Genomic DNA, 107,959 nt, shown 5'->3' with positions numbered 1-107,959 from the left:
GACCTCCCCTCGTTAACAATGGACAGACCCACTGCAGTTGGGAGCAGGGTTGGGCTTCCTACCAGGAAACCTGATTAGAGCAGGATCCCAGCCACTCTCCTGGCCCCCATCCTCTAAACCGCATGGCTGAGGGTCAGCCAGGAGACCCAGCTGCAGTCACAGATTTCGGCTTATGCTCTTTGGATAAAGCCTGGCCCATATTACTGACCTTCCCAGCATTTGGGTTGGATGGCACGGTTATGATACTCTTTAGACGAGGCAGAAAACTGTATGATCAAATCAGCAACTCCAAGGTAGGTGGACTCTGACCTGTGCTTTCCTGGGCTGAGGCTGATGAGATGTGAGGGAGCACCTGGCAGTCAGGCCATGGGGAAACTCGTGTGCCTAAGGATGCAAGAGCTGTAAATAAAAATAATGGCTTTATTGAACGCAGCTTGGGCGCTCTCTTCCAAGTTGGGGGGCTGTCACTGGGCACAGCAATGATGCAGCCAGACCTAGCTTCTGCCTCCCAGGGAAAGTTCCACCTAACCTCCCTGGTGATCAGTTAATCCCTTGAACGGGGCTTGCTGTCCTGTCCCCCGCAGTTACAGACCGTGCCGACGGGTGTGATGTCAGATCTCTGGATAGTAACGTTACACTCACTGGCCTCACGCACGAGCCTAAATCCCTCTGCGCTGCCGCTGGGGCGGGGATTGGATTTAGACTGGATGCTCCCTTGAGGCCTTGAATTCCTTCCCCGCTCCCAGCTGCATGAACTAACTAGCCCCCTAGGAGAATGGGGCCAGCCTGGCGCCATTGTGACCCAATGGCTAAAGAAGTGGTGACGTCATTACCAACCCTGCTGTTTTTATGGCACGCTCCAAGGCAGGTATTTGTGCCTGGTGACAAAGGAGCACGAGCTGGCGGGAAGCAGTAAAGAGACAGCCCGTCAGACTGACTTCCCACGGGGCTGAGGAGCTGCCACGTCCACGTTCAGTGACGTTGTGGGGCACGGAGTCAGGCCTCTGAAAGACGCTGTGGCTTTAAGCTGCCTCACCAATGTGACCTGCAGGTCCCGCGCGTGCTGCTGCAGCCCCGAGAGGAAATTAGAGAGACCACCCAAGGGTGATGTTCTTAACTCACTTCAGCACCATAAAATCCCACCCTTGGCTTCCAAATCATTTTTTACTAGAGAGGGTCAATGTGGGGTTACTGTGCCCCCCACCTTGGGGAAAGACCTATTTTTTACCCCCAAAACATTTCTTAAAGGGTTGGTTCCAAATTCAACATCCTCTATTAACCACATTGGGATTCCTTAAATATAGACTCGCATCTGCTTTGTAGGCTGTTTGTTTAACGTTTACACTTCCCCAACTCAGAGTGAATCTAGGCAGCTGTTTGCCTTGATTTTACAGCTTTTATTTTCACTGGATTCTCATGCAGTAAAACAGGCAGAGTGTGTAGCTCTCAGAGAACAGCATGGAATACGTATCTATAGCCACACAATAAATATCTAGATAAAGTGCAGTGGAAATCATGAAAACATCTTGGCATTATTAGGTTCTCTGAAAGGTTTTTTTAAACATACAGTAAAATTCTAACTGTTGGGCCTAAATTATCTGGGGTTCCTACTAAAATTCTTCAGCTGATGGGATTGGTACCAAAACTAAATTGTGCTAATTCTGAAGTTGGAATCCTGCTGAAATTCTACCTCGGCTAGGTTTTGTCTTCTCCCTCTACAGTGAAATTCCAGATTGGGTCATTTATATTCTGCCTGCCTCCTACTTCCCCTTCACTTTCAGAGGGAGTGGGAGGTGGTTTTTCATTACCTGTTCTAAACTCTTGTGGAATGTTACTGTCTGCCCTTTAGCAGCTGCTGAGTTCTGCCCCAGAGGTGGCTGCATGTCATGTAAAACGATGTGGAGAGAGAAAAACTAGTGCATTGAGCGCAGGGTCAGGAATTGGCTGAGTTCTAATCCCAGCTCTTGCTCTGTAACTTGCCCCTACTTAGTTTCTGTGACTCAGTTTCCCTGTTTATAAAACAAGGGTGGTAAGGCAGAGCTGCTTCACAGGCTGGTATGCAGATTAATTGCATGATGTAAGCAATTTGAACCTCCCGAAGTGCTGTAAAAGCACCCAGAGCCGATAGGGAGGGGCTCTAGAAATGCATGCCCCAAGTAGGATTTCACTCTGTTTGTACGGCACAAGGAGAACCTGGGTGCTACAGCAAGCCAGCCCTGCCTGATACTCCAGTAGCTGCTCAAGCCACACAGACCCAGGGGAACAGGACCTGCCATTAATAGAAGCCTAGAATTCATGAATGAAGAGACTCTCAGAGAACCAGCTAATCCACCTGCCTCCAGTTTTATTTAACCCCTTCACTGCTAAATCAGCTACCACATGCAAAGGAGAAGAGCTCTGGTGGAGGGGGTGCTAAGGAGAATCACGCAGCATCTCAGGTTATCTGCCTAGGATGGATGCATCTATTGCATTTCTAGCTACCAAGCTTCACTCTGCTGTGGGACGTGCATCTTAGCAAAGAACAAGAGGATTGCCCAGGCCTGCCTCGCTACGGGCCTCAGATCACGGCCTTCTTCTGTGCGTGGACAAAGAAGACCCCACTCACGTCATCCACGCCGATTTTCAGGCTGGGCGGCATGAGGTAGGTTCGGAAGTCGTGGATGTGGTAGCCGCTCTTGCTCAAGGCCTCCCTGACGTCGGCCTCGCTCACTGGCACCACCGAGAGCTTGGCCTCACCGGCCAGGTAGAAAGTCTCCTCCAGGGCGCCAATGAGGAGGAAGTGGCCCCCGGGCTGCAGCAAGGTGGTGACGTTATGCAGGGCTCTCTCGAAGCTCGGCCGGTCGGGGCTTACCGCCTCCAGGCAAAAGGTGGAGACCAGGGCGTCGGCTGGCTGGCACAGCTGGGAGCCCAGCGGCTCGGGCTGGTGGACGTCGATGGGCAGGATCTGCCTCAGTTTCCCTCTCAGCTTCTGCTCTTTCTCCTTCCACTGCTCTCTGTGTAAGCCAGACAAGAATGAAGCCTGGCCGTGAGAAAGGGAGCCTGGGAGTCAAGCAATGGGCAGCAGCGGTGGAGTGTACCCAAATGCACCAAGGAGGGAGAGTGGGTGTTTAGGGTGCTCCAAGGGGGATGATGGGATCAGAGGAGCCAAAGAGAAATTCAGGCCGAACTGGCCCACGGAAAAGCGCCAGATGGGCTGGGGTGAGAATTTTATGCCCACTCAAAGTGCTGTGGTGATGACACCAGATTCTGACCCGAAACTTCCCTGCGCTGTGCCCCTCCAGCCCCCCTCAGTGCTGGAATGATCAGAGCCATGGTCGGTTCCTATGGAGAGAGACCCACCCGTGGTCCAGTCTTTAGCTGAGACTCCTAGAGAGGGGGGGTTTAGCTCACACCGGCCAGGTGCCCAGCCCCTTCCCTGAGGAACCGTATAAGGGAGGCTAGACAGAGCCCTGGGCAAGCTAGAGCGGGAAAGGACTCCAGTGCTGCTGGGCAGAACAGGCCTGACTTTCTGGGGGGTAGGAGCTCAAGGCTCTGCGCAAAACCAGCCCAATTTGGCTACGTGCTTCCCAGCATCATGTCCTTGGAGTTTCCAGCCTCTGAGGCAGAGGAGCCGGGCCGTGCTGGGGAGCCTGGCGGCAGGGGAACATGGGGTTATACAGTGAGATCTAGCTGTTTCCAGCTCCAGCTTGTCCCAAACGCAGTGTGGAAGCAGCTCGGGTTCATGCCGCATGGCTGTTTTGGCACAAGGCTGTGGGCGACTCCCCTCTCTGAGTGCAGGGTGTGCCCAGCTCTGATTTCTGGGGTCACAAGGGTGTGGGTGTAGGTTTTACCTTCTCTGCACTCAGGAGATCATTTCCCCCCATCCCATCTCTCGCTGCTCCCAAGCAGGGCGGTCGCTGCCCCTGGCCCTGGGGAGGTTACCCCGTACCTTGGGGAGCGCCCTGGTTGCTTCGCAGGCTGGGAGATCAATGCAGGGACTTTGCAGTGGTGCTGCTGGGGCCTGTTCCCTACCCAGAGCTGGAGGAGTGACATTACCAGACCCACAAGTCCCACCCCACCATCACTGATACTCTCCGGTGGTTATTTGGAGCCAGCAATTTGCTTTCCCCGAGCAGATCCTACCCCCAGCTCTGCTCCAGGAGACAGGCCCTCCAGCCAGGGAGGCCTTTTCGCAGCTGGGCCGACGAGCTGTGACGGAGCAGGGAGTGGGGCGGATTGACCTGGGAATGTTGCGTGGGAGTTTTACTCGGACTGTCTGCATTGGTGATGGGGATATCAGGGGGTGACTTCACTTGAGGGACGATCCCTGAGCCCAGGATGGGGGTTGGGGCCAGGTGACACCTTTGCCCGGGAAACTGGACAAAGGCAGGGGGAGAAGCTGGGAGGAGGCTGGGGAGACGGCTGGAGGGGGATTCAGTTTGGAGCTGGCTGGGGAAACGGATGGACCTGACTGCGGGGGTCCTGTTGTCTGTATCTACAAGCTCTGGTTTGGGCTGGGTTCCAGTTGTCCAATAAACCTGTTTTACTGCCTGGCTGAGAGTCCTGGTGGATTGCAGGAAGATGTGGGGTGCAGGGCCCTGACTCCCCCACATTTCCTGACACAAGCGAGTCTTGGAAGCCAGATCCATGGTGCGAGCACTTTGTGCTTCCAATCCCCCAGTGCCACGCTGCCTGGCTGGCAGGGCAAAGCCCTGGGGGTGAGGCCAAGTGGCGGGTGAGCGGGCGTAGGACACTGGGGCTTGCTGGGCGTTAACGTTGTAACGCTGGCTCTGGGTGAGCAGAGGAGAGGGATCGACGCCCAGGGCAGTCACTGGGTGAGCTAAGCGATCGGGGTGGGGGGATGCCAGTGTGTGTGTGAACGTGTGAGACACGACTGGGCGGTGGAGCGCTCCCTGTGACACACGCTCATGCACATGCATCTGCTGGCTAACAACGCCGAGGCCACCCTGGCTCCTTTAACTCTGTGTCTCAGCAACCCCCACTCTGCCCTAGGTGCTTGTCACCCTGTTGCTAAATCTCCTCTCCCCCCTCCCCCCCGGTCCATTTCCAGCCGGCAAACAGCGAGTTTGGGATTCAAGCGACACCCTCAGGTCACACAACTATGCTGGACCACGGGGCATCAGCGAGACCGGCTGCTCCAGCCAGTCCTGCTTGAATGCCCCTCGCTCCCGCACGCAGCACCGGCAGCTCTTTCCCCGGCTCTGGTGCCACCGACCAGCCTGGTTCGCAAGCTGCCCCCTTCCACCACCCCCCAAACGCCTACCCTTTGCCCTCAATCCGGCAGACGTGTTTGATGTACGGGCTCCAGTCGAAGCTGTCAGGCTCATCCTGCACCCACCGGCGCAGCACCTCCCGGTTCACCTCCAGGTAGTCGGTGGCAATGATCTCCTCGAAGTGGTCGCAGGCACTCAGGAGCTGGTAGATGGTGGGGCCGGAGCCAACGTCGATCAGGGTGCGGCCGTAGATGTCACCTGGGAGGTGAGGGAGACCAGTACAGAGGGACGTGTGCTGAGGGGGTGTGGGTGTGAGTTTTTGGGTTACCCGCTTTGCGGTGGAGGAGGCTGTGAGAGCGGAAATGGAAGGAGAATTTCAGCCCAGGCCCAGGCCTGGTCTCCGCTGGGAAGCATTTCCCTGACAGCCATACGGGTATAGCAAACCTGCGGGGAGATGCCCTCAGCCCGGCCAAGAGTTCCTTTGGCTGGGTAACTTATACCCATTCCCCACATGAGCTGAGCATTAGCCACAAAGGCTTTTTCTGTGCTAGAAGTCACAAGACGTTGAGCCTAGCAGAGGTGAGGTGTGGGAATTGTGGCTCCTGAGTTCGCTCCCCTGAGCTGCCAGGGGACTGGAGTGTAGTGGTCAGAGTGTCAGGTTGGGTACCAGGACTGCTGGGTTCTGTTCCCAGATCTGCCACTAGTGCTGGCCTCAGTCTGTGCCTCAGTTTCCCCATCAGTAACAGAGAGGCCATGACACTCTCCTCCCTCCCAAGGCAGCTCGGAGGCTTCATCCACTGATGCCTGCAAAGCCCTTTAAAGGCTCATTTACAGCTTCTGTCTCACCCCAACACTCACCTGTGGCGAAGGCGTCGGCCAGACACCGCAGCTTCCAGGGCACCACGCAGTCCTCGGAGCTGAAGTCGGCCCGGGGGGGCATGTAGTTGTTTTGGAGGTAGGCTCTGGGGTTGAACTTCTGGTAGCTCTCCCCGACGGCCGCGATGCTGCTCATGGCTGGGAGATCAGCCGGACGACTCACGCCCGGCTGAGGCCGAGGGAGCTGCCTTTATAGCCCCTGCCCTGGATGGCTCAGGGCGTCGCAATGCGCTAATCGGCCCAATCTGATTAGGGCCCAACGTGCGGCAGGGCCTGATTAGGACCTGGTGCTCCCCGCAGGGCGGATGGAAATTGAGGCCATTTCTCTAGCTGCCCCCCTCCACCCCCTCAACCACGCCAGCCCCCCGGCCCAGCCAGGCGAGGAGGACACTGTCGTGCAGTGATTGGCTGGACATTTAGGGGAGTTAATGGAGGCTCCAGAGACATGTCAGGGGTGGGGTGGGAGATTAGTTTATCTTGCACCGGATGATCATTTGCCAAGTGTATTGAAAGGCGACTTTATTGTGGCCGTTCATCCCGGCTAACCAGGTTAGTGTCAGCGCCGGGGAGAGGGGGCTGGAGCCATGTCCTGCCGCTCCGGCGGAGCTGCCATTCCACCCCGACCAGCTCAGCCTGCTGACGGGCTCTGGGTTTTCACAGTGAACATAAAGCTTGTGAAGAGGAGAGTAAGGGAAGTGCCAGCTCCCCCCACAGCTCTGCCAGTGCCTCTCACTCCCGACCCGCAGCCCCACTGCTATTCCAGTCCTCTGCTTCCCCTATGGCTCTGCCAGTGCCCCTCACTCCTGACCTGCAGCCCCATTATTATTCCAGCCCTGTGCTCCCCCCAGAGCTCTGCCGGTGCCCTTCAATCCCGACCCACAGCCCCATTGCTATTCCAGGCCTGTGCTCCCCTCATGGCTCTGCCGGTGCCCTTCAATCCCGACCCGCAGCCCCATTGCTATTCTAGCCCTGTGCTCCCCCCATGGCTCTCCCAGTGCCCCTCAATCCCGACCCGCAGCCCCATTGCTATTCCAGCCCTGTGCTTCCCCCATGGCTCTCCCAGTGCCCCTCAGTCCCGACCCGCAGCCCCATTGCTATTCCAGCCCTGTGCTGCCCCCACGGCTCTGCCGGTGTCCCTCACTCCTGACCTGCAGGCCCATTGCTATTCCAGCCCTGTGCTCTCCCTTACAGCTCTGCTGGTGCCCCTCACTCCTGACCCGCAGCCCCCTGTTAGCCCAGCCGTGGGTCCCCCCCGACACACAGCTCTGTTGATTCCTTTCCATGTAGGCCCCTCTGGACACAGGTTGTTAATTGCTCTTTAACTGCAGGCTGGTTCTGTGACCTGCTCCACAAGGAGGCAGCAAGCTGCACCAGCTGGACCCCAGCTCTCAGCCACCGCCTGCCAGCCTGCTCAGCCCCATCCCCGTGGCTCCACCCTGGCTCCCTGGCGCTTCCCATGGCGGGGGCGAGATGGGGCTGTCCTGAGACACCAGGCGTTAGGACCATTCCCAGCACTGGTCTGGCCGGGGGAGATCCATCGCAGCCAGTGGGGCAGGGGGCTTCCCTTTGCCACCTCTCCTCCAATTTCAGCCTCTTCACTTATTTCAGCCTCCCAGGTGGGAACAAACCAACTCTCCTCCCATCCCATTCATGGCAGCTGGATCTGCTCACAGCCCCCCGGCCCCCACCTGCATGATGGGAAGGGGCTCATTGGCACAATGCAAACCAGGGCGGTAATGGAGTTAGCGGGCGGGTGGGGGGGCGGCCTCAGGGCCCTGTCAATTGTGCTTGTGAAATATCTCTGGTGCAGCTGATAACGTCAGGCCTGGAACAGGTTAGCGGCCCCAGATGCTTTCAGGCTGTTTTGGAAAAGCCGCCTCAGCTCATAAATTATGTCAGCGGAAGGCCATTAAATGGGCCCGATCCCAGCTCCCTGGTGGGGCAAACGTGTTTTGATCCGTGAGCGGCTGGCAGGCTTTTTGAGGGGGGTGGGAATTGTCACTGTCAGTGCTGGCTGCATGGGGGGCCGTCTGCTGGAGCCAGGCTGACAATCGATTCTCCAGCCCTGCCATGTGATCTTGGAGCTGGTGAAAGAACATCAACTCCACAGCCCAGGGTCCTCTGCTGACCTGCCCAGCAGGGGCTGCGTCCCCCACAGTGTGCCCAGAATGGGGGGCATCAGCCTGGTCAGTCATTGGGCTTCCCGCTGAGACCAACACTCGGAAGCCACTTACTGGCCATGAAGGATCCTGGGGCCCTTTCTGCCAGCGGAGGAGGGGCACTGACCAGATGTCCTGACTCCATTTATGTTGCTAGCCCTAGGAATGGCCATTTAACTGGGGGGGCAGGGAGAGGGAGGGAATGGAGGTGCCAGTGGGGGGAGGGCACTTAAACAGAGATTTATAGCCCCTGCCACCCAATGATCAGCTTAGAACCCAGCTCTAAGCTACTCCCCTCCCAGAGCTGGGATAGAACCCAGGAGTCCTGGCTCCCAGTCCCAGACCTCTCCTTCTCCCTCTCCCGCAACACCACTCCCCTCCCAGAGCTGGGAGTAGGACCCAGGAGTCAGGACTCCCTGCCCCCAGCCTCCACCCGGAAAGTGTGAGTCCTTCACATGCTGCCGCACCCCCTCCTCCAGGAATCCCTGGACTCAGGGCGTCTATAATTAGCCTCATCCCCTTGGCCCCGACGGGACAGCCAGACTGAGCTGCTCAGCACATTTTCACCCAGCCGGGCGAGGTTTTCACATTGCGTTTCGGGCTGGGGGAGTGTGCTGAGCGCATGGGCTCATGCAGGTGTCACTGCCCCGAGTGGGCCTGCCGAACACGGGGCAGGGAGCTCGTCGGCCAGAGGGGCCCACTAACACGGGGGTCTCCAGGGTCAGGTTTCAGGATAAGCTCATCCCCCAGACTTGGTGACCAGCAGGCCCCTGTGCTCCATGGGCTGGGGCAGCACTGAGCCCGGCCCGTCAATGAGAAACTCAGTCTGAGAACTGCCCCAGCTCTGGTTCCAGCTTCCACATGTTCTCTGGGGACACCTGGGCTCTGCCATCCAGGGGCCCCTGGCTCATTTGGGCCCCCCCAGGCATCCGGACGGCCAGCTCCGGTGGTATAACCCCTGCACAGCTCCGGGGCCGGGGGGAGACCTTTAAAAGAGCCACCACCCCTTTTCCCCAGAGCCTCGGCCTTTGCATTTGTGGGAGGGAGAGGCGTGGGCTCCAGTCAGTTACAGCGGGGCGGGGCGGGATGGACTGGAAGCCAGGACTCCTGGGTCCCATTCCCAGCTCTGGGAGGGGAGTGAGGTCTAGTGGTTAGAGCAGGGTAGGTGAGGGTATCAGAACTCCCAGCTCTTCCATTGATTCCCGCTGAGACCCAGAGTAGATCATGTCCCCTCCTGCGACAGAAATCTCCTCCCCCATTGGGCTGGGGGGTTGCAAAGGGTTAATTCACACCCCTAAAGGGTTGAGCCACCTGGTGTGGACAGTGGCCCAGGACTACACCCCTCCATAGTTGAGACCCCTGCAGTTTCCCAAAGGCACCGCGAGGGGTGGGGTACAAACATTGGCCTGGCAGGGTGAGCTCTGGGCCAGGGCTGGTTTCCAGTAAACAACCAACTCGGGTGGTGTCCGGTGACTGGAGCACTGACTAGTGACCGCGTGGGGCGGATATAGCCCCTGACGACACGGCTCGGAAATAGCAGCAGGGAAACTATATAAACCCTGGCCCAGGCGGCCAAGTACCAGGTCTCAGACACACAGCTGGACTCACACACACACACCCACAGCTGGGCTCACGCACACACACAGCCAGGCTCGCGCACACACAGCCGGACTCACGCACACGCACAGCCGGGCTTGCGCGCACATACAGCCGGACTCACGCACACACACAGCTGGGCTCACCCTCCCACCCCACCCCGGCAAGGCGTCCCACAGGGCGAGGATGTTCAGCAAGAGCGTGGTGCTGCGCAGTGCGGGGGTGCTGTCGGCGGCCGAGCTGGGCTGCCTGGTGAAGGAGGAGGACGTGGTGCGGCACGAATCCTTCACGGCCGAATGGAGGGACCTGTCACTCTCCACCAGGCCCGAGGAGCAGTGAGTGTGGGGCGCGGGCACCCTGGGCAGCGGGGCAGGGCATTGGGCTCCCCGTGGCCCCGTCCCTGGGCTGAGTTGAGCCCTGGGAGTTTCTGTGGAGGGGCAGCCGGGGGTGGGGGGCCCTGGAGCAGAGCAGGATCCCTGTCCTGGCCCCTACTCGGTGCCCAGCCAGCCTGGGGCAGAGGGGTCGCAGCCCCTGGGCACAGCGGTGCCCCTTTCCCCAATACAGCCCCAGCCCAGGCCCCTCCCCCTGCGGCTGCCCCTTTCCCCTGTCCAGGAGAGAGGCAGACCCAGCTCTGGGGCAGTGCCCCCAGCCCCCCAGCCCTGGGTACAGCGTCTGACTGGGAGCAGTGGGTAGGGGATAGGGTGGAGCAAGGCCCTCCGCTGCCCCCCCAGCTCCCTGCCCCCAGGCCTGCAGGGCACCTCCCCCATCGCGGGCATCTGTGGCGCTCAGGGCAGAAGTGGCCCCAGAGTCTCTCACTGCCCCGTGGCTCCAGGGGTTGCAGCCCCACAGCCTCAGGGGGTGGATGGGGTCCTTGGGCTTGTCTGGGCTCCCTGCTCCCAGGAGGTGATGGGGGGGCTGCAGGTGCTGCTCCCTGGGTCCCTAATGCTCCTCCCCATCCCCAGCTGCTCCCTGCGGGAGGTGGACGATCAGCACAAGGAGACGTACTGGCAGCAGCAGGAGACGCGCTTCGTGGTGCAGCGATCGCCCTGGCTCATCATGCGGCTGGGCCGGCTGGGCGAGCCCCTGGCCCGCTACCACCTGCCCTACCAGCGGGCACTGCCCCTGCCCCTCTTCGTACCAGCCGACCTGAGCGCCAAGGCCGAGCGGGGAGCCACCCCGCCCCAGCTGCGCCACTTGATGGACTTCGAGACGGCGCTGGCCGGGGGCTCCCTGCCCAACGGGCAGTGCCAGGACAAGAAGGCCGTGGCAGAGATCACCAAGGAGCTGCCCCCCGTCGTCCAGCCCAGCCGGCCCGACTTCGGCAAGGGTGACTTCCCCCGCTCCCTGTCCCGCTCCCTGTCCCAGGAGGCGCAGAGGGGCTGAGGGGCTGGGGCATGGACCTGCCCGTAGGACTCTGCATTCCCAGCTCACGGCTCCCCCTGCATGAGAAATACCCACGCTGAGCTGGGCAACGCGGGGTTACTGTAGAGGCCCATTCCTGGGCCAAAGGCATCCCGGGCGTAAGCTCAGCGAGGTTACGCCGTGGCTGCATGTGGCTTTTCGAGTTAGACTGTGAGCTCTGTGGGGCCGGGACCATGGGTTCGTACAGCACCATGCATGCTGATGGGGCTGCAAGCGGAACTCTGTCTCTTTAAGACGAGCCTTTCCGGCTGAGCTGTCAATCAGCTGTCAGCAAGGCTGTCACAGCAGTTGATGATCCAGTTGTGGAGGGGAGTGTGGGCTAGTGGTTAGAGCAGTCAGGGGCAGGGAGCCAGGACTCCTGGGTTCTAGCCCCAGCTCCAGCAGAGGAGTGTTGGCTAATAGGTAGAGAAATGGATGGAGCTGGGAGCCAGGACTCCTGGGTTCTATTCCCAGCTCCAGGAGGGGAGCATTGGGTAGAGGGAGCTGGGAGCCAGGACTCCTGGGTTCTATTCCCAGCTTCAGGAGGGGAGTGTGGGCTTGTGGTTAATGCAAGTGACTGGAGTGGAGAGCGCAGGGTCCTGGCCCTAGCCTAGGGAGGACCGGTGCTTAAGTGGAGATGAGGGCAAACCCGCGAGGTTGCAGTTGCTGGCATGGGGGGAGCACAAGGCGAGGCTCAGCCAACCGGCATTGCAGGAGAAGGATTAGTGCATGAGGGGGACGAGTGGCTCCCTGCAGGTGGCAGGACAGGGGTGACCCTAGGAGCTCATTTGCATCCTCAAGCCACTGGGCTGATATTCTGGGGCAAGGAATTCACTGTTGGCGTCCCCGTGTTGGGGCACTTGCTGTATGAGGCTGTCTGGGTAATAAAAGGAGTAAAGGCGGCACGACTCTCTCCTTCCATTCTCTGTGTTAGCCGTCCTGGCACGGGGGAGCCTGGGGGAACGGGACGGGGCCCAGGCCAGCACACAAGGTGGGGGGATGTTTGAATTGGGGGCACCAGAGCTTCCCCTGACATCCTGCTGCTGGGGGTGGGCAGAGGTGAGTCTCCCAGCTGAGAACGAAGCCGTGATGCTGACCCTGGCTATTTTCCTTGTGGGGCCTGTTCATTCACACCGCATGGCCTCTCCTAGCTCAGAGGAGGTCATGTACACCACGCAGGCAAATGCCTGAGTCGGGATGCCCTGCCTGGCTCCCTGGCACCCAGACGTAACTTCACTTGGAGAACAAGGCGGAGAGCAAATGCTTACCGCTGGCCACGGCCCCCCAGCCGGAGAGTGCATGGCCCGTGCCTCACATCGATGCCACAGTTCTTGTGCGCGAAGAAGGTGAACAGGTAAGTCTGTCACAGCTGGTGACTCCTGCTGCCATAACACCACTAACCCCCAGGGCAGCACCTTTGCTGCCAGCTGCGTGGCTACAGCACGTGCCAGGCACCCCCCCAGCAGACCGGTGACGCCTCAGGGCCTTTGGTTCCCCCGGGTACAGGCCTTTGCCAGCTGAGCTCAGGGAGACTCTGCAGGGCAGTGAGGCGAGGCCATGTGCCTACCCCAGAGAGTTTTCGGGATCAGGGCAGCCTGGCAGGCAGCTGCCCCTTCAAGACTGCCTCCCCCCCCGGCACCCAAGGGCTCCTGGGAGATAGATGGATGCCACAGCTAGGAATAGTTTGCTGCCTTTTGCGCCGGGAGGGGGTGGGGAGGGGCCGCATCACTGTCCCCGACCCCAGGCCAGGACTTGGTGTTGTCAAGTGGAAGAAAAAGGAGGTGAAAGGAAGCGGGGTGGGGTGTGTGTGTGTGTGTGTGTGTGTGTGTGTGTGTGTGAGAGAGAGAGAGAGAGAGAGAGAGAGAGAGAGTGTGAGTAAGGGGGCAGGGGTGTATTGTAGCTGCTGATGTATGTGCATGGCGGGCAGGGGCTGCACCCACGTGTGTGGGCGGGGCGGTGGGGTGCACCCAGGTTTGGGGGGTGCGCCTAGGAGCTTGGGGGGGAGAGCTCCTGCTCTGAGCAGCTGCATGACTGACCCAGCCTGCCTGGACGCAGTGGGGTGCACAGGCCCCTGCCCCCCACGCCCAGTCCATCACCGGACAGCACAGCCTGTCTGAGATGCTCCCATAGGACGCTGGGAGGGCGACTGCAGCAGGGCTGGCAGCCGGGGAGCTGGGGCCAGAAGGGCGTGGCCAGGACATGGCAAACACGGGCCAGAACAGCTAACCCAGGAGCGGGGTGGGGTGGGGGGGTGCCCTCCTGCTCCGGGCAGGGCCCCGGAGGGATTTGCCATTATTTGGTTGGGGTGGGGGCGGGCGGGGGGGGAGGGGGGAGGTGCAGCCAGTCAGCTGGGCTCTGCCCCATGTCCATCCACTCCCATCTCCCCCTGGCATGGCTCTGGCCAGGCCAGGCCACCTTCCTGTGACCTCAGGCTCCCCCACCTGCTGGACCCCTGGGTGACACGCCACCAGGGAGTGCCATGCCAGGTGCCCCCCTTGCAGAGGTTAAAGAGCCTCTGGCCAAACCTCTGGTCCTTCCCTTGCCCCCCCGCCCCCAGATCGTGGCTGTGCCAAGGACAGAACCTGTTTATGGCCTTGTTAATGTTCTGCACCCAGGCCAGGAGCAGGTGGCAGCTGCCAGGTGGCGCCGGGGCTGGGGGGGGGGGAGAAAGGGGGACATAGACACGTCCCTGCTGCACTAGTGTCCCGGCCCTGGCAGCAGGCACGTGCCTGGGCTGCTCTGCCTCTGGGACACGTGGAGCAGCCCGTGCGGGTATCACATCCAGCGCCAGCATGGGACGAAGCTTGGGGGCGGGGGGAGATGCTGCCTTTAAAAATAGCAGTGCAATGTCCCCTGCAGGCTCTGGTCCCCGGCCAAGGTCCTCTGTTTAGTGCCATCGTCTTGACAGCACCCTCCCCTCCCACCCCCGCCCGCTGGGCACGGGACCCAGCCTAGCCCGGCCCTGAAAGTGGCTTCCTGCCTGGGCTAGATTTAAGCACAGGAGGCCGTTCTGGAAGGGCCAGTCCCAATTCCCTCCTGGGGTCTCAGGTAGGAGACTCTCGGGGGACAGTGCCCGCCTCTGCCCGCCAGACCCCAGCGGGCGCAGGTCCTGTCTCAGCTGGGCCTGGCCGGATTTGCTCCCAGCCACAGCTGTACCCAGCCCATTAACCTCTTCGGCGGGCCAGTCTGAAGAGGGAGACAAGGAGCCAGTGCACCTACGCCTGCTGCTATGTGTGTGGGAGAGGGGAACAGAACATGGACATCCCCTCCCACCCCAGCCCCAGATCCTTGTCTCCTCTCAGCCCGTCCCCCCTTGGCCCCACCCAAACCGCTGCTGCCTTCAGGCTCGTGCAGCACATCCCTGGAGGCCTCACACCACCACAGCTTCTGGGCGGGGAAGCACTGAGCAGAGCTTGTGAAAAGACAGTGGGGAAACTGAGGCTGGGGTCACATATAAGAGCTGGGAGTGGAACCCAAGAGTCCTGGGTCCCAGTCCTATATTGCTACAAGTCATGGTCCTGAAACCATCTGTGCCCCTTTAATAAATGAAGCTGTACTCTCTGGCCCCCTACCTTGACCTCCTGGAACCCCAGCTATGGGCTTTCTCCCGGCTCCTGTTAACTCTTGTCCTGCCGCTCGCTGTCCTGCAGTCCCCTCCAGCCAGGCCTGAGTGCAGCGTTCCCCACTGAGATCCCAGCTGCTGGGATGGCTCCTGCATCGCAGGCAGATTGACGGGAGGGAAGCCCCCTGCTCCTTTCCTCACCCTGCCCCTTTCCAAGGAGAGGGGCCTCCGGGGGGCTCAGCCCCTCTGCTATCAGCCCAATGGCCACCTCTCTCTCCGTGCATGTCTTCATCAGCCTTTCAGCCGGAGTCAGTGGGCTGCAACGTGGGGAGCAGAGTATGGCGCTGGGCCCCTCCAGGAAGCAGGCCTGGCCACCTCGGACAGGGGGCAATTCCAGCTGTGGCCAGCACCACCGTTGGGCTAGCTCAGAGCCCATCCAGCTGTTGGGGGCAGGGTCAGTGCAGGCCACCCCCCCCCCAGCGATCGCTTGCGCATTTCAAAGGAACAGGACCAAGGCGGGACCGTGGGGTCAAGACTGGAGTTTTATTGCAGTACAAGGAAAAGTCACGTGGAGAGAAACCCCCCCCACACACACCCCAGCAGCTAGTACAACCCTCCCCCCCACCCTGGAGCCGCATCGCAGCAGCTCCCACCCCTGGCTGATTTCCCCGTGGGTCCCCCATCGCGGCCCTGCAGCCCCCAGCGCGCTCCTCCCCATCACGCTGGTGTTTCAGGGCTCCCACACCGGCAGCAGGACGTGGGTTACTTTGCCCAGTGAAAGGGCTGGGATCCCCCTTGATCTCACCCGTGGTGGCCCCTTTGCTCCATCCCTTCCTGCACTGTCCTCCGGCGGCCAGCCCCCCGTCCCCCCTGGGCAGGACCTCGCCTGGCCCTTCCTGCCCCCTCCGTCGCCACAGCTGCCTGCTCCTGATCCCCCGCACAGGGAGGGGCGTGAAATCAGGCTGGTCCCAGATCCCTCCTCCTCCAGGAGCACGGATGCAAGAACCTCACCCTCCCCTCCCCTCTGAGCACTCAAAGCACTTTCCATAGGGGATCCCCCAGCCCCAGGGGGGCAGCTCAATCACCCTGTCACAGTGAATCTGCCCCAGGCCACCTAGTGAGTCAGTGGAAGAGCTGGGCAGAGAACCCAGGAGTCCTGATGCCCCTGCTCTAAAAACCACTAGACCCCACTCTACTCCCAGCGCTGGGGACGGAATCCAGGAGTCCTGATCCCATCCTCCCCCCTGTAACGTACAGGAACACAACCCAGAGGTCCTGTCCCATGTCTACACTGCTCACCACGGGACACCAGCTTGTGGCCTTGTTTCCAAGCCTGCACTTGAGGGTCCGCACAGCAATGACAGGACGGGCTCCCCAACCGAGTCAGAGTAACGGCTGCATGGGCAAAACGGAGCCTTGGGCTTGACCCCACGTCAGCTATGGGGCTTGGTGTGCTGTGTAGACATAGGTGTTGTGTCCCAGACCCAGGAACGGGACCCAGGAGCCCCCATTCCCAGCCTTAACCAGGAGGATGTAACAGACGGGAGTGGAGACTGCTTCCCGCTTGTCGGTTCCTGCCTTGTACAAACTCTTGGGAACTAAGGAAAGCTCGGTGAGGGGCACTCGGGGTGGTGCCCTGTGCCCATGACAAGACAGTGCTCCAGCCTGGCACTTGCCGTGGGTGCCACACAGACACAGCGCTAACACAGACAGCACAAGGGGGTTGTGCCTGGGCAACCCTGGGGCTAGGTATTGTCTCCCCTCAGCCCCTCTGCGCCTCCTGGGACAGGGAGCGGGACAGGGAGCGGGGGAAGTCACCCTTGCCGAAGTCGGGCCGGCTGGGCTGGACGACGGGGGGCAGCTCCTTGGTGATCTCCGCCACGGCCTTCTTGTCCTGGCACTGCCCGTTGGGCAGGGAGCCCCCGGCCAGCGCCGTCTCGAAGTCCATCAAGTGGCGCAGCTGGGGCGGGGTGGCTCCCCGCTCGGCCTTGGCGCTCAGGTCGGCCGGCACGAAGAGGGGCAGGGGCAGCGCCCGCTGGTAGGGCAGGTGGTAGCGGGCCAGGGGCTCGCCCAGCCGGCCCAGCCGCATGATGAGCCAGGGCGATCTCTGCACCACGAAGCGCGTCTCCTGCTGCTGCCAGTACGTCTCCTTGTGCTGATCGTCCACCTCCCGCAGGGAGCAGCTGGGGATGGGGAGGAGCATTAGGGACCCAGGGAGCAGCACCTGCAGCCCCCCCATCACCTCCTGGGAGCAGGGAGCCCAGACAAGCCCAAGGACCCCATCCACCCCCTGAGGCTGTGGGGCTGCGACCCCTGGAGCCACGGGGCAGCGAGAGACTCTCGGGCCACTTCTGCCCTGAGCGCCACAGATGCCCGCGATGAGGGAGGTGCCCTGCAGGCCTGGGGGCAGGGAGCTGGGGGGGGCAGCCAGGGCCTTGCTCCACCCCATCCCCCACCCACTGCTCCCAGTCAGACGCTGTACCCAGGGCTGGGGGGCTGGGGGCACTGCCCCAGAGCTGGGTCTGCCTCTCTCCTGGACAGGGGAAAGGGGCAGCCGCAGGGGGAGGGGCCTGGGCTGGGGCTGTATTGGGGAAGGGGCACCGCTGTGCCCAGGAGCTGCGACCCCTCTGCCCGAGGCTGGCTGGGCACCGAGTAGGGGCCAGGACAGGGATCCTGCTCTGCTCCAGGGCCCCCCACCCCCGGCTGCCCCTCTACAGAAACTCCCAGGGCTCAACTCAGCCCAGGGACGGGGCCACGGGGAGCCCAATGCCCTGCCCCGCTGCCCAGGGTGCCCGTGCCCCACACTCACTGCTCCTCGGGCCTGGTGGAGAGCGACAGGTCCCTCCATTCGGCCATGAAGGATTCGTGCCGCACCACGTCCTCCTCCTTCACCAGGCAGCCCAGCTCGGCCGCCGACAGCACCCCCGCACTGCGCAGCACCACGCTCTTGCTGAACATCCTCACCCTGTGGGACGCCTTGCCGGGGTGGGGTGGGAGGGTGAGCCCGGCTGTGTGTGTGTGAGCCCCGGTTGTGTGTGTGTGAGCCCGGTTGTGTGTGTGTGAGCCCTGGGTACTTGGCAGCCTCGCCTGGGCCAGAGTTTAAATAGCCTTTCCAGTGCTATTTTGGGAGGTGTTGCTGGCACTGTGTGGATGTGCACATGCTGCACAGTCATGCCCAGACGTACGTGTGTGTGTGTGTGTGTGTGTGTGTGTGTGTGTGTGTGTGTGTGGCCAGCCATTGGATGTATAGAAGTAATACTCCCAGGGCCAATGCTCCAAGCTGAGATTAACAAAGCGCATAGCTGGGGGTTGGGGTGGCATTGCCCCCCTGGAAATCATGCCCCCTGGTTTCTTACTCCAAGTTTGCTCAGGTGAGTGATCGCAGGCCTATGCCTATGGAGCCGTCACAGTTCCAGCAGCCGAGCGCTGGTCCTGACCGCGTTTCAGCGAGTGATGCTGGCGGCTGCAGGACGCTGCTGCTCCAGCAGGACTCAGAGAGGGGCGACCCTGGGAAGCGGGTGGCTGATGAAGCAGCCAAGTGGGGACTCCGGGCTCTGTGCTGTGAGCAGCCCCTGCCCTCTGGCACGGAGGGGAGCAGGGACCGTTCCCTCTGGCCGCAGAGCGAGGAGGTCACTGCTCCTGGGGCACGCAGGAGCCAACCAATACGGGAACAGTCCCCTGGAGCCCAGACCATACTTAGCTGCCTGTCCTGTGACTGTCATGCTACTGCAGAGTCCCAGGGGACTCCTGGAGTGCGGGAGCCAGGGCTGGGCGTAACACCTCGCCCAGAGACTGTGGGCTGGGGAACCGTTTCTACACGGCTTTGCTTTCCTTCACCCTAGTCAACCGCCTCTGGAGTGGAGATCAAACCTCTTGTGCTGGGAGTCGGGGCAGGGATGCAGCCTCATGGCCTGGCCGAAAGACCTTTGGCCTTGTGGGGAAGGAATCCCAACCCTACAAACCCCCCATGAGGGCTGCCTGCACAACCAGCTCTGAATTCCCCCCCGGGGACGAGAAGACCCATCCCTCCCCTGCCCTCAGCAAGGCAGTAGGACCAGCCACTCAGCAGAGCAAGAAATTCAAATCTGCCACCCACTGCCAGAGCTCTGGTGATGGCCGGGCCCATGGGAATCCAGGTTGCCTTCTTCCCAAATTCCCCAAAAGACCTGAAGCTTGGCCACCAGCACGTTGCATAGACTCTGCAGCTTATCTGCCCTACTAACGCTACGACACCCTACCCCAGGGCAACACCAAGTGGCCCAATGGACGCAGGCCCCTCATAGGAGCAGACCAGGGGCTACGAATAGTTCTCAAAATGGACACATGTCATGTGTCCTTCTCATAAAAAGATTTGACCAAGCTCCCCAGCCACTTACGATAATGCTGAACACAGGGAGGTGAGAGACATGAAAGACTCGTTGATGTCGTCGGATCTTGGAACTCACAAAACAGCTCAACCGAAAAAGGATTTTCCTCAGTCCAATCTCGGCGAGGCGCTGTGTTGCTTTAGGGAGAAGTGGCCCATGAACCCAGCCCAGGTTGGAAGATGCCGGTAAGGCCTTTTGTTTGCCTGCTCCATTGGGTGCATGCCCTGACAACGCTGGTGGAATGGGAGCTGGCACGGTTTTTATCACATCTGGCTATTGCAATTGGAAAAATGCACTTTCGCGAGGCAAAGGTTTCATCAAACCTGAAAGCTGCTTAGCCCCCTTGGATGCAATGGCTGATTGAATTGAAGCAAGGAAAAGGGAAGCTACAGGTAATGCTAAGTCGACATTTGTGTGACACCCCACAGGGAGAGCAAAGAAACTCAAAGAATATGCAGTTGAATCAACTGATTGTATTTTGTGTACAACGTTATTGTGTAATAAATAGATGTTGAGCAGGATTTCTTATGAAAGCTTGGACTGCTCTAAACCTGAGGGTCATTATAAGCTCTGGCTACACACCGTGGTTATGAATTGATGTAGCTGTGTATCTACAACTGCTCATAATTTGTGCTGCTAAGCTCCACTAGGACAGGGAGGAGAAGCAATCAGGGACGGTGAGGGACTGGCTTCCCAATGGGCAACGTCTAGCTCCAAGTAGCATTGTACAACCTAGGAACAGACACTGGTGAACCACTAAAGTTACTGGGAAAACACTGAAACAACTTGAAAGTGAAAAGAAAACCCTAATGTCGGGAAACTAAGAAAGGAGGAATTTTTAAACTATGAATCACCAGGCCCAGAGGACAAAACACCAAACCAGACTTTTGAAAACTGGCCCTTCCTCAGCACCTACAAACATTCAATCCTCGTGCTTGAGGAAAGCTCCACAACTTGATTGCAAGATCCAGCATACAAAAAAATGCGATTTTCTTATTTCAGTGTGTTCATTTGCTCGAGAACATTCCATAATTGTGAATTTGATTTTTATATTTATTTGATCACAACTTCCTTTTTCAGGTGCCGCAATGGCTGCTTTGGTGTCACCCTCACAAGTGGAAAGAAATGGGTAGTATTTAAAAACCTTGGCAGAAGTTCTGCAGTTTGCGGTGATAGATCTTACTCCGAACAATTCATCAGGAATTGTCATCAACTTACTTAAGTTTATTGCAGGACACGATCCAGACAGCAAGGATGAGCGGCAAACCATTCCGAACAATGCAAAGTGCACTGCTGCTGACATTCAGACTGATAGCATTGATATTATGAAGATGGTTTTGAAAGATATTATTGAAGATACACCTTTACCCCGATATAACACGACCTGATATAACACGAATTTGGCTATAACGTGGTAAAGCAGTGCTCCGGGGTGGTGGGCTGCACACTCTGGCAGATCAAAGCAAGTTTGATATAATGCGGTTTCACCTATAACGCGGTAAGATTTTTGGCTCCCGAGGACAGCATTATATCAGGGTAGAGGTGTATTCAGAAAAAGAGATATGTCAAGTTGTTCTGCTTAAAATATGACATGACAAGGAATGCTGTGAATGTAGAAAATGTATCCACGGTTTGATGCTACTCTGTTGGTGGCAAAGTCCTTGTTGGAGTAGCCCAAGTGCATGGCCTCGCTGCTGAAGCTATTATGCAACACATTTTGAAAGACCTCCATGAACTGGGTCTTGACCCTAAAAACACTTGATGTTCTTGCTTTGATGGCGCCAACCTTATGTCAGGCAGTGCACAAAATGCCTTGATATGAGAAATTAAACAAGCAAATACCTGACACGCACTGCTTGAATCACTGATTACATCTGGTGCTGACTCCCGTGTGAGAAAAACTCAGCAGTGCCAGCTCTGTTCTCAAATTGCTCGACTCTAGCTGAATTTTTTAGCAGGCATGACGGGAGTGTGCCATACAAAGCCAGCACCTGCAAAGACTCACAGAAACAAGATGTCAAGTATCAGAGGGGTAGCCGTGTTAGTCTGGATCTGTAAAAGCAGCAAATACATGCATCCGACGAAGTGGGTATTCACCCACGAAAGCTCATGCTCCAAAACGTCTGCTAGTCTATAAGGTGCCACAGGATTCTTTGCTGCTTTTACAGAAACAAGATGGCTTGGAAATAATCCCCAATAATTTGGAAGCAATTCAGAGTATTCTGTCAGACTTTGTGGATGGTTCTGGTGACTTGTCCATTGAAGCAAGAGGGCTGTTGGATGTTTCAGAATCATCCAAATGCTTGTTCTGAGCTGAGCTTAAAAGAATGGTTTTGAGAGTTTGCTCCTGTGCACAATGACCTTTGAAAGGAACAAATGTACCTTGTGAAAGGAGTTGAATTGATCACCCTTGCCCGTGAAGCACTTCAACAAACAAGAGAGCTGGTTGACGGGTTTTTCCTCAGCGATTTCATCCATCTGTTTTGACAGCTGAACGTGATGAGGAAACAGCATTAAGATGTGCCACCAAAAGGGCTAAGATTTCATAGGCGCTGACCACTTACCAGGATGTTAAAGTGTCGGTGGTGCCAGATGCACCATGAACTGATTGATGAACACAGGGGTGAATTGCAAAGGAGATTTTCTGAGAAGCTCCGAGTCACACAAAACCTTGTCGGCAATGTATTCTACTCCACCGGCGCTCCAGACTCCCTGAGATTGGAATCTCTGTGTGCTTTGACTGACCTGCCTGGATTAGAGACTGAGCAGGTGAAGATGGAAATGGCTGTACTTAAAGCAGGGGTGGAGCCACGGCCCACCCACTTAGCATCCAGGCCACCCAAATCTGAGCAGGGGTATGGTGCTGCCACAGCGGCCCGGAGCACCTAGGACGGAGCTCTGTGCCCGCCCCCCAGAAAGCTACGCGCTGGCAGCTCTGCCTTGCCATGTTCTGAGCCGCCCCATGCGTGGGCCAAGCTGGGGGCACCAGGGCTAGGAACAGGGCGTGGCGTCAGGGGAAAAGCTGAGCTGGCACAGTCATTGACCAGCCACCCGAAATGCCCACCCAAATTTCCTTGGTACGCCACTGACTGAAAGCCCTGCGAGGGAAGAGACAGCGCAAGGAACATGAAGCTGTTTCAGGTGCTGCCAAGGAATTAAAGGAGGCGTTCGTTCATACATAGTTCTGAAATGTCTACAGGGATCTTGTCTGGAGCAGCGTCTGCAAGGTGTGAGAATTCCTTTCCACACCAAAGGACAAGCATGACCCAGGACAGAGAACAACCTAATTCACCTGTTACAGGAAAGTGATTTGACTTCAAGACTGCCCCAGGCTGTCTTTGTGGCAGAATTCAGACACCACTCGCCAGGAAGGCAGCAAGTTTAGTTTATGACCAGTTTTGGCATTACACGACACTTTCACGTTATGTTCTAGTCTTTTACATTTCCGACTCTGAATGTTTTAAATGCTTGAATATTCTTAGACGGAGCAAACACATAAATAGGGCTTTATTTTTTAATTGCATAAAAATAAACGTTAAAATCAAGGGTTCTGACTGACCCCGCGTTTTTCACTAAGTACATATGAACTTCCGAGGGCACCCACAACTGTTCCTCTTGTCATACAGGCCGTCCTGTCTCTCACTTAGCCGCAGGCCTGCTAATGGCCCCGCTGGGCCCCCGCACTCCAGCGAGGTTGGTGAATGGAGTTGGCCTCCTTCCCAGCAGCCTAGCACACTGCTGCCTCGGAGAGGGGCCCATCAGAACCGCTGGGATTAGCTAGGAACGCCTGGCACTCAGTTAACAACCACACCTGATCCTGGGAGCAGCTGGCCCGAAACAGTGAGGACTCTGGCTTGGCCAGGCCCTGGGACACGGCTTAGCTGCTCTGCCCCATGGCCAGCTGCATTCCTGACCCCCTACCAACACAGAAGCCTATGTGCTTAGTGGGGGGGGGGTTCAGTCCTCCCCTTGCAGATCACAGCTGAACTGTGGCACTGTGGGCTCAAACAGCTAACCCAGAGCGGGGGGGAGGGCAGGGTCTGTCCATGCTGGGGTGCAGTAGGGGGAGCTTGGGAAAGGGGGGACAGGGCAGAGCCCGCGGGCTGATTTTTCCACTCCCAGAATAGAAGAGCTCTGTGCCCTGCCTGAGGGCCTGGTAACGCTGGCTGTTGGGCCTCACTACGTCCCGCCTGCTCCCATGTTTGGTGGCATGGGAGGGAGTTGAGCAATCCCCCCCCCACCCCAATGTGACTAAGCAGACAGCAGCCTGTCAGCGCCTGGACAGCGGGATCCTGATCCCGCCCCCTCCCTCTCCGGCAATGTCATGATACCTGGGCCCAAGCAGTGCCGAGTGCCAACAGCTGCAGTAGCCCATTGGCAAAGACGCCAATGTCTTGTGCTGGAGGGGCACAGATAGCCACGTGGCTGCCATTGCTGCTGGCTAAGGGCTACCCCAGAGCAGTGGCTCCGGCCCCATCCACCCCACCCCCACAGCCCCGGGGCCATGGCTGTGAGTACTAACAGCCTAACAGCCACCGTAGCCGAACCAAGTCAATCTGGGGCACTAGACTCAACCCACCTTGTGCCCCATAGTCCCACCTGCGGGCCACGGCCCTGCCCCTCCACGCGTTGACGGCAGCTGTCAGCATTAAGATGAATGGGCCAATTTCACCCCTCTTGGTGCTGTTGTTTTAGGCTCTCTGCAGACTCAGGCAGGCAGTAATGATAACCCCCCCCTGGTCACATTTTCAAACTTTTTCTTTGCATCCTTGATGACGAGCAATATGTTTTCTTTCTTTTTTTTTTAAGCCAAACTTTCAGCCCATGACTCCAGAAGCTGGAGCTGTAATCTCAGTGCCCAGGCAAGGGGTTGTAAGAGTCCTTTCTTCATATAACACCCATTCCCCCCAGGAATGTGCCCCCCCCACTAATGTGCCTTCCCAGCCCTTATAGGGATGCTGGACCTGGTCATACAGAGTCACGTTGACTCTGGACTGGGGAAGGTGGCAGGAGCACGGGAGTCAGGGCAGAAGTTACACCATTACACCTAAGATCAGGGAGCCCCCCTTTGCCAAGGGGTGGGGGCAATCTGTCCTGATCCCAGCCTCTGCCTCGTTCATCTCCTCTTGATGCAACAGGTGCCCCACCAGGCAGCAAATCTTCCTCTGTTCCTTTGCACCCTGGAGGCTGGAACCCAGCCCCGAGAGGCGGCCTCTAATCCCAGCCTGGCACATGGAGTGTGGCTGACCTTTCCCCAGCCCGGGGACACTGTGTGCTTGCCCTTTGGACTGGCCAGCTGGCCGCCAGCACCCACTCCCTGCCGCTGAAATAGATGAGCCCTCGAAGGCAATCTGGCCCTACTCCTCTTCCCCACCCTCCCACCGCTGCTGGCTCCCCACGCAAAGCTCCAGCCTCGCCTGGGCGCAGGGAGGAAGATGGACAGCGAGGGGTCGGGTAAACAACATAATCCGAGACTTGTTAACTGCTTCCCGGGGCCTGCTGCCAAAGCCAGGGTGTGTGTGCGCTTTCAACTAGCACAAAGCTAGACGCCTCCTAAATCCCCCAGCTTGGAGGTGACACATGGGCCAACCCTGCAGCAGCAACACCAGCTACAGCTGCCCCTCTGCTGCCACGTGCTGGGCTGCAGGGGAAGGGAAACGGCCCCGCTCCAGAGTCATTAGCTAGAACTGGGGTAAGGGCCAGAGGCACTGGTCAGGGATCAGGGCCCGCCCTCCCGTGCCAGGCACTGTACGTACACACAGAACACAGAGACTTGGGCCCCCTCCCTCCCATGCCAGGCACCGTATGTACACACACTACAGGCACTATGTACACACACACACAGGTATCTGTACACACACAACATAGTTTCAGGCCCCCTCCCACCCATGCCAGGCACTGTATGTGTGTACACACACACATATACATATACATACACACACAGAGTTTCAGGCCCCCTCCCACCCATGCCAGGCACTGTACGTACACACACACTAGGGTGACCAGATGTCCCAATTTTATAGGGGCAGTCCCAATTTTTGGTCTTTTTCTTATATAGGCTCCTATTACCCCCCACTCCGTTCTGATTTTTCACATTTGCTGTCTGGTCTCCATAACATGCACAGCACACTGTCTCAGCCCTTCCATGCCAGGCACCATATGCACACACACATCACACAGTCTCAGCCCCCCCACCCCCATGCCAGGCACTGTACATACACACACAAACACACACCAGGTGGCTGAAATAAACAAACAGGTGGACGGCTGCAGCTCAGTGTTACGGGGTGCGTTGCAATGCTGCACGGCTCAGGACTGGAATAGCAGGGTTGGGGGCTGGAGACAGGTTGTGGCAGGGAGTGGGGGATTGGATTGGTGTCAGAAAAGCCACATCATTTCTCTGAACCGGGAGGGAGGGAGAGCGCAGTGGTTTGAGCATTGGCCTCCTAAACCCAGGGTTGTGAGTTCAATCCTTGAGGCGGAGTGATGTAGGGACCTGGGTCAAAAATCAGCACTTGGTCCTGCCAGTGAAGGCAGGGGGCTGGACTTAGTGACCTTTCAGGCTCCCTGCCAGCTCTATGAGATAGGTATCTCTCTATATATGAACCATGCTGAGAAACTGAGGCAGAAACCCACTGCAGGGAAGTCGATGATAAAAGAATTGTGGGGAGGTGAACTGCTCCACGGCCCCCGCACACCCTGCCTCTGTGATTGACATTCATTACACTAGAATGACAGCATCTCCCCCGGGGTTCATTCCATTGTCAATACACCAGCCAGCAGAAGTGAGCCATGGGGGGCACCCCCCCACCAACTGGCTTTGCCAGGAACATTCACACAGAACCAGCCAGTCCAGGAAAGGATAAGCAGCAACAACCTGAGCTGCAGGGAACCTTCCTGTTGTAAATCTCCAGCCCAGCTCCCACGTACCCCAGTATGAATCACTGCAGCCCAGGGCCAATGCTCGTAGAAAAGCCAAATGGTTTGCAGGTGCCCTCACGGACAGACGTGTTCTAGGACTCCCGGCTAACCAGGGAGCAGCATTGCTAGTAAGCAGCTGCTGTGTTCCACCCCAGAGGTGGCTGCATGGGAGTAGGGACAGCAGGTAGGAGCAACTCCTGTTCCTAGAGCTGGCTGAGCAGGCACATCCCAGCCTGTTCCATATGACAGGCACCGCCAGACCCTCATTCCCAACTGGATGGCACCTTCCTCCCCCCCCCCCCCTTAACAATACAGGAAGGGCCAGATGGCCCCAAGCCCAACTGGGGCAGGGTGGGGGCTGGGGAGGCCAGGGGGTTTTTGCAGGTGGGTAAGAGGGCAGCAGAGGGGGGCATACAGCAGATTCAGGCTGTCAACAGGCCCCAGTGCAGTGAGGGGAGCTGTGACCCCCTGCTCAGCACCATGCCCCCAACCAGCAGCAGCAGGACACACCGGGACAATGCTCAGCCTAACCCGGCTGCCCCCAAGGGCAGGCCCCACTCGATCAGCTTGACCAACAAGGACTCTTCATCCATCATTGCAGCCATCTCCTCTTCCCCACCTTGGGGCGCTGGGCTCAGCGTCACCAGCACAGCCTCCTGGCTGGGGGGCCCCTTCTCTGCCTCCAGGGTAGGGTAGTAGCACCGGGCAGCGGAAGTCATCACCGGGCTCCAGGCTCAGCAGCCGGTCCTGGGGAAGGGGAGACCCAGCCAGGCTGGCAGGGGGAGGCACACAAGGGGCTATGGCCAGAGTGAGGGACCCACATCCCCCACGTGTGGGGAGGAAGAACAGCAATTACCCATCATCCCTCACTGCAGCTGCCCTGTGCCCTTAGCCACAGCAAGATCACAAGCACTTTATCCAAAAGACAGAGAATGGGTTAGAGATGGGGAAACCAGGCACAGAAAAGGCACCGATTTGCCCAGGGTCACGCAGCAGAGCTGGGCACAGAACTCTGGATCCCCAGACCTCTGCACTAGCCACCGGCCCACACTGCCGGAAGCGGGGAACCAACCCTACGAACACGAGGCTGAAGGGCAGCCCCATCACCTCTCGTGATCACGCTTAAAGTTACTGCAGCTCTAAGTACTTGCAACTTGTCTCTGTCATTATCCCAGGGCTGCTTTCGAGCTGGCCAATGAACATCTCCCACGCATCCTCCTACGCCGTACGGCCCTGCTCCAGGAAAGCACGTAAGCACATGCTTATACAGTACGCCCACTGGGCTACAGCGGCTCTGAGAGGCCCAAATGACAACACAGTGGGGCGTGGGGCGACGCTGGGCGACATTGGTCAGAGGCTCTTTTCTGTTGTAGGTTTTTATTAGACGAAGGTACAAAGGTTCCGGGCGGAAGGCAGCAGGTTATTAGAGCGACAGGCTTTCTAACCAGGTTCACGGGGAGCCCCTGCCCGCCATGGAAGAACCACAACCCCCCTGGAACTCACCACAGTCCCAGGGGGGTGCATGAGGTCCCCAATAGGCGCTTCGCACCGAGGCGATCGTTCAAAAGCCTCACGTCCCTGTGTGCGCCGTGCGGGGGAAATCGGGGTCAGGGGAGCGAGTTAACTGTATTTTCAGATGTAAAGAAGCTGAACAGACAGGACGGAGATTGGTTTCATAGGCTCGTTGAAACCAGTGAACAAGCGGAGGTCAGAATTTCTTCTTCCTCCTCCCACCCCATAAGGCTGCATCATCCCCCCTCACCTGCACTCCCCTCTCCTTCCTGCTCAGGAGCATTACTCTAACCCCAGAGCAGGGACTACCACACTTCATTATGAAAACAGGGTCACAGGCCCAGTAGCCGTCGCCTTCCTTTGACTGCCCTACGCAGTCAAAAGGGACTTGCCAAGGTCACTCGCTCCCGGCCTGAAGCATTTCCTGGAATCGAGCGAACCTTCTCCGAGTTCAGAACCGTTCCCTCACCAGCACGTCAGTGAACTACGGCAATGGAACAGGCTTGGCAAGGCTCCACTGCTCGGAGGCCCTTTGCCGGAGCTCGTAGGGGACATGACTTCTCAACAGGGAAAGAGCTGCGAGAGCTGGAGAAGCTGTTATCTGAATAGTGTTTTACCAGGGGCGGGTTGCTTGCGGGTGCCCTTCCCCCAGGCCCAGTCACATTGGAGACCCAGAGATGCCCCCAGCTGGGGCTGCAGAACCATTCTAGACCTGCAGAGACGCTGCCCTGGGTATATTTCACAGCCTTTTGTGGACCACAAAGGCCTAAACTAATCTGCCACTGCCTGGCAATACCCTTATCAGTATGTTCGCACATCCCAATCCCTGGCAGCTGAGGAATGACAAGGGGCAGCCAACTGCCCACAGGGTGCGAGCTACCAGCCATGCCACGTAAAGCAATGCCTGGCAGCAGATCAGAAGCAAAGGCCATCGCATGCTACCTGATGGTAAGAGTTCCTCCATTTCCCACTTTAACCATCCTCCAGCAGCAAAATGAACAGGGATGCCTGGCCCCGCCCTTCCTGCAGGAGCTCCAGATGGATGAAAGTCACACCCAATTATCAGAACATTTTAAAGAAGGATGGGAGACAAATTGGGGAAGTGGTGGGTTTATCCAGCCAGAAACTGCCACTTCCGCTGGGTATGGCGAGGGAAAACAAAGTGATCAATCAAGGGGTTTGGCACATGTTTAAATCACAAAAGTCTCCGCTGATTCCCACAGCAGCTCAGTTAGTTTGATCCTTGATTGGAGGAGTGAAGAGAAAGGGATCTGCGGGAGTGGGGAGGGACTGAGGCATCCCTCGGGCCTCTCAAGGCATCCACCCCCCTTTCTGCATTCCTGCAAAGGTTGCCCCAGTGTTAGCACTGTTGCAGTGATACACCTCCCTGGTACATGGTCTGGCTCAGCCCTTCCTGGGGGGAGGGAAGAGGTCTGCATTCCACGCAGGCGCCTCCATGGCAGGCTCGCTCCGGCCCCTTGGAAGTTGTTCCCCACTCTGCGTTGAGAGAGGGTGAAGGAATGTCCCGTGGAGGGTCAGGTGCTGCTGCTCAAGGCCTGCCCGACACCTCGCTGACCCGCTGCCGCAGGTGGAATGCAAATTCAAACATGGTAGCTGCCAGGTTTTGATGGATAAGGTAACGGGGAAGCCGACCCTGCAGAAAAACAACAAAACGGGATCATGGGGTTATTTTGCTGATTAAGATTGTGCATAATTCCTATCCTGCATCTGAATCCTGGGGAAAGCCGTGCTACGGATCGCGTCTCAGAGGCACTGCTCGTTTTAAGTCCCACTCAAAGCCACCACGTTTCTCCTGTGTTTGTACAATGCCTTGCGCAGTGGGGTGCTGGTCCGTGACTGCGGCTCCTAGACGCTACCGCAAAACAGATCATCAATAACAGCAATAATTCACCACGGGATCCCCACCAAGGCCCACATCTTGTAACTTCGGGGGCCCACTGCAAGGCCGATTTTGCCAGCCCGTCCCTGTGGGAACTGCACGGAAGGGGCTATGAGGGTGTTTGGTGGGAGGTCGTTCTGCAGGGTACTATGAAGTATTTGCACTGCTGTACCACCCTGGTAGCCTGTCATTGACCAGGACCCTGTTGCGTTAGGCGCTGGTCGAAAGGACCAGCGAAGGCTGTCCCCCGGGGCACCGAGAAGAAGGATATTGACCCAAGGGTGTTTCAGGGCATTTGTATTTATAATATACGTGCACCCAGAGAGCTTGGGGGAATCTTCAGATCAGAACAAGTTCACTGGAGCTCTCAGCCTTCATCACAGAGGATGTAACCATGGGTGCATTTTACAGGCATTTCTTCAGGGACACAGGATATGCCAGGAGGGATGGACCAGTGGGTCCACCTCGCTCGGTAGCCAGTCTCAGACAGTGGCTAGCCCCAGACGCCTCAGGGTCAGGCGAGAGCTGGCTAATGGCCAATTTCAAATAGCTTGGCTGCTACAGAAGTTTCTTCCTCCCAAGCAGCAGCTAGCAGAGCCTGAGGGCCTGTCACACGGAACAGAGACAGCTCCCATAAAGAAAACCCAGACACAAAGCACTGGACACAACAGCCTGCGTGAGAGGTGCAGCTGTTTTTTGCTGTTCTCAGCTACAGCCCCGCATTTGATACCCCAGCAGGACGGCTGATTTTGCAAGTGCTTTTCAGTCATGTTACGAGCAACAGACTAACTAACCGACTTCCCTGATGAATGAGGACTTTGTGCTTCCCTGCTGCAGCGGTGGGTTACCACGTCAACAATGTGAGAGCTCACCTCCCACTAGCCCCCCACACCTGACCCCGGCTGGCAGCTCTTTTGTATGCTACCCTTGTCCGAGCAGACAGCAGGGTGCAAATGCGGCAGTGCAGCCAATTGCTCCAGCTCAGGGCCACTCACCATGTTTAAGGCACCTTGCTCCATGCATGCAGAAGCTAAGCGTGTGAGGGGAGACTGTTTCGATTGCAGGTTACTGGCGGCAACGGACACAAGGGTGGGCAAGCTTTGGGACAGCAAGACAACTGCACAAGGACAGTTGACTTCTGGTACCCAAGCAGTACAAAAAATACAAACAGTTCTTCTCTCGGCCGGTCTATTCTGCACCAAGAACTCGGATTTATGGTCAAGATTTTTAGGAATCAGCGGTGATTTTGGGGGAGGCGGGCAGTTCAGCACACCTGAAAGGGGTCAGATGTTCCGAAAGGGCTCAGCACCCACCCCTGGAAGAATCAGGCCCCGTGAAAGTGTCCCAAGCTGGGTCCCCAAGATCATTTCTGAAAGCGTCTGATACACCCACATGTCAATCCTCAAGGGCTTTGTGGTAGGGTGTGAGCCGGCTGCCTTTGGGAAACAGGCACGAGGAGATGGGTTTGCTTGCACTGTTGTGGCACCATAGGTTTGAGTTCTCCTGGGTGGGGATTAGATCTCATTGCTTTCAAATACTGGCAGAGCCGCGAGCCAGATTCTCCACCGTGAGCTCAAGGGAGCCCAGGCACACGCCGACATGGAACCCGCTTTACCTTGAGGTCTGTGTTGAGGATCCAGATGAAAGTGCACACTTCGGGATTGTTGGCACACTTCAGTACAATGAAGCCTCCTGGCCCGTTCTCGCCCCTTGGAAAAGGAACAGCACAATGATTGCACAGCTGTGAGGCTCTAAAGACTCCGTGTCACAAACACACACTACCGGGCAGATGCACATGCATGCAGCCTGGATCCTGAACGCACCCATGCAGTGCAAGGACATCGGTACGTTTGAATGATCCATTACTGCACTTGGGTGCACAGAGGCAGGATGTCAGAGCCGGAGCAGTCCTTGGGCAAACCTAACTGGAAACAAACCCGGAAGGAGCTCGCTAGCTCTGCTGCCAGAGGATGCCGCATTTTCAGCTGCCACGTAAGGGATTCCCGCTCATCCCACACCTTCAGCTTTTATTTCCCATGGGAAGAGCTAAGCGAGGTCCAGTGGCCTGTGGGAAGGGACGTGGTGGGGCCTAGTAGGTATTTCCAAATCACAACATTCCCTGCTACCTCCACTGGCCCCAGCAGAGACACAGACATGGAAGGGCCGAGAAGATGCCTCTTTATACCTGCTGGGGGTGCTATGGCAGGATTAGCTCACACTGGCAAATGCTGCCTTGCAGTCCTGCTACTTGGGCTCTGCTCTGGGGACAGAGAGGGCCTTCCGTCTCCAGGGCGGCAGTTCTCAACCTGTTTACCATTGTGGACCGCATACGCAGCTCTCCATGTATAATGCAGGCCACATCCATGCAATATATGGCAGGGAGCATGTCACATGGGCCACAGCTGTGTGCTGACTGGGCCGCAGGCTGAGAACCGCTGCTCCAGTGGCTGTCGGTGGGGCCTGTCTCACCAGCACTACATTTGCTGGATATTGCAAAGCAAACCCTTTTTGAATGCAGGTGCTGGCGGAAAGGTCCCATGTTGCTGAGCGCTGTAGAGAACAAAACCCTTCATGGTCAGGACAGGCACTGCATGGGCAGCCTCCCCTTCCCTGCTCTTGGTCTGCATAGCAGGGGCAGATACTGACTGATCCCTACTGTTATGTGCCGGATTTGTGACTAAGAGGCGAAAGGCCCCTATCCATCCAGATAGGTTTAAAAGGAGACGCGCGTTACCACTTCCCAGCTTTGCGACGCCACATACATTTCTGCTGGATATGGCCTTAAAAAGATCCTCGAGGCCTGAAAAGCCCCAGCACCTATAGACTGAGGCAGTTACTGAGCCTGTGAGTTAAATGTCAATTACTTTAATCAGATTACTCCGAAAAACAAAGTCAGTAAGAGAAGCAGCTGAGCTGGTCACTAGCCATCTGAGGCAGAGCCGGACTGTAACAAAGAGGCCTTGTTGGAAGAGATTCAAACTCAGATTAATGCATCACAAGGCAGCTGGCCACCGTCGCTTGGAGTAGAGAAATGCCAGAGACCTTGACGAGGGCTTTGAGAGAGGCTCTGTATGGAAGGGCCCTCTGGTTACATCTCCTGCTCCGTCTCTCTGTGCCCTGGGCCTCTATTAAAACTAAGGCCAGGCATGAGAGAAGAAAAGGGCACACGCATAACAAACAAAACACATGAGGAGTTCAGCTGCTTAGTCCCCCCTTTAAAGTTGCAACTGTCCCTGTGTGAAAGCTAAGTCCACAGCAAGGGCAAGGGGATGTGGAGTCAGTCAGGGGGTTTGATCTGTTGTCCCCCCTACCCTGCCCCATTGCCTCAACCCCAGCTGCTGTTGACCTCCTAAGCAACACACTGATTCCATACCTATTGTTCTTTAAACACAGGAAGTAGAATACAGTTCCGCAGACAGAGCTGCCAGAGTTTTGTAAAGCAGCAGCTTCCTTTAAACAGTGACAAGAAATTCCCTCCCACCTGTTTTTTAAACTCAAGCGTCTCTTTGCAGTGAACGTATAATATTACGTAGCAGCGTGAGCTATAAGGAAAATTAGACAGTTCCCCATGACAAAATCAAAACTCTTACCTGACGTATTTGGACAGCGGAGGCTTCAAACCATGAGTGGTTGACATCCCTGAGGAAATATAGCGGTCTCGCCTTCGTTCAATGCGACGCACGTTTACAAAGTCCCTGCGTAAATAAAGGGGAAAGCAACAGCTCTGGGGTCTGCATGGGAGCTTTAGGACTGCACAGACATGGAAGGGCCAACGTTCAATCTAAGCCCTACAGAAAAGATGTGGCAAAAAGTATTTTAATATGGAGACACTATGGACGTTTATGGTTATTAAAGGGACAGACCAGGAATTTAGTGACTCAGACAGAGGCTTGGAGCCAAGACTCCTGGTTCTCATCCTGGCTTGGCTATCACTTTCGGCATAGGACCTTGGGCAAGTCATTACACTACATACTATGTTACCCACCCATAGGGCAGGCTAGAAGAGCCCTCTTGGACCCATTGTACGTTTCATGCATAAGACGATGGCTGGCCTGGAGCTCCCTCACACAAAATCTCCCTGACGTGTTCTAGGTGCTTGTCTGACTAGGGACCGGGGAGGAATAAACTCACCTGGGTGACACTACACCCCCTGCAGCTCCTGCTGCAACATCGTAGGAGATAACGGTGTTATCTTCAACCCGCTGTAAGATCTGAGTGAAAGAAGGACAGAATAAGATGTTTCCTCGCACCTGCCTGTGGATCCGTACATGCCAACAGCTAGGAATTGCCCAAAATTGCCTCAAAATTGCCCATGGAACTAAAACAAGTGAAGGACAGATCTGACGAATACAGGCCTTGGAGTGTCCAGCATTAGCATGACCATGTTCGCCTTCTGGTGTTGGGAATGGTCTGCTCTGCCCTTCTGTCTAGCAAGCAGGCATTTCCTTCGTATCCTGGACACAGCAACTGTCTAGGATGAGTAAGTGCCTCCAAGCCAGGGCAGCAAGAACGACCTTGGCTCTGCTCCTCGGCCCACGCCCTGGGGCTTTCAGACCGGCTTTTGGTGCAACTAGCTACTTCGGCACGTTCAGACTGCCTGGATGAGCAATGCATCGGGATTACAAATGCAGCCAACTCAGCTCCTGCAGGGCCAGGCACTGCATGCAGTAGGCTCTGCGCTGGGAAGCTCCAGCCCCAAAGGGTTATTAAAATGCCATCGTCACAAAGCACTTACCTGGCAAGCTGCCACCGTTCTATTCCACAGGATCATCCTCTCAGGTTGGAGAATCACCTCCTGGTAGACTGTTTCAGCAGAACACTGCATGAAGGCCTGAGAAAAGGACTAGACAGTTGACAGTTTGCCCCAGTTGCCTTCCCTGGGGCGTGTATTCAAAAGCACAAGATAAAGATCATTAGGGACAATCAATGGAGTGAAACAAGTGCTCATGAGAAGCAATAGCAGAACTACTGGCTGCAGCCAGACAGGAATAGCGTACCTCCATCCTGAACAGAACAATCCCTGCTATTCCACCCCTGGGCTACTCCAGCGTCTACCGCTTATACTGAAGCAGATAACTGTTTCAGGAGGTTCACAGAAGGCTATAAGTGCGTCAGCAAAAACAAAACACTGGCATTCATCTGCAGCCTCGGGTAGGTCTTTAGAGGCAAAGGGATAATGCAGTAACATGGGGTCACCCAGATCTCCGTTCATTAAGAGGCTTTTCCTGTGCAGTTCTTGCAAGCGTGGCAACGTACGTACTGGCACAAAGACAAGTCACCACGGCAATGGGCCTTCACTAAGAGATTGCTTATAGCCAAGCCACTACAGCGAGTCACTTCCTAACACCTATTAATGCCAGATTGTATCTGAAGCGGGATCAACCCTGATCTTGCTGGACAGGCAGTCACTTTCTTACTGTAGTCCTGGAAGCTGAGGTTGGAACAGGATTCTTTGGTCACGTCATCCATCTATCTGCCATTGGATGCCAGTGTATTTGCGGAGGGTTGGACTGTCTAGTTTTGGATGGCAAGCCTGGGTGTTATCCGGGCAGTAGAACAGAGCTCAGTGTAAGAACGCAGCAGAGTTGTATTACCGAAAGTCCCACCAACCAGCAGAACGGGCTTTACAATGCCACACGCATTGCAGTGTGACCTGTACTGCTGTAGCCACAGAAGAGCATGAGTGACCAGCTGTGCTGGGGCATTAAGCAATTACTGCACATGGGTTATGCCCCTACAACAAAGCTGCAACTTACCAAGCAAGGAGGTAGAGGTCATAGGTCCTTACCTTTAAAATAAAGGTCTTGCCGTGGAAAGGAATTTCAATGGTGTAAACAACATCACCAAACTCCTGTACAAGAGACAGTCAAGTCACACTTCACATGCACAATACTTCACGCGCCTGTAGCACCTTTCACCCCAGGATCTCCATGCACATTTTAGACTTGTGTCACTAGCCAGGCTGCAGAACGGGCAGTCCCGCTGTCATCACTAGAGTCAGCACTAAAATGCAACCCCCTCCATGGCGGGACCTTTTAAAAGTACAGATCGACACTCTGCAGCAAGTTTAGGACAGGAAGTGAAGACGGTCTCCAGCTGAATTTTAACACACTTCCAAAAATCCACATGTATCGATGGCTGCAAACAGAATGCTACACGCAGTGGCATAAGCGTGACAAGACACAGAAATGGGCTGAACCTGTAGCTGGATGCGTAGCAAAGGGAAGGAGTCTATTGCATGTGACAGCTCCCTTAATGCGGGGCATGGTGTTTTTCAAAATGGCATCACTCACTCCCTTGTTTTACCAACAAATGCCTTTGATCCTTTCCCATTCTCGCAGTTCCACACTATAACTGCAATTAAAGGCTAACCACACTCCTCCACCTGCCTGTGGCTGGGGTGGTGGGAGGGGAAAGACTGATGGGTTCCTTCTTCTGTCAAACACGAAGGTAATTGAACATCTAATTAAATAAGAGGCGATTTACATTTAACTGAACTGGAATAAGATTGCTAATTCAATCATGTCATTGTAACGCTTGTTAATTTTTCGTGGCGTAACCAGGTTCTGAAAGCCGCATCATTCTGTGGTCTGTGCTAACCTCTCCATGCTTTCTGAGGCAGAAGGGGTGATACTTGCATTGTTTTTTTCGAATTTCCAGTTTTCCTCCTGGGCTAGGATTTGATCCACAACCTCCATTGCTTCTTTGCCTTGTTGGACGTATTCCTTCTCCTAGGAGGAAACGCAATCTATTTACTGCTCCTTTTATTCCCAATCCTGAGTGTGCGAATGAGTGATTTTGCCTCCTAGTGGCTGGTCAACAGAGGAAGGGACTTTCCACTACTGTGCCTGCTACAGATATCCTCCTTTCACTTGGGTGGCAGAGGCGAGCGTGTTGCACCTAGCAGGCCTAGCTGTGTCTCTCCACAGTTGCGATACCCTTCATCCCGAGAGAGTCCCCCGCCATTTTTGCCAGATGAAATGGTACCAACCACAATGAGATCACTTCTCCTCCCACTGCGCTGCATCCACCTCTGGGGTGAACCAGCAGCGGCTTAGCTGCCCAGCTGTTTTGGAAAGGATGTGAAGAATCATGTGTCCAAGTGAAACTACAGTGGGACATTAGAGAGGTAGAAGGCTGTTACCCAAGCTGGAATTTGACAAGATAGTGGAGTCAATACCCCCTTCCTCCTTCAGCAAAGTCACCATGTAACCAGTAAGAGCAAAGGAAACTGGAGGGAGCAGGAAGGAGACGAGCTGCTGTCAGGGCCACAGACGCCTTTAAAAGCCAGCTACAGGAGGGGGGTGAAGGGGAAGGTAACTGATTGATTCTCAGTAATGAGGGGTGACTGGATACCGAGTCAGAGCAGTTTTTCCCAGAGCACATGAGCAACATCGCTTAGCTAAGGGAATGATTTGCCCATGTTTCTTGGCAGCAAGTAACATTTCCTGACCTTCAGTTCTGAGAGGAGAAGATTCTGTCCCCTTTCACCCTCGATTTATTCAGCACCCTGGTGGGTACGTGCTGGAGTAATGAGCTGATTACAAACCCTCATGTGCACATGCACTGAGCAGCCATCAGAGCCAGACACTGAGAGATGCTTGGAACTAACAGTGGCAGTGGGTCTCTAAAATGGCAAGATCACTGCTCCTCCATTTACCTGGGCTGTTAACGCTTTCCTCCCCACAGCTTCTTCATCAGACTCGTCGTCCGATCCTAAAGAAAGGTACAGAGTTGGGAGGCAGCTAGAGATCCTGCTGGTATGATTTATGAAGGGGGAGGGGGGCCCACATCAGGTCAGCCCTCTCTCCCGCCCCACTTCACCCTCCAGATGCACAGATTCATGCCAGGCTAGTCTGTGTGTTCTTACAGGAACAGCGACAGTGGTTACAATGGGAGATGCTCCAGTCCCCCAGCCCCAATGCAGTCCCCTCTGAAAACGCACCAAAGTCACCAGGGGAACACTCTTTTCTGTAGCAAGCTGTGCAGTTCACACTAGCTCTTTGGGTGTCCACGGTGAGGCCTTTGTTCTTCCCAGAGCAACCTCCAACTGTGCATTTCAAACCCTGTGTCCTGAGGCCTGGAGCTTTGGTTTAAAACACAGCTAAGAATGGATTTTGGTAACACAGGAAAGTCAAGCATCAAATGCAAAGTAAGTGGCTACTTCACCTCCTGACAATCTCTTTCTGACCCCACAGCTGGGCACAAAAGCAGCTACACAACATAACCTTCCCCTGGCACTGGAAGCAAAGGGGATTTCGTGGCACTGTGTTGTAACACTGCTCAAAAGGTCGGTCTAATTAGGCAAAGCTCAGCGAGGAACTTTGAGAGGCAACAACAGGGAAAAGTAAACCCAGGGGATCCTGCAAGCAGAACGAGCTGAGAAAGCAACTCAACCCACATACAAAAGGTCACTGCATGCCAAGAAGAGGCAAAAACATTCGTCACCTGCAAAGGACTCCGGAGGGGAATAGAACTGCCCGTCAGAGAGGGCTCCGGGATAGAGCAGAGGGCCCCGGAAGGCTGCGGCCTGTGCTGCCAAGTACCCTAGGGAACCAAGGGACACAAAGTGTAAATATACGCAGAAGCCAGAGTTTACTCTTAACATTCCTCCAGGTCAAGCTACCCCAGTTAACTAACGCTTGGAACACAGCTCTGAACTGGGACCCAGGCTGTCTCTGGGACACACAGCCCAGCCTAGAGGGAGCTTTCAGTCCCTCTTCCCTCACTTTTCATTTGAGACACAGCACTTTAGCTGCATGGAGATCAATGAACTCTTTTGCCTGTCAAATCCAAAGGTGATTAAGCACCTAATTAAATAAGAACTTTCCCTCGAAGCAATCCAGAACACGCTCTTAATCCAATAGAGGCATTAAACACTTGCTCATTTTTCATCTTAAAACCTCCTCACAAGACCCAAACGTTCTCTGGTTTTTCCCAGCCCATCGATGCATTTGCGATCAAGTGTCAGTCGACAAATTCTTCCTGGTTTAGACGCTATTACTCTCACACACACACTCACTCACTCTACTCCTAGGGAAGACAAGAGTGAGATGAGAAGCTCCTTTGGAGAGCTACAGGTCAGAGTGGGACCCTGGGCTGAGTACATGGGCCTGATTTTCAGTCAGCACCCTCCACTTCCACTCGTGTCCATGGGACCTGTGGGTGCTCAGCACCTTGGAAAAAGTCCTAGCGTTTGAGGCCAGAAGGGCTCATTTGATCATCCAGTCTGAGCTGCTATATAGCCTAGGCTGGAGAATTTCAGCCAGTTTCCCCTGTGTTGATCCCAACAACAGGGGTTTGGCTAAAGCATCGCTTCCAGAAGGGCACAGGGTCTTGATTTCAAGAGACGGAGAATCCAGCTCTCCCCTTGGAAGATTAGCCACTGGCACAATCACCCTCACTGTTAAATATTAAGGCCTTATTTCTAATCTGAATTGGCCCGACTTTAAACTTCCAACCACTGGTTCTCATTCTGCCCCTCCCCTTTACGATAAGGGTCCTTTCAGCAGCTCGTATTGTCTCCCTGGAAAGGCATTTCTATGCCATAATGAAGTCAGACGAGGCAATTGATCCCCACAACCTGCTTGGAGATAACTTCTAATCCTGGTTTCCCTTCCCACACACCACCTGGTGACAAGCTGCTACCAAAGCCCCAGCCGGTTTGTTTGCTCCAGCCGCAAAGAAGGAAAGTGACTTACATCGTTCCTCTTCTGCCTCCTGAGATAGGACTTTAAAATCCAGGAACCAAGTTTCAAGCCAGGCAATAACGAAAGAGACGATGGGAAGTAAGTACCCAAAGGCCCCCTTGGCTAGCAGCTGAGGGAGGAAAAAAAAGCCACAGGGAGTTTACATAAGCTGGGAAGTCACCGTATGAGACAGAACAAAATCTCCCATTAGAACCCTTGAGAGCGACTGACCTCAGAGAGGATGACCTTCACGATGAGGAAGGCACTGGACACCAGTGTCGTGAACTGGAAAAGGGAAGACAGTTACACAAATCTACATGCCAGCTTCAGTTTAAAGAAAGAGAAAGTCCAATACATCAACAACAGGAAATGGGTTCCTTACCGCGATGACCCACCAGTGGCGCAGTTTTAAGAGTGCATAGCCCAGAAGTAACACAGAAAACCGGAAAAAAGCCAAGACCTTTAAAAAACAAAAAAGGCACAGATAAGGAGAGAGTCATTACTATTTCCATTACACTCACACCCAACATGCAGGGTGCCACACAGACAGAGCAAGATCTTCAGGGCACGGACTATCTAAATAGTCAAGACAAGAGGTGGGAGGGGAACAGCCCAAGGTCCCTCAGCAGGTCAGTGCAGAGCTAGGCACAGAAACCAGTGCCCTATCCGAAAAGCCACCTTGCCGCTATCTTAGAGCGAAATGTCTTTCCCTTTGGCGGTTTAGCATACTTACAAATATATCAAAGAATGAGGTTTTAAATCGGTACTCAATGATTTCGATCTCCAAGTTCTTCTGAATGCCATTGTTGGTCTGAGGGTTAGAGAGAATGGAAACAGAGAGGTGTTGAGTGCAGAGATAAACTAAAGAGGATACAAATCAGACAGTTCTGTTTAAACATTAGTCAGCTCAAGTTAGGTATCAAGGCTGTCTGCTCAATGCATCAGTGGATTCATCAGCAAAAGTTTAGCCATGAATGTATGCAACACTCCACTTCACGTCCATTTCACTGTCTGTTTCACACCCAAGTAACACAGAGCAGAAGCAGCATGTAAATGCATTAAGAAAGGGCTTGAGTACCAGAAAGTATTGAAAAAACACCCACTGATTTAAAAAAACAAAAACAAAAAACGAAACTCAGACACTAAAAACAAGCTTCCTTAAGAAAACTGTTTTTGTGTCTTTTTTCCACTTGGTTCTTGATGCTAACCAAGGACCCCTTGCAATTGCATGCCCACGGAATATGCAGCCACGTTGACCTGTAGGATTTCAAACAAACATTTTCCTTTCGGATCCAGACACGCCTCTGACAAAGTGGGTATTCACCCACAAAAGCTTATGCTCCAATACATCTGTTAGGCTATAAGGTGCCAAAGGACTCTGTGTTGCTTTTCGGATCCAGTTATTGGAAGTGTGCTCTGAATGGAATTGAAAAAAATAACTGGTTTTCTTAAAGGACCATTGACAAAGAAAGAACTCGGAAGGTTGTGTGATTGATGTTGCTTCCACAGAGGGTTGTCTACATAAATATTACTGTTCTTTTACAAGTTATTCCATACAAGATCTCTTCAAGACTGCTTCAGATCTGTTCTTGGATGATATCTCTTAACAGGCATTCAGTCAACTCCCAGGTAAATGTGCTGTGGCTGGAGGCAGACGGGAAAAAAGGAAGCCTGTTCATTCTGTATAGGAATGTTATTAAGGGTCTAGCATCTATCGTGTCAAAATGACTCTACTTCAGAGCATAGTTAAGGGGCTGCCAGTGGGATTTTTGTACCACAAACCCTATTTTTAGAGGCTTGGAACTGTGGCTTATGAGGAACTGGATGGTTCAGGTAATTGGAACCAGCCTTTTACCTTCAAGCTATTGGGTGGAATAAAGCCCAGCTGGACTGGAAGTTGTTACAATCTGACAGCTGTTTCATGGTCTATGAGAAACCAGTTGGTGGGTCTTCGTCCTTAGCAGACAGTGATTTATATCAGAAAAGCCACAGCTGTAACGCATACTCCTTTGCTGGAGGAGAAGCCAAGGACTGACTAGGCAGCCATCAAAAAGCATTCCCCATAGATCAGGGCTGGGGCACATTGGAGGAGAGCACTGGTTCTGCACTGCTGCTGTCATGCTGTATCTCTTCTGTGGCGAGAGGAGTTCGGTCTCCAGGGCTGGCAATCCAGCAGGTTTCACAGAGCTGCAGCTTAAAAATTCATTCCACGACTGAATTTGACAAGAGCTCTCACTCCCGGAGGGAAGGGATGAGGGCTTTGGGCTAAATTTCTTGGAAAAAATGAAAGTTTAAACAAATATTGCTGCCCTGAACAGATAAGAGAGACTGTTTGGGGAGTTCCGTTTAACTCAGAAATGAACGTGCTTGGACAATTCAAGTTTGCAGGTGACTGGTGCACTTAATGAGAACTGAAAGAGTTGCCAATATTGCAACAAGCGAGAGAACCATTTGAGTGTTTTAGAAGCATGAGTCACTGCACAAACCTGGTAATTTTCACAGCAGTGCAAATGAGCCTTCTTAACATTTTCAAACATACAGCTTCTGGGCTCAACGCCCATAGGTTACCAGTTAGTCTCAGTTCAGGGCAACTCACGAGCTAACATAGCTGTGAGCAAAACTGGAGCATGAAATATAATTTGGTACCTTGGACACTAGTTTTATTTCCATAAGTCACGTTGCAAATCAAAATACAAGCGCTCCCTCCTTACCCTCCCACCAGCCCTGGAGAAGGGCAATCCCACAGGGTCAAGGGAATTCACAAGAGGACAGGTCCCACAAGGGGTTTCTACTGTAACCCATTGGCCCTACTGGAACACTGGCTGTTAATTTCCTTGCTGCTGTGGTTCCTAGACAGACCCTCAGTATTACTCACATCATTTCTGGCGGGTGGCGTGAACTGAATTGTGGACTGAGATAAATTGTTAAGTGCAGACTCTGAACGAGGTAAACAGGACATGAAGATAATAGCTGATATGTCCTCAGGGATCCAGTCATAATAAATAAGGCCAGGCCGGTGAGGGCTGCACGTAGAATTGGAAATGCAGCTCCGATCATCTCCTTTCTGCCCCTACCATAACAGACAGAACAGCAGCACATGCAGCTTCAAAGCCCAATTGCAAATGTGTTAGCAAGAAGTCTCTTCTTGCAAAACTTGACATCACCATCACCTGGCAGAGGGCAGGGAACAACACAACCCAAGACACAGGCAGTGGCCAGCAAAAAGCCCATCAGTTCCCCTTTACTAAGGGGGACACAGGAGAGGAGCTTGGGCAGAACAGACCTGATGCTCAGACTGAGCAACGCAGGTATCCACAGGATCTCAAAACAGACTCGTTTCCAGCTGGGATGGTAGCACCATGCTGTTGAGATGCTGCTTTTCTGACCACTTACTAATATCACAAGCAAGGTCACTGTGACATTCTGTACCATGAGGGAGCACCCCGTAACCCCCCCACGTTTCTCATTTATATACAATCGTGATCTTGCATATAAAGCATATAAACCATGTATGGCTGTCACTAAAACATGCTGTAAGTTGGGGAAATCAGCCAGCTATTAGCTCCCCAGAGGCAACAGCAAGGAAAGTAACCAACGCCTGAGTGGGAGACATTGTCCAGCAAGGAGCTACAATTCAATGACTCACCTGCACGACTTCACACCAGGGGAACTGCTCAACCCTGCCTGGAGACCCAGCAATGCCCTCCAGACATGCCTGGATGTGTGTGTTCCCCAAGCACATGAGACTGAGGGTATAAAATACAACAGAGCAGGCCCATTCTTTGCCTCTCTCCTGCCCCCACCCATGTTGCAAGCAACAAGGACACTGAGAAGACTTAAGCAGAGGAGACTAGCCCAGATTTCAAGGTTAAAATCTGTGTACTATGAACTGCAATATCCAGTGGGTGAGAAAAACTGCTTAATCTAGATGTTACCCAGCATAATAGGGCTGAGGGTTTAGACTACGTGCTTATATTTTCTTTTCTTTTGGTAACTGACTGACTTTTTGCCTATCACTTAAAATCTCTCCTTTGTAGTCAATACATTTGTTTTACTGTTTATCTTTACCGGTGAGTTTGTATGAAGTGTGCGGCAAACCTGCCCAGGTTTTGCGAAGGCGGGTGTATATCCACTTTCCATTGACGAAGTGGTGAACCAATTAATAAATTTGCACTGCTTGTCTTGAGCAGTGCAGGCGGTATATTCCTGAGATACAAGGCTAGGAGCTGGGGGGATGTGGCTGGTGCCTTTCTCCTTGTGTTTCATGAGTGGCTCTGGGTGCATTCATGCAATCTAGCAGAGTGTTGGGTCTCCACCTGCGGGTTGTGCTGAGTGATCCCAGTGCCTGGAGGGGTTGCTGCTGGTCACTTGCAAGGCATTGTGAAAGGAAACCCAGGTTGGAAAGAGTTCAGGAGGCACAGCAGTCCCACAGTCCCAGGCTGCACCCTGGGGATCCTGTCACAGTCACCATGTGCTCAGTGCCAAGCCCAGGGAATGGATGAGGATCTCTGTTTGTAACAGCTTTATGGGCCAGAGCCCCAGCTGGTGTGAAGTGGTGCAGTGCCCTGGAAATCAGCTGAGGACCTGGCCCCAGGGTTTCAAAATAGGGCTGTTAAAATGGGTGGACTGCATCCCAAAACCAACAGGAGAGATTCAGTCACTGCTTCCCCACCAAAAAGGACCCAGGACTCACATTCAGCTCAATTATCCACAGCAGAGAGACAAACAGCAGGTCGAAGGTGACAAAGAGGCAGAAAGTCCTCCTGACGTCTGAGATGGCTTTCCTCTTCTCCAGCGGAAAGTAACAGTGCGGGGAGAAGCCCTGGCTCTGCGAGAGGGAGGTGCTCATGGACGCAATGGCTGGGAGACTCCGCTCCAGGTCATGCTGAAAGTCTCTGGGCTTGTTCATCCTCGGCCGAAACGACAACGTCCAGTAGCGTTCGGGGCAGCATCTGTGAGCCCGTCACCGAATCACCTGCGGGGAAGATGGAGGAGACCTTCAGACACTTAAAGGGATGCTTGGTTTGCTTTACTAGCTGAGCCAATTCTTATTAACTGCCTTGCAGCCCCAAAGGATCCCAAGCTAGGAGACTGGCCCCTCCAATTCAGCCCACACGGGAGCCAGCTGCCTCACTGCCTTCTCCACCTTTGAAAATCATCCCCACCCCCAATTCAACAGAATTCATTCCCCCAGCTATAAGCAATACCCGGCAGGAGAGGCCAACGTTTGCTCTTTGGTTTACGAGAGCTCTTGTATCATCAGCAGGAAGCATTTGGGTTATTTTTCCTGCCTCGTTTCACACCTGTCCTCCAAGCCTGTCAACATGAGCAGGAACCTCCTTTGCCTCCCTCAGCTTTCTGCCACGCCCCACATTCACCCTCGCTTCAGGGGAGTGAGGACGTGCCACAAAAGGATCTGGTTGAAAGTGTCCCGGTGGTCACTAAGTGCAGTTTCACTCCAAACTAAATCTGTCCATGCTCTCCTGCTTCGGAGCACCCTTTGCTGGCACAGAAAGCTGGCCTGCTTGCTGCTTTGACAGCAGAATCTTAGCCTTTGCCACCGAGGCGATCAGGGGGCATGGCCTTGGGGAAAGACACACAAGATGTTTTTGCAGAGGCAGAGAGATGGGCAAGAGGTCCTTCTTTAATATAGGATTCCAGGAACACTCTCAAGTCAGCCAGCTGTGGTGGAACAAGTCAGTCTAGGGGGGATGGATGGTCCCCAAGGGCTAGCCATTGCACATGGCTCTGGGATATTCACGTTACTTTGCGCCATTGGCTGCCCATCCCATTGACAGAAGCGCAGCCCGTGTTTAAGTCGTACAGCGGAGCCGCTCCCTGTGGCGCCTGAGTCAGAGCTGCTGACTACAGAGATGCTTTTTTCAAAACTCCTGTTAGTACTGCAAAGTGAGGTGGATTTTATTCTGTCTCCTGTATCAACTACCCTGACAGCCAAGCTCTGACTGCAGCATCTTTATTGCTGCACATAGACTAAAGGGGAGAGAGACAGAGAGAGAGAGAGAGAGAGAACAGCTGCATTTTCACACTCAGAGAAAGCTGATGGTGCTGGGCATTTAGAACAGACCTGTGAGCGGAGCGAGTTTGAGCAGGAAAGCATTAGGCTGCCCTACAATACCTGGTTTAAACACACTTGCAACCTGTTGCACTCGACCAGTTTTTTCCTTGTCTGTGGTCAACAGGAAAATGCCATGTTGCAATCACATAAAGAACCAGGTTTAACCCTGCCAGGTACCAGGATACTGCTTCCTAAAAAATACTGAGGCGCAGTAATTCATGAATGCTGGATATGACTGGTCAGCGAGATCATTCCTGTCGCACCACAGCGGGTGTTTAGAATTTCCTAGGGGATTGTAACGATCCAGCTTGATAGGGAGCTGTGGGAAGAGCAGACAGAAAGCAATGATAAGAACACCCCTGTGTGCAGGCACAAGACCATGGCACATGCTGTTCACTTCCAAGAGTCTGTCTCCAAGGAAGCTGCGAGTCTGGTTTTCCCCAAGCTAGGAGACTGGAGAGCAAGAGTTTTAAAGTCCTTTTTAAGGTGAGTCACTTGTCAACAGCTATGTATGGCGTCAGGCTGCCAGAGAGAGTAGGCAGAGGGAGTCTGAAGCAGCTGGGCCCTCCCATGTCCAGGGAATAGCCAGCCTCGGGGTAAACTTGATGTTTTCTCTCAAATGCTTTTGTTCTAATTTACTTTTTGCCACAAGGAGGCTTTCTGGTCACCGCACTAACCACAGCCATTGCTCGCAGAGGGAAAAGATGGCAGGGCCTGAGCCTAGGACTTGGTCTACACCACAGTCAGGTCGCTGCTTACGTCGACCTAATTACGTCAGTGTCCACACTAGAGCCTCGCTCCCGCCGATGTAAGTGCCCTGCTGCACCGATAGAATAACTCCACTGCCACGAGATGCGTAGGGCTTATGTTGGTGTCGTTCGGGCGACACCATGCCTGTGCAGACACTGTGGGTTATTTATCGGCTGTTGGCTGTCATTCTTGTCAATTTCATGGCTTCCCGCTCCCCACAGGCTCCCCGCTGGCTTATGCTCACCCAGCCCCCTGCTTCCCACTGGCTCTCTGCTGGGCTATGCTCACTCGGCTCCCCGCTCCCAGTTGGGCTATGCCCACCTGGCTCCCCGCTCCCCACTGGCTCTCCGCTCCCAGCCAGGTTATGCCCACCTGGCTCCCCATTTCCCACTGGCTCCCAGCTGGGCTATGCTCACCCGGCTCCCCGCTCCCCATTGGCTCCCTGCTCCCAGCCAGGCTCCTGGGAACTCAGGGTGCAGCCGGGAGCTCAGGGGGCAGCCGGCTCCTGGCAGCGGAGAGTTTCTAGGATAGACATGCCCTAAGTGCAATATTCTGAGGCCATCACAGTTAATACCAGGGCCTGCAATCCAGAGCCTGGTCTGAGTGGGAGAATCATGTGATACCATCCCGAGCCAGGTGATGACTCAAGGCCTGAGAGCAGGTGCACTTGATGGGACCAGGAAGGCTCGGAGGTGCAGTTTGCACAGTAACCTTAACATAGTTCAAATGTGTTTTTTCCTGTCCATAAAGGCAAGAAGCCACCACGCTCTCTAACACTGAGGGTGCTCCACCACATTCCCCAGCTGTGTGGATCACTGTAGGACAGGAAGGGTCCGAGAGGGAATATACATGGAGCCCTACAAGTCATTTTTACAGTCACGTTTCTGACAATAGCAGCACTTTAGAAGAGAGATGTCACTTTATATAAACAGTAATAACAAGCCCTTCCACTGCTATGAGCGATGGGGAAGAGCCTCTAACTGAAAAAAGTTAAGACATCTGTGGGTGCTAAATAATATATCGACACGTACACAGTGCCGCCTCCTCAACGTTAGAGTGTCACTGTGTTCTCAGCTCGAACAACATTCTGCACTTACAGTCCTGTGCAACCTCCAAGTACTTTGAAATCAGCCATCAATTCCTCACAGCCGCCGCCCCCCAGCCAGATACATACATAGCGGTACCCCCTTTTTTACAGCTGGGGATATGGGGTGGGAAGTAACTTGCCCAAGATCACACACAGGCAGGACTAAGAGTTCAGAAATTCCTGGTTCCCACACCATGCTCTGTCTAAAATAGCTCTGCCTTTCTAGAGAAAACCAAAATAGATCTTGTTACGTTGTGGGTTTTTTAAGACTTGATCTGCTGCAAGACCAACACGCTGATTAAGAACACATAGATCACAGAGATCGTAGAATCATAGGGTTGGAAGGGACCTCAGGAGATCTTCTAGTCCAAACCCCTGCTCAAAGCAGGACAAATCCTCAGTTTTTTTGTTTTGTTGGTTTGTTTGTTTTTTTTTAACCCCAGTTCTCTAAGTGGCCCCCTCAAGGATTGAACTCACAACTCTGAGAGAAAACTAGCGATAGTCCACCTGCCCTTCAACATGCAAACAGCAAGTCAAATTTTGTGCTAAACCCAGCTAGAAACAGACTTGAGGGAAAGAAGATTTCTGGTTTCCAACAATTCTAAAGAGATGAATTCCAAAGCACAGGGATAAGTACAGGTTACGGTACTGCAGAATTCTGATAAGCAAGTGATCTTAGAAGCTCATTATAAGGTCTGATGTGATGCATTTCTTTTCTGGGTGCTCCCAACACAGGCCTATTCCATTAGACAGGGATGGAGTTTGGAGAGGGAACAGCAGCATACCAGAGGGTTTTTTGTTTGTTTGTTTTTTACACAAGCTCTCTTCTGCGTGAACGATTAATTATAGAGCATCCTAGTGCTCCATTACATATTTATATATTCTCTGAAGTCTCTCTTTTTGTAGCAGGATGTCAGCTCAATAGGGGGAGAGAGACACTTGGTTTTATGGTGCTGCTCAAGGGGTGATGCTCGACTTCCAGAGAAGACAGCGTTTGAGAAAGAGCAGCAGAGAGAAGAGAAACAGCACTCGCTGCCTTGAAAAATTCCACGGGCAGTGATATGACTCAGAAAAGGCACCCGGAAGCTAGAATGTCCTAGGACACTTTTCTGATTCAAAAAGCAGCGGTAACATTATCAAGGTCTTTAAGGAGGAGAGTTGGGTTTTTTTTCTTACTCCTCAGAGTTACTGTTTCAAGCACGGGCCGCACACTGGGATAATTCACTAGCCAACTTTGTCCTCTCTGATGAGAAAGTGTTTCTAGTGATTTGAGCAGGAATTTGGGAGACAGGAGGCTCCCGCATCAGACATGAAGTACTTGTCTTAATTTTTGAGGCCTTTAATGACCTATCCCATCATCTTTCATTCTCTGATCGAGATACTGACTCCCACCTTCGATGGGCCAACCGCAGCCTCTATCACCCACTTGTTAGATTTTCAAACAAGTGCCTTCTTGCTTTTCTCCATGCTACCCCTCACTTTCAGCATCCACAAACCTACTTCACTGTCCTCCTGCAAATCCCTCCATAAACCTCTCCGTTGGGTCACTGGTGAGCTGATATCACTGCCTGTTCTTCCATTCTGTATTGTCTTATTGTCTCCTTGTGCTCCCGCTTCTGTCTCCATCCACCTGTTTCTCATCTCAGACTTAAACCGTAAGCTCCTTGGGACAGACACCTTTGTTCTGTGTCTGTACAGTGCTTGGCACAACAAGTTTCCAGTCCACGACTGGGTCTCCTCGGTGCTACTGCATACTGATAATAAAAACCCAGTTCGACCACTGACTGCGTGGCCCTGGGCGAGTCACTTAGAGTTTATCTGTACAAGCGGCACAATACCTACCTCACACAGCTGTATTGCAAGAATTACTTGGTGTTTGAATTGTACTACTCAGTGCTAAGTATCATCTAGAGATGCCAAGAACTCAAAGATAGTAGTTACACTGCAAGTGAAAGGGGACGTGTCTCACCCTAGCCAGCAGCAGATCAATATTCGCATCATAAAGACACCTCAGGATTCACTGAGATTGGCAGTGGCTGTTCGTCTGTTTGAGAAGGCCAAGCCTGGAAGAGCAGACGGCGCTGCAGATCAGAGATGCTGGCAAAGTGGCTCGCATAGCACCTGTCCACATTACTCTGGGATCTCACCAGCCCCTCCCTTTAGTCAGCAGCAAGTAGGCCCTAGAACCCAAACGTGTCAGACTTTTCAAGTATCAGATAAAGGTGAAGAGAATTCAGGCAGATCTGTCCTCTGAGGCCTGACGTGCTAACACACACAGATGTTATGACCCAAAGAGACACCCGTGTCAAAACACTGCAGGGATGTGTGAGATTAGGTCATATCCTATGCACTGCACATAGCCACATTTCAGGCCTACCATGTCAACATCCACTTGGACTGCCTGGCTTCTGCTGATTTAAGTAATAAGCTTCCCATTAGCACATGTTTGCATGTTAATTACATCTTGCAGTTTGAAGACTCTTTGCATCTCACTCACTAGACGTCCCATTACCGATGTGTCTTCTCAGCTCATAAAACGGCTTTAACAACTAATTCTCAAGTCACCTCCTTTGATAGTTGCAGATTTTACACCAAATACTGTATCAGAAGACAAACTGCCTCAAGAGATTATTAGACTTGGATCCTTTCAAAGAGATGAACTACAGAGGATTTACAATAAGTTAAAAAAAAAAGTCCTGGATTCCCTAGAGAATAGACACGTTTTTAAATGTAACCACCACTTACTCCCTAATAAAGGGGAGAAATCCACATTGCACATTTCTCTGTTTCTTTGCCAGAGTGACATGGCACAGACAGCTCAGATCTCTCTCTCTCTCTCTCAGGATCGCAGAGAGGTAATTTTGTTAACACACAGCAATTACATTTTTGATCATAACAATAATTAGCACTTATACACCACTTTACAAATGTTAATTAATGTTCAACACCCCAGAAGGCAGGTACAGATTATCTACTGAATACGCTTTCCCCTGGTGCTGGAATCTTATAAAATTTGGGGCGTGATTTTGAAAGCAAACTTTTGCAGCTTCTCTTTAAAGTCTTTCATGACAAATTAGCGTCTGTACCAATGATTCTGAAGGTTACTGCCTGGGTCCTATTATGTATTTGTTTCTGGTAGCTCCCACAAAATGCTAGGGCAGGGGTTTACATACAACAATAGTTTTGTTCTATATTATAGACATAGAAAGAGACCTTCTAAAAACATTAAAATGTACGACTGGCACGCGAAACCTTAAATCAGAGTGAATAAACGAAGCCTCGTCACAGCACTTCTGAAAGGCTGCTGACCCCTGTGCTAGGGCCTGTCCCAAAGAGCTAACATTGTAAAGCGAGAGAACAAAGACAAGGCTGGAGGGAGGGAGAGAGGAGATCAGTGAATAGCAGAGTAGCAAGGTAGTAATCTGGTTCTTGTCTCCATTCTGATCATACAAAGTTTTACTTTTAACACAAGTTTTGGGTGGGGGTTTATCCATAGAAACAGCCTCTCAAAATCCTCTATGAACTCCGCTGTTAGCAGCTGGATTTTTACTTGAAGAGGTGGGCATGTGAACTAGCTGAGGAAGGGTGCTCCACACCTGCTGGAAACAGTTGCTGAGATGTTTGTTGAAGTGCAACACAGAAGAAATCCTTCCTCCTGCCTCCCCAAACAGCATCCCTATTAGAAGTGTGAGCTGGGAGCAGGGCTGGGCATAAGTATATTGGTGCCCCACACAATATTTTGGTGTCCTCTCACCTCTGCTTCCCTTAGGAATCCAAGCACATCCTTTCCATGGGGCACCGCCAGTCCTCCTTGCTCAGAAGGTGCTCCCCCACGGCATAGCTGATTGCCCATTGCAAAGAGTTTCTTCTGTAGCAGAATCCTTCCTATAGAGCGGTGCCCATGGTAGGTGCCATCCAGGCTATGTCTAAATCCTCCCCCACAGCTGGCAGCCTGACCTCAGAATTTCACTCTGCAAGCAGGAGGAGGAAGGGCTGTGAAGAGGCAGCAGTGATCCTGCTTCATGCTCCACGCCACAACGCTGCTGAAGGGCCAGTGCCTCAGACCCCTTGATCCTGGTTCATCTCATGAAAGCCCTACCTGGGAGGGACAAAAAGGCAGGAAGGCCACAAACCAGCGACTCAGGTGGAGGGGTGAGCCTCTGCTGTATTTATCCCCAGGTGGTTTTCAGTACCCCATCCGAGTGCCCCTCTGCAGAAACAGCTTTTCCCTTCCTCTGAATGGCAGATCCCCACAAACTGCCACTACCCCCCACCCCACCCCACGAGAAGGAACAAGGAAGAGATCATACGGTTTCCTTTCAGACACCCAAAGCTTGGTATTGCAGCCAGCTCTGACCCAGGGACACGTATCTTCTTTGGGAGTCAAACGAGACTCCCCCAGAGCTGGGATGGCTACTCAGCAATGTGAGGACCCCGCCTCCCCATTTCAAGCTGCACAATTCCAGCCCCATCACATCCCAACTGAACCAGATTGTGTATTAGACTGTACTACGCTCAACTCTTCGAGTCCTTATTACCGGCTCTCGCACCCACCCAGGAACAGGGTGAAGCCTCCTCATGGAGTAGGCCTGACATTAATCAAAGTTGGATTTGTCTGATGGGCTTCATTTCTCCCTTCCCAGTTCAGATTTTTGCTCAGACCCGAATGCAGACAGGCCCCTTGTTTCTCCAACCCAGCCCCTCCGTCAGGGGTCACCATCCCCGAGCTCAGACGAATTGCTGTCAGAGTTCTAGCGATGACACACTCCTTACCACAAGGCTCAGTTTCCACCGGTGACTCTCCCTCCCCTACCCAGTGAGACTTTCCGTCACTGAACCAGATGCTCCCAGGAGACGTGAGGCATTACAGTCATGTGCCTTAACAGTAATCAAGTATTTGGTGTTACAAGAAGAGGTTAATCAAAACCCAAAGCTGCGCGTGTCCTCCCCCACAAGCAGGAGAGCAGTGACCTTTAAGCCACTTTATGTCTGGAGCTTCTTTCGCTAGACACCAGGCAACATTTAGGGCAGCAGGAAGACAGACAAGGGATTCTCAGCTTGAGAATTCACTCTTGGTCCCAATGCACTTGGGGTTACTCAGTCACACGGTGGTGACTCAACAGCAGCACTGCTGAAGGACAGGCTCCCCTCCTCCCCTTCCTTCACACCCTGACTTCCTCCTGCTGCCAATCAAAACTGACAAGGCATCAGCAGTCTTCCTAATAGTCCTGGGTCAGCAGCGGCCCGGGGTACGTTAGGAAACTGAACCCAAACTGCAAGTTGGATACAGATGTGGACATCTGGGTGGGGGTTTCGATCCCGTGTGCTCATTCAGGACCATGTAGCACACAGATACTCAGACCTCAGTGGGTCAGGAGCCAAATTAATGATCACCATTACCCAAAAGAGCCATAGCAGTGCGAATTCATTATTTACTATTTATATATATCCTATATTTTCTCACAGCAAAATGACTGACCTAGTAGGATCATTTTAGCAACTACAATTGGTTAATAGCATAGTGAAACATCCTGACTGGTTAACAATTAACTCACATGGCGTTTTAATATGTGCTGCAAAGAGGACACACATTAAAGAGCCACTTGTGGCTGAGTATCACTGATCTAGCACAACGACCCCGCAAAGAACTCTCTTCTGGCATTTAATCTCACTGTTGTCAAGAGCCTTTCTCCAAAGCCCTATGTTGTCTGAGCCACGCAGCTTACTGATCCTGCAGGGCTGAGCATGCCCTAAGGGAGCTCACTCTCTCTCCTTTCCTAGGGGCAGAACAATTTGGACAGAGCATGCTGTGTGATACACAATCCCTGCCAGCCTTCGGGCAGCCCCCTTATTTACTGCATTCTGGCTATGTTACTGGTGTGTGCACCCGAGGCTATCCAGAGCATGGCGAAGAATGGCAACAGGCTTTACAGGGGCCATGCTAATTGTAGAGAGCAACTATAAAAACGGACGGCAGCTCTCAGCCGTGCTCTGTGACTAGGGTATCAAAAGAACCCCCCCCTCCCCAAAGCCTTGTGACTCACCCCATTTTTCCAACATCCCTTGAAACCTATAGAAAAAAAAATCAGGATCACACGATGCAGCCATATCTAGGTTCCTTCTTTATTCAAAATGACAGTAGCCTGTCTGCATCCAATCTGTGAGCGAACACCCCTCCCAGTGCAGCCGCCTCATTAGCCCTTCACACTATCAAAACAATTTTCAGAAGACGTCAGTGGCAACTTAATCGTTTAAGCCTCTGATTCACACCAACTCCATTGTGCTCTCTGATCATAGCAACTTTGAGTCTGGGGTTTACACTTCTTCCCTTCCCTCCTGGAGTTTACCGTCTGACACCGACCACTTCCCTCCCATCCCTGAGCCTGCAAGTCAGCAGAAAAAACACCCTGCCTAAGTATTCAGGAAGGCTAATTTCCATGCCACTGCAGATCAGCTGCGAAAAGCCAGCGTGCAGACTGGCAACTCAAGGTCTCACAACTGTGCGATGAAATCTCTAGTCTCTAATCACTGTTTTTATTAACGATCACCAGCAACTGCCAGCTTGAGTTTAGAGACCGACCTTAATGAGGAGACTCTCAGGGCCTCATGTAAAGATTAGAATTAAACATGCAACTGATCAAGTTTATCTGAAAGTAGGTTTAGGAAACGTAAGATTTGCTATTAGGCCATTACTCCATTAAGTTTCTGGCCTCGAGCAGTGACCAATATCAGATGCTTTTAAAGGAAATAAAATTCACCTCATATCCACAAACTACTCCTAGCATTAAGGGGCTCATGGGTGGAGAACTGCCATGACCTCCTCAGGCCCCACTGTAGCACTTCAGATGTTACTATGCAGTCGTGGATAAAATCCAGTTTGCCACTAGCTTCCTGGAATTGTGACTGCCACAGGCTGATTACATTCCATGTGAAGTAGCATTTCCTTTTATTTCATCTAAATTTAATCTGCCATTAAATTTTACCAAGAGACCACTTATTCACTCAAGGGCTTGGGTTCAGTTCGCATGCTGCTCAGAACAGGGAACGGTGGATGCATTTGTCTACAAAATTTCATGCACTCAACAGCAGTGCATCAATAATAAAGTACACCACAGTGTAAAGAGACGGATCAGATTTTCACTGTACTTTTAATGGAGATTTATTTAAAGTTACAAAATCCTCTTTCACTTGCGTCATCACCTTTCGCTAGGTGCTCAGATCCAATGGTGAGCCATGTGACACAAACGCTTAGAAAGATTCAGATTTATAAACACATGAGGAACTGCCCACTGATCAGTACAAAGTTCTTCTGGACTGTAACCAGCATTACTGTAGGGTGGGGAGAGTTGCAACAGTCTTCGCAAAGTTAGGTCACTTTTTTTTTGCTCATGCAGCTGCTGCCAGGGCCAAAGCACACCTTTGAACCATTGCTTTCAAGCAGACCAACAAGAAGCATGCCGCATTGTATGCGTTTTCAGATCAACGCAGCGCTCCAAGACACACAACAGCAGTCTCCTCAGACCATAAAGTTTTACAGCCTTCAAGTTTGGACAATACTCGTAGCAGCACCCAGTGAAAAATCATTAGCAACAATGGCAAAAGCAGACATATTCAACACTTCTGCTGTGCAGGGATCCCAGGGCTGAAGTAGAAGGGACGAGATATCAGCAGAGGTTCAGCGTGAGGGGGAAGCAGTATTGGGAAGCAGGGACACCACGGGGCAGGTTGGACAGGCAGACCCCTGAAAGTCCTGCCCTCTAGCCTTGTCCTTAGCTTGAAAAGTAATGGCAGCTACAAAGCAAGAACAGGAAAGTGGAGAATCATAAAGGCTCTGAGGTGATGACTACACATCACGTCGGAAAACATCTTAACTAACAAGATTTTAAAACATGACTTAGTAGCTAATGGAGACAGGACAAGTTAGGGTTAATCACAACTAGCTAATGTGTTTTTAAAGCATGAACGTTTGTCCTCATTCAGGACAAAATTGCACTGATTAATAGGATAAACATTTCCTACAATGAGTCATTCTCCTGGTGTAAACATAGTCAGACCCCTATGAAATGCTCTCCTACCCCCAGAAAAGAGAAACAATAGTAGTATTTAGACTTCAAAAAAAAAATAGCACCAACAAAAACAAAGAGTTAATTCTGACAAGCTGCCCAGCAAAGGCAATGTTTGCAACACAAGCCTCTAAATATAGAATTACTACTACCACATAAGCACCAGCCTTTCAGGTTACATGTTCTAGATGAGTGACCACCACACAGCTTCATCGACACTGGAAGTCACAGCAAGCTCTAGGGACGTTCTTCACTTATTCCTTCTGGTAAGTGTTGTTAAACAGACAGAGCGGGGGGTCTGCAAGTCAGGAGCAGAGTTCTGCTTTCAGCTCTATCAATGATTTGGCGTGACTTTAAGCAAATCACTTCATCTCTGTATGCGTTAGTTTCCCCATCTGCAGGCAGGAGATGATACCACTTCCCAGCAAGGGTTAAGAGGCCTAACTAGTTAATATTTATAATAGCAGCTTGAGGTCTCTGGATGGAAGCACAAGGTGGCATTAGGAAACATTGCTACAGCTTTTAGCTCCCCATCTCCGTCTCTGAATGCTTCTAATAAATGTTTACCGTCTACAGAGTGCTCTCTCCTCTCCTCACTGCTAGGTGGACTCTCCTATTTATTATCACTACTGCCAAAAAACCAGATCAGATCATTTTAAGCCACTTAAATGTAATGGTGCCCTTGGCGAATTAGTGAATAAAGCAGCTTTGGAAGGAATTGATTTAAATCAGAAAGTCATTGGTAATCATCAGTTTCTCCCTCACTCAAACATCAGATTCCATTGCCAATCAAGATTTGCAGTGAGAACCCCAAACTGTAGCACTGCTACTCTTCTAGACAACTGATGCCCCTTATTTGCTCTCAGTTTTATCTATTAATCAATGACTAATGTGAAATATGATCAAGTGCGATTTTACACATTGGATCTACCTATCTTTAGCACAGAGGTGGGCAAACTACGGCCTGCGGGCCACATCCGGCCAATCAGATCATTTAATCCGGCCCTCAGTTCCTGCTGGAGAGCGGGGTCTGGGGCTTGCACTGCTCCTGCACTCCAGCCAGAGAGTGGAGTCTGGGGCTTGGCCCGCTCCATGCAGCTCCCAGGAAGCAGCCGGCAAGACCCCCCTCTGGCTCCTACGTAGTATGTGCAAGCACAGCCAGGTCACTCTGTGTGCTGCCCCATCCACAGGCACCGCCCCCACAGCTCCCATTGGCCACAGTTCCCGGCCAATGGGAGCTGCAGGGGTGGTGCCTGTGGACAGGGCAGGGTGCAGAGCCACCAGGCCGCACCTTGTAGCTGGAGTGGGGACATGCTTCAGGGAGCTACTTGCAATAAGTGCTGCCTGGAGCCTGTATTCCTGAGGCCCCCCACCCCAATCCCCTGCCACGGCCCTGATCCCCCCCCACCCTCCAAACCCCTCAATCTCAGCCCAGAGCCCACTCTTGTACCCCAAGCCCCTCATCCCCATCCCCACCGCCAGCCAGAGCCCTCACCACCACCATCACCCCCAGGCTCCAACAGCCTGCCCTACCCTTGATCCTCCTCCTGCCCTCCAAACCCATTGGTCCCAGCCCAGAGTCCTCTCCTGCACCCCAAACCTCTCATCCCCAGCCCCATAGAGAGCCCACAGCCCCAGCCAGAGCCCTCACACCCCTGCCCCGATCCCCCTCCTGCCCTCTAAACCCCTTGATCCCAGCCTGGAGCCCCCTCCTGCTTCCCAAATCCCTCATCCCCAGCCCCCCCAAGCCCTCACCCCCCCACTGCACCCCAACCCAGAGTCCCCTCCCGCACCCTAAACTCCTCATTTCCAGCCCCATCCCAGAGCCCGCATCCCCCAGCCAGAGCCCTCACCCCCTCCCATACCCCTACCCCTAATTTTGTGAGCATTCATGACCCGCCATGCAATTTCCACACCCCAATGTGGCCCTCAGGCCAAAAAGTCTGCCCTCCCCTGCTTTAGCATGCTGCAACCCTTTCCCCAGGTCCTTCATCTGCTTTGTTTAGCCAGACTGTAGGCACTCTGGGGCAGAGACTTTACTTACTCTTAACTATGTTAGTATTATTTCTTCTTTGTAATCCTGTAGCATCTAGAGGCCCCAACCAATACAGAAGGATGACCTAAGGGATAAGACACTGGATTTGGACTCAGGAGATCTGTGTTCAAATCCCTGTTTAGCTCCAGACTTCGTATGTAATCTTGGGCAAATCAACGAACCTTCCCTGTGGGAATAATATTTCCCTCCCTCACAGTGATGTTGCAAAGATAAAATATATTAATAATTGCGATGCATTCAGATGCCATAGGATGAGGGCCAAGTAAGTATCTAGATTGACTAGAGACCTACTATGCTAGACAAACAGAATAAGAAACAGCTCCTGTTTTAACAGCTTAACAATTGAAATTACACAACACTCAGCACAATATGACTCCACTCCTGACCACGGCCTCAAGTTCTACTGCAATACCAATAACAAGAGTAATAAGTATTGAGGGTTTGTTTTTAAATTTCCTGCTAGTACAAAAATGTAAATGGGTCAAACCTGGCTCAGATTTTAAATTCCATAAGTTTTAAAAAAATTCCGATAGAAACCTAATACGTTCTCCTGTAGAACGGAAAAAAATTAGAAGTGGAAGTGACTCAAAGACTGACTGGAAAGAGTGAAAATTTTCATAACCAGTCTGCTGAAGTATTTATTTGCAGAACTGTGAGAAACATTTATTAAAAAAACCAAACAAAACCCCCCACATAAAGTACATTTTAAATGTTCAGTTTTTTTAAATTAAAATTATTAGAAATTTGGGAATTTTTAACACCACCAAGAATCAGGATAATGCTAAAGTTTTGAAATAAACATTTGCAAACACTTGGGTTATTAATGGGAGAAAAATCCAGAATCTGAGCCCACAGGTAAGCCATCACACTACGATAACTGGTACCAAGGGACCAGTGTTTCTCAAAGACTTTTCGGGACCACCAGGACAGAGAGAATATGAAGGTGGTGAATTGGCAGTGGCCGATGAGAGGAATCTCTCTTATACGGATGGAGCTGTCCTGCGGGTGAGTAGGAGATGTGATACATAGATAGCACTTCTTCCCCCGTGGACCTCAAAGCAATTTACAAATGGAAGCTAGTATCATTACTTAAACACACACAGAAACTGGAGTACAGAGAGAGGATGGGACTTGCCCAGTCACATAGCCACTCAGTAGCAGACTCAGGAGTCCGGACCCCCAGCCTTGAACACTGTTACATGTGTCACCCCCAGAGGATTTCTGGGAATCAGTATTCTCTTATTTCTTCCCTCCAAGCTGCCTTTCCATGGAGCTAACAGGCAAATTGTGCACAATCAGGGCCGGCGTTTCCATTTAGGCGACCTAGGCGGTTGCCTAGGGTGCCAGGATTTGGGAGGGCCGCAATTGGGTGGTGGGGGATCCTTCCGCACTCTGGGTCATCTGCCGCAATTCTGTGGCGGGTCCTTCACTAGCTCCGGGACCCGCCGCCGAAGTGCCTCGAAGACCAGGAGTGTGGAAGGAGTGCCCCCCCCCGCCGCAGAATTGCCACCAATGACCGGGAGCACGGAAGGACCCCCACCTAGGGGGCCAAAAACCCTGGTGCCGCTCCTGTGCACAATGAGGACAACACACCAATGACCACCAAAGCATCACCACAGAGCCACGCAAAGGGGTCAGCTGGGCCCCTCGGACAATGGCGCTGAACAGAAGGAGCTGCCCCTCGGGCACCCCCCTCAAGTGAGGGGGCTCCACTAGAGTCAGACTGAGCCTGCTAACCAGCCCCAGCTCCCCACGCCTGGCACAGATCACAGCCTGCAACCCGCCCCGTCCCGGATCAGAGCAGGGGTCACATCCCAGGAGAGGGGAAAGCCTGACACCCCCCGCGCAGCATGTCGAGGGGGGCGGACAGACACCAATGGGGGGGGAGGAATAAAGGCCCCTGGGACAGACACCGAGAGGGGAGTGGGCAAGTGAGAAGGGTCCCTGGGACGGACAGACAGACGCGGGGGGTGGGGGGGTCCGAGACAGACAGACATGGAGGATGGGGGGAGGACGGGACAGACAGATGGACGCAGGGGGGGAAGACAGACCCGGCGCTGGGGAGGGTCCGGAACAGACGGACGGACGCGGAGGGAAGGGCAGACGCGGCGGCGGGGGGTCCGGGCCGCACGGACGCGGGGGGGGGACAGCAGGACGGACACACGGACGCGGCAGGGGGGGGCACAGCAGGACGGACACACGGACGCGGCGGGGGGGAGGGGACGGCAGGACGGACACACGGACGCGGGGGGAGCAGGACGGACGCACGGACCCGGCGGGGGGGGGGCAGGACGGACACACGGACGCGGCGGGGGGGAGGACGGACGCACGGACCCGGCGGGGGGGGGGCAGGACGGACAGACGGACCCGGCGGGGGGGAGGGGACAGCAGGACGGACAGACGGACGCGGGGGGGGGCAGCAGGACGCCAGAGCCCGGGGTCTCAGGGCGGGCGGACCCCGGGGGTCCGGGCACGGGACGGCCCCAGCGGTACCTGCTCATCTCCCGGCGCCGCTGACAGCTTCAGGCCGGAAGCAGATCCCGGCGCGGGACAAGCAGCTTCCGGGCCCCGCGCTACCCATAGGGCGCTTCCACATGGCGCCGGCGTGACCCCTGACCCCGGAAGAGATCGAGACTCCCGCCCCCTGCTTGTGGGAGAGACCATCCGGGATGGAGCGGGGGAGAGATATTGGGGAGAAACCATCACGGGGAGAGGGGGACTGGGGACAGGCTGCTGGGCATTGGACAGCCAGAGCGGGGGAGCCCCTGTTTGTGGGGGGAGGACACCCCTGGATGGGGGAGCCCCAATTGTGGGGGGAGAGAGCCCCTGTTTGTGGGGGGAGGACACACCTACGTGGGGGGAGCCCCATTTGTGGGGGGAGAGAGCCTGTGAGGAGAAGACACCCCTACATGAGAGGAGCCCCATTTGTGGGGGGGAGCCCCTGTTTGTGGGAGGAGGACACCCCTGGATGGGGGAGCCCCATTTGTGGGGGGGAGCCCCTGTTTGTGGGGGGAGGACACCCCTACGTGGGGGGAGCCCCATTTGTGGGGGGGAGAGCCTGTGGGGAGAAGACACCCCTACATGAGAGGAGCCCCATTTGTGGGGGGGAGAGAGCCCCTGTTTGTGGGGGGAGGACACCCCTACGTGGGGATGGCTGGGAGCCCCCTCTCACTGCCCCTGCGCTAGGAAGGGTCTAATGTAAGGGGCTCCCTGTGGGGATGGGCGCGGCGCAGGCAGACGCTGGCATAAGGCAGAATCTCTTCAGGCTAAGGAATCTGCGGAGCTGCCAGCATCCTGGTTCCTGCTTGGCACATGGAGATAGGAGCCCTGGGACACCCCCTCCTCCCCTGATAATAGAACGTGACTGTGAGCTGGTGCTGGCTCTCTGTGCTGCGGATTCCCCCCCCCCCCCCGCCCCCCAGGGCTGTCTGCCTTGATTTTCAACTTTCTCAACTGACTGGGATGAGCTGTGATCTGAGCACAGGACCAGGAGCTTGTCCTGAGGTCCAAGCAGCAAGGAGGTGCAGGGGAGAATGGACAACTGTCTAGAAACAGTCCAAGGCTTTCATCAGCCTCCATTCTCCCTTTGGAGCCTCAGCAGTTTGCCTCAAACTCCTCAGGCCCGTCTTGCTTACACTGGGGCAAATCACGAGTAACTACTAAAGTTAGTGGAGTTGCTTTGCTGCAAAGCAAGCGTAACCGAGAGGAGAGTTGGGCCCTTGAGGCTGTGGAGGGAGCACAGGCACTCGGAAAGCGATGGATTGGGATTGCACATCACCTGACTTTCAGCTCATTTGCTGGTAGCCATTGCTAGTCAGGAGGAAACCCACGGAGGTCAGTGGAGTCTGTGGTTCTCTGGCTAGAGGACTGGGAGTCAGGAAATCTGTATTCAGCATGACCTTGGAGAAATCACTTCATCTCTGTCCCCCAAATCCATGTGCCCTAAATGGCAGTACAATATGGTAGCTAGTCCCCTCTGAGCCAGGATTTCCAGCCCAGAGATGTGGGTAGTCCACTGCATTCCTCATTGGATCAGCTGAGAACAAGCCCTTACAAGTCTGCCACCTTCCCGCGGGAAGGGATCAGGAAAAGAAACAGGCTTGTGTTGACTGGAGAATGCAGACTGAATTTGTTGATAACATGAAACTGGCCCTTGTCCAGAGTGGGACAGGTGCCAGGACACTGCATCTTGGCAACTCTATTTATTTCCTTGTGAGAAGTCAATTGGTGGAACGAGGGTATTGCTGGCTTCACTCAAGCCGCTGCTCCTGAGCAACAATGCCCTTGCTGTGAGCAGTTCCCATGCCAGCCAAAGCAAAAACCAGTCCCTGGACAAAAACAAAGGTGGCCCTTGATGATGCTGGGTTGGGCAACCAAACCTGTGTGTGTACTTAAAACACAGACTGGGAGGAGCACAATAAGGTGTAGTGAGGTGGGATCAGCTGGACTAATAACCTCCAGAGGCAAGAAAACAGACAAGGGCCCAGATCCTGAAAACTATTTAGGCACCTAACAGTTGTTGATTTCAGTGGCATCTCTTGAGTACAGTATATGGGTCATGGGGCTTAATGGCCAACTGAATTCAGGGGCTGGTGGTGGATTACAGAGACCCTCAGACCTAGGTCACTGCTTCTACTCTGGCCCAGCTTGGGTGGGAAGTTGTTACTGTCTGAACCTAGCAGGTGTGGCTCCATACCACAAAAACCCACCACCACTCCACCTCCTTGGTGGAAGCCTCAGCAGAGAGGCCAAAGACTGACTGGATCCTGACTGCCCCCTTCACTGAGAGGGGAGTCTGGCAGGTCAGTACGAGGAAGCTTGCACGGGTGCTGCCCATCCTGTACCTGACCCTATTTCCCCTGCCTCTCCCATCCTTATACAGAGAGCCTAACAGCCACTGTTCTGAGTCTCAGACAAGAACCTACTCTTTAACCACCTGGCACTGCAGTGACTCCAGCCCACGCTCCCTCTGTCACCAGCTCTCCAAGGCCCTAGCACTCTATGGAGCATAAGGGATTGTGAGTTGCAGCCGAGTCTTCTGCTTACCAGGATTGAGGTATTAACCACTACACCAGCCTCCTAGTTAGGTGCCAGCCTCATGCACTTACCGTACCCTGGCAAACCTGCTGTTGAGAGGCCTTGGAGTTGTTCCTGGGCACTTGGTGACAGAAGGAGGACTAGCCAGGCCCATCGTATCTGAGCAACTTCTCCTTTACCCTCTCCCAATAAAACACACTGCAACGATTTATTTACAAAGCTTTATTACTGCAATGAGGTGCATGGAAGAGGCATTGCTCAATACAGGACCAAAGGGTACAGAAGGAGAGAGAGAGAGAGACCGAAACTAAACTAAGAAGCTGCCTCTTGCTCGCAGTCCCCATTAGAGATGATATAACCATGGAAAACAGCATTTGGAATTTGGCAAACAGGAGCTTCCTGCATTTTCCATGTTAACGTTCCCTCCAGGGGTCTGGTTCAAATCCAGCTCAAGCCGCTAGCCATTGTAAGGTGTGCGGTGGCTCCTGTGAAACAAGTTAGTGGGTTCTTGGCTCAGGTCCCAGTAGATAAGTGGCCACATGACAAAAATCCTCCCTCCCTGTCACAAACTGGCCTCTTCTACTAGGCAGCATCAGCAGAGAAGTCGAGGATTGAGTGGGAGGCCTTCTCCCTCGCTAGAGATAGGGACTCAAGGGGAGTTAGGCACCTACAAAAGCTTTGAGGATCCGAGCCAGGATCCTTCCTGCAGATCCAGCTTGAGGCACGTTGGTGGGGGAAGCTTGACCCTATCTGCCCTAGGATATAAACTAGAGGACTTCAGGCTCCAGGGCTGGTGAACCAACATGATGATTTGGCTCCATCTCTATTCAATTGTCCAGTGCCATTTCACATTTTAATTTTAAAGTAATCCCACCTGCCCTGTCTCTCCTGCGTTCGGTGCCCCTACATCCAGTCTCTGGTCCACTGAAAGTCATGGAGATGCTCTAGTGGGTGGAATCACCTTCAAGCTTTCTCCTCTGGTCAGCACTCCCCTAGACGCACTGGGCTTCCCCCTGCCACACGGAGCTGGAGTTTGCTCCTGTCTTGCTCTGTGGTCTGTCAGAGAAGCCCAGGGCCGGTTTTCTTTAATGAAATATACAAACTAGGGGAGATAAAGACCAATTCGTCACCGTGCTGGAAGGAAGGAATTCTTGCCCAGCTTTGCATGTTCATGCACCCACAGACCCTCCCACACAAGCCAGGATTCCACATCCTAGGGCAGCTCTTGCTACAACAACTCTAGTAAGCTGGGCAAGGTCTCCACCTCCCCTGCACCACCATCGCTGACACTAACTGCCCCCCCCCCATCCCACTTATAGCAGGCTCAAGCAAAGAGGGCAAGGACTAATGGACCAAAAAGACTGAACTGTCCAAAGGAAGGGCCTTTCTTTAGGGTTGAAGGCATGGGGGAAGCTTGCATTGCTGCCCCCTGTACTGCACTGGGATGTGTGATTGTCTCCTAAGGGAAGGGGCCAAAGCCCCATTGTTTGGCACTGTTAGACGGACAGGACAGGGCACTAGTAAATGGAGAATAGGGGAAATCTTGCATTAACCTCCGGCCTGGGATGGATTACAGCAAGAGGACTTGCCCATCTCTATCATCTAGATGGACATGCAGAGGCTTTCAAACATCTGGTCCAGCTGCCACCTTTCGCCAGCACTAAATTCACTTAACAGAAACAAGTCATCCATTGGCAGGTCACGGGAAAAATCAGAAAGATGAGAAAGGAAGTGTGTGTGTGTGGGGTGGGGGAGAATAAAGTAAACGAGGCCGTTAAGGAAAGAGAATCCATAACATGGAGCGGGAAGATGAGTGCGTTCCACCTCTGTGACGGCTTCCTCCATCTTCTTTCCGCCAGCCAGGCTAACTGGTGCCTCCCAGCGGGGAGGTGGCGGAGCAGTTTTCTACATTAGCGGAACGTGGAGGTCTCTCTGCAAAGCCAACGTGTCTCCGCTCCTTGTGTTCTGGGGAGGGGAAAAGGAAAAAAAAAGATGCAGAAGCTGTAGATTGTGAGCTCCCCAAGGCAGGGATCACCTGTTATTTGTTTGCATGTTACCTAGTGCACGGATCTTGGATTGACAGGAGTCAGTTTATGGCTCTGAGGTGCAGGTCCTTAGAGCCTGGGGCTGTGGGGACCCTGGGTCTTTGCCACTCCCTTGTCACCACCAAGGGACTGTCCCTATAGAATCACCTCACCAATCCTGGAAGGTCAGGCCCCGCAGGAAGTCCTGTTGGAATGGCCAAGGTGTGCACCCCCTGCTTCAGCCAGGAAGTGACCCGAGTGGGTGGCTGAGTGACCCTGCATGCTCTCCATTGCCACTGCATCAGATTCCGCTCTTGCTTATCTCTTGTAATCTGCCTCCAGCCCATTCCCACTTCACTCCTGCCCTTCTCCTTGGGTCCTCCTGCTCCTTGCCTCATCTCTGGCTACTGCCCATTTCCTGCATTCCTGACCGTTGGCTAGCAGACCCAGCACTGACCCTGGCTCGTCGGCTGACTACTGACTCTGACTTGACCCCCCAACCTCTGATCCGAGTCCTTCCCATTGGGCCAGACTGCCTGCGCCCCGGTTCCTAATGCGTAGAGACTACTGGGATGACAATAATCATGAAAGCAGCTCTCCAAACTGCCCTAGGCTGACATCCCTTTATCTAATGGGAGGACCTTGCTTCCACCCAACACTCTGTCATTTGCAAAGCAGTTACTGTTTGCAATCCAGATGCATGATTAGGGGGGGAATATCCATTCCATGGATCCCACCAAGCGAGCCTCTGGGGGGCGGGGCAGGGATCCCAGCTTGTAGCTATTAAAAGAGCCATGTGGCTCTTTTTGTGAGAGTCTGGGTGTTAACCAGAGTGTTGTGGCCAAACTCTAGCTCAGGGGAGGCCTTTCTGCTGAGCCAAGCTTCTCCATGCGATTTCAACAGGATGCAGGTTCCCCCTTCGCTTTGTGTTCCCAGCTGTTAGTTGCCATGCGCTGTTAAAACAGTAGCCACGTTCCACCCCAGAGCTGGCTGCATTTCAGCACTGGGGATGTGGCTCTTGCGTTTTCCTTTGCCTACCCCACTGTTGTGGGTTAGATGAGGCTTCTTTAATGAATGTTGTGAAGCTGCCTGAGAGCCGCCCAAGGAGCGGGTACCCCTGAAGTGTTAACGGGCTCTGCGTTAACTGGCTCTATTTATGGACTCTGCATCCAGCACTGATTAATTCTGTTGTTGCTCCTGCTACACCCCCCCCCCCCAACACCATTCTTGCTCCTCAGGCTCATGATGTTACCACTTGGGGAAGGACTGTCCTGTCCTGGATCTGGTTCCTGGGCCTTGGTCCCCTCTCCTTCAGTAGCTTCAGGTTTCTCCCATTCAGTGAGCGAGTTCAGTTCATCCCCAAGCTCTGCTATCCCGCCAGCAAAGGACACTTTCTGGCCACCTACCGGGAGTAAACACCCACATGTTAAATGATGGGAGTCTCCATCCCCCATCACTGAGGGTTCCAGGCTTCATGCAACAATCAGACAAGTGCTTTAAAACGTCACCATGAATCAGTGAAATCCTGATGATCGATCGAGCCCAGGGCAGATCCAGATCCAAGCCCTCCTTCCCCTAAAATTAACATTAGGATCTTCTGGAAAGACCCTTCCTCTAGTCTCTTCTACTCAAGGCTCCAAAGTTCCTCCCAGGCAGCCCACCAGTCTACACGCTCCGGGAAGGCTAATGAAATACCTTTGGGAGCCTGATTAATTTGCAGCCACAAAAAGCCACTGATTTGGGATTAGGGTGACCAGGTATCCCGATTTTATAGGGCCAGTCCTGATATTTGGGGCTTTTTCTTATATAGGGTCCTATTACCTCCCACCCCCATCCTGATTGTTCACACTTGCTGTCTGGTCACCCTATTTGGGGTAGCTCAATTTCGGAGACACCTTGGCCCGGGGCCCAGCTGGCTGAGGAAGAAGAGGTCAGATGGACACATGGACGGGAGCTGTGGGTGATCTATGTCCTCTGAAAATTAGGCCTTGTCTACACTACAAATGCCATCCTGGCAACCCCCTGGTGTAGACGCAGCTTGTGCCAGCAGATGGCGTTTCTCTGTTGCTAGAGCAAGACCACCTCCCTGAACAACATTAGCTATTCTGACAAGACTTTGTAGTGGACACCTGGCCTTGGGGCTGGGGGCTTGAAAATGGTGCTAATTTTAGCCTTGATGCTTCAAAACCCAAACAAGGAAAATGCAAAGGGAGACCGAAACCAGGGCTTATAAAGCCTGGCCCCCAGGTTAGCGCCAGGCCAGGTAGGTGCCTCCTCTGAAAGCATAATGGAGATGGTAACTGACCCTTAACCCTGGAGGCATTGCTGGGTCTCCCACCCACTGCAGCAAATCCCCATTGATTCGCCATTGTCTATCACGCCGGCAGATTACCTTTCCTTTTGTGTGATTTGATGACAGCTGGATAGATACGGGGTTCAAATGCTCTGGCCTCATTTCCTGGGGCTTTTCAGTGGGCAGCAACAAATGAGAAAAAGAACAGGACGCATTGCACAGAATTCTCCATCGGAAATATTAACAAAGGGGATAAACAAATCGTCAAGCAGGCCAAACATGTCACAACTCGATGTGCTCTGAGCAACAGCCCTGCAGAGGTACGGACGGGCTCCCCTCTCATAGCTAAGCTGAACTGTGGGACATGCTTACCGTGTCCAGGCACAAATCAAGGACGGTAGATCCTGAGCAGCACAGTATTAGGGGCGATCAAACGCCCAGTGAGAGCCCTGACTCAGAGTGAGGGGGTTGGGGAAGAGCACAGATACATCCTGAGTGATTCTCTGATTTACACTGGTCTCAGTCTGAAGGGACTCCTTTACAGTCAAAGGATCAGGTCCCCTAGGCTGGGAGGAATCCAGAGCTAGGACAGTCATCTCTGAGAGCTAGAGGATACCGGTGCCCTCTGAGTGATTCCCCCAACAGGGGAAGTGGGTTGTGGCATTGCCGTTGGTTTCACACAGCATGAGACCACCCCCTAGGTGAGTTACGCTCTGAGTGTTCAGCTTTCCCTAAAACTAGAGGTGTTGCCTGCACTTTGAATGGGGAGAGAACAGACTTCTGTTGTTTCCCTGTCAATGAAACCACCACCCTCACCCTTTGTAGCGTTAACGTGCTTCCCTGCAGTGGGAAGAACCCAGCTCCAAGGGGAACTAGCTAGTTTGGGAGAGCCAGAAAGCTGAGAGGGACTAATCTCCAAAACAATGGTTTACACCAGCCCCTCCACACCCACAGCTTTGGGGGCTGAGAGGGAAGGGAAAATGGGACCCGGAATGGAACTGCCTCTAGTTTGAGAATAACGAAGCAAACTCCTGCTGAAGAAGGTTTTGCAAACCCAGGGTGTCGTCACTGCAGAGTTAACTCTGGCATTGTCTCCGAGCCCTCTCCTGTCCACACAAAATCCTGTTGCCCAAGTGGGTCTATCTTCACTGCAGTTAACCCAGGCTCTTATCCAATTTTAGCTCAAACCTCTCCCCACCAACCAACCCTCTCGGACTTGGGTTTGGAGATGCTTTAAGCCCAGGCTAGCTGACCAGGATGGGGCTGGGTTAGCCCCGGTCTCCAGTTTAACACTGGCCAAACCACTTGAGTGCCTATTGTCCTCCAGTGCTTTCCCACAATTCCCCTCATGCGCCCAGGACAGACCAATTCTCGCCACAGCTGACTGGCAAAGAATCCTAGAGCAGCCCAGCTCACTGCACGCAAAGAACTAAGGGCTCTTCCTCCCTGAGAAGTCCTAGCAACACACACAGGAGTGCAGCACCACCAGTGAAGGCCTGTTAACTGGGGCCTGCCTGCTGCTCACCCCAGGGCTAGAGTATTGCAGTGCAGCCATGACCCAAGAGCACAGCTGGGTTTTGTCCCTTGCTGCTGCCAAGGGAAACTGAAGTAGTAGCAGAAAGGGAAACTGATGGGCTTAGTTTCCTTGTGTGTGTAACTGTGACTGCTGGAGTCCAGGCGGGCTGCTCCCTGTCCATGTGTGCTCTGAGCCAGCACACTCCAGAAATGGCAACGAAAGTTAAAATGGCACTAGCCACAAAGACTAAACTGAAGGTTGAGGGTTTTGGTTTTTGATGCTTTCAATTCTAATCCTCAGAGGGGTTTGTTGTGACCCAGAGAAGGAAACATCGGGCCAGATGCTGATCTCAGTTAAACCAGCATAAATCTGGAGAAATTCCATTGACTTCACTGGAGTTACTCCAGATTTACATGGGTGGAAATGAGATCAGAATCTGATTTTGTTACCATACACAGGGGCCAGCGTCTGTTGTGAATTACCCCGTGTAAATCCAGAGCGACTCCGTTCATGTCTCTCTGGTTTTGCCCCAGAGGATCTGACAGCAGATTCTGGGCCCCAGTTTTTTCTTGGCAACCTCTCTTTCCAAACAGAACAGTGCCAACCAAATCAATGATCTGTTGTGGCAGGAAAGAGAGAGGACTCTGGGGCACTGAATGCTAAGGGGGTTCCTTTATTACGCCTGCTGGATGCAGACGGACACCACGGTTCTCTCTGTCTCCAAGACTTGCTCAACAGCCTGCGTTCCATGGTGTCAACCTTTCTACGCTCCACCTGGCCCTCCTCCCCTGCACACCTGCCTTGCCGCCCCCTCCAGAACCTCTGGATGTTGTGTTTGCAAGAAGCCTGGACACCAGTGCAGGTGTGAAACCCCAGGCCCGGCTCCCCGAGGTGAGAGACGCCGCCCGCCGCGATGACATGTGCCTCCTGTCCTGATAAAATTTCTCTCTGCTGTAATCACCAGCTTCCCGGCGCCTCTGGAGCTTAGCAGCAGGGCGGGGAGTGTGCGTGCACACTCGGGAAGGGGTGCGAGCCTGTGAAAAGCAGCGTCAGCTGTTTCCCCAGATTTGGCTGGAACCGTTTTCTTTCTTTCCGTGGTACTTCTTGTACAATCCCTCTTCCCTGGCCTCTCACAAGAGGGAGCCATTCCCTTACCGGAGTGCTGCTTTGGCAGAGCTGGCTTGGGACGGGCTGCTGCGGCCTCAGGTGCCAGAGGCAGCTCCTTCATCGCCTGGGCTCCTGGAACGAATACAGGAGCAAGATAAGCCATCTGGGGAGCGACCAACGAAGGTCAGGGCGGCTGGCACGCCGTCTGCAGAGCACAAATCCTGTCCCTCCCCCACTCCACCGTCACCGGCTATTTCAGCCCAATTCAGCCACTCTCTGTTACCCCAACGCCCCATCGCTCTTGCTACCCTTTGATGGCCGTTTGGTGGAGTGAGCTTGGCAAGTCTTGGCCCAGTTGCAAATAAGACAGGTGTCCCTGCTGGGGAAGAATCTTCCCCTGCTGCAGGTGGCTCTGCTAATCCCCCTTTGTCTTCAGCTGCAGCACAGCAGCCAAGGACTGAATGGGGCCTGGAGATCGGCTGCCCCTCTCAGCCCTACAACGTTGACACCAGGTCAGGATACAGCCCCATTGGGCCAGATTCCTTATGCCGCCATGGCGGTCTAGTAGATAGACCTGGGGGTTTGGATTCAGGAGATCTGTGCTCTAGTGTGAGTTCTGGCAGGGGCCTCAGGGCAACTCTGTGCCTCAGTTTCCCCTCCCATACTTTACCTCCTCTATTTAGACAGTAAATAACTGGCAGGGGGGGGCAGAGGCTGCTTCTCGCTATAGGTCCATACAATTCCCTGCACCATGGGTCCTTGATTGCTGCCGAGGCCTCTAGATACCTCTGTAATAGATCTAAATCACAGAACACAGGGAGAACTCTCTGCAGCTGCTACCCTTCCTTCCTTCAGATGCCCCCGCTGCTACCATGTGGCCTATCAGAAACCAGCCAATTGGCGACGGCTGGAGGGGCAAATTGGGACAGCTGGTGCTCTGGCTATTGCTAATTGCAAAGGTATTGATGTCTATAAGATTGTATCTCTCTGATTATATCTTTCCCTCCCCCAGCCACTCCCTCGACTTCATACCTGACTTGTCTTCTTAGACTGTATGTTTGCTGGGAGTTGGGACAGGTGCCAAGTTTTCCCAAGTGTTGGTGCAGGGCCTTGCCTCATGAGTCCCCGATCCTGACCGGGGCTTTTAACTGCTACTGGGACACAAATCTGAAATGGACACTCAGGTGCTTGGGGGAGGGGCACATTACAGATTCCCAAAAAGATTTCACTACCATTGTGTTGGCAGCGCTGTGTGTGTGTGGGGAGCCCAGGACTGGAAGGGGAGGGGGCTGCGGGGCACGACTGAGGGGCATGGACAGAGCTGTGGAAGGGGAGAGCCCCAGGCTGGGATAGCAGAGGGGGATGTGCTTCTGAATGGAGCAGCTTTGATGGAGCGGTGGGGTGGGAGCCCAGGACGATAAAAGAAACAAAGAACTTAACTCTAACTCCAACCAGCCTTTCCCAGCTCTCGCGGCCCAGACTGGACGGGAGCTGAGGTGCCGAAGTGCCAAGATAAACGTCCCCGATTCCCACCTCCCTGAATTTAATTGGAGGGGGGAATCTCGCCATCCCCCAGCAGTGCAGGGAAAGCAGGTGGGTGGGTTGGGGTGGGTGTGTGTCTCTGACTGAATGCCAAGGCACCAGGCTCACCGCTCCTTCGTGCCAAGCAACAGGGATGGTTTCCTAGGTGACTGGCGGCTCATTGTACCAGGGAGGGAGCGTATGCGTGATGGCGGTGGGGAATATTTACAGGTTTCTCCCTAGCAGCAAAGGCGCTAAATGAAGGGATATTTTAGTATGCGCAGCGGGCCCCTGGTGAGTGGGATCCAAGGAAGGCGGGGTGGGGGGGAAGGAATACTGGGGCCTTTAAATAGAATCTTGCTATGCCGGCAGCCTCCCACCTGCTTCCAAACTCCTTGACCGCCAGACTCGGATCCAGGGAAAACTGCCCTGGACTAAAGCAAATGAGCAGGAATTTCCTTCCCAACGGCTCTCCTGTCCCACACATCACTTCCTTCCAGGGCTCAGAGAGGTCAGAACCCCCACCTCACGCCCTGCTTCCCATAAATGGCCAAGCAAGCCCCATCTGCTGGAGTCTGGTGGTGCTCATCCTCGGAGTATCTGAGCATCCAGAGAACCTAAACAGCTGAGCCCTGCACAGGGATCCATTGCTCCAGGGCACCGGGCTTGGAAACCTCTTTCTTTCAAAGAGGAATCTCAGCAGAGCAAGGCCAGCAGGATGCCCTGGGAACTGCTGAGCCGCCCTTTGAGCTGGAGAACAGATACGAACTCTCCGCCAACACTGGCAGCCAGGAGCGGGACGAGTCATCCCGGAGCTCCTGCTGAGCCTAAACCGTGGACTCGTCCCGCTCTCCGGTTCAGAGACGGCTCCTCAGGCTTCGCGAGGCACCCCAGGGATGGACTCAGCACAGCGAATAAAGCAGCGATTCCCATCGCCGTGATACCGAATGGAACAACCCTTCTAGCCAGAGAGCTGTGATTTGTGCTGGCGTCTAGCACTGTCCCCACATGGAGAAACTGAGGCCCAGAGCAAGTCCCCAAGATCAGCTGGAAAACACCTCTCCTGAGTCCCAGCCTGGCAGTGAAAGGACAGCTGCAGTAGCCGCCAGCCATTGGCTAAGTTTCTTGGCTGCATGATTTGCAAAGGACCATTCTCCCGGGGCTGTTGGAAACACAGCGCCAACCTTACGGGATCCAGGACTAGACACTCGTCTGCCTGGCTCCCAGGCCTGTCCTTGTAGGACATGATCACGCTGCATCGCACGGCCCTGGGCTCCCCTCCTGAGGGAAGATCTAGCGACCTGAGCTTCCCCTCTGGTTTTCCATTACCCCTCTTCCCAGGCAATGGCACTGCTGTGTTACATTGATGTACGGCAAGTTGCAGTACTAACTACTGCCACTGGGATGCAGGACAACTAGCTGCCCCTAAGGGGAAATTTTGGGTGCTGCAGGATGTGCAGACCCAGAGCAGGGAACCTGGTGGGGCCGAGTCCCGGGGCGCCTGCCTGCACCTGCAGCCCAACACCACTAGCTTTGGGCACCAGCTGCTTCTGCCCCCTGCCTCCCCCCAAGTGGCTATTTATACTGCATGTCTCTTACCAGGAGCGCCGCTGCTCTCGAGTTCACATGGGCCGGGGATCTCGGAGTCAATGTCGTCTGGGTCACAGGACTTGTCATCCTCGGCCTCCCCTTCGGAGCTGTCCTCCTGCTCGGCAGCCTCCTCGTCCTCCAGGCCGCTGCCGGCCTCCAGGTGTGACTGCACAATGCGCTGCATGGCTGGAATGCACAAGGAGGGAGGAAGAGCCAACTTGTGCCAGTGGGAGCCGGGTCCAGCCAGTGCAGGTTCCAGGCGACCCAGCCTCTGTGGTCTCCGGCACTAAGTAGTGGAGTGCGGTGGGATCCGAGAGATGGGAGCCACACCCCACTAGCCAGCTCTCTGGGCGTATTATACTGTAGGATCGCAAAGCACTTCACAACCCCCAGACGACATTCACAGCCTCCCTCACAGCAGGTCAGTGTTATCCCTGCTGCACAAATGGGGGGAAACTGAGGCACAGAGCGAGGAAGTCACTTACCTGAGATCAAACCCAATCAGTGGCTAGAGCTGGAACAGAACCCAGGAGTCCTGGCTCCCAGGCCTGTCTTCTAACTACTTCACCTTTCTCTCGGAACTCCACACAGACCAGATTCTTCTTTCACTCACATCAGTTTTATTCCCAAGTTTACACACTGATTTCAGAGGAGTTAAACCTGATTTCAATTGCTGAGAGAATGTTATCAAGTCTGAGCTCTATAAAGGACATTACCAATATATTCTTCACATCATTGGTGTTACAGTAACACCACCTGTGAACCTCAAGTTTGTTTCCTGACCAGTTTTTCCCCTCCATCCCATGTGCATGCCGGCCTGTTTGTTACAGGGTTGCTTGTAAGTGCTGTGACATGTGAACACTGCTTGGCTATTGTGGGTGGCTAGTAAGCACAGGCCCACGGGCATGGGTTTGTCATTGCAGGGCAGTGATAGTCTCGGCAGGTGCTGATGGCGCCTTCAGAGAAGAGCCAGTGCCTGAGCTCTGATCCCCCTGTGCTCTGGGCGTGTTTGTGGAGCTGCTTTCTGGATGCCCTTGGTTCTCCCTGGACTAGCGGACCCAGCGGAGGAGGCAATCTTCTCCTGGGAGCAGCGAAGCCTTGTTGTATGGTAGAGACCCACCGGGCCTGCACAAATCAGCCCTCTGCTGAACCAATCTGCACATGTGCCTGGAAACCCATTCCTGGCAAACCTCTGGGTACGCCGGCTCAGTGCAGTACACAGGGCTGCCCTATGACAGCAAATGTCAGTGCCTGCATACGCTGGCCCCCCACCCCAGACTCTCTCTCTCTCTCTCTGTGTGTGTGTGTGTGTGTGTGTGTGTGTGTGTGTGTGTGTGTCTGTGTCTGTGTCTGTGTCTGTGTCTGTGTCTGTGTCTGTGTGTGTTGCAGACAGACACGTCTAGCCTGCTAATGGACCGGCCAGCAGATTGCAGACACACAGCTTCAGAGTACAACGCAATGCTGCAGCTTCCCACGACCTTCCCCCAGCCTGCCTGGGGATCGTATGAAAGCTCAGAGGTCAGATGTCCGATGTCCACAGTACACTTACTGCGTTCAAAACCCCACAGCAGCACCCAGTCTCAGAACCTGGGTCAGCTGATCTGGGCTTGCGGGGCTCGGGCTGTGAGGCTATCAAATTGCAGTGGAGATGTTTGGGCTCTGTCTGGAGCCTGGGAGATGAGCCCCCCACTGTAGACATACCCTTAGCGCCCCTCTTTGAAGGGCTCCACGGGATCTCATGAAGCATCAAATGAGCCAGAGTGGAATACCTGGCCAGGAAGTGAAGTGGAGAAGCAGCCTGGAATTTAATACGGCGCCAGCTCCCACCAGGATGATTGTCCTGTCAGCAGATCACGCTGCTGCTCACACCCCAGTGGACAAGAGGAATTAGCTTCACAGCCAGTGAAACAGACAAAGCACACGGGGCAAAACCCTCCCTCCCTCAAACGAATCCGGCTCTGCCCCAGCGGTTTGATCACTAGACATGCTGACTGGGTCTGGGTCTTCATCCACCTCCTTCCCTTCACTACCACTGGACGAAGTGGGGACCATCCTACCTGCTCACCCTTGCTGTGGTACAGAGGCGGCTCAAAAGGGTTCCAAGCAGCATGGTAGCCTTCATGAAATCTGGCTTCCCGCGGGACCAGCGCCAGTCACTAACTTCCCAGCCAGGGGAGTTTGCAGCTGGGTGCAGGGCCACCCAGAGGATTCAGGGGGCCTGGGGCAAAGCAATTTCAGGGGCCCCTTCCATAAAAAAAAGTTTCAATACTATAGAATACTATATTCTTATGGGGGCCCCTGCAGGGCCTGGGGCAAATTTCCCCACTTGCCCCCCTTCTGGGCAGCCCTGGCTGGGTGACCCTAGGCTATAGAGCTCAGCTCATACTGCCCCAGCTTCAGGTAATGTTCACATTGCAGCTGGGAACCAGCCTCCTGGCCCAGGCAGACTCGCACTAGCGCGGTGAATGGATCTTCTGGCTCAGGCAGGTGCCCGGGCTTTCGAGCCCCCCCGACCCCCTCGGCTTGAGAACCCGAGCTGGAACGGCCCCACTGCTAGCATGAGTCTGCTTACATGAGCTGGGTGATCCGCTCCCAACTGCAGCCTAGACAAAGCCTCTGCAGCCTGCTCCTCCACACCCCGTCCCTAGAAACCCTGGTGCTTTATCAGTGACCTTGAAACGGTCCGAACAGCACGGAATTTCCACCCTGTCCGAGCCAGCACCTGCCCTTCCAGGCTGGAGATCACCACTGACCTGACAACCCAGCCGTGGTGTCACAGTGGGGGGGCGAGTCCTTACTTAGACGCCTCAATGTGAGCTGAGCTCAGCTGAAAATTGGGGCTGCTGAGAACCAGGGCCGCCGAGAGCGGGTTTGGGCCCAGGTGAAAAAAAGTTTCCGGGCCCCCCAGGAAGGGCGGGCTGGCTAAACAGGGCCGACGAAGCTGGGGAAGCCGGGCCCCAGACCCCCTTCCATACTGCCAGGCCCCGGTAATTTGTACTGGCTTCCTCCCCCCTCTTGTCGGCTCTGCTGAGAACATAGCAGGTGGGGAAATCTGACCCGATTTGGGGAGATGGGGGGACGACGGAACTTGCTACGTAGCTCAGATTTGGGGCCTTTTGTAAAAAAAAAAAAGCAATTGAAATGTATATTTCAGGGATGAAAAATAAAGGGATTAGGGCGAGATGCAGTAGAGGGGGTGTGTTGGGTCACGGGCAGGAAGCAGAGGTGGCTATAAACACCACCAGGTAACAAGCCACTGTCAACAGTGGACTCTTGTCTCTGTCTCGCGGATCGGTTTTATTTCCCCAAACAAGGTGGGTCCCATTCCTTGCTGAGATCTACATCCCTGCCCAGGCTGAAGAACGAGGAAACATTTGCTTTGTGGGAGCTAAGGGGCTGGGTACACAGGGCTGGAAAGAGGTGGTTACGGGCACTCAGAAACAGGGTCTGAAATACAAGAGCTGTCGCATCTTTGAGCCGAGGGGAAATATGGGTTTGGGATAAAGGGGGGGACAGGGAGGCAGGACTCCTGGGGTCTCTTCCTGGCTGTTGATTACAGCAGGAGATAGGGAGTCACGTTTCTTGGTTTGTAACTGCAGGAGGAAGCGGGGTACATTGGTTAGAGCAGGGGCCTCCCGGCAGTCAGGATGGCTGAGTTCTGTTCCTGGCAGGGAGAGGCAATACAGTCTAGTGGCTGGATCACAGGATTGGGGGCCCCAACTGGCTTCTATTCCTGGCTCTGAGAGGGAGTATGGTCCAGTGGTTAGAGCAGGGGGGCCTGGGTTCTATCCTGGGCAGGTCAGTGTAGGTGTCTCAACCCCCTTGATCCTAGGAACTGAGGCAGCGGGAACCAGGAGGCCAAATCCCAGCTGGGCCTGGGCAGAGTGCGACCTGAAGCCACTGTCCCTTTAACACGCCAGTTAGCGTGTTCCACCAGTAAAGTAGGACTGATGGCAGGGAGAATGGCGGGCGGGGCCCTGCTGCCTCCCTCCTGGATTAGAGGAGAGGGAGGCTGTGCCAGAGCGTGCCCCCCCACCCCGGCCACACTTCAGCCTCCACTGGCTCTGAGGCAGCTAAACCTGCACCCAGCCCAGCTGCCTGAGCTGCTGCCAATGCACTGAAGGGGAGTGCAGGAGGTTAGCAGAGGAGCCAGAGAACTTAGTGATAAGCTCAGGGAGAGAGATAGAGTGATGGCAAAGGGAGGGGAGAAGCACCCTCCTCCAGCCTTGAAGGCAGCACAAAGGAGCCTGCCGGGCCTCCCTCTCCGGCCGGCCTTGAAACCAGCCAGTGCCTGCATGGGAGCCAAGAGGCAGGAGCAAAGCCAGAGTGGCCGGATCGGTGGCCGGAGGGCCAGCGATCGGCATGGCCGACACTCGGGGCTCCCCAACACTGGCTGGGATGCCCCGAGGCCAGGCTGGAACAGACCGTTCCAGCCCCTGCTGTACTAAGGGCCGGGCAATATTGACCCTTTTCATTCCACTGACCCTTGGGCCCTGATTCACCCTAACACTGGCACGGGGACTGAAGGGAGAGAGCGATTCGCCTGGGGCCTGCTCTGGCCCTGGACAGAGTTAGAGGGGCCTTGAGCCCCCATGGCCCATGGGCATCAGAGCCACCCAGAGGAACGGAGCATGGGAACACCCTGGCCATACCCCCTCCTGCCCCTGTCCTGCTCCCTGCACTGGCCATGGAAAGGGGACAATTCATGGGGCACGGGGCTTCCAGATCACAGGGGCCATAGGAAGCTGAAGAACTGGCCCTTGGGTGAGTCATTTTAAAGGCACAAGGGTGTAAAACTTCCCAGGGAGTGGGGGGAATAACAATTCCCTGGGCTTGGCATGGGGGTAACTGGGTGAAATTTACAAGGGGCCAAACTACAGGAGCCCATTGTCCCTTCTCGCCTTAAACTCTGATGAATCCTGTGACTTCTTGGGTCCATCTGCACAGCAGGAAAAGACCCATGGCAGGGCCACAGCTGGCCCGGGTCAGCTGACACAGGCCTGGGCTGCAGGGCAGTAAAACTGCTGTACGGGACGGCTCCCAGAGCCTGGGCTTCTGCCCAAGCCTGCATGTCCCCCTGGCTATTTTCAGGCCTGCAGCCCGAACCCTGTGAGTTAGCTGACCGGGGCTCAGACTGCAGTGTAGATGTGCCCCATGACGCACACAGCATTTAAGTCCCAGAGAAATCTTGGGTGTGAGAGACTTAGTCCTGGCCTTGATGGATTTCACCATCTGGAGCTGAAACAAAGCCAGATTCGGGGCTAGATCCTCCACTGATGTGAATGGGCACCCCTGCGCCAGAGCCGCACTGGTTCACATCAGCTCAGGGTATGAGCCCAAGGCACTTTGGGGTTTTTCCAAGCTGTGTGGCCTTTGCTAGCCCAGGAGCATCCAAGCTGGGCCCTTCTCTAGCCATGCTCCCTCTGGGATGCCCGTTTTGTGAGCGATATCGACCCAGGGCATGATTTCCCCCTTGCTTCCCACAAATTACACACCCCTCTATAGCCTCATAGGCCTCAGCTCCAGCAGGTAACGCAGCCCCCCAGCACCATCTGGGTCCTTCCCTCTCTCGCTGCCATGCGGGAGGCAACGTGCCTTCAGAGGCAGTGACAGAACAAAGCAGGGGGCTGGGAGGGAACACGGGGGAGGGAGAGCAGAGCCCGAGTCCTGGCAGATTTCACAGAACCCGAGATGTGACAGAGACAGGTGAGAACAATAGGTGCGTGCGGATTAAGTGGGAGCATGCAGCTGATGGGAAATTGCTATGTATGGTACAGAGCGTGTGTGCACGTATGTGTGAGCTTGACGCAGTGTGTGTGTGTGCATGAGAGAGAGAGACAGTGTGTGTGTGCGTATGAGTGTGCAGGAGTGAAACTGGGTGATTGTGTATGTGTGGGAGACGGAGAAGCAGCCGAGCAAGAAACGTGTTGCCTAAATCCACTCCTCATCCCCACTATCCACCAATTCATGGCCCCGCTCCAGCCCTCGGTTTCCCTGTCGGTAACGTGGGAGTGGGGGTGAGCCTGAACTCCAGGCTGTCTGCCCTGCGCACTGAGATCCCCAGGGCAGCAGTCAGAAGGGGTGAGCTAGGTGCAGCGAGGACCCTCTCTCTAGATCTCACTGCCTGTTGAGGCAGCCCCATCGCCATGCACCCTGCAACGAGATCCCTGCGGGGCAGTAAACTCTTAAATACCTGGCAGCGTCTGCAGCACAGACAGATTGTCGAACGCACACACAGCATCAAATTAGGGCTTTAAATAGATCATGTCAGTAAACACGCTGGGCCATATTCATCTCGCTCTGACATTGGTGTAACTCCACCTGCTCCAGACACGTCGCTCCTGATTTACACTGGGAAGAGGAGAGAGGAGAACCAGGCCCTCTGATTTTCCCAGTGATGCTCGTTCAGCTCAAAAGGTGCTAATGAGAGATTTGGGTTTGGTGTGGGGTTGGTACATTACACTCTCTCACCTGGCAACAGCTGACAGCTCCGATAGGGACACTTGCTGAGAAAAACAGGGCCAAGCCTGTTAACTCCACTGAAATAAGTCAGAAGTGTTTGTACAGAGCTTAGCACAACGGGGCTCAATCCCGTTGGCCTCCACAAGCTCCTGTAATATAATAATGGGAAAGAACTTGGGAGGGAGCGAGGGACATTCACCTCGGCAGAGAGGGTCCTTCCCAAACCTCATGTACCATCTAAGTCCCATTTAACGACTTCAAAAGAAGCTTAAGTGGGATATCAGCAATGCACAAAATATATGCTGGCCCATTGCTCACAAAAGGCAACAAAGGTCTTTTGCTGATGAAGACAACTTGGCCATAGGCAAACCCAGAGAGAAAAGCACAGCTCTTTAACCCCCAAGATCGGACCATATAACTGTCAGAATTGCAGAGGGAACACATTCTGGGTCTAAAACTCTGTCTTTTTTTAACACAAAGCCTCTGTAAAGAGGGAGCCGGGACTAGTGGAGTGAACAAGGGTCTGGCAGCCAGGATCTCCCTATTCCAAGCCCAGCTGAGCCACAGACTTGCTGTGTGGCCCTAGTGCAAGTCACTGCCCCTCTCTGTGCCTCAGTTTCCCTACCTGTAGAACAAGGATGGAATTATTTTGCTTCCTCTTCTGGCTGCTGCTGGGCTTATTTGATCTCTGCAGAGCTTTTAGCATTTTTAAAGTGCTGCACAATTACCACCACTCAGCTCTGAGGCATTTAAAATAAAACACACTGGCTATTTTTAATAGGGTTTGGGGGGGGGAGATAAACAATGTACCAGCTCCCCCGGCTCTGCAGCAGCAGCTGAAGCCCCAAAGTTATGATCCAAAGGATTTTGTGGCCTTTAAGGATTTGAACTTTTCCCTTGTAGCTTTTGGAAACCGAAACTCGCTGCAGGGAATCGTGAAACTGACTAGACGCAGGAACAGAAACTGACCAGCTAAGTTTCACTGCCCCCAAGCTGATGGAAGACCAGTAAGATGTCTATCAACAAGGAGGTGAGTGAGTGAGGATGGAACACACTGCTGTGCAGAGGGCAGTGAAAAGGCCACACACATCCCATGGGGATGGAGCAGGACTTGAGTGATACATAGACCTTGTGGGTGAAGTGGGACATAGGTGATGCATAGACTTTGCACTGTCTTTCGGCACAGGTGTGAATTTCAATGCTGCTCCCTTTCTTTCTTTTTGCAAAGGATGAAATGAAAGCACATGTACCTTTAAGAGAGGGAGGTGTGTAGACACACGGGGTGGTCCTCTTTGTTTTAAGCAGGTGGCCCTCGCCCAACGTTCTCTGGAAGGGAGGAGAATGGACTGTCAACAGTACCAGAGCAAAGAAATCAAGAGTCTCCAGTGAACATGGGCCTACGAATGGAGGGCCAAGCTCAGGGCTGGGACAGCAAGTCAAGCAGCCAGCCAGGTGACCCAGCCAAATTTGAGGCTGGCGAAAAGCACTGGTTGAACCAGCCTAGACAGAAGTCCAGTTCCTCAAAGACTGCAGAGGTGGTAGTTGCCCACTTCAGGCAACATGTGTTAACTCCTTATGTTTAACAGCCTGTTCCATCTTGTATCTAGCTGTGACACTCTGGGAGTGCCTTCCCCCGGCCTGAAGGAGAGCTCGGTGTGGCATGAAAGCTCCTCTCTCACCAACAGAAGCTGGTCCAATAAAAGATATTCCCTCCCCAACCTCATCTCTCTCATATCCTGGGACTGATACAGCGGCAACACTGCAAAGGTATTTAACTATCCCTGACATCACTGGGAGTTTGGCACCTAAACATCTTTAAGGATCTGAGGGCCTCTCTGCACAGAACAGGGACGGTGTGGTCACTGCACTACCTGTGTGTGTCAGACCAGAGCCCAGTTCTGCTCACTCCAGGAAGCCACTGGCTCCTTACTCCACCTGGGTGGGAGAGGCTTTCTGGAGAGAGAGGATCTAGAGGGTGGGCTGAGACTTCCTGGAGGAGGAGCCCTAGGAGCTGCCAGCCCTGAGGAAAAGGGGTTTGAAGTGAACTTTGTTTCACTGTCAATTTCCCAGACTCCACGGGGTAGGGATGGTGCTCGGGGGAGGCTGAGTGAGTTTGGATTCTAACTCATGTGAGTGGACTGTGTCTGAGAGCAGGTTTTGGGATGTCCCTCCTCAGACAGACCAGTTAGTGCCACTTGCTATTGTGGGGCTGGGCTGAGGCCCAGAGCGTTCATGACATATACGTTGTCAAACACCCATCAGATGGTTACAAGTTTCATTCACCGTCAATACCGAACTGGGGCAGGATTTGAACTGGCCACACGGAGGTGAAAGGTTCCATATGGCACTGTCCGTGGCCGCCAGCCAGGGGCTGGTTTTGTTAGTACACTGCAAGGTGGCGAAAGTATGTGGCAATGACGAGATAAGTCACAAATCCTCTACAGTAACAAACTGCGAGTTCTCTGCATCATAGGGAGGTGGAGGGGCTTGAAGAGCAGCCAAACCCTTAACCGGTTCCTAGGCTTCAAATTCCTGGCTCCTGTTCACTTCTTCACCTCCCATTACAGCTTAGCGCTTTGCCATGCATTAAGGAATTTAATTTCATTCGAGATCAAGGAGAAGTCATGGAAAATATGGGCAGAGATAATCTCTGGCTCCAAGCTCCTGGAGCGTGGGGATTGAGCTGGGCTTTGCGGCAGCTCAAGTTGTTTGGGAACTTCCAAGGTAACTTTGCACCGCGCAATCTATCACTGTCATGCTGGTTTCACAAGGGCAAGAAAAAGACCCAAGGCCATGGGCCGGGGGTGCCCTGACATTTTATCCCTTAATCAATGCAGAATAACCGCGGTGACTTGCGGGGCTCCTGATAGGTAGCGACCGAAAGCAGCAGCTATATGTGACCAGCACAAGCTTCCCCTCCATCCTGACCTACGGTCTCCCACTAGTCCAATGCACAGCTCTGCCAATGCCCCACACGCCTGACCTGCCATCCCTCTGCTATTCCGATCCTTAGCCTCTCCGTGTCCCATGCCCCGAGCCCCACACCCAAGCTCAGGAAATGCCAGGGTAGCAGGTTTTTCCACCAATGGGTGAACTAGGATGAGTCTGTCTGGGGATGGGTCATGCCCCAGAGGCCGCGTTTGTGCCTGTTCTGAGCCAGTCACACCACTGGAGGAAGGGGCCTTTGTAGCATTCGTGTTGCCACTGCCTGCACCCTCCCAACTGACGCCGATGGAGGGGGCTCCTGGGGCTGCCGATACAGGTCAGAGCCTGGGTTGGCCATTTTACTGCGTCTCCATTCACCCAGCCAATCCTCCGCACTCCCTCCGTGCAGGGCCCCGTCACTGACCTGGTATGGGGAATAATCCTCTTCTGCACGAGGAAGAGGGCGGGCGAGAGGAGGGAAGAAGAAAAAGAGAATCAAGACACAAGCCAGGGGAGTGGGACAGCTGCAGGGGGCACCCACTCCTGGTCAGAGAGGGGCCCAGTTCCCGAGTGCTTGGGGCCAGAGCTGCTGAGAACGGAAGGCAAATGCCTCTTCGGCTCAGGGCCCCAAGGCCAGGTGCTCACCCCAGCCCCCATGCCAGCCTCAGGCAAGGCTGCAGCGAGATCACCAGGCAGGGAGGTGCCCAAATGGGGAGAGAGTCACCTGGCAGCACCACCATGGGCCGTGGGGCCAGGCCATAGCAGGCCAGAGCTAGACCCGCTCTGCTGGGCACCGAGAACCACCTCGGGCATCCCTCCAGGCCTCTCAGTCTGGCGTTCGCTCTCCAGGCTGGGAGGGGAGGGGGATCCCCTGAGACCAGGAAAGGGTATTGGGATGGGGAGTCCTCAGGCTTCAATCCCAATTCCTCTTCTCCCCGGCAAGGGGTCGCCCGCCTTGCTGCCCTGGCGCACCTCAGCTAGCTGGCGATGGCCACAAGAGCCTCCCCACCCCCAGGCCCAGCCACCACCAGCTGTGACCTGGCTCCCCCCAGCCCTCTCTTCCTCTCCAGAAAGGCCGATGAGGGCCCTGATGGTGGCTGAGACGCTGCCTCTGTGGAGACCTCCCTCTGCCTGGCCTCCCGCACATTCTGTGCCGTGTCCCTCCCCGACTGGGACGGAGGCCACGACCCCCGCCCAGAGCAGACTCACCTGGGGACGAGTGCTCCGACATCTGGAAGAGCATGGCAGGCGTGGGCCTCCGGCGGCGGATCTAAACGGGGGAGGAGAATGATTTGAACATCACCATTTGAGGTGGGGGTGAGGAGAGCTGATGACTCCTTGCTCCCTCTCCCCTTCCACCTCGCTTCATTCTGGCCCACAGGGAACAGGTTTCTCCGGCCTCCACTACCCACCCCCCATCAGAGCCGTTGTTGTGGTCCCCAGGACATGGCACCGGGGCAGTGGGATGCTCAGCCTCTGACATCCTTGGTGCCGATGCCTACGAAGAGCACGGTAACAATTAGGCCGCAGGGGCCCGGATATCCCAGCCGACCACGCTGACCAATATTGTCTCGTTGTTTTCTGGCGCTCCCCTGTCTGACCCCATCTCTTGTGTTATGCTTCGCTTGCCAGCTTCTTGGGGGCAGAGGCGATCTGTTTATTGTGTGTTTGTACAGCACCTAGCGCAACAGGACCCTGGACAAGGACTTGAACTCCTGGGTGCTACGGTAATACCAATAATAAAATCCTGCACCCCTCAGGTAACCCTTCACCATCACATGCCCTCTAACCCAGCGCCCTAAGCCAGGCAGCTTCTAGTCTAGTCCACCGCCTGGCTGTACCAAAAAGCTGCAGCCAAACCCTTACAATGTACGTATCATCACCGCCCTCTACTGGGCAGCATTGGACTTGCACATATATACCCTCTACAGGTTATAAGCCCTGCAACAGCTACAGCCAATGGGGATTCTCCAAGGGGTAGGAGAAGGTTTCCAGCCCTGCCACACCAGACATTGCTGCACATCGCACATCCTCTGGGAGCCCTTTGAAGATGACAGAGCAGCCAGCGCTCGCAATTTTATCTCTTGACATTGGACAGCCCTGGCCCTTGGAATCACAAACATCTCCGATTTCAATTTTTAAAAATAAGGACGTTTGCAGGCCCCCCACCCCCCAGGGCTGCTGGGGAAAGCAGGGAAACGTGACGCAGGTGAAGTCTCAGAAACCGGCAGGCGAATAAAAAGAACCCCCAGTTTATTTAGTTAAAAAAAACTCATGATTTTTTAGCGTATCTTGTGATATTCTGGGGGGACTTTGACTTGTGGTTTTGGAATGCCTGGGGCTGGCCAGGCTGCCTGACAATCCTAACACCCTTGTGAGGAGGTGTGCAAGAGAGAGAGAGAGTGAGAGTGATCTAGTGTGTGCATTGATTTTACATGGGTGTCGGGTGTGTGAGTTGGGGTGTTAGTTTTGTGTATCTGTGTGTAAGTGACCTTGTGTGTGCGCGTGAGTTGGCTTTGTGGAGAAGTGGCTGAGTGGTGTGTGCCTTGGTATGTATTGGGGTGTAAGTGATTGTGTGTGAGATGGGCGCTCTGTGTGTGTGTTGGCGTTGTGTATCAGTGTGTAGGTACACGATCTAGCGTGTGTACGTGAGTGTGAGACGGGAGATGTAAGTGCTCAGGCCTGGGGATGTACCAAGTTCTCCTCATCCTTGGTTTATTAAGTAGGGAAGCATCTAAGCCCAGGGCCTCCCTCGCGAGGAGGTAGTAGGAGAGGATGGGGCAGACAGTCCAGCTGCAGGGGCTGGTCAGTCCAGCCCAGCGGGATGAGATCGGCTCTCTCAGATGCCAGGCTGGTGAGGCCAAGCACCTGGAGGAAGTGAGATCAAAGCTGAGCGCATCTTACAGGGGGGCAGTTCGGGCCATTCTGGAGGCACAGGTGGGGCAGCATCAGGGCAAGCTGCTGGGACCGACATGGCAGCCTCATCCCTCACCTGGCTGGCCCCCGCATGTGAAGGGAAGAGAAATCAGGCTCCACAGCCCTTTGGCCTCCCTGTTGAGGCTTCTAACAGAGGCCAGTTGGTGCAATTTGTCACATGGACCCAGGTCCGCCAGATGGAGGCCCCTGAACTCAGGTCACATGGGGCATCCAACTTCCATGAGATGGTAACTTGACGGGCCATTGGCCTGATTGGAGCTGCCCCTCCCAAATGTAGGAGTCAAACTACTCCCATGCCTGGAACGGAAACCAGGTTTCATCTCTGACTGATAACCCTGAGGTCACGCTCCTCTCCAGTAACACATCGGCGCTGGGCCGGTTATGTGGCTGGAGGGGGGAGCATATCGGTTAGACTTGCAATTCATGAGGATCACCAGTGCGAGCGGAACCCGGGTTTGCTTGTGAAATTGCATCTGCCATCATAGGTGCCGGAACGAGGGGGGGGGGGGTGGGGGTGGGGGTGGGGCTGCTGCACCCCCTGGCTTGAAGTGGATTCCATTATATCCAGGGGTTACAGTTTGGTTCAGTGGCTCTCAGCACCTCCCCCTCACTCTACAAGTCATTCCAGCGCCCTGCCTGGCATGCACCGTCTGTAATCTCACCTGACCCAGCCTGGAACTCGGAAGCCACCTAGCCCAGGCAGACAGGCAGGAGGCCCCCCAAGACAGGGGGAACTTTGATCTGACACCCTCCCGACCCTTCTGCTCTTTGCTGGGGGCTCCTGAGGCCCAGACCCAAGTAGCATCTGGATTCAGCAAATCCAGTCCTCAGTGCTGCCTGTCTGGAGGCACCTGGGCTTGACAAACACAACTCACCCTCACCTGTGCAGCTGGGGGAGGTTTTTGCAGCCAGATTTAACCCTGCGTGGTGACTGGCCAGCACCAGATTTAACCCTGCGTGGTGACTGGCCAGCACCCGAACGGCTATTCTCGCTCCAGGGGCATGGTTCTGCAAAGAGCTCAGGTTCTGCCCTCCTGGCTGCTAAGGGACTACGGTGCCTTTTATGAAATTCCAGCCCTTTAATGCCCAGATGCCTCAGCCTGCTGACCGGCTCTAGGACAGGAAGTGGAGTTAGGGCTGAGCAGGGAAGGCACGGGTGGGGGCATGGTGCTTTCTTGGGGCTGTGCTCAGAAAGTGGGTTCGGGGGTCATTCAGTAGATAGGGTCTGATGCTCAGCTGGCGTAAATCAGCCCCACTGATGTCAATATAGCCACACTGATTCACACCAGCAGTGGATCCTGCCCGCTGCTTGTTGGCGTGTGAGTGTGAAGGACGCGTGTGTATGTGAGTGTGCGCTGGGCTTGGGTGTGTCGCGGCAGGGTGCGTACCTGAGCAGGCTTTGATTTTTTATTTTTTTTAGATGGAGGGTTGTTTGGTGTGCCAGTGTCCTGGCTGGCTGGGGGTGTGAGAGATGTAGGGTGCACAGACCACTGTGCATTTTAGTGCATGCACAGCTGGGGGTACGAACCTGGGGTGCACAGACGTGGCCTGGGGCGTGAGTTTGTTTGCACTGGTTTTGCGGGTGGGTGTGCAGGAGGGCTGGGTGTGTGCGAAGGGCTAGGCGAGTGTGCGCAGGGAGGAATGTACCGAGCGGCTGGGTGACCAGGTGTGTGAATTGTGTCTCCACACCTATGTGTGTGACTGGACCTGTGAGGGGCTGTCTAGGAGCATGTGCCTGTTTGCATGGGGGTGCGTGTGTGACCTAGCAAGCAGGCACCAGCCGTAGAACCCAGCATTTCTCCGCTGTGTCACTGCCTCCTGCCCCGTTGCCCCCCACTCCCGACATGCTCCCCTTACCATGTCCACTGCCCTGGGGTCCAGCTGGCTGGGGGGCGCCGGGACGGAGAACTGGATCTTCTTGCGGTCCTTGGGGTCCATCGCACCGTCACTCTCTCCCACTTCCCAGCGGAGTCTCCAAGTCCACGTCTCTCTCTCCCCCTGAACTGAGCGCAGGGAGAACGGGGTTGTGTGGCCCCTGCCTTCTTCCAGCCCAGCAGGGTCTCTTCCTCTGCTCCTCAGTAAGTGAGTCTGCACCCCGTCCCCCAGCAGAGTTAGACAGCTCCTGAGCCCAGCTCCATCCCCGCTGCACAGTGAGTGGTGGAGACGGGAGGGGAGAGGCAGAGAGAGAGAAGAGGAGGAGGGAGGGAGGGAGGGAGGGGAGAGACAAGTTATTACTGGCTTTCTGGAGTCAGCCTGAATTATTAATCTCCCTGGGCAGGGGGGCAGAGGGCTAGCTTAATGAGCCCTCGTGGGGAGCCAACTGGCGGGGGCGGGGGGTTCAAACAAAGCCACCCACGTCCTGTCTTAACCCTTTCACCGCCCAGCTGCAGAGATGCCCCCCCCGAAGCAAATGGTTTCTAATGGGCAGCATTGCCCAATGGGGCAACCAGGCACTGGATGTTCTCCAGTAGATAAAGCATTAGGTTGGGAGTCAGAAGACCTGGGTTTTATTCCGCTTCTGCTGCTGAGTTAAGGCAAGGCAGTTAGCTGCCCTATGCCTCAGTTTCCGCAGCTGAACAGCAGGGGCAGTGATTAGAGCTGCTTGGGACTTGTTCAGTGAATAGTTTTGTCATCAGAAAAATGGCAGTTAGCAAGACAGGGTCGGGTGCAACGAATTTCCCAGCTTGAAAATAATGTTGAGGAAAAACAAAGCAACCAAACGTTCGGGGCTTCAGAACGCTGACATTTGCCAAAGGAAAAATTAAGTTTTCCTGGCACAAAACAACGTTTCAGTCCCAACTGTAAAGCTCGTTTTACTGCAAAGACGTTTCTAGAAGAAAGGTTGAAATCTACACCAAGCTCTTCGACCTGAGCCGAGTGAAAGTTTTCGACTGACCCAAAACAAGGGGAAAAATCAATTGTTTTTTCAGTTTGAGAATTCTTTCGAGGTTTCAACCTTTCATCCCGATTGGAGAAGGGAAAAGAATGTCAAACTCTCAAACGCATTCACCGCTGCCCTCCGATCGCTCCACACGGTGCTGTTGTAATTTGCTATGGGGAGCTATGCTGGATGTGTATATGTATCTAAGGTTGTGCGTGTGTATGGTGTATGCTCTTTGCATGTGTGCGCATTGGTTTTGTGTATGCATCAGTGTGTGTGTGTGTGCACACACGTGTGTATCGGCTGAACGTGTTGGCATGGTGAGTTATGTTGTGTGCGTGTGCACACTCTGAATGTGTACACATGAAAGCATGCATTTTTTGCTCTGCCTGCAGGTGTGTTTATGTCAGCTTTGTGTTTGTGCCTCATTCAAACACTCTCCCTCCAGCAAGAGCCTGCTAATTTGGAATCTGCTGCATTTCAAAGGGTAAGGTTAGCAGATGTAGTGGATACAACACTGGGCAGGGGCAGAGGAGACCTGGCTCTGCCACTGATGGTTTGTGTGACCTGAGCAAAGTCACTTATATCTCCGCGAGCCTCAATTCCCTATCTGCAAAATAGAGATAACACCTGCCTCACAAGGATATTGGGAGGAGAAAAAAAAATCCATGAATTAGTATGAAGATCAGCTAAATATCTAGTAGGCTGGTTTTTGGAACAAAAGGTCAAAAGATCCAAACTTATTTTGGAACGAAATGTTATAAAAAACTTCAACTCATCAATGTCGACATATTTCGGTTTCCCCATGATGCATGGTGGCCACTCAGAGGCAAGACCACAGTGCATCCTGGGAGATGCAGTCTAGGTAGGGAGCATGACCTACAGGGAGAATGGACGCATGAGGGATCTGCAACTACAACTCCCATGAGACACTGCAGTGGGCAGATGCAAAGATTAATGGAGACCCGATCCCAAATTTTGTGTTGATTTTCCTGCAGACAATTCTCCCAGAATTGATCTTGCCCCTCAGAAAAGACTAGATTTTTGGACAACCCCCCCCATTTTCTGATGGGAAAAATATTTCACTTGAAATGTTTCCACTGGCCCTGATAGCTAGAATTCATTGGTATCACGTGGAACAGATGATACCAGAGAATTCTAGCTGCATGTGGAACAGATGCGACTCCAACTTCCCCATTTAAACTTTGATTAAAACTTTCCATAGCTACACATCAAACCCACCCCGGGGACTCAGAGTTATTTAAGATCCTTTCATCTGAAGTCTTTAACATTGAAGCTGGATGTCTTGTCTAAAAGATTTGCTCTCATTCCGCTGTGGGCTCCTTAGTGTCGCTTACATGGCAGGGGAGAATAATTCTCCTCGTCGCAGGAATTGCTGAGTGGGAATCTCTGGCTGGTGTTATGCAGGAGGTCAGACTAGATGGTCACCATGGTCTCATCTGGCCTTAAACCCTCCCCCCCCCCAAACCTACAAATCTCTGGACACACACTGTACATTATTATTTGCATTGCATTAGCAACTCGCCGAGCCCCAGTCATGGACCAGGAGCCCATTGTGCCAGGGGCTGTACAAATACAGAACGAAAAGACTATCTTTGCCCCCAAAGTGCTTCCACTCTGTACCTAAAGCCATTGGCTCAGGCTTCATTAGCTCTCAACGTTGCTTTGAAAGTGGCGTCTTTGCTCTCTCCAGAATGCTGGGCTTAAACCCTAGGGGCCCCCAGCCGGTGTAAATCAGCGTGACTCCATTGAGTCTGTGGATTGCCACCAGCTGAGGATCTGACCCAACAAGCCTAGGACTGTGCTCTAGCTGCAAGGAACAGGCTATTCCCGCTGTCCTATGGTACAACTGAGAATGGGACGACTCTGGCCCCAGGGGATGCAGGAGGGACAGGAAGGGCCTTGGATGCTAACCTCTGATTTCAAGAGCCACCAGTTGCAGAGAGGAAGCGGGGAACATGCATGCAGCCGGCCAGTTCCACACACGGGGGCATCTGGGCTGTGGACCTGACTGCCAGGATCAGCAACACCGAAGGGGACGTGCCCAGGTCATTCTGGAACGTGTTGGCTCTGCTAGCCATTGCACGAGCAAGCAGCTCACCCCCAGTCTCTATTCTAACCTATGCCCTGCCAGCTTCACACTGTCCTGCTCGTTTAGCCTGCAGATCGATGACCCTTGGGGAGAGAAGGCAAACCCCAGAGCTGGTCGCAGGCCAGAGTACAACCCCTCCCGCTTGGGAGGCGCTGTCTGTAGAGATCCACAAAGCTACATCCTCCTCCTTCAAACTTCCCCCAAATTTGACACCGGCGAGGCTGCTGCTGAGCTGAGACGCCGCCTGCCACACTGACCAATGCTGTCACATTGTTTCCTCGTACTCCCCCATGGGTCTGTTTGCCTTGTACTTAGCTTCTAAGCTACTGGGGACAATGACTGTCTTTCGTTTGGTGTTTGTACAGCCCCTAGCGCCCCATGGTCCTGGCCTGCCACTGCGGGCTACAGTAATGAAATGAGAAACAATGAGAGAACCAATTTGCCTGATAATGCATCCAACCAGAATGGCACTGCCTGCGGCGTGTTCGGTCAACAGCAGAGCTCAGGGGGATAGAGCCTCAGCATTTTATTTTTCCAACAAAAAATGTCTTTTTTGGAAAAACCCTCCTTGAAAATCTTATGAAAACACTTGTTTTCATTTACATTTTTCAAGTTTTCATTGGCAAAAAAATTAATTTTCAATGTCTCGCTTGTCAAAAGTGGTCCATTTTGGGTTGTTGGAATATAGGGGAAAAAACTCATTTTTTTGGTTTTTCAACCAAAAGCTGGAAAATTCAGTGAAAAGAGTCATGATTTTTTATTCTGATGGGAAATAAAATCCATTTTCCAGCCAGCTCTTGAAAGCAAGATCCAGCAGCCACGCCGCTTGTCTAAAAACCAGGGTTTGGAACATGAGCTCCTGATACTTGTTTTAATCCCTTGCTCTCATAGAATGCTTTTCAGCTGGCGATCTCAAAGCACTTCTCAGCCTTTATTGCATTTATCCTCACGCCACTCCTCTGAGATAGAGAAACTGAGGCACAGAGGCTCCGTCAGCCAAGGTCACCCAGGAAGTTTGTGGTAAAGCAGACTCAAACCAGTCTTTGCCCAGCGCCCACACCACTCAGGTCATTCAACTCAGAGCCCCATCTGGTTTCAGCTTTGGCTTGGTCTTTGCTGGGACATGAGGTGTGTTTTTGCCACACGTTAGCAGCTAATAACATGTGGCAGCGTTCTAGCATGGACATGGACTAGGGGTTTGGTTTTAACACATATGAGCATGTCACCGGAGGAGCTTTTTGTCTCAACTAGAGTTTGTGGCTCAGATGTAACTATTCCACTGCTCCACACACACCCCCTGCACCAGACCTTCCCGTTTGTTTTCTGCAGAGGATCCGGGTGAACAGGGTTTGTGGTTACTAGATGCCCTGCCTGGGTAAATATTTTGCTGGAACTTGGCCACTTAAAGAGATTGGATCACCTCAAAATCCCAGCACCTGAGCCAGCCTAGTGGCCTGCAGTGATCTCAAAGGCTAAAATGCCCCGACTGGAATGGGGAACAGAGTTAGGTCAACACAGGGGGTTTTGGAAAATACCACCAAGTGCCTGAAACGCTGGCCCAGGGCTCAGTTAAAGGACATGCAAAATGAAAAGCAAAACTGAAGCTTTGCTGGGTTTTGCATCTTGACCGTGGAGAAAACCAGCCTGGAAAATCAGATAAATGGACACAAATCAGATATTAGGAGTGGCAATATACAAAAACCTGTAGGAGAACACTTCAACCTCCCTGGCCACACTATAGCAGACCTTAAGGTGGCCATCCTGCAGCAAAAAAACTTCAGGACCAGACTTCAAAGAGAAACTGCTGAGCTTCAGTTCATCTGCAAATTTGACACCATCAGCTCAGGATTAAACAAAGACTGTGAATGGCTTGCCAACTACAAAACCAGTTTCTCCTCCCTTGGTTTTCACACTTCAGCTGCTAGAACAGGGCCTCATCCTCCCTGATTGAACTAACCTTGTTATCTCTAGCTTGCCCCTGGACATTTCCACTACATGCATCTGAGGAAGTGGGTATTCACCCACCAAAGCTCATGCTCCAAAACGTCTGTTAGTCTATAAGGTACCACAGAATTCTTTGCTGCTTTTACAGCCTGGTAAACTTTTCCTCCTGAACAATTGTGGGGGTCTTTCTTCAGTTTGGTTAACATAAATCTGTCACCCCGGCTAATGAACCGATTGCCTTTGTTGAATGTTTAGCACCACTGCCCCTGCCGCTATGAAAGGCTCCCCGCACCTGCTCAGAGAGCCCCCAGAAGGTGATCCGGAGGGAACCAGATTTGTCACTCTTAAGGTGGAAGCAGATCTCTCGGTTTGGGCCCTCTCTACCCACCTTAAGGAAGCCAAATTAAAGGCACGAGCCTCATTGTTTAATGCTCCTTTTTAAGCGACCCCCTGTAAGTGGCATCTCATGCTAGAGGTACCTAGATCAGTGGAATTCAGCACAAGGTATTAAACAAAAGACAGTGACGAAAAGAAAAGAGATAATTGTGGCCGGCTGCATGGAGAGTGGTAAAATCCGACCCTGCTGTTCAGTTCGACCCACTGCCAAATTTCAGGGGCTCCCGTGGGGATGGGCAGGGCCAGGGAACTAGCCCAGAGCCCAGTTCAGCCTCAGTGGCCTTGGGACACAGCAGGTGCGAAAAGCTGCCAGCCAGGGTTGCTTTTTGCAGTGGTGCAAACGAGGGCACAAGGCGTCCAGCAATGGCGAACCGAGTCCCTAGAGTGCCCGTTCAAACCCAGCCCAGCACCATCAGACCCAGAGTGGATGCCTACCCCAGCTGTTCAGCATGGGGGAGTCTCAGGCCAGTTCCTAGTCATGGGGCGTCTCCATCCTCGAGAGCTGAGTCACCCCTCTTGTTCGTGTCAGCACCGCAGCGGGACCTAGCAGCCGCGCTGGGGTCGGAGCCCCCTGGGTGCTGCACAGACACAGGTCACGCAGCAGAGCATGGAATAGAGGCCAGGTCTCCTCTGTCCTCCAGATATGCCAGTGCTCTCACCACTGGACCATGCCACCTCCCACAGAGCTGCCAAGGGCTGAATGGCGCGAGAATGCTCCACAGGGCCCAGCGCTCAGGCACTGTAGGGGAAATTGATTGTGCTGCCACCTCTGCTGTGCCTGGCTCTCAAAGTGCCTAAGTCCCCTGGGCGGGAAGCTGGTGCCAGCACCAAATCCGCTCTGCACTGCAAAAGAACTAGAACAAAACCTCTCCCCTTCCCCACCCCCGTCACTTTGCGGAAGGCTCCTGGCCTCCCCCGCAGTCCGCCCCCACCTCGTGCTCCCCGGTGGACTCCGCTCTGCACAGCTCCGTGCCAGCTGGGGCTCTGTGCCTGACGCAGGTGGGAGCAGCAGCTTTGAGGCTCGTGACACAAAGGGCTGTGAGTCACCCGGGGCCCTCCGGAGACCTGCGTGGTGGCTGCTACCGCTGGGCCATGCTCTGGAGGGAAGGAGGCAGCTGCCTGCAGCAAGCAGGGCATAGGTCTGGTCCAGCTGGGGTCTGGAAACGCAAGCTCACAGGGTGGGGATGGAGCTGCTCCGCTGGGACACCTGGAGGCTGCCGGACACAGCCAGACCCTGCGAGTCTCTCTCTGGCTCCAAGCAGGCCTAGGGAAGGCTGGCTGCTTGCTACACTAGCGCTCCCACCATCGCAGCCTGGGGATGGGGGAGCCACCCCACAGCTACCGGGAGAGTGGGAGGATGTCACCAGCCCCTCAGGAGGCAGAAGCGAGAGGCAGCTGGAGTCTGTTCCCAGGGTCTTGCCAGTGGGATGGCTCCAAGCTGTGAAATATGGACAACCCCACTGCAGGGAGTGGGGATCGCTGGGGGGCCCTGAGGCTGTACTCTGGAGGGGGGCCCTGGTGAGGAAGGGGGGCTGGCTGGGGGCCCCCCAAAGAGATGCCCTAGAGAGCAAGCGAAGGGCTGGGGGGGTCTCCAGAGTCAGTCCCAATCTAGCCCCTTATTCACACGGCCCCGTTCCTCGTTCCCAGCCAAGGACTGGGACAGGAAAACACACAGTGACTGGCCTGGGGTGGGTCTAGCACAGGGGAGGGTGAGCCCATTCTCTGACTGGATCCACAGAACTGGTGCTGTGACCACGCACTTGCTACCCCCACACTTTTGCAGCCCTTCTGGTGCCCCTGTATTGTAAGGGAGGGCTCCACGTTAAAGAAAAAAAAGCCAAGGTGGGGCATGATTCCAAGAAGGTTGAAACCCCCCTGGCTTGAAAGGAATCACCCAAAGATCACCCAAGATATTGACAGAGCCCAGCTGAGGGCCTCCCTCAACCGCTGGCAACCCCACGCCCGCCCACACGTGTGACTTCTCACCAGCAAGGCTAGGGCACTTGGAGCTAGGCTTAGGGTTCCTGTGGGTAGGGCTTCCTGCCCTAGGGTTAGGGTTCCTATGGGTAGCGTACTTGGGGCTAGGGTTAGGGTTCCTATGGATAGGGCACCCATATGGATAGGGTTCCTAGCACAGCCTGCAGCACAAAGGGATTTCGTGTCTCTACTGGGGCCCATGCAGGAAGGGCCCGGGCCCCCCTGCTCCTTTTGTGCCCACGGGTGCCTTGGCAGCCAGCTAATTACACTGCACAAAAGGCCCCCCTTAGGGGCTCATCCTGAGCCAGGATCAGAGAGCCAGAGGGTTACCAGGCTGACAGCCTGCGAATGGGGCTAGGATACATTTCCCTGCAGGCACCCTGCTGCTCCCCCCAGCACCAAGCAGGCAGCAGGGTGGGATCTCGCAGGGGGCTGGCGCACTCGAGTGGAAGGGACCGTAAGGTTGTTATGGCAACAGGTTCTTTTGTATTGTTCTGAAAGAAGATTGGAACTTTTTTTTAACCACAGGAGGTTTTTCCGTGGTGAATTCCCCGTGGCAGGCGCTCAGCATGACCGGGTTCCTGGCCACCCCAGAGAGCCATGGGTTGGAAATATCCCCCCTCCCGCTGGCACAGCCCCCCAGCTGGTCTCCTCCCCAGAGGGCAGAGCGCACACGCCAGCTCGTGCCATACGGGAAGCGAACCTGCACATGGCAGGTAATTGAGCCTCAGCTGCACAGCTCACAGCACTGTGGACTAACCACAAGACTCAGGGGGCATGGCCAGGGCTGGGATATCAGGGTGCTGGGGTCAGGAGTGAGGGGTATCAGCAGAGCTAGGTGTGTCAGGGGCAGGGTCGGGATATCAGGGTGCTGGGGTCAGGAGTGAGGGGTATCAGCAGAGCTGGGTGTGCCAGGGGCAGGGCTGGGATATCAGGGTGCTGGGGTCAGGAGTGAGGGGTATCAGCAGAGCTAGGTGTGTCAGGGGCAGGGTCGGGATATCAGGGTGCTGGGATCAGGAGTGAGGGGTATCAGCAGAGCTGGGTGTGTCAGGGGCAGGGCTGTGATATCAGGGTGCTGGGGTCAGGAGTGAGGTGTCAGCAGAGCTGAGCGTGTCAGGGGTAGGGTCGGGATATCAGGGTGCTGGGGTCAGGAGTAAGGGGTATCAGCAGAGCTGGGTGTGTCAGGGGCAGGGTCGGGATATCAGGGTGCTGGGGTCAGCAGTGAGGGGTGTCAACAGAGCTGGGTGTGCCAGGGGCAGGGCTGGGATATCAGGGTGCTGGGGTCAGGAGTGAGGGGTATCAGCAGAGCTGGGTGTGTCAGGGGCAGGGCTGGGATATGAGGGTGCTGGGGTCGGGAGTGAGGTATCAGCAGAGCTGGGTGTGTCAGGGGCAGGGCTGGGATATCAGGGTGCTGGGGTCAGGAGTGAGGGGTATCAGCAGAGCTGGGTGTGCCAGGGGCAGGGCTGGGATAGCAGGGTGCTGGGGTCGGGAGTGAGGGGTATCTGCAGAGCTGGGTGTGTCAGGGGCAGGGCTGGGATATCAGGGTGCTGGGGTCAGGAGTGAGGTATCAGCAGAGCTGAGCGTGTCAGGGGCAGGGCTGGGATAGCAGGGTGCTGGGGTCGGGAGTGAGGGGTATCAGCAGAGCTGAGTGTGTCAGGGGCAGGGCTGGGATATGAGGGTGCTGGGGTCGGGAGTGAGGTATCAGCAGAGCTGGGTGTGTCAGGGGCAGGGCTGGGATATCAGGGTGCTGGGGTCAGGAGTGAGGGGTATCAGCAGAGCTGGGTGTGTCAGGGGCAGGGCTGTGATATCAGGGTGCTGGGGTCAGGAGTGAGGTGTCAGCAGAGCTGAGCGTGTCAGGGGTAGGGCTGGGATCAGGAGTGAGGGGTAATCAGCAGAGCTGGGTGTGTCAGGGGCAGGGCTGGGATATCAGGGTGCTGGGGTCAGGAGTGAGGTATCAGCAGAGCTGAGCGTGTCAGGGGCAGGGCTGGGATATCAGGGTGCTGGGGTCAGGAGTGAGGTGTCAGCAGAGCTGAGCCTGTCAGGGGCAGGGCTGGGATCAGGAGTGAGGGGTATCAGCAGAGCTGGGCGTGTCAGGGGCAGGGCTGGGATATCAGGGTGCTGGGGTCAGGAGTGAGGGGTATCAGCAGAGCTGAGCGTGTCAGGGACAGGGCTGGGATATCAGGGTGCTGGGGTCAGGAGTGAGGTGTCAGCAGGGCAGGGCTGGGATCAGGAGTGAGGGGTATCAGCAGAGCTGGTCATGTCAGGGGCATGGCTTGGATATCAAGGGGTCAGGATGTACATTGGAAAACATAATCCCAACTATACATATACAATGATGGGGTCTAAATTAGCTGTTACCACTCAAGAAAGATCTTGGAGTCACTGTGGATAGTTCGTTGAAAACATCCACTCAATGTGCAGGTGCAGGCAAAAAAAAGCAAACAGCATGTTGGGAATCATCAAGAATGGGATAGATAAGATGACATAAAACATATTGCTGCTATATAAATCCATGGTACACCCACACCTTGAATACTGCGTGCAGATGTGGTCGCCCCATCACAAAAAAGATAGATTGGAATTGGAAACAGTTCAGAAAAGGGCAACAAAAATGATTAGGGGCATGGAACAGCTGCCATATGAGGAGAGATTAATGAGACTGGGACTTTTCAGCTTGGAAAAGAGATGACCGAGGGGGGATACGATAGAGGTCTATAAAGTAATGACTGGTGTGGAGAAGGTAAATAAGGAAGTGTTCGTTACTCCTTCTCATAACACAAGAACTAGGGGTCACCAAATAAAATGAATAGGCAGAGGTTTAAAACAAGCAAAAGGAAGTGTTTCTTCACACAACACAGTCAACCTGTGGAACTCCTTGCCAGAGGAGGTTGTGAAGGCCAAGACTATAACAGGGTTCAAAAAAAGAACTAGATGAGTTCATGGAGGATAGCTCCATTAATGGCTATTAGCCAGGCTGGGCAGGGATGGTGTCCCTAGCCTCTGTTTGTCAGAAGGGAATGGGCGACGGATTAGATCACTTCATGATTATCCATTCTGTTCATTCCCTCTGGGGCACCTGGCATTGGCCGTTGTTAGAAGACAGGATACTGAGCTGGATGGACCTTTGGTCTGACAGTCTGGCTGTTCTTATATTCTTAGGATTGAGGGCACCAGCAGAGCTGTGGGGGAGAGAGCACAGGGCTGGGATAGCAGGGGGTCAGGACTGAGGGGCACCAGCAGAGCTGGGCACTTGCTCCCATATTCCTGCTGGAGTCTGGGTCTGAGGGAAGGCAGAGTGACTGGCAGGGTCCTTCCAGAAGCCAGAAACCACAGGGTTTAGATGCAGCAATAAGGACCCATCTCTGATGACTGATCCTAGGCAAGAAGCCCTGGGGAGACAACTGGGAAAATCTCAGGATGTCCTCCCCCAAACACCCTGGACATGCATTCATGTACACCCCCTCACACACCTCCATACCCCAACCCTAACACACACGCACACACGCACACACGCACACACGCACACACGCACACACGCACACACGCACACACGCACACACGCACACAAGCTCCCACAGGCCTGGTCACACCAATGCACGCGCGTGTGCGCACACACACACCCATCGCTAACACACAACCCCCCTCCCCCAAACACACATCACCCACATGCACTGGGGCCGATCCTGCTCCCACTCCCACCAGTTTCACCCCGCAGAAGTGCCACTGACCCCAGCCCAGCGAGCTTGGGGAGGCAGGAGGGCAAGACCTGGATCTGCTTTGGAGCTGGTGCAAAGGCTGCACATTGTCTCAGCAGCAATTTCTCTTGCAAAAAGCGAGTAAAAATAGCAGAACATTTCAGATAATTGCCACTTACAGGCTCACCCTCCTCTAGGAATTAAATTACATTTTATTACTTTGATTTGCTTTGATGGAACATTACAGGACTGCTTTCAGCGGAGAGAAGCCTTCAGCTCGCGGGGTGTGGGGGGGAGAAGGCAGAAAGAGAAGGGGGCTCAGAAGCTGAGGGGGGGCTTGCAAAGGAAGGTGTTTGGGGGAGGAGCAAGATCCTTAGGGGTGGGGCTCATGCAGAAGGGGAGATCTGGGGAGTGGAAGAGAAGGGAGAGCAAAGCAGAGGAGACGGGAGTCAGAGTCCTGGGGCATCATCCATTGTCCCGGCCTTTTCTGGGCAGCTCTGGGACCCCAGTCCCCCACATCAGCACAGGAGGTGCTTCTCACCCCCTCTGCACTGGTGTCAATGGCCAACGCACAGGCGCACTAACAATCTAGGCCTAGTTGTGTGAATTACACACCTGCCCATGCTCAGCTCTGCCCCAGGGCCTCCCCCCTGCAAGCCCCACTCTGTATGTTCAGTGGGTTAGTTCCCTCCCCTGACCTTGACAGTGCAAGGAAGGTCTCTGGGTCAGGGCACATGGTGAAACAATAGTGACGCCCCCTCCCCCCCACCAGGGACATCCAGATGCACAGATCCAGCCCCACCCCTCCAGCACCCTGGGGAAAGGCTGCATGGGTGATTTGGGGGGACAAAGAGCCCACACAGTATGCCCATGGGTTACACACACCCTCTCCCAAGATCCATGGGTAATGGAGGGCAGAATTTCTCCTGCTTGGGAGGGACCCCCTCTGGGGACGAGAACAGTTCTTGCCAGGGCTGGCAAGTGGGAGGGAAGGCGGGACAACTGAACTGGGGTCCCCCAAAACATCTGTAACAGGGCTGAAATGGGAGCAGACTGATGCAGTGGGGCCTCAAGTTCCTCTCCCTGGGCCTGGATCTACCTCCATGGCCCCTATGCTGAGACTGTTGCCAAAGGGGGCTGGGCAGCAGCAGTGTAAGCAGGATGCCACCTCCAGAGTGCCCCCTCATGGCCCCTGTGGGCTCCCCAGCCTCAGCTTCCTCCCAATGCCTTTAAAACACAGGTCCCCTTCCGGGGTCTCATTTACCAGGTCTTCACACTTTCCAGTGGCCTCGAGGTTCCAACCCGTCCCCCATGGAGAAGGGATCGCACGGCCCCCCCGCTTGTCAATTCCCTTCTCCGGTTCCCAGGCAGGTGGTCAGGAAACAGAGCTGAGCACAAAACCTCCCTCTCCCCCCTGGGCACACGCCAAGCCTCAGCTTCCATCTCCCGGGAGCTGCTGCTCTCCCCAGGACGCTCCCTTATCACCTACCCCAGCTGAATTGCATCACATGACCTTCATTTCCCCCACCTGGGGAGGAGAGGGGGGCATGGCACAGGTGGGGCTGAGGCCCATCTCCCCTTAAAGGGGCAGTCACCCGGAAACAGGCAGCCTCGCTGGGCCAAACCTCTTGAACATCTGACTGTGGCCTCTCTGAAGGAGGGGGAGACGCTGAAGCACCCAGTGCAGGGGTATCAGAATGCAGGGGGGGGGCAAGGCCAGGGCCCCACCACTTTTTACCACTTGTAAGGACGAGCGATGGCGGGGGGGGCAGAGAAGAGCGAGCTGGGGCGGCATCTTGGGGTGAAGAGACAGGGCAGGGGCAGGGCCTACGGGGGACAGGTGGTGAAGGGGCTGGGGCCACAGTTCATGTGCTGGTGCCCTCCCCCACTTTTAGAAAGCTTCTGCCCCTCCTGAGATGCCCGCTGAACTAGGCAGCACAAGTCACTTGCAGGTAAATGGTGGCGCCTCTGTAACTTGAAGGCTTTAACTCACGATCTGAGGACGTCGGTGACTCAGGTCGAGATTAGGGGCTGTTACAGGCGTTCTGTGGCCTGCAACGTGCAGGTCAAATGAGGTCCCTTCTGGTCGTAAAGTCTCTGAGGGAAGGCGACCCCCCTCACCCCCCAGCTGACACCATCCTGGTTAGAACTAGCTGAAAAAACTGAACTGCTTTGGGGTCTAGAAATAGCCCTCCCCCCCCCCAACCAACACTTCCTGTGAAAAGCCGTCGGCGTTCACAACATTTTCCATTCTCACCCACTGTTTTTAATCCAGCGTTTGCATTTGCCGAAAAAGGCATTTTCTTGCTGAAAACAGGCTTTTTGGTAAAGAACAACTTCCAAAAATGACGTTGATTTGATATAAACATTCAATGCAAAGTATCTCAGAGAACTGGGGGAGGGAATCCCCCAACCCAGAAAACGGCTCCATTTTGAACCTTGTGAAAAGGAAACAATTCTGAAATTTATCTTAAAATCATTTCCCCCTCTTTTCCGACCAGCTGGAGAGCCCTGGTATCGGTGGGACACTCCTGTTCCCTTGTACCACCCCCAAGGAGGACGGTGAACAGCACCCAGACTTCCCCTGGCCATTGTGCCACCTTGAGACGCCATGATGCAGCGTTGACGTTACAGCTGGGGAGGGGGGGAGCCCAGAACCATTCTGGGTTTGGGGCTGAGTCCCAGGAAGTCGAGATGCTCCCAGGAGTTCAGGATTCAGTTGCGCTGGTGGGAAGCGGGTACGGACCGTTAACCAGACCACTATCGGATACTGTCTCCAGTTCTGGTGACCACACTTCAGGAAGGATGTCGACAGCTTGGACAAGTTATAAGAACAATTTGAGCTGGAAAAACCTGCCTGAAAGTGAGACACCAGAGAAGCTCAGCCAGTTTATCCAAGCAAAGGTTAAGAGGTGGCTTGATCGTGATGTACAAGTACCGACACGGGGAAGAAATCTCTGACAGCAGAGGGCTCTGTAATCCAGCAGACAACGGCAGAAGGAGATCCAATCCCTGGAAGATGAAGCTAGACAAATTCAGATTAGCAATAAAGTGCACATTTTTGCTGGTGAAGTTGAATTAACCATTTGAACGACTTACCTAGAGTTGTGGTGGATTCTCTGTTGCCTGAAGTCTCTAAGCCTGGGTGTCTTTTTAAGAGAGACACTGTACAACTCAACCTCAAGGTATGGGCAGGAAGAAGGAACTGCTCGGGGAGGCCGTCTGGCCTGTGCTATGCAGGAGATCAGGTTAGATGATCAGACTGGCCCCTTCTGACCTTAATGAATCTCTTAACTTGGCCTGTGCCCTACTGGCTGTACGAATCGGGGAGACACCAGCTTCCAGGGACCTGAGCTAAACTTCACTTATTAAACCTTAGCTCTGGATTCATCAGGGGTCTGCAAAATACCATGGGTTATAGGCACCTGAACCTTGGGGGTCTGATTCTTATGCTAAGGGCCTTTTAAGCAGCTCCGGCAGCATAAAGGGGCTTCAAAGTGGGTATAAATCCCCCCCCCCCCAGAAATCCCATCTGCTCCCTGGCTGATGTAGCGCTGGCAAAAGGCTCTGTGCTCACGCCCTCCCACCCCCCAGCATTAGGGTGTGTGTTAAGGGCATCGCACAGCTTTAGAGTTTATCTCTGCATCCTGGGGGCATGGGGAACGGAGTGCAGGTTAGAGCAGTCCTGAGGGTGCTGTAGCTCACACTAGCAGGAATGGGAGAACTGAGAATCAGGCCACAAGCCTGATCTAAGAATCAATGGGAAACCCTCCCTGCACACTGCCGGGCCAGTGGCACCTGCAGCATGACAGCCTGTGCATCGCAGCGGAGACTGCACTCAGTCTAAGCCGCTGCACACGCCAAAGGGACTTCAGCAGCTACTCCCAGGCTCAGCGTCTCTCCCGTGGTCCCCGTGCGTCTGGTTCCAGTCGGCTCTCTGGCTCTGGCAGGGAATTGTTCCTCAACCTTGGGAAGGGAGGTGGCAGTTTGATTTGCCAGCCTCTCCCCTGCCTCAGCTCTCTGTCTCTGGGTTGCTTTGTCCATTTCAGCTGGGCAACTGGTAGGTTTGGCTGGAGTGAGAGCACTCATGGATGAAGAAGCTGGCACTGGAGGCTTCAGCAAACAAGAGGCTGGGGAGGAAAATCTCCCACGGCTGGTGACCCAAACCACTCTACCCACTGCACCTCACTTAGCCCCCAGCCCGTGGGCTCACACACAGGGAGTGCTGGATCCCAGCCCACAGTTGCACAACCGGCACTAGAACAGGCAGTGAGGGTCTAGTGGGTAGAGCCAGGGGAGGGTGCTGGAAGGGCAGGACTCCTGGGTTTCATTCGTGGCTCAACCACTGACATGACAGGCAACCTGAAGTTTCCCCTCTGTTACAGATTCCCAGAGACCAAGACCTCTTACCAGACCCTCCCTACACTTGTGGCTGCTTGGATCCTAGCTGCGTGGCCTCTACTGGCCTCTGCTCAGTGCACTGGGAAGGGACTTAATGAGGAAATCCTCATGCTCCAGGGCCAAGCAGCCCACTGCTTGCAGGGGTCAGGAAGGGGATTTTTCTCCTTACCCTCTTTGCAACATCACACTGTTCTCAGGGTGAATTCCACCTTCCTCTGAAGCACCAGGGTCACCCCACTGCCAGAGGGAAGGACAACCACGTGCCAACCAACATCAGGAATCGATAGACACACGTGTCTCTGCAGCTTGAGACACGCTGCCCCCTGGCTCAGTAACTGGGTTCCCTCTTAGCAAACCCTAAGTTCCTCTGGAGGAGTGGATCAGAGCGTACGTGACGGGCCCAGCCGCCCTGGCAAGGGGAATATTCCCAGCGCTGCGGAGGAGGCAGAGCTGCATCAGAACAGGGGTGGGTGGGGAGCGCATTGAAGAAGTGGCGTGTGGGTGCGGTGCGTGGGGGGTGGGAGGTGGGGTGAATTTAACTCATTCCTGTCCAGGGGCGAGCAGCCCGGAGCCCACATGAGTCTTGTGCAGCTCTCTCGCCCCCTCTAATGGCCAGATTGGGGAGAGACCTTCCTCCCGGGGGCTGCCCGGTTAGCTCAAGCCAGGGGGGCCCAGGTGGCTAGAGCCAGAGGCCCCAGGGACAAGCCCTGCCACTGACTCAGCCAGGGTGTTGTTGCACTGCATGAGATTTATAAGGCCTCCCAGAGTTTAGGGCCAGAAAGAAGCATTAGATCATTGAGTCTGACCCCCTGTCAAACCCAGGGCAGAGAATCTCCCGCAGTGATCCCAGTACTGAGCCCAGGTCTGAGAGCAGCTCTGGATCCAAAGCCATCGAGTGAGGGAGAATCCATCACTTCCGTGGGTCACGAAGGCAGTGGTATGACCCATCCCTTCCCCAGGAGCTAGCACCCTGTTGTCATCCTATCGCCCTTCATTCAGGTGGGGAAACTGAGGCACAGGGGGAAATAACTTTGACAAGGTCCTAGAACTGCCCAGGAGTCCTGTCCATTAACCTCCTTCTCCTGTGCAGGGCTAGGGCAATGTATTGGCTCAGGCTGTAGGCTTGGATTTAAGAACATGGGTCCTGTTCCCAGCTCTGCTGCTGACCTGCTGGATGAGCCTGGGCCAGTCACTGTGCCGCTCTGTGCCTCAGTTTCCCCTCCCATCTTTTTTCTGTAGGGTCTATCTGGCCTGTACGCTTGCCTGGGCAGGGACTATGTGCCCAGCCCAAGAGGACCTTGACTGAGATCTCCAGATTCTGCTGCAACAGGAAAATTAATCAAGCCCCGCTGCCTCCCTAAGCAGCAGGCGGGGATGGGACCGATGGCTCGGTGCTGCAGTATATTTTCATACCCTCGTGTTGCCCAAGCGAAGGCCAAGTGCTGCAGAGCCACCGACAGCCAGCGGGTGTCAGCCCTCAGCCATCGTTTGCAGGCAGGCCGGGCGTTTGGCAGGCAGAACCCTGCAGCAGGCTGGCACGGCTGGTGCCTCACACATTAAGAACTGGGCATTAGATCAATGACCTTGGCACGGAGGATCCGGCTTGGAGATAGGCTGGATCAGAGCAAATTTGGCAAATTGTCGCTGGCCGGCTCTGCCAAGCCTCCCTGGGCAATCAAGGTCCTTTCCCAGCTTATCCGCTAACAGTGGCCTGTGTCTCTCCCTTCTCTCTCTGCCACTTTCCCGGAGCCTGACACTGGCAGCTCCCTGCCTATGATCCAGGGGAAAATGCCAGCCTGTGCCCAGTGAACCTGTGAAGCTTGCTCCAGGGAAGAGACGCCACCCCTCAGTGCCCCCTCTTTGCCAGGGGTGCCATTGGAGCCAGCGTCCGAGTAGCAAGCAGGGTGTAACTGTGGGGTGAGGGCACCCTCTTCCCTCCCTGGCAGATGGTATTTGCTGAGGAAGGGTTTGCCAGTGAATTAACAGACCAAGGGGGCCCTCTACCTGCCGCCTGGGGATGCAGGCTCTGCCGGCTGATTCGCTTCAAACACCTGTGGCAAACACACGTCAGATTTCAGCACTCACCCCCGGGGCAGGGGGGTTCCTGGCAAACACCCCATCTCTACACACAAAGAGCTGGGCACCAGGTTGCCCACGAGGGCAACCAAACCTTCAGGTGCTTTGGCTCGGTGTCAGGAAAGCAGCAGGTCGGGCTTGTGGGTGCTGATCTGGCTTGGAAAAACTCATCAGCAGGGGCTCGACTTGGGAAGGTCACAAGGTCTAGTGGTGAGAGCAGAGTAGGTGGGGGCTAGAAAGCAGGACTCCTGGGTTCTCTTCCTGATAGTGGAAGGGGAGTGAGGGGTGGGTCTAGTGATTTTAGAGCCGGTGAGACCAGCAGTCAGGACCCTGGGGTTCTTTTGCTAACTCTAGCCACCAACTTAGCATGTCCCCGTGTCCTTTGCCCCTCAGTTTACCTGTCCATACAATGGGTATAACCCCACCCTGTGCTCCCTCAACAAGGGGAGCGGGGAGGGACTGCCCTTGTTGAGGACCAAGCCGTAGATGTTGCTTTGAGATCTTCAGCTGGCAGATGCTACAGGTAGACAGTTCTGCACATTCCCCAGTACTCAGAGCCCACAGGGGCCACCGCACACAGCAGGGCCATGGGCAGAGCGACCCCAGCTGGGATTTGAACCTGCAGCCACAGGGAGGGCCAAGGCTCCAGACCTGGGCCTGGAGATCACTTGAGACCTGGAGCCCCTGGGCTTTGAAAACCCTGCGCTCTGCTGCTCCTCCCCATGGCAGAGACCCCACTGGGGGCTACTGGAGGCCTCCCCAGCTGGAGCCAGGCCTGGGGTCAGGAACCCACCCTCCCACACCACATGCAAGGCTCGGGGGCAGCCTGGCGGCCCCGCCGCAGAAGTGGCAGTGGCAGAAGGAGCTTGCTTCGGGCTCCAAGATCGCAGCAGGCCTCAGCTTCGGCTGTGGCCTCCATTGTTGCCTTCTTGCAGCAGGGCTCAGAGAAAACAGCCCCCCGGGGCCGGGGGAGCCTGACAAGGGCAAGAATGGGGCGAGGGGAACAAGCATGGCTGTGGACAAAGGGGGTCACAGCATCCCTTGGAATCACAATGCCGGCAGTGCGGGGGGGGGGGCGGGGAGGAGGGAGGGCGGCTGCACTCTGGACCGGGCCTGAGCTCCTCGTGGGTATCCCTGGCGCAGCCCCACTCTCAGCAAAACTCCCTGGCCAAATTTCAAGGCTTAACTTCACAGCCTGGAGGCACTAGAGCCTCCCACTGAAAGGGCTGTAAGAATTTAAAAAAAAAAAAAATGGACAAAAACAATGCATCATTCCCTACTTTCATTCTTGGAAATGACCAAACTGTTTTAGCTTAAACGTCTTCCCAGAAAATTAAGTCTGAGGCAAACATTCACCATGGTAAATTTCAGCCTAAATGGTAACAAGCAACTGAAAACAGGTTCTTATAATGGAAAGTGTTGGGGAACCTTAACCACATGTATTGCCTATAATTAGTGCAAGCTACAGTGGCTTCGTGTGGCACACTGTCCCGCCCTAGCAGTGGCTAAGCCAACTAGCGATTGAGAAGCCTGCTGCGGCCACAGTTAACAGCTGTAGAGGATCGTGTATTAAGAGTCAGGTTCTATCCCTGAAGCTGATGATCTACCCAGGAGTTCGGGCTTACGTTAGAAGCTCAAATCAACCCCCTGATTCCAACACCGCTGAATTCGGGGGGGGCGGGGTGTCCACTTTTTGAACCCAAATTCAAATTTGAGCAAATGGCCCAGTTCCTTATTTTGGACTGAACCAAACTTTTGTCCAAAGCTACTTGAAATACACACTTGGGATTCGTTTGGAGTTGGGCATCCTTAGAGCAAAGTAAAGGAATGGTAAATTCCAGGTCCATAGTACCTTAATTGTGAATTATCTCCAACCCACTTCCCCGGCTCTTAGGGCTGAGGGGGAAGTACTCAATGGAATGCAAATCCCACAATAATATTCATATGTAATTTTTTGCTTTGAATTTTTCCAAATGGCTCAATTTTGCGGAAAACCTTCCATTTCCCCCCTTGGAATGAATACCCATTTTTGAGCAAGAGTTTAAACATTCAATTAATTTCTTTTTTTTAGAGAAAAATCATTTTGCATCAAAACACTATATTTAGAATTTCGCCTGGGTGAGGTTAAAGATGCCGATTTTGTTGAAAATGACATTTCTGGGTTATAGAATGGCCTGAAGGTTCATGACCAAAACAAAACAAAATAGGTGCTTTCACTTCCTCTACGATTGAAACGCAGCCATCTCTAGGGCAGCGCACAACAGCTGCTTAACCGCCACGCAGCAACACTACACAACTCAGTGTGGGACAAGAAGAGAAGAAAAATCCTGTATCCAAGTGAACCTGCCCGTGGTTCTGCATTAATAACCAAGGACTCCAGTTGCTGGTTTTTCTACCTCTGAATTCTTTCCCCGAGCAGTCTCACCCTGATGTCATAGCTCATCCCTGACTTCACAAATAGTTGCCATGGAAATGACTGCGATGCAAAGCATTGTGGGCTGTGCGATATCAGGCTGCAGGGGAAGGCAGGCAGCAGGAGCTCTGAGAGAATCTGGATTTGTTACAACCGTCCATCTGTGATGGGGGAAAAAGATGTGGGAAAAGCCTCGCTTAGCTTAACAGGGCCATATTTCCATGCATATCACACACAATTGTCTCAGCACCCAGCATGGATCCCTCCCTCAAGCAAAGCCACCTTGAAGTCAATGCATCATGTGTTCAGGATGCAGCCCAGTTAGACCCATCAGCCTGGTAAGAGATCCACACTGCACAGCCACAGGTGAGGTCAGGGGATCATACCTGGATTTGGACTGGTGTCCGGGGCAATATGCGGTGCAGGCCAATGGGGCTCCAGGCCCAGCTGAGGAAGGTGGATGCAGTGGCCAGGGTGCTAATCTCGCTGAGCTGGCTTCAAATCCCTGCTCTGGCATAGCTTCCCTGGGCTATTAGGGAATGCATGAGTGGTACAAGGAAGATGGGAAAAGGTTCAGAATATCAAGTAGGGAGATGTATATCTTTGCTCTAAGTCAAAAAAAAAAAAAAGAAAAGAACAAAAGACAGATGACCTTGGACAAATCTGTGGGCTCATCTACATGGGGAAATTGGGAGTAATTACTCCACTTCCAGAATGGAGTGTTCTCACAGGGGAGTTCTATGGACATAGCTATTGCAGAAGGATCATCCTCCCTATAGGTAGGTTAGCCTAGGGGATACCGGCCTGGACCTCAGTAAACCTAGGCTCTATTCCCAGCTCTGCCACTGGCCTGCTGTGTGACCTTGGGCAGGTCACGCCCCTGCTCTGTGCCTCAGTTTCCCCAGCTGTAAAATGGGGATAATGATCCAGCTCTCCTTTGTAAAGCACTTTGAGATCTACTGATGAAAGGAGCTAGGCATCACTACAGCTATGTTGGCCAGTTTCTCTGTATGTCACTCAAGGTGGGAACAGTGGCACTGCCACACGGGGCTGGGGAGGTGAAATGCACTGAAGGTTGTGAGCGGCTCAGATCCTACAGTTAAAGGGGCTTGTTACATACTGATGACAGCTAGATTTCTGCCACAGAGGAATCCTCTGACTTCACCAGGGAGAAAGGGCTGGTGGCTAGCACAGAAGCAGGAAAGCTCCTCACCCCTTCCCCTCTCCTCCAGCAGCACCCGGCCTGAGCTACAATCACAGATCAGTTTGCTGCCTGCATTCCCAGAAGAAAGAATAAAGTTAAAACATCTGTTAATTTATAAACCAATTTAACCATGACTGGTTAATAAATAGCTAACAGCTGCCAAATCCACTACCCCTCAGCTCTGGGATGGCAGAGACGAACAGATTAATCTAGATGGTT

General features: G+C 54.1%; 5 protein-coding genes across 5 annotated transcripts; 1 reads left to right on the top strand and 4 right to left on the bottom strand.

The window, feature by feature from the left end:
• Positions 1-824: 824 nt before the first annotated feature.
• Positions 825-6,225, bottom strand: PNMT (phenylethanolamine N-methyltransferase). The gene is made up of 3 exons (XM_050935267.1): positions 6,072-6,225; positions 5,264-5,471; positions 825-2,993 (listed from the first exon to the last, which is right to left on the bottom strand). Exons 1-3 carry the CDS (start codon positions 6,223-6,225, stop codon positions 2,558-2,560), a joined length of 798 nt encoding a protein of 265 aa, XP_050791224.1. The 3' UTR covers positions 825-2,557.
• A 3,607-nt stretch (positions 6,226-9,832) lies between these two features.
• LOC127040728 (telethonin-like) lies at positions 9,833-12,148 on the top strand. The gene is made up of 2 exons (XM_050935269.1): positions 9,833-10,179; positions 10,807-12,148. Exons 1-2 carry the CDS (start codon positions 10,031-10,033, stop codon positions 11,225-11,227), a joined length of 570 nt encoding a protein of 189 aa, XP_050791226.1. The 5' UTR covers positions 9,833-10,030; the 3' UTR covers positions 11,228-12,148.
• Positions 12,149-15,444: 3,296 nt separating this feature from the next.
• On the bottom strand, positions 15,445-17,830 carry TCAP (titin-cap). The gene is made up of 2 exons (XM_050935268.1): positions 17,617-17,830; positions 15,445-16,990 (listed from the first exon to the last, which is right to left on the bottom strand). Exons 1-2 carry the CDS (start codon positions 17,763-17,765, stop codon positions 16,570-16,572), a joined length of 570 nt encoding a protein of 189 aa, XP_050791225.1. The 5' UTR covers positions 17,766-17,830; the 3' UTR covers positions 15,445-16,569.
• A 10,871-nt stretch (positions 17,831-28,701) lies between these two features.
• On the bottom strand, positions 28,702-59,837 carry STARD3 (StAR related lipid transfer domain containing 3). Its single transcript, XM_050935270.1, has 16 exons — positions 59,722-59,837; positions 45,348-45,591; positions 43,890-44,171; positions 39,930-40,007; positions 39,579-39,656; positions 39,428-39,481; positions 39,209-39,326; positions 37,956-38,054; positions 37,168-37,223; positions 36,146-36,238; positions 35,296-35,358; positions 34,243-34,338; positions 33,639-33,718; positions 33,098-33,202; positions 31,123-31,216; positions 28,702-29,261 (listed from the first exon to the last, which is right to left on the bottom strand). Exons 3-16 carry the CDS (start codon positions 44,103-44,105, stop codon positions 29,157-29,159), a joined length of 1,335 nt encoding a protein of 444 aa, XP_050791227.1. The 5' UTR covers positions 44,106-44,171; positions 45,348-45,591; positions 59,722-59,837; the 3' UTR covers positions 28,702-29,156.
• Positions 59,838-62,472: 2,635 nt separating this feature from the next.
• On the bottom strand, positions 62,473-86,829 carry PPP1R1B (protein phosphatase 1 regulatory inhibitor subunit 1B). Its single transcript, XM_050935266.1, has 9 exons — positions 86,498-86,829; positions 82,913-82,973; positions 82,128-82,150; positions 80,029-80,104; positions 72,326-72,502; positions 69,254-69,337; positions 66,682-66,753; positions 65,542-65,691; positions 62,473-64,230 (listed from the first exon to the last, which is right to left on the bottom strand). Exons 1-9 carry the CDS (start codon positions 86,576-86,578, stop codon positions 64,130-64,132), a joined length of 825 nt encoding a protein of 274 aa, XP_050791223.1. The 5' UTR covers positions 86,579-86,829; the 3' UTR covers positions 62,473-64,129.
• Positions 86,830-107,959: the final 21,130 nt, after the last annotated feature.

This window comes from Gopherus flavomarginatus, chromosome 25 (genome assembly GCF_025201925.1).
Source record: "Gopherus flavomarginatus isolate rGopFla2 chromosome 25, rGopFla2.mat.asm, whole genome shotgun sequence".
Classification (NCBI taxonomy): domain Eukaryota; kingdom Metazoa; phylum Chordata; order Testudines; family Testudinidae; genus Gopherus; species Gopherus flavomarginatus.
This window is presented reverse-complemented; position numbering and strand designations above follow the sequence as displayed.

Bases quoted from the DNA above. Each gene is read 5' to 3' on its own strand.
- PNMT (XM_050935267.1), bottom strand. From the start codon at position 6,225: ATGAGCAGCATCGCGGCCGTCGGGGAGAGCTACCAGAAGTTCAACCCC. The intron at 5,472-6,071 runs GTGAGTGTTGGG...CTCACCTCCCAG, and splicing joins GGCCGACGCCTTCGCCACAG to GTGACATCTACGGCCGCACC. The intron at 2,994-5,263 runs GTAGGCGTTTGG...TGGCTTACACAG, and splicing joins TGCCGGATTGAGGGCAAAGG to AGAGCAGTGGAAGGAGAAAG.
- PPP1R1B (XM_050935266.1), bottom strand. From the start codon at position 86,578: ATGGACCCCAAGGACCGCAAGAAGATCCAGTTCTCCGTCCCGGCGCCC. The intron at 80,105-82,127 runs GTCAGTGACGGG...CCTCCCTTCCAG, and splicing joins AGGATTATTCCCCATACCAG to AGAACGTTGGGCGAGGGCCA. The intron at 65,692-66,681 runs GTAATCTGCCGG...TACTCCCGGTAG, and splicing joins CAAATCACACAAAAGGAAAG to GTGGCCAGAAAGTGTCCTTT.
- TCAP (XM_050935268.1), bottom strand. From the start codon at position 17,765: ATGTTCAGCAAGAGCGTGGTGCTGCGCAGTGCGGGGGTGCTGTCGGCG. The intron at 16,991-17,616 runs GTGAGTGTGGGG...CCCCATCCCCAG, and splicing joins TCCACCAGGCCCGAGGAGCA to CTGCTCCCTGCGGGAGGTGG.
- STARD3 (XM_050935270.1), bottom strand. From the start codon at position 44,105: ATGAACAAGCCCAGAGACTTTCAGCATGACCTGGAGCGGAGTCTCCCA. The intron at 39,657-39,929 runs GTAAGTATGCTA...TGTTTTTTAAAG, and splicing joins CCTCATTCTTTGATATATTT to GTCTTGGCTTTTTTCCGGTT. The intron at 33,719-34,242 runs GTAAGTGCTTTG...TCTTTCACTCAG, and splicing joins GAACGGTGGCAGCTTGCCAG to ATCTTACAGCGGGTTGAAGA.
- LOC127040728 (XM_050935269.1), top strand. From the start codon at position 10,031: ATGTTCAGCAAGAGCGTGGTGCTGCGCAGTGCGGGGGTGCTGTCGGCG. The intron at 10,180-10,806 runs GTGAGTGTGGGG...CCCCATCCCCAG, and splicing joins TCCACCAGGCCCGAGGAGCA to CTGCTCCCTGCGGGAGGTGG.